Source organism: Astyanax mexicanus, chromosome 23, assembly GCF_023375975.1.
Source record: "Astyanax mexicanus isolate ESR-SI-001 chromosome 23, AstMex3_surface, whole genome shotgun sequence".
NCBI classification, from domain to species: Eukaryota; Metazoa; Chordata; class Actinopteri; order Characiformes; family Acestrorhamphidae; genus Astyanax; species Astyanax mexicanus.
Genome location: NC_064430.1, coordinates 9,149,337 through 9,293,515, shown reverse-complemented (window position 1 = coordinate 9,293,515; position 144,179 = coordinate 9,149,337). Strand labels below are relative to the sequence as shown.

The 144,179-nt window shown below is 37.3% G+C and overlaps 4 protein-coding genes and 1 long non-coding RNA gene across 7 annotated transcripts; 1 reads left to right on the top strand and 4 right to left on the bottom strand.

Moving 5' to 3' along the window:
- Positions 1-25,557: 25,557 nt before the first annotated feature.
- On the bottom strand, positions 25,558-34,159 carry LOC125787210 (uncharacterized). The gene is made up of 2 exons (XR_007429134.1): positions 33,771-34,159; positions 25,558-27,042 (listed from the first exon to the last, which is right to left on the bottom strand). It is a non-coding gene; the product is annotated as an uncharacterized LOC125787210 (long non-coding RNA).
- Positions 26,024-77,270, top strand: slc12a4 (solute carrier family 12 member 4). Of its 2 annotated transcripts, none has more exons than XM_049471093.1 (24): positions 26,024-26,358; positions 50,048-50,139; positions 51,697-51,828; positions 52,564-52,710; positions 53,664-53,718; positions 54,353-54,483; positions 56,115-56,356; positions 58,812-59,026; positions 60,616-60,780; positions 61,522-61,620; positions 62,421-62,478; positions 62,629-62,803; positions 64,015-64,133; positions 65,299-65,397; positions 66,477-66,596; positions 66,684-66,788; positions 67,909-68,077; positions 69,778-69,973; positions 70,415-70,584; positions 70,714-70,845; positions 71,366-71,473; positions 72,145-72,332; positions 73,898-74,031; positions 74,678-77,270. In XM_049471093.1, the coding sequence occupies exons 1-24, from the start codon at positions 26,220-26,222 to the stop codon at positions 74,767-74,769; spliced, it is 3,282 nt and encodes a 1,093-aa protein (XP_049327050.1). In that variant the 5' UTR covers positions 26,024-26,219; the 3' UTR covers positions 74,770-77,270. The 2 variants fall into 2 exon arrangements, with proteins under 2 accessions (XP_049327050.1, XP_049327051.1); XM_049471094.1 differs by lacking the exon at positions 26,024-26,358 and adding an exon at positions 43,856-43,979.
- A 162-nt stretch (positions 77,271-77,432) lies between these two features.
- On the bottom strand, positions 77,433-95,349 carry dpep2 (dipeptidase 2). The gene is made up of 12 exons (XM_049471097.1): positions 95,271-95,349; positions 93,726-93,837; positions 91,297-91,466; positions 88,657-88,783; positions 87,134-87,263; positions 85,257-85,398; positions 84,917-84,986; positions 83,742-83,918; positions 82,250-82,334; positions 82,084-82,159; positions 81,788-81,923; positions 77,433-80,923 (listed from the first exon to the last, which is right to left on the bottom strand). The coding sequence occupies exons 3-12, from the start codon at positions 91,443-91,445 to the stop codon at positions 80,723-80,725; spliced, it is 1,293 nt and encodes a 430-aa protein (XP_049327054.1). The 5' UTR covers positions 91,446-91,466; positions 93,726-93,837; positions 95,271-95,349; the 3' UTR covers positions 77,433-80,722.
- A 655-nt stretch (positions 95,350-96,004) lies between these two features.
- Positions 96,005-104,289, bottom strand: LOC125787207 (uncharacterized). Of its 2 annotated transcripts, XM_049471095.1 has the most exons (10): positions 103,990-104,289; positions 102,769-102,842; positions 101,184-101,588; positions 100,256-100,467; positions 99,967-100,120; positions 98,429-98,706; positions 98,168-98,258; positions 96,368-96,485; positions 96,198-96,259; positions 96,005-96,095 (listed from the first exon to the last, which is right to left on the bottom strand). In XM_049471095.1, exons 1-10 carry the CDS (start codon positions 104,046-104,048, stop codon positions 96,037-96,039), a joined length of 1,512 nt encoding a protein of 503 aa, XP_049327052.1. In that variant the 5' UTR covers positions 104,049-104,289; the 3' UTR covers positions 96,005-96,036. The 2 variants fall into 2 exon arrangements, with proteins under 2 accessions (XP_049327052.1, XP_049327053.1); XM_049471096.1 differs by lacking the exons at positions 96,005-96,095; positions 96,198-96,259 and having other exon boundaries at positions 96,390-97,091; positions 103,990-104,288.
- A 5,776-nt stretch (positions 104,290-110,065) lies between these two features.
- tppp3 (tubulin polymerization-promoting protein family member 3) lies at positions 110,066-128,790 on the bottom strand. Its single transcript, XM_049471353.1, has 4 exons — positions 128,624-128,790; positions 117,655-117,852; positions 117,394-117,547; positions 110,066-112,393 (listed from the first exon to the last, which is right to left on the bottom strand). The coding sequence occupies exons 2-4, from the start codon at positions 117,840-117,842 to the stop codon at positions 112,202-112,204; spliced, it is 534 nt and encodes a 177-aa protein (XP_049327310.1). The 5' UTR covers positions 117,843-117,852; positions 128,624-128,790; the 3' UTR covers positions 110,066-112,201.
- Positions 128,791-144,179: the final 15,389 nt, after the last annotated feature.

Below are 144,179 nucleotides of genomic sequence, written 5' to 3'. Positions count from 1 at the left end.
CCTGTGTTTTCATCTGCGTGTTAATCTGAGGTCACGAGATGTTTAAAGTACACGTTGACACGGACCAAACCCTCTGGATTTCCTTTATTTGAATAAATGATGAGCAAAGGGCACTTACCATCTTAATGATGTTTATCTCACCATGCTTCAGACAAAGACGCTCGGACCCCACAGGCCACACTTTCTCTGTTTTTGCCCTTTAAATTACGAACGTGAACGTTGCACTCAGAGACCTTCATACAGCTAAAGAAAATACAAGGCTTGTGTTTAAAATAGGTGTATCCCAAATACACTGAAGTTATGCAGCTCTTTCACTATCAACTTCAAAGAAACTGCACAACAACAATGACCTTGGAAGTCATCAATCTACAGTCCAAACTTTCGAATAAATATTTTTGTGTTCAAAGTTTTATTTATCGCTGCTGGCATATCACAGTTTAAACATCCATTGTTTCAGGTTTTCTATTGTTTAAAACATTTCAAAGTGCCAAGTGCTTTAAAAAAATAAATAAATGAAAAGAAATCATTTGATTCATTGGACTAAAGGAAATGATTCAAAAAGACTTGGATTAAGAATGTTTGTTTTTCTAGACTTTATTTTTAATGTTGCAATGTTTAGAAAACTAGTCAGTGTGAAAGCCAGTCTTCAAGCATTTATAATATATATATATATACATTTCAAATAAAAATATTGTCATTTAGAGCATTTATTTGCAGAAACTGAGGAATGTCTGAAATAACAAAAAATGCAGAGCTTTCAGACCTCAAATAATGCAAAGTAAATAAGTTTATATTCATAAAGTTTTAAGAGTTTGGTGGAATAACCCTGGTTTTTAATCACAGTTCTCATGCATCTTGGCATGTTCTCCTCCACCAGTCTTACACACTGCTTTTGGATAATTTCATGCCTTTACTCCTAGTGCAAAAATTCAAGCAGTTCAGTTTAGTTTGATGGCTTGTGATCATCCATCTTCCTCTTGAATATATTCCAGAGGTTTTCAATTTGATAAAATCAAAGAAACTCATCATTTTTAAGTGATCTCTTAGTTTTTCCAAAGTTGTATGTGTGTTATTATGTGTTATTACCAGATTTATATCAATGTTTAAGTGGAAAGGAACTTATTTTTTAATGGTCTACTACTTCTCCTAATCCCTGTCCTGAAATCTGCTCTAATATGACCAGATATATGTAGGGTCTCAAATGCATCAGATTTATTACTAACAATATTTTAGAACTTATCCTGTTCTCTCAGACCAATTTCTTAAAAAAGGGCCTAATTACTAAATCATAAAATTGGGGGAAATCCATACATATATACAGTCCATTTTTCCAGCTCCACTGAGCAAAATACAGCACACTGTGGATCAGACACAGCAGTGCTGCTGGAGTTTTTAAACATCTCAGTTTCACAGCTGCACTGAGAAAAGTGCATCAATCAGAAATACCAAGCCAACAGCGTTCTGTGGGCAGCATCATATGGGCATCTTCCTGTGAGAGTCCTATAATCAAACTAAGATGTTTGTGTAATTAATGTGTAATTAAAGGAAAATACTCAAATTTACATGACAGAGAGTGAGATAAAGAGCTCTGACAGAGCGTGGTATGTTATCAGACGTCCTGATCAGACTGCGTTTCATTACATAACCCCGATAAGGCCGATGTGGCGATGGCAGCAGTGAGGATATTTCCCACGTGTAAAAAAAGCCCATCCACATCCGTGACAACACTGTCAACATAAAAGGGAAACAAACAGAGGCATGCTGGGAGCTGGACATCCAGCCTGGTGCTGAAGGACTCGCAGATAACATCTCAGCGGCCAGAGGCCTACAGAGAAAACACAACGTGAGACACACAAACACACACAAACAGAGGTGGAAGAGAGGCTCTAAATAAAGAATAAAAATTAAAAATACCAGAATAGATGAGGAGATTACTGTGAAAGGGAGAATGAAGGAAGACTGAGACTAATTTTATTTTTGGTTTATTTTAATACTTATATTGTTTTCTTGAGTGTTTTAGTTACTTACTTATTTACTATTTAGATTTTAAATGTTTTACTATTGCTGTCAGGATTAATGCACACAAAGAGCTTGGAAACATTAAAGTTGGAAAAACAGTTGGAAAATAAAAACCCGAAAACAGGAGGGAAAACAAAAATCCCAAAATAGGTGGAAAATAAAAACCAGAAAACAGGTGGGAAAACAAAAATCCGAAAATAGGTGGAAAACCAAAAACCAGAAAACGGGTGGGAATACAAAAACCCGAAAACGGGTGGGAAACAAAAACCCGAAAAAAGGTGTAAAACAAAAACCCGAAAACAGGTGGGAAAACAAATACCCGAAAATGGTAGGAGACCCGAGAAAGGCTGCAAAAGAAACCTTGCAGAGCGCAAGAACAGTTGGGGACCTGAGAAGAAGCGCAGAATTGTGCCGAGCTCAAGAACGGGTGGAGAATATGAAGCAGATAAAAACTCAACAGGCACCCCTCAACACAGGTGGAAAACCAAAAAACGGAAAAACAAAAACCGGAAAACGGTTGGAAAACAAAAAACCTGAAAAGGGGCGCAAAAGAAATTGCGCAGAGCGTGAGAACGGGTGGAGAACCGAAAGGAAGGCGGAGCGAACTTGCACCAAGCTTCAGAGATCCAGCGCCGAGTGGCTGGATGGCGTTGCTTAAAAGGTGTTGATAACAGGTGTTGGTAATTAGCCAAATGAACCCTCAGGGCTGGCCTGGTGCGCCCTCCGATGCCCCGGAGGATGCCTCGGCTGGGCACCCGCCCTTACAAAAAGAGAACTTTGCATTGATGTGATTTTTTTGGAAATTTACCAGGTAATTAAACATATTTCACAAAGGGCTATCTGTGATAAGAGATGAAAAGCTACAATTAAACAAACATTTGTATATAAATAGGTGTAAGAGTAAGATTAATGTTTGGCTTTTTATTTTAACATTTAAAAATGTAAAAAAAAAAACAGTGTTAAGAAGCAAAAAAATCATAATTAATTAATTTATTAATTTTTAGATCAACAGCTCTATTGTTTGGTACTGTACAAGATAGAGAGAGTGTGTGTGTGTGTGTGTTTGTGTGTGTGTGTGCGTGTGTGTTCTTTTCTCAGGCCTACAGCTTTATCTCCGTTTAATCACGTTTGCCTGGTTCCTCTCTCGTCTCCGTGCTGCTGCTGCAGCAGAAGAAAAGGAAATGCAGCTGATTTTACTCCGTCCATCTGTATCCGGTCACCTCCAGGCCTGAGCTGATCTCTTCTCATTACCTTCACCATTTCGTTCCCTTTACTCTCCTCATCCCTTTATCACTGTCCATCTCCAGCTATCTTTCAACTGAAGGACTGAAAGCTCTGCTGTAAATATTCCAGACATACTGTACCATACTGTTTCCAGAGGTTGCAACTTTCCTATGTCACATGTTGCAGTGGTCCTGAAACCAGACCTCATTATCTCTTGCATGGCCCATGTAGCTAATAATATACACACACAACCAATTAAGCATTTGTGTGGTTCTTTGATGTGACCTGATTATACAGAGAACAGTTGGTTTAACGAAAGAAATTTAACATTAACCTCTACATTTCTGCTTATCTGCACTGTGGTACTTAATTTTATAAAACACTGACCCTTTGGCCTCATATGGAGACACTACCAGTAACACTTAGTGGTCATGTGACGACATTACACAACAAGATGGCGGGAATCCCAGTCGACAGTTTCTACAGCCAGACCAGACAGAAACATGGGACAGGTTAAAATAAAAAAAAAATACTAAACTAAACTTTTTTACATTTTGCATTAATAGAAAGCTACAAAAAGAAAAAAAAATCCACGGTCCCAGTATGACCCCTTATCTCCCCTACAGTCAGTTCATATTCATAAAGTTTTAAGAGTTCAGAAATCAATATTTGGTGGAATAACCCTGGTTTTTAATCACAGTTTTCATGCATCTTGGCATCATGTTCTCCTCCACCAGTCTTACACACTGCTTTTTTTAGATAAATGTATGCCCCTCCTGCTGCAAAAATTCAAGCAGTTCAGTTTGGTTTGATGGCTTGTGATCATCCATCTTCCTCTTGATTGTATTCCAGAGGTTTTCAATTTGGTAAAATCAAAGAAACTCATAATTTTTAAGTGTCTCATTTTTTTCCAGAGCCCTTATAAAAGGAGATTTTTTTCTTGTTCCCTTTTCATATTTTTGCATTGATGTGATTTTTTTTATTTAACAGATAATTAAACATATTTCACAAAGGGCAATATGTGGTAAGAGATGAAAAGCTATAATTAAAGTTTATATATATAGTATATGAAATATATCATATCTAATCTACAGTATATGAAATATATCATATCTAATCTACAAGCTTGTAACAGTTTAAACTGTCTCCAGTATCCAGTATGACAGTTTGCCAATGAAACTCACACATTCTGTACAACAAAGTGTTTAAATGTTTTAAGTCAGACTACAAAACGCTGTTCAGAAAATAGGTAAGCGTTCGCCCACAGCGCAGAACATCAATGCCCATCTGCGCTGCCTACTCAGGCACACCCGCTCTGAAGTTTCACCTTAGCTGTGCTGATCAATCCAGAAAAAGATGCTTACCCAGGTACAAACTTGCTCAGGAACACCACTGAGCCTGGGGCCGGACGAGTGAACACGTGCACTTTTACATTTTCCCACTATAAGTGCATTTTTTATGGTGAAGTCAGAAAACGTTACAAACGAACAGTACAAAAGATGTGAATATAAAAAACAGCTTTCTTTTAATTGCAAACAGTATGAACCAAATAAATCTCATATTTTGTCTTAATAAATGTCTGTTATTGTTTTGTCAAATACATTTTTGTAAAATAAATTTCATGTTTTGCCTTCTTTACTTAATTTTGTTTATTCTTTTAATCTTTAATGCAGAACAGTGCATTACAATCTTAGGGTGTTAGTGTGAAAACAGTAATCACATCCGTATAGAGATCTGCGAGAGGATGTGGTCTCTGTCCACTGCCTAACAAGCTCTAGAGTGATTCAAACCCCTGCTATCACTGCTGGAGCAGCATTAGCATTAGCCGCTAACTGTGCTAAGCCCTAGCTGTTCCACCATTCAGAGGAGAGTATATTGGACTGTAGCTTGTGCATTTACTGTGTTAAAACATGAGACAAACCTCTAGCTGAAATCGCTGGATTATTGAAAGACTCAGGGTTCATCCGTGTAGCACTGTCAGGAGACATTCGCTAGCGCTAACCGAGCAGTTACTTGCTCTAGCAGTTAGCCCCTAATGCTAATGCTGCTGCACCCAGCCTTAGTGGAAATCTGGAAATCTAAGCTTACTGGAAATAAACAGAAGTGCTTTACTCACTCAAATAGATGGTTTTCAGGAGGGAAAACTGTGTAGATTAACATCCAGTGTTCGACTTTAAGAATTACGATTTTTTTAAGAATTACAGTTTTGTTTACTAAGTTTAGCTTTTCTTAACTTAGTTTCCCCCCTACCATCATCACCCAAGCACCTAAGCAGTAAGATCTGCTGAATTGAAAGAAAACATGTCGACACCCCTGTTCCTTACTAGTGTCACATAATGCTCCTTATAATCCGATGCGCCTTATGTATAAAAATTTGACCAGAAAATAAATGTTTAATGATAGTGTGCCTTATGATCTGGTGCACTTTATAGTGCGAAACATATGGTACTTTAATATTTGTATTATATTGTGTTATATTTGTTTGCTCTGTCAAATTTAGTATACACTAAATCTATAGATCTTTAGTGGAAGTTTCTATTGAACATTAATGGAAGACCTTTTGGATGAATAGGCTTGAATGTTATGGGTTTAAAATGCACACAGAGCTGCCCAATAAAACTACTCAGTAAAACCACGTACCACCCTGTTTCGAGGACTACAGTATTTCTCCATAACATTAAACCTCTTATCGTTACTGATTTATGTCATGTAGTGAAACATCTGCACTCAGAAGAGGTAAAACAGTAGAATGAAACTTTAGAGCTTGTAAAACACTCTCTAAATCACAGCACTCCAGCCTCCAGGTGCTCCGGTGCCTCTTTGGTCTCCCTGAAAGCCCACAACAGCCTAAGGAGTCTAGTCTGTGGGCAGAAGACTATGTGTGCATCAGTCTGAGAACAGCCAGGCACCAGAGTTTTAAAATATTGAGCCATAGCTGCTGACAGGTTCTGAGAAGCGATATTATTTTAAAGTGATACCTGTCCAAAAGGGAGTTTGGAATATATATATATATATATATATATATATATATATATATATATATATATATACAGTACCAGGCAAAGTTTGGACACACCACATTTTTTTCCTACTTTGTAAATGAATACTGAAGTCATCCAGACTATGAAGGAACAGATAAAGAATCATGTATTAATTTGGTTTCATGAGAGGCTGGACCAGTATTAGCATTATTAGCAAAGCTAGCTCTTTTGCTGTTTAGAGGTGAGTATATTGGACTGTAGCCTACGTGTTTACCATGTGAAAACAAGGTAGATTTGAAAAAGCACACATATCTATATAATAAAAATATTAAAACACTGTATTTCTTGCACTATAAGGTGAACCAGATTATAAGGTGCACTATTAAACAAACTATTAAACTTTTATCTTGGGTGCTGTGAACTTGCAGTTTCTAAGGCTAGTAACTCCTTTCCTGGAGAAGTCCTGATGAGTGCCAGTTTCATCATTCTAAAGTTTCTGATAGTCTTTGCCACTGTAGTTGATGATAATTTCGAACTTTACTTTTTCTCCGGATTGAGTGACCTCAAATAGAGCTATTCCCTGTATACCAGTAACTCTACGTCTTCACAATTTTACAAATGATGTTTTTAAAAACATTAAGAGGCAAAAAAAAAAAATCATTACAATAACAATAATGTAATAACATAAATAAAATGTGAAAGTAAATATAGCCACAACATATATAATAATATAATATATTTTTTATGTTATTTATGTGATAACATGCCAAGAACATACCAAGATACAGGAAAACTGTAAAAAAAAACAGCGTTATTGCACCATATATTGATTTCTGAACTCTTAAAACTTGACTATGAATATGAACTTGTTTCCTTTGCATTATTTGAAGTCTGAAGGCTCTGCATCCTTTTTGGTTTTTTTTTCAGCCATTTCTCATTTTCTGCAGATAAATGCTCTGAATGACAATATTTCTATATGGAATTTGGGAGAAATTGTCTGTGGTTTATAGAATAAAACAATACTGTTCATTTTACTCAAACATAAACCTACAAATAGCAAAATCAGAGAAACTGATTCAGAAACTGAAGTGGTCTCTTAATTTTTTTGCAGAGCTGTATATAGTTATGATAAATTGTCTGTGATTCGATATGGCACACCCCTGTTATGTATTACTAAGTGTTCTAGTTTTAGAGTGATGGTTTTCTTGTACTTCTAATGTACTGTATAATGTGTCTGCCTCTTTGATCTGTGTGTAAATCTCTAAGAACACTGGGTCAGGGGTCAACAGTTACGGGTCATTGTGTTTAAGGACAACAGCCCTTGATGTTGTGCTGCACAGACACACTGTCTTTGAGCCACTATTATTCATAACAAACCAAAACTCATTGCCTCGTTTGACTTGAAAAACTGTGTACTTTACTTTCTACTCTACATTATTTTGTGAATTGCATCAAAAACTGACTTTAGATTAATTTTCAACAACAACTTACATTACTATTAATACTATTTGTGCTCAGTGGTTGATTTATTGTGACTTAAATTTAATATGGCGGTGCTCAGAGATTTATCTACGCTATGGGATGTAAACAGCAGCTTTTAATAAACTTCTTGTGCAGTTTTAAAGTTCGAAATGCATCGTTTTAAATGTCAGGGCTCTCCAGATTCCAGCAAGCAGGTGTGGAGCTACTTTGAGCCTGGATAACAATGGAAAAGGCGATTTATCTACAGGGGCAAAATATGCCCCATTTTACTCATTTTAAAACCTGTTTGGGCAAAGTGCACAAAATATTGTATCTCAGAAAGCTGTGAGAGCGCGGAGGAGGGCTTTTTACAACAAAAGGTAAATGCTTTTTATCATGTTTTAATTATACACCCAAAGTCCATTTCACACCAAAGTTCTCCTTTAAAGTAGTCAACTTAAGGAGTACTCCGGTGTAAAATTTACTTTTGTTGTAGTAAAACATGATAAACAGTACTTACCTTTGATGAATTGCACACCTCCATTCTCCCACAGCATTCAGAGATCCAGAAATTTTAAGAGTTTGTCCGAACACCCTTCAGACTGGGTGACATGGGGCATAATTTGCCCCGATAAATCGCTTTTTACACTGTTATCCAGCTCAAAGTAGCTCCACACTTCATTGGTAGAATCCAGAGAGCCCAGACATTTAAAACGAGGCATTAATAACTTAAAAATTCCACAAGAAGCTTATTAAAAACGACTGTTTACATGCTATAACGGTAGCTTAAGCTCCGTGCTCCACCATATTTGTACTGATAATGTCATAGACATGTCAAAGAGGTTTTTAATAAGGTTCTTATGCACTTTTTAAAGTTATTAATGCCTCGTTTTAAATGTCAGAGCTCTCCAGATTCTAGCAAGGAGTTGTGGAGCTACTTTGAGCCTCAATAACGGTGGAAAAAAAAAACGTTTTTTTGGGGCAAATTATGCCCCGTGTCAACCAGTCTGAAGGGTGTTTGGACAAACTGTTAAAATGTCTGGATCTTTGAACGCTGTGGGAGAACAGAGGTGTGCTATTCATCAAAAGTAAGTACTTTTTATCATGTTTTACTAGACCAAAAGTCCATTTTACACCAGAGTTCTCCTTTAAAAAGAACATTTATATCACCCATTTCTTGTTTTTGAAAGAAACAAAACATACTCAGGGGGTTCTTTAAGGCTCAGGAGCCTGAAGCAACTTCTTACATGGTTTATAAGAACCTGCCCTCCACTGGCCTCGCAATAATGCAAGCGTTTAAACAGAGTGCAGTGTGTTATGACCCAGTCTAGGGTCAGACTACAACAGACAATGAGATTGGGATCTTCTGAGACCTTCTGCTAGGCCAAACTCCAGACTAAATAAAGCAGTATGGATTTACTGTTAAGATCCATACTCATTTCGTGTTGCGGTCAGTTAGGGTCAGAAGACCGCGGACAGAAAACGAGAGTGGGCTCTCTCCCCAGACCCTCTGCTACGCCAAACAGCAGACTGTATGAACTAGTATGGATTTGCAGTTCATCAGTAGAGGGAATATGGCTTCAGGGTGAGCATATGCTAAAAAAACAGCTAGAGAAATCACTATTACAAGATTTAAAATAGAAAATAAACACTTGTATAGTCAACACCAACTCAAATACCTTTCACGTCGTCCCCAGTAATGAGATCCAAATGCTGCTGAACCTTCAATATATTGTGAAGTGATTCCCTTATTATGTTGTTATTCCGATCGCATGAACAGGCTTAATGAGCAAGATCTAATAATCCATTAAAAAGCCGTTTTTGGCTAACCCTCCAATAGAATTACATGGTTCCATGGGCTTCTTCACAATATTGGCTATTTTAATCTGCTTGGGTTTATTCAATATCTATGTTTAGAAGTGTTTAGAAACACACCAGCATAGTACACTACCTGTAGCAAGACAGTTAGTAGTTACTTGTAGCTAGTTTAATATATATATATATATATATATATATATATATATATATATATATATATATATATATATATATATATATATATACATAAATACAGGGGTTGGACAATGAAACCGAAACACCTGTCATTTTAATGTGGGAGGTTTCATGTCTAAATTGGAGCAGCCTGCTGGCCAATCTTCATTAATTGCACATTGCACCAGTAAGAGCAGAGTGTGAAGGTTCAATTAGCAGGGTAAGAGCACAAAATATTGCAATGCACACAACATTATGTGTGACATACCAGAGTTCAAAGGAGGACAAATTGTTGATGCACGTCTTGCTGGCGCATCTGTGACCAAGACAGCAAGTCTTTGTGATGCATCAAGAGCCACAGTATCCAGGGTAATGTCAGCATACCACCAAGAAGGATGAACCACATCCAACAGGATTAACTGTGGATGCTGTAAGAGGAAGCTGTCTGAAAGGGATGTTCGGGTCAATTATTTTCTGTTAGACTTTAAACTTTGCATCAGTTTCCCTGTTTACACCTGGTCACTTCATGTGAATAGTACCTGGATTTAATCCTGAAAAGATTTGAGCCACATGCATTTACACTTGTTGGTCAAATGCGATTCCAGTTAGTAAGACTAAAATTAGATACAGAAATCAGATTTGGGTGTCCAGACTGAGACGCATATTTACAAATCTGATTTTACTTTACTTTCAAATGTGGGTTGGCTCTTTAAAACAAGATCTATGTGATTTTGGCTGTTTAGACTATCAAAAATCAATCTGAATACATTCTAGATATGCCACCAATCAGTTTTGGGTTGGCAGTCTGACTACAGCCTTTGTTGTTGAATGTGTTTTGGAGAGGCTGTGTCTAGTCACCTATAGGTCAGCCGTAAACTGTGCAAAAGTGCTTGGTTAAGGGTGTACCAGTGTGTCTTTGCTATTGTAACAGCGGGTGAAGTATGCATTGCACAGGTCAAAACACACAAAAGGCATGTACTAACTCTCTTAATTAATTATGGGTGTGTTTTAGGCATAACTTGAAATAAACCCATCAGCATGTTACTTGCCATTCCCTTGCCATAAGAGCTATGTGCGCTCTGACTTTGGTGGATTGGTATTTTAACAGTGCAAGGCTTCTGCGCTTCTCAGAGGACATCTGACTTTTGACATTTGTCTAGGATGTAATCAGTCAGTGGTGCGCCTGTGGTGCTTGTAGACAAGATAACAATACGCGAGACATTTAACTGAACACACCACACTTCCAGACCTCCACACTTATCAGTGTAGATATATAAAAGCACCATTGCTAATTAAATAGCACAGATACAATGTGTAAAAATAGCCTGTTTGTAGGGTGTAAGGTAGCAATGAGCATCACAATGCACAACGAGTATCGGGATTATATATAAACACCAAACAACAAATTCCACATTTGATCACCATGTGTAAATGCCTTTTGGGGAAAATCTTTCAGAATACAATCCAGACTTGGCCTCATCGTTGTAAAATCCTAATACTCAGATAGGGACTACCAGTATGTGAAGTATCAGATCACAGAGGAAATCTTCATTCTAACAGTGGTGGTGAGTGTGAAAGAGTGTGAAAGGCCAACACACGTATAAAGGTCATTTATAGAGTGCATATCATTCTATGAACTTCAAATTCAATTTCATGCAACATCTTTTATAATGCAATATATGCACAGCCTTGTAGTTCAGAGGATCTGGTGACATTCATGGGGAAAATGTCAAAACTGCAGAAAGTATCTGTTCTGAATATTTTGTGCTCATCCCATTCCATTGCTCATCTTATATCTGCAATTTCTCTTTTTTTAAATTCCAGTCACAGAGATATCCAGCTTACACCAAAAATGACTAATATGGGCATCATGGAAACTAATGTAATACATTTATTTACTAGCACATTCATTCTGCACCTCATAGTCGAAAGTGTAAACAGAGTAAATGTAACAGATTCTATTTATTTTAAACTTAACCCTAAATTTAAACCCAACCCTAAAGTCACTCAACCATACAATCAGCTGAGTGTGAGCAGTGTTTCTTAAGCACTTACACTGACATGCCAAAAGTCATGGGACAGGAATTGGTAGGATTATCTAAGGCTGGATAACGGTGGAAAAAAAATTAAAATAAGTATAAGTAAAATATTTAAAAAAGACATGCTGACATCTAATCTCGTCCAAACAAGACGCGTCTGTACAAATCTGATTTTACTCCATTTCCAAATGTGGTTTGAATCTAAAATAAATAAAAATAAATGAATGTGATTTTTGGCTGTTTAGACTATCAAAACTCAAACCATACCAGGAATTGGTATAGTGTATTAGGCAAGTAGTATTGCCACATACCGTGGAAGCTTAGGAATGCTGTACTGATCTCCATTATATATACACACATACATATATATACATATACATATATATATACATATACATATATATACATATGTATATATATATACACATATACTATATACATACATATACAAATATACATACATATATACATATACATATATATATACACATATACTATATACATACATACATACATATATATATATATATATATATATATATATATATATATACACATATACATACATATATACACATATACACTGCTCAAAAAATAAAGGGAACACTCAAACAACACAATATAACTCCAAGTAAATCAAACTTCTGTGAAATTAAACTGTCCACTTAGGAAGCAACACTGATTGACAATCAATTTCACCTGCTGTTGTGCAAATGGAATAGACAACAGGTGGAAATTATTGCCAATTAGCAAGACACACTCAATAAAGGAGTGGTTCTGCAGGTGGGGACCACAGACCACTTCTCAGAACCTATGCTGTCTGGCTGATGTTTTGGTCAGTTTTGAATGTTGGTGGTGCTTTCACACTCGTGGTAGCATGAGACGGACTCTACAACCCACACAAGTGGCTCAGGTAGTGCAGCTCATCCAGGATGGCACATCAATGCGAGCTGTGGCAAGAAGGTTTGCTGTGTCTGTCAGCGTAGTGTCCAGAGGCTGGAGGCGCTACCAGGAGACAGGCCAGTACACCAGGAGACGTGGAGGAGGCCGTAGGAGGGCAACAACCCAGCAGCAGGACCGCTACCTCCGCCTTTGTGCAAGAAGGAACAGGAGGAGCACTGCCAGAGCACTGCAAAATGACCTCCAGCAGGCCACAAATGTGTACGGAGCCCGGGAGGGGCCGTGGATAAAAAAAACAATTAAATCGAGTGAACGATGTAGCAGTTCGTGCTCACGTTTTCTTTAATTCGAGTGAACGATTTGCAATTCGTGCTCACGATTTCTTTAATTGGTGCTCACGATTTCTGTAATTCGTGCGCACGATTTCTGTAATTCGAGTGAACGATTTCTGTAATTCCTGCTCACGTTTTTATGCAATAAGACAATAAGCTGGGAGGGAAAGGAGCATTTTCTCTCTTGATCTGTTACAGGGGTGCAGTGATGATAATCAGTTATCTACCTTTATAACCTGCTGATATTAATGCACTAGTGTTACAGTTAGATGTACAGTACAGTGAGCAGATTTTGCCTGGTGGTGGAATCTCTACAGCGCGTGGGGGAGAGCCGTCCGCGGCACGGGTTCCCTGGCCGCGAGCGCAGGTCTTCACGGAGCTTATTTACCAACAATATAGACAAATATAGTCAATTCCAGTCATGATTAAAGGAAACAAACATTACTAATGCAGGATAACTGTGTGTTATTAAAACCAGATCAAAACAAAGTTATAATGCAATGTGGAACTGTTTATAATTTCTTATTTTCAACAATAGTATAACGTAAAGAAGTATAATTATATAAATATACAGCTATAAGACTTAGGTCCAAATGTACACTGTAAAAGTTAATAAAGATAATACAAAATTAATGCAAGGTGTGACAGTTGTCTATGAATGGCTCATATAAGAGCTGCTTTAAATATGTAACACTATATAAAATCAAAATAGCTGGTCTAAAATACTATTAATACAATGTATTAAGATATTTAGTAAATAGGCATTTCATATAATAATTTGGATCAATTTGATAATTTATTCCAATATGTTTCCTAAAATAATTAAGTTTCTATATCTGATGAAATGTCCTGAATATCTGCTTATTCTCAAATCACAGTGTCCTGCCCAGAAACATGCCACAAGCTTCAAATAAAAAAAATATAATAATTATAAACTTCTTAAATGTATATTTTCTGAATTATGTGTTTATTTATTATACAAATTATTAAAATATAGATTAAATCTATCATAAAAGTAATAATGATGTAACCAGATTTAAGAAGGTGTGCATTTCCTTGGAGGCTGGCTGAATGTTATTTAGAAATTAATAAACACATTTGCACATTGCATTATAACTTTGTTTTGATCTGGTTTTAATAACACACAGTTGTCCTGCATCAGTAAAATGTTTGTTTCCTTTATTCATGACTGGAATTGACTGTATTTGTCTACATTGTTGGTAAATAAGCTCCGTGAAGACCTGCGCGCGCGGCAGGTGTCTGGCGGCGGGGGAACTGATGCCGCGGACGGCTCTCCCCCACGCGCTGTAGAGATTCCACCACCAGGCAAAATCTGCTCACTGTACTGTACATCTAACTGTAACACTAGTGCATTAATAACAGCAGGTTATAAAGGTAGATAACTGATTATCATTACTGCACCCCTGTAACAGATCAAGAGAGAAAATGCTCCTTTCCCTCCGAGCTTCTTGTCTTATTGCGCATAAAAACGTGAGCACGAATTACAGAAATCGTTCACTCGAATTACAGAAATCGTGCGCACGAATTACAGAAATCGTGAGCACGAATTAAAGAAATCGTGAGCACGAATTGCAAATCGTTCACTCGAATTAAAGAAAACGTGAGCACGAACTGCTACATCGTTCACTCGATTTTATTATTTTTTTTATCCACGGCCCCTCCCAGGCTCCGTAAATGTGCATGTGTCTGTACAAACGGTTAGAAACTGACTCCATGAGGATGGTATGAGGGCCCGACGTCCACAGATGAGGGTTGTGCTCACAGCCCAACACCGTGCAGGACGCTTGGCATTTGCCAGAGAACACCAGGATTGGCAAATTCGCCACTTGTTTTAAGGACATTACATTAAAGTTGGATCAGCCTGTAGTGTGTTTTTTTCACTTTAATTTTGTGTGTGGCTCCAAATCCAGGCCTCCATTGGTTAATAAATTTGATTTCCATTGATGATTTTTGTGTGATTTTGTTGTCAGCACATTCAACTTTGTACAGAACAAAGTATTCAATGAGAATATTTCATTCATTCAGATCTAGGATGTGTTATTTGAGTGTTCCCTTTATTTTTCTGAGCAGTGTATATATATATATATATATATATATATATATATATTAAATAATAATAAGCATGGAAAAACAGTAAGCACATCCCATCTGCATGACATTTGTAAAAGTAAAAATGTAAATAATGAATTAAATTACAAAAAAAATTATAAGGCACAATCTTGTTTGGTGTATGTTAAATTTAAGGAGTTAGCAGATCAGGTCTTGTTTCTAGAAAAATAATAAATGAATCCCAAATGTTATGAAAAATAGGACTTTTTTGTTTAATCATATACATAAGTCTTTCAATCGCTAAGCAGGAAGAAAGTTGTTTAATCCACATGTTCAGAGAGGGACAAATTTTGACACTTTTCCAGTGTCTGGCAATAAGACGTTTCGCATGTAATAAGAAGCAGAGGTTAAGCAGATTCCTCTCATGTGTTCTAAGGGCCAATGTTTGAAACACTTCATAATTAATTTGAAATACTGCTTTATGTTTGTTTTATATGAAGGCATTTGCCTTTGGGGTTTGTTTAAAGACATTTGTGCTTGTATTATTTTAGCATGGCCAATGGCACCAGGGCATTTTCTATTTGTTTATGTGTTAAATCAGTATATTGAGGCTCTTTAATTTACTACCTGCAATCCAGTAATACTGTAAATGCAGAAACATGAACAGATACTGCCACCTTGTGGTGCTTGAAGTAGATGCAATTTGATAGATACATCCAGGAGAGGGATTTTGTGCAAAAAAACTGCAATAACATGCTTACTATAGCCCATAGACCCATTTAACTGTCTAAAAAGAGCTATATGTCCCCCTTTAACAGGGATTCTTATTTTTGCTAGCTATTTCTAGTCTAATTCTGTGTTTCTTTGGCTAAATATCTGCTTGTAGTAGCTCCTATATCAGCACTACAATTACCCAGGAGTGTGGTTATATGTGGTTTTGCAGGAAAGGTAGCAGAAGCACAGACACCATTACTTATTATTAGTTTACCCAATACTACTATATTCAATTTCAAATAAAACATTGTACACTCTAAAAAACAGAGGTATGATATGAGTACTTTTTTGTACTCAAAGGTACAATATTGGTCTTTACAGGGTCAGATTTGTTCCCTTTGAAGTACAAAGTCATTTCTAACAGCAATAAGTACAAATTTGTACCATTTAACCAGACAAAGGGTACATTCTGTATTATGCATCACTGCACTAATAAACAATATATATTTTAATTGCACATTTTTCATTTGAAAGCCAGACAATTTCGGATCATCAAGTTTGACACAAATTCAGCAGATGATAATGTTTATAATCTTTATAATCTTTACTGGCACTAAAATATGGGTACAAAAAAGGACTTTCACTGAAAGGTACTTTATTGTACCTCAATATAAGGTACAGCCCCAGCGACAAGCTTTATACCCTTTTAGGTACAAATCTGTACTTACTTTTCTTAGTGTGTAGGGATGGCTGCTTTTAGGATATAGGTGTCAGCTAGGCCTCTTTTACTCCCATGTTCAATTCTGTATGTAATATGACATCATTAACCAAGAATCAACCACTGAGAGGCTGCTCTCCTCTACCCGGATAGAATAATCACCTTTATTTCATAGTCTTGACCTATTGTTGACCTGTTTTTCTAGCTTTTGGCCCTCTTTTTTAGGAAACTAAACACTGCTAGACTAAGGGAGCCACCGTTTTGAAATGAATAAATAAATACAGTGCACTCTCCACTTCCTCAGAGAAACATTGACCTCACATGTTCCTCCCTGTACTTCCTGGAAAACACAGTCCATGCTCCCTCACTTTCTCTCTCTGCCCTTTTCCTAACTCACTTAACTAAAGTAGCTTTCTTTGGGTTTCACTCAAACAGAACAAAATGAAGAGAGTTGCAGAGTTGATTCATTTGAATCATAGTTTCAATACACTGCTTTGAAGTCTGTATAAAAATGGGAAAAGAAGCCATGTGACTTCAAAAACAGGTTTTGTTACATGAGACAGATTATATTGTAGATATGTTTTGCACATTTTAGTACACAACTAAGTGCAAGCAGCTGATTTGAGATCAGAATGTTCTATCCCAAAATTGGAAAACTAAAGAGATACAAACAAAGCCTTGTTTAAAAAAAAAAAAAAAAAAAACCTGGTTCTGCTGTTTGGGATCATTTTGAACTTTTGCCATCAAACCTGCAGGAACAAAAATCTAATTAGGATAAATACAACACTTAATGTTTGAATATTGTCTATGAATATTGACATAACTATGTTGTTTTTTAACTATATGTATCTATAAATTCTAAAATTAGGACATCATACTCATCTTTGTTGGTTGGTTGGTTTGTTTGTTTTTTTGTTCTATGTTTTGATTTAGTCAAAAAGAACTATGGTGTTTGTTTGGAGGGACTTTTATTGCTAGATTTCACTCCAAAATGGCAGGAGGTGACACCACAACACCTCCTGTTTGGTGCTATTTAAGGCTGTGCAAAGGCTTTGGTTAGGATTTGTTTGAGTGCTGGTTGAGCTTGAGGTAAAGTTACTTTGTGCTTTTATTTTTCTTTTTTTTTCCCCTGTTCAGTGGCTTACAAATAGTAAATATTACTGATTGAGTGATTCAGATTTTTTTTTTGTATTTATTGTAGTGATTGGCAGATGAAGCCTCATTGGGTCAAACTGGCAAGCGTCTTAAGACATACAAAGCCATGTGAATCTTAGTTTTTTGTGGAGACGACGAGGACGACAACAAGCATTTGTAAAATTGCTAGACCTCAGAAAAAGACCTGAGTCATTTTAAACTTGAAGAAAAAGGGGTAAAAAAAATTTGATTGCCCACCAGACATCACTGTGGTGGATAATTTAAACATTCTACAAGATCAAATAGTTACTCAAATTAATTGGTTTATTTGACTAAATATTCCATAAGCCCCACTTTCACCATCACTATTAAAACCTGTAGGAAAAGAAAAAGAACAGAAGGGATCATAATTAATGTTTGAATATTTGATTTTGTTATTGGCTAATACTTTGTTCACAGATGCTTAAACAATCTACATCTTACCTAATAAATCTAAGAACAAAGAAAACCATACTTATCTTTGGTTGTTTGTTGTGGTTGATGCCATCCATGTCTTCACTGAGTCAAAAAGAACTAGTGTGTTTGGAGGGACTTTTATTGACAGGTTATAATATAAAAATGTATATGAAATAAAACAAATATGAAATAAAAGCAAAATAAAAACAATCAGCACTTTCACTGGCTGAGCAGAAATATTATTCTCAGTGCACAACAACACTGCACCACCTATCTTTGACTTACTGCAACTGCAGTGTACAGATTTATAGACTTTTATCAGAGCTTGTACTCAATTGTACATATCATTTTTAAATAATTCATTAGATTTATGATAACCAATCACAATCAATGCCTTAAATTTTCATGATTGCTTATTTTTTTTTGTTTACTCAGCCACTTGACTGAAGTAGCTACTAGAAATGGATTATTTCCCCCAAACAGAACAAAATGAAACAATCAGCCAATAGCTCAATATTGAAATTAGGGTGTTTTGGGTTGGTGAAGGAGAGAAATAAATCAGTCATTATAAATATATTTAATTCCTAGATGAGTAAATATAGATTAATTTGTGTTAAATAATCAGTTCGACCCAAAATAACCAACCAATCATCATATATAAGTTTAATTTGATGATCATGTAAATTTTCTCCTTACTGTGAAACTTTACCACTGTTCCACATTTTTGCCATTTGTGGATAATGGCTTATTGTGGTTCGGTGGAGAAGCAGAACTTTAGAAATGGCTTTATAACCTTTTCCAGACTAGCAGCTGTTACTTTCTTTTTCATTTGTTTTTGAATTTCTTTGTGTGTATATATATATATATATATATATATATATATATATATATATATATATTGTCCTTAAAATGTCTTAAATTAAAATCTTGATAATCAAGCATTTGCATTGTCTTACATTTACTGTAAATTTGCTGTAGGTATTTTTACATGGTGCATTTAATGCCAATGGGAAAGCACATACTAACATTAGTGGCGGGTTACTGGAGAGAGAACTAAGATTAGCATACAGCTAGCTAAAATTACCAGCAAGCTAGCTAACAGTTACAGGGAGAGCACTAAGGTTACCTGAGTTAACATAAGCGGCAAGCTAGCTAACACTAACATTAGCAGAGAGTTGGCTACATTACCAAGGAGAAAACTAGGGTTAGTGGAGAGCTAGCTAACATGCATAATAACATTTTCTGCATCACAATAGAGCAAAATTGTAAAAACTGATAACAAATGGAAAACTTAAAGTTTTAAATTTCAGCCTTTTAATTATATTTATTGAGGTCTTAGAGTTCTTAAAAAGCATTAAGTTTGACTTTTAAAATGGAGTAAGAACCCTGATTCCATAATTAAATTCAGGTGTGATAAAACCACAGATATGTTTTAACTGGGGTGAAAACACTTTTTCTTCACACAGGGCCATGTAGCTTTAAACTTTTTTGTTCTCTTAATAAAAACCTTCATTATAAAACTGTATTTTGTGTTACTTGTGTTGTCTTTGACTAATGTTTACATGTATTCGATATAAAACATTTAAGAGTGTCAAACATGCAAAAAATAAGAAATCATAAACGGGAAAACACCACTTTTTTACACCACTTTAAGTGTAAAAACCTGTTTAAAACAGTTAAAAAGTAAAACAGAAATTAAACTAGGGTGATTCTGTCGAGGAACTGGAAAGAACTGGGCCTCTCCAGCTGATTCAGAGTCTATATGAAGTCTATAATTACTGTAAGGCCTCCTATTTTAGAACACCACCACCAGTGCACAAGTCATTTTTACCACTTAAATTATGTTCTGCTCTTTAAACTGGACTTTATGCTGAAGGCTGCATGCAGACAGACTATAAGATACAGTTTAGGATTTGGATGATTGAATCCTTGTCGTCAATTATACTTAATAATAGCATTGTTCACTTAGTCTCACCTATAAATTGTATGTGTTGTTGCTGCAAAGCTAAAGTAGTAAAGTAGTGGCCAGGAGTTACTTGTGTCTTAAGCAGTTCTTATTACATTAAGCCCTTTTCTGTCTGGTCTCTCATGATGGCTAGACGGCCACTCTCTAATAAGCACTGGGTTTGTTGTGTATGTGGAGCGACTGAGTGGATTATGAGCAACGTCTGAAAGCAATACCATCATGGCAATTACATCGCAGGCAACAAGCAATATGTGTGCATGCACTGCACGTACGCAGTGTCGCACTGTTCACACCTGTTATAGATAGGGATGGGTTGGTTACTTTGAGTCGAATTGATTATTTAAAACTAATTAATCTATGTTTACTTATCTAGAAAATAAATATAGTTATAATTACTGTTTTCTTGTTCCTTTTCATGGGTCTCGGAAGGGTTGTTTTGGTCCACGGCAAAAAAGACCACTGAAGTCGTGTGTCAGTCTGTAGTCCTTGTATGGCTTCCATTTCTAAGCGTTTTTTTCCCTATGAGGAAAACGGGCTTTTCAAAAACTGGCCTCTATCACATTCTGTGGTAAATAAATACATTTTATTCTGTGTACATTTACCTCCTTAGCATCACTGGATCACTGAGAGAAATGCTAACTTTAAGCTAATGCTACAGCGCAGCTGCAGAGAGATCGGCAGGGGACTCTTTTTGGCGTAACACCAGCGAATTCCGGCCGCAAGTTTTACAGCATATTACACACAGCTGATCCAACATGTTTAGATGTTTGGTGTTTCTGGCTCGTTGTTTTAGTACATTAAGTCACATTAATATTTGTCCTTATAATAGGTTTCATAGGAAAAAAACACATTAAGCATTTACAGTAAAGCTCCACTAGGTAGGATTGAGATTTTGTGCTCATGGGCTCCCCCTACAGTTGTAGAGTGTAATAAATGTTTCAGGCGGATTCGTTTCTCTTTCTGGTTTCTGTCTTTCACAGACATATTCGGCCTCTTTCCAGCTTCTGCCAGAGTGTCTATATATTAGTTTGTAAAGAATGAACCAGTAGTCCTTGTAGAACTGTTAGAACTAAAGGTTGGAAAGCAGGTCGCAGTTCTCGCGAGCGTTGGTCGCGACCGCCACGGAAAACTTACAGAGTCTGGTTTGAGCTCAGAGGAGCTCCGGTACAGACACAAGAGCACCGCTATTCCTCCTATTACATCTCAATGCAGGGCTGCAGTGAGTTTCAAGCTGTAATTTTACTTCTTTAAAAAGATAAAAAAAATCAAGGAAATCCTACCTAGTGCTGCTTTAAGTGTTTTAGACTGTGTGGTTCTTGAGTTAGTTAGTTAGCTCTGTGGTTCTGAAGTAACTCTGTCCTGGTAGTTTCCTGCTGTATCACTCAGCTCGCCTCAGAGAGGGCAGATAGTTAGTTGATTAGTTAGTTGTTAGTTGATTATTTGGGTCAGCTGTGCTGTAATTAATATAAACTAAGGACCATAATTAAATACTAAACCTGCGGTGAAGCACTGCTCATGAACTGAGAGCCACTTTCTCTCATTATCTGCATTTAAAGCTCTAAACTGCTCAACATCACCAGAATGAAAGTGTTTCCTCTTTGAATACTTTAATGATCCTCTGTGAAGAAGAAGAAGAAGAAGAAGAATCCAAAACGTGATGTAGCCGGAGTTCACTGGTGTAGAGCAGAATCAGGTCCTCTGCCATTCCTTGCAGCTGTGCTGTGACGTCAGTTAGCTTAAATCTAGCATTTTTTAATTACTACCCTTAAATGATCTCGAAATTCAGAGGATCCAGTGATGTTTAGGAGGTAAGTGTACACAGAATAAAACCTACAGGGTTCTGAACATATTTATTTACCACAGACTACAAAATGACGGCATGACTTCAGTGGTCTATTGCAATTGCTGATTTTACACCCAACCTATTACTTTAGAGCCCCTGAAATGAGGAGGTTTTGTAGGAAAATGGATTTAATTCCTTAATTCTAAATAATATCGTATTGTAAGATGTCCTGTAATTCCCTCACAAAACTCCTGAGACTCACAAAACTCCTGAAACAGATTGGGTCCTCTCTGTGCAGCTGGTCTTAATGTTATTACAGCAGCCGCATGTGGTGCCAAAGGCAGGACGTGTATGACGCTGTAATTCCAAGCATGCCTTGGGGCTAAATTGCAGTGCTAAAGCTACCCACTTTTTAAGTTCCCACCCTTTATCATTCGCTAAGACATCTATTTAATGAGATGCATAAACTGAACAATACTCTTACTTTGCTTTGAGAGAATACAAAGTAATTTATCTTTTCTGTTTGTATGTATAGCTTTTCTATCATGCTCAATGTAGTCATGCAATTACTGAGCTTCTGCTTCTGTGGATTTACTGTAAACTATTAACTTGTTGGAGTAGCTCCTTGTTTGTCTTCTCTTGGCTTTATGCCAGGATTGTCATAAGGGAAAAGGGGAAAGGGCTGAAGGCTTCTGAGCAGGGGGGTTGTATTATTGATTGACTGATCTGCATATTGTGATTCTTTTGTCTGTGAACCAAAGTACATGGATATAGAATCTACGCCTATAGCACAGTTGAACCTGTGAGGGCGCTGCATAGGTAGAAATCCCCACAATGAAAGTGTTTTTTAAAGGTAAGGAAATGTTTATAAAAAAAAATAAGGAGGACTGGTATGTTTTATTACTTCAAAAGAACACATTTCAGCTATTAATGGAAAAAAATATGGGTTAGGTTTTAGTGGCTCTATAAAGACTGGGATCTGCCTTTTGGCTAGAATTGCCATGCTAAAGATAGGGTAGCAATGTGGGACAAGGCCTATAGCTGGCATGCTAACATTGTGTTAGCGCCGTTCACGCAGTTCTCCAGTCTGCATTTAGTTGTATGCTCTGAATGGAGCTCCATTACTTCTGGAAGTATTTGGGCCCAATCCGTTATCATCGATTGCTCCTATCTCTTAGCTCATCCCCTTTGTTTTGCACTTTCACAACTTGGGGTAGGGTGCCCAGATTCTTGTTGGAATGGAGTGGTAGGGTGAAGTGTTAAACCCACAAATGTGGCATTGTCATTGTTATACATTTGATAATCAATCATTGCATTTTATTAGTTTCAATGTATTATGGTCATTTTATCTTCATAACAAGGATGAAAAAAAAAATCACTAGTATCTAACTATATGTCTTGTTCCACCTTAAATGGCACAGCAGTAATGAGCTCCACTATGATCTGAGGATCCTGGATCTTTAAATCCCCGATCTTGCTGCTTTCCGTCAGCAGCCAGAGTCTGAGAGAGAGTACAAATGGTCATGATCTCTCCTGGTATCTGGTATCCATTTTTCATGGAGATAATGCAAGCTGTGTGTGCACAAATAAACTAATTCACTAACTAAATGGGATGTCCGAATACCGTTTAACACGCAGTGTCCCAAAAAAATAAATATTTTCTTTTCTAAGAAATGAGGATTTTTTTTTTTATCTTACTAAACAGTGTTAAAGCATCTTGTTTATTGTGGAGGAGGACACAAAGTTAAATGACAGGGGTGTGTAAATAGCACTGATGGCTGCTATTTGCAAAACAGCATCCAAAATGACCGCATATTCCAAAAAAGGAAAAGCTGCCTCAAGAAAGAAAACACTTGCTGGACTCAGATGAGTGGGCACTCGAAAAGGAGAGTAGCTAAAAAATATGATTACTGCTGTGGGCAGAGAATTAGCTGCACAAATTACCAACCAGCACAAAATTGTAAATTAACTCTAAAGAGAAAACTTTATCTAGCATCTTATTCCTGCTACATCCACTCAAAAGACTTGACCTTAGGCTGTGCAGTATCATATAATACACCATATATCCTGACACTGTAATATTATGATTTAAAATTAATACAGTATGACTATTATAAGCTTTAGGGCAGGGGTGTCCAAACTACGGCCCGCGGGCCATTTGCGGCCCTTTTCCTTTTTTGGAGCGGCCCGCGAGGTATTTTAGAAATAGAATGAAAGTTGGCCCGCTGTTAGGCAGGTTTTTATAATGTGAGATTCAAAGTTTGAACGCTAGATGTCAGAAACGGGTCAAAGAGTCTAAAAGCGGAGAGAGTGCGCATTTCTAGCGCAGAAAAACGGGCCAAAGAGTCTAAAAGCGGAGAGAGTGCACATTTCTAGCGCAGAAAAACGGGGTAAAAGAATCTAAAAGCGGAGAGGGTGCGCATTTCTAGCACAGAAAAATGGGCCAAAGAGTCTAAAAGTTGCCGTAATTAAAGTGTTTAATATTAAGAGACATCATGTAATTAAACATCAATTTGAAAAATATTAGTTTACACAACACTGTCAAAGATAAAGATAGTAAGTCAAGTAAAATGGTGTGTAAATGAAATAATCAGGAAAAATTTATTATTTCATTATTTCATTATTTGTTTTATTACAGAGTCTGTGGCCCGTGACTTCAAATATATTTCTCCTTCTGGCCCCCAACAAAAAAAGTTTGGACACCCCTGCTTTAGGGGTATATATATTTGTGTAATTGTTAATGTTTGCAGTGTATATGCATGTATATGACCAAACCACCCACCCCTATTACACACAGACTCATGCCAAAAGTCAGGGGACAGCAGTATGTAAATTTATCATGAAGTGTTAACACAGTGAAGGGTTTGATAACAGAAACAACCCACTCATGTGTATAAAGAGAATACGTCATAGAAGGCATAACCACCCACACCTGAAAGTGTCAAAATATTCACATCCATTGCTGTATAGGTAGAAGTATTGACACTAAGGTTTAAAATATTTCTCTAGAAATGCTTTTTACGCTTTTTTAAGTAAAAGTTTAAAAGTACTGGTTTCAAAACTACCAATAATAAACCAATAGGGTTTCGGAATGGTATATGTTTATACTTCTCATCCAAACACCATCAGAGTTACCTCTATCTGCGTGGAGAGATTTATCTGGATAGGGGGTTTTATTGAACGATGAACGAGAAGCTGGAATGAAAACTAGCTAAAATTAAATAGGAGTAACGAGGCTATTTTTAAAATGTAAGAAGTAGAAAGTTCCAATAATTGTGTGAAAATGTAAGGTGTAGAAGTAAAAAGTTATCTAAAAACTGATTGCTCCATTAACGAATAGATAACCAGAATTTAGATATAGTCTTAAAAATCTAAAATAAAAGTCCCACTCCTTCTGCAAAGGTCCCCTAGAATGGAAAAAAAATTGACAACTAGGGGCTTTGAGTGGTCCAGCATCCTAAGACACTGCCACTATGATTCAAGGGTTGCTGTAGTAGTTCCAACAATAGTTGTAGGCCTTATGTAGGAGGGCTTTAGCCCTAGTTATGCTGTTTCGGTAGTAAAAAGTATTTCTGTAACTGTAAATGACCCACCCATGATTACAACATGCTGATTAGTGGCCATTCCACTGATGTTGCTTTCTTTTTAAAGGAGTAGTCCAGCAAAAAGAAAGAAAAAAGAAGACAAATACGTTTTTTCAACCATATTTAGTATTAATGTGCTTTAAAAGTAGCCCTTTAATAGAGCTACAGGTAACTTGTTTAAAAAAAAACAGAGACTATTCCATAAAAGTCTTTACCTTCTAATTACAGCAGTTCTACTAGTAGTTGGCTATGAGTAATTTGCTCTTCTTACTTCCTTTCTCTCTTTACTCAACTTTCCTGGAAAGAAGACTCTAGGAATCAGTCATTGGATGGCGTAGGCAATCAGAGGTCAGTTCTTCTTTTGAACAGCAGCATCTGTGAGGGGTGTCAGGCCGGCCTGCCCCTGTTTTTTGTTGTTTTTTTTGTTGTCTGGGTGTGAATCATGTATTTCAGGCCCTGAAATGAGGGGGAAGTGAGGCTGGGCTGTAAAGAATCGGGCGAAGAGTGCGTCAGTGTCTGCTCTACTCTATTCACTGCTGCTACTGCAGCCGAGGGCAAAGGGGGGCAGGGCCAGGGGGGCTGGACTAGGGGGCTGAGCAAGGGGAGATCTAGAGGGAAAGAGAGGGAGAGAGGGAGGGGAGTATGGTAATGTGGCAGTACTGGGAGGAAGTGAGCGAAGAGCAGAGGAATGCGCTTGGAAGTAGTGGAGTTTAGCTCAGAGAGTCCTCAGCCCAGTTTGTCTGTCTGTTGATCTATTTGTTTATCTATCTATCTGTCTCTCTGTCTATCCAGGAAGAAGAGAGAGAAAACAAGAAAGAGAGAGATAAACGCTAGACGACTGGGAACATGCCTCATTTCACTGTGGTTCCAGTAGAGGACAAATCCCAGTCTAACTATGACAGCCTGGAAGGAATTAACTGGGTGGATTACAGAGACACGGGGCAAGAAGGATACCCTGGACATGGAGACACAGTCAGCTCGGATGGTAAGTTCCATCAAGTACTGATGAAGAACATCATCTACATAGATTTTTACTTGACAAAAAGTACTTAAAAGTATCCAAGACGTTAAAGTACATAGAAACGTCAAACCATAAGCTTTGAATCCACATGGACCGTCCTCCTGCCGTGGGAGTTAGGGTTACATTGCTTTTCCCCACTGACATCTCACTTTTCCCAACTCTTCCGGGATTTACTTTTTTTTAAATTACGAACAATTCTGAGTTCTAATTTCAGCGAGAAAAAAAAAGAAAAGAAAAAGGCAGGATATGGGAGAAACCACAGCAGCAGGCGTTATATTTTTGTGTCAGAGTGGAGTGGGCTGCCATGCCCAACATGACTGTGTGTGGTGACAAAAGGGAAAACAATTGGAGCAGGAGGGGAAGAAGTGGTGGAAAGGTGGGGGTGGCTGGGAGAGGGGGGGGGGGTGGTGCAGTGCAATAATAAGACAGGCCTCAAAGTGTTCCCACACAAAAGATGGAACTCCTTTTTCCCCCACGGTTTCTTTCTCTCCCGGGCTTGTCGTTCTCCTCTGACAACAACAGCTGTGTGGGCCTGTCTCACACCCATCACCCGTCTCTTCATCACTTTTTCCGCACTCGTTCCCTCTCTCCCGCTCTGTCGTCTGTCTCTGTGCCACACTGTACAGTAGGCTGAGAAGGAAACATCTGCTGAGAAAGAAAGAAAGAAAGAAATACACTTTACTATTAGAATTACACATGTAACCACTGAAAATAGATGTTTATACAGCTTATATAGGTATATGTTTGAGTAAAATGAACATGTTGTTTTATTCTATAAACTACAGACAACATTTCTTTCAAATTCCAAATAAGAATATTGTCATTTAGAGCATTTATTTGCAGAAAATGAGAAATGGCTGAAACAAAACAAAACAAAAAAGATTCAGAGCTTTCAGACCTCAAACAATGAAAGAAAACAAGTTAATATTCATTTAATTTTTAAGAGTTCAAAAATCAATATTTGGTGGAATAACCCTGTTTTTTTAATCACAGTTTTCATGCATCTTGGCATCATGTTCTCCTCCACCAGTCTTACACACTGCTTTTGGATAGCTTTACACTCCTGGTGCAAAAATTCAAGCAGTTCAGTTTGGTTTGATGGCTTGTGATCATTCATCTTCCTCTTGATTATATTCCAGAGGTTTTCAATTTGGTAAAATCAAATAACTAAAATTATCATTTTTAAGTGGCCTCTTATTTTTTTCCCAGAGCTGTATATGGAAGAGTGTTCTATAGAGGAGGAATGATACATCATAGCCCAATACACCATGATAAAAAAAAATACAAAACAAAAGAACCAACACTAGTAAGAACACACACATTATAGTGCATCTAAAAAATGAGAATACAGTTGAAAAGTTGATTTATTTCAGTAATTTAGTTCAAAATGTGAAATGCATATATTATATAGATGTGTTACACACAGAGTGAACTATTTTATGTGTTTTTTTTTCTTTTATTGTTGATGATTTTGGCTTACAGCCAATAAAAACCTAAAAAAAAAATCAGTGTCTCAGAAAATTAGAATATTATATAAGACCAATTGGTACTTTCGGCAGTGTGCCTAAAAGTCCTGCTGGAAAATGAAATCTGAATGGTTACACTGACAGTCAAGTAGATATATTTGTTTAAAATGGTCAATTTAATGGCAAATGGCAAAAGTTTGGGAACCCCTGCTTTAGAAGGGGAAATCATTTTGCAGGCACTTCATAATTTTATTATTATTCTTTATATATATATATATATATATTTTTTTTTTTGCATTTATCATTACAAATTCAGACATTATTGTAAGATGATGAGTCACATAAACTTTAGCCACTGCAGAGAATTACTGTAAAGTTGCACAATTCCCTTTAGAAACATTGTCATAATAATTTATGGGTTAATAATAAGTTATGGGTTTACTCAGTTTAAACAGATCTAGACAGAGTTTGATTTGTTCTCCTAGTTGAGGATAATTAGAGACTTTATTTGGGTGAATATGTGGATGTGCTGGTTGATGCAGTGGGCTGGAGTAGTTGGAAGTGATGCGTGGTTTGGATGGGTGGGCACTGTAATGAACACAGTGCTAACTTTGTTCCAGTGTGAGTTGAGGGCTGTGTATAGGCCAGACCAGCACACACTGCACACTCTGTGTATGATCATCAGAACTGCAGTGGAACAGCTAGAGACTGAGCTGATGAACACTCCACACTCACACCTACAGTCGTTCTGCTATAGTAGAGGATGCTTGAGTGTGTGTGTGTGTGTGTGTGTGTGTGTGTGTGTGTGTACATACATTTTCAGGACCTTTTCTGTTTATGTTAGGAGAAAAAGAAAAAAAACAGAATATTTTTGCCAAAATTTTCTTTGTTCAAAACTTTCAATTCGGACTATTAATATTAACAGAATATTGAATATAGATAAATATAGAATTTTGCATATATACAAAGGCAAATTTAATGCAATAACACAGTTCAAATGATGCTTAACAACAATCTTTCCTGAACTTTAATGATTAAATTTATTACCTATAATCTATATCAAGCTGAAGAAGCAGGGGTTTATCTATAGTTTATAATATGTTTGAGTTAAATGAACCTTGTTTTATTCTATAAACTGCTGACCACGTTTCTTCTAAATTCCAAATGAATATTTTGTCATTTAGAGCATTTATTAGCAGAAAACGAGAATTGGTCAATATAACAAAAAAAAAGGTGGTGTGCTTTCAGATCTCACATAATGCAAAGAAAACACGTTTACATGTTAATTTATACACAAAAATACTAATGCTGTAGGAGTTTAGAAATCAGTATTTGATGGAATATGTATCTTAGCATGTTCTCCCTCACAAGTCTTACACACTGCTTTTGGGTGGCTTATAGGGTTCAGCCTGGCTCTTCTTTGCTTCTCATTGATGAAGGACTTTTTTCTAGTTTTACATGACTTAAGCATCTAGGAGCCTGTTTTTTACTGTTCTTTCTGTGATCTTCACCCCAGCTGCCATTTGCCTTTCTTTTTGTAGGTCATTTGATATCATCTTGTGGTTTCTGACCTCAATAGGATGATGTATGGTCAAAAGCCCTCAAACAAAACTGAACTGCTTGTATTTTTGAAATTTTTACAGTAACGATATTTATAATTCTACCAAATATTGTTCGTAAAACTAAGGTGAAAATTCCATACATGTTCAATATCTGTTGGAACTGATGTGAATAAAGAACACAGCTCTCAACCAAATCCTTGACACAAAATCAGAGGAACAGGGGCTCAGCTTGAGCCTCTTTGGATTATAAAATCCAAACCTGGTCTGAGCATCACGGCCTGCTGCCTGCATACCACACAGCCAGCATCAGCCAAGGAAAGATAAACACATACCAGGAAAGAAAGAGGGATGACAAGACAGAGAGGCCTGTGTGAGTGCAGGCATGTGTGTTAAACAGCTGATTTAGCAGTTAAACAAATGGGAAGGAAAGCGAGGCAGCTTCTTCCAGCTCTGTTACAAATCGTAGGCTGAAGAAAGCAGAAAGCACAGAAACAGTTATCATTTAGGCCTGAGTTGTTTGTATGTTTAGATACATGATGGCAGACACGTTAAACATGACATTAAAATCAACATCAACATGTTAATAATATAGAATTAAAGGGGATGTTTACGTTTCGGGAAGAGTAAAGACTTTTATTTTGGAAATGTGACTCATGAATGCCACCCATATAGGAGTTCTCTGGATGGGCTTTCTCAGTTTCCCAAGGTCTCAATTCCTTTTCATTCCAAAGAATCAGATGAAGTATGTTAATCATTCATTTGAACTGAAATTATATGAATTACCAATTCCATTCATGCTCCACCCATTCAAGTAATTCATATATCCATTTCATTCATTTCAGGTCATTTATGCTCCACCAATTTGAGTTAAACGTATTTTAGTTAGTGATGTCATCTATGCTCCATCCATCCAAATAGTTGGTCCACCCACCTGACTTGAAGGAAAATAGGATTTACTAATGTCATTCCTGATCCACCCATTAAAGCAGTTGAAATAAAATCTTTTTAGTTAATATTTTGAATATACTTTATATTTATAAATTAAAAGTATGAGTTTGTGATGTAATTCATGCTCCATCCATTCAAATATTAGCTTTACCCATGTGAGTTAAAATTATAAGTTCCATCAAATCCATTGATTTAAGTTATTATTATATGATTTATTCATGTCATTCATGCTCCACCCACTCAAGTATAAATGTAGCTCCACCCCTGTGAGTTAAAATTTTGACTTTGATTCATGCTCCATCGATTTCAGGTAATATTTTATGATTTAGTAATGCCATTCATGCTCCAGTGATTTCAATCATGCTCCATTCATTAAAATATTAGCTCCACCCGTGTGAGGTAAAATTATGACTTAGTGATGTCATGCATGCTCCATCCATTCAAATATTTGCTCCACCCATGTGAATTAAAATGATAAAGTAGTGATGCCGATTTGGCTTCATTGATTCAAATATTAGCTCCACCCATTTGAGTTCAAATTATTTTAGTAAGTGATGTCATTTATGCTCCATCCAATCCAATATTTGCTCCACCCACTTAATTTGAAGGTAATGAGAGTTACTACTGTCATTCCTAATCCACGCATTCAAGCAATTATTTTACCCGTTTGAGTTGAAATCATATTATTTTTATTTAATATATTTTAAGTTAGTGGTGTCATTTATGCTCCATCTATTTGAGTTAATATTATATGATTTATTGATGTCATTCATGCTACATCCATTCAATTATTTGCTTCACCCACTTGATTTGAAGGTAAATGAGATTTACTAATGTCATTCCTGATCCAACTATTCAAGCAATTACCTTACCCTTTTGAGTTAAAATCTAATTATTTTTTTTATTCATGCTTCACCAATGTGAGTTAAAATTAGGAGTAAGTGATGTCATTCTTGCTTTGTCCATTCACTTGAGCATAAGATGCTCCACATATGAGCTGCTTACGCATCCCTTTCAGCTTAATAAAGCTCAGAGTCGTCTCTCAAATTTATATTTATATTTATACGTTTATTCATGTATCAATGTGCTGCATGTGAGGCGATTTAGGGACAGATTTGTTCACATTTACATTTGTGAATGTGAACCATCAAGATAGCCTAATCTGATCTGACCCCAAACTTTTAAGAGATTTCAACAATTTTGCTTGTAATGTTAATGTAGCGTTGGATTCAGTGGAAGCAGTCCTTCAGAACAGAAAAACAAGCCTCAGCTATATTAGGCAGAGTGGGAACTGCCTGGTAGTCCAAAAAAAGCAGTGAGTGACGACATTTTCCTGAAAGAAGAGCATTATGAAGTTCTACTGAAAGATCTGCTGAAGCAGCCTCTCTCAGTGACTGAGAAGCTCACTGCAAATGACTTCTAGTTCACTATACAATCTGCCTGACTTCAGTTTAGAATTAGAACTGGGCCAGTGAGTTGGTTTAAAAGGTCATCTTAACCCCTAAAGGATTTACTGATAAATATGATGCATATGCTGATGCTAATGTACAAATCTACTGTATCTCATACTCAAATAATAAAAAAAACAATAATCATAAAAATAATAATAATTGAAGCAAACAAAACAATTTGTAAACCACAATAGAAAAATGGGAAAGGGAAAGAGAAAAATGGAGAAATAGCTAAGGAAGATATATACATATATATTTTTTCTTGTTTGATGTTATGTGGTAATAGATAGAGAGAGAAGAGAGAAAAGAGATAGTAAAGGTAGGTAATATTTGCAAAATATTGACACGTTTATCCTGATCTGGAATTGTGTGCTTGTGTACAGCTTTAGGATACGTGCAATAGAATTCATGCAATAAGCATCCAAACAAAGATAAAGTGACCAAAACTCTTCCAAAGGAATGCATTCAAATTTGTCTGCAAACTTCTCAACAGGTCACATTTTCTAGCTACAGATCCTTTTTGGCACAATCATATAACCGTATATTTTGCACTGTAAGGTGCACCTAAATCCTTAAATTTTTCCAAAAATCGCCAGTGTGGCTTACGATCCGGTGCACCTTATGTATGAGTTTTACCAGTCAGGTTGTAAGAAGCAGTAAAACCACTCCGCTGAAATGCAGTTTTATACAGGAGTTTTAGTTTTAAACATAAGCCGCTAACCCCACTAACCGCTAGCTCTTTTGCCATTCAGAGACAAGTATTATCGGCCTGTAGCCTGCTGCTAACCCCGGCTAGCACTGCTGGAGCAGCGTTAGCATTAGCTTTTTTTTTGCCACCCAGCGGCAAGACCTGGTGAATTTGAAGGAAAACATGGCAACACCCCTGTTCCTTACTAGTGTCTCATAACGCACCTTATAATCCGGTGCTCCTTATGTAAAAAAATAATACATAATCCAGAAAATGGACATTTATTGATAGTGCTTCGTACAAGAAAATTTGGCATTTTGAAAGCAATTCTCTTTGCCTGCCTGAAAGGGTTAAATGTCCGCTTTCTCCAGCAGGTATTCAACCATGCACTCAACATGCCCCTCTAACACACTCATGCACACACATACACACACATGGAGCACATCACTAAAGCCCTTGTTAGTACTTCAAAGCCAGTACACAAGGTTCCTTCACAGCAGGTTAACATTCTGCAGGGTTCAACTGTACGTTCCTATTACTGTCTTAATAACGCTTAATAACTGCTGTGAAACATGTTTGCCACCATTTATTTGTTGTCAGTAAGTTGATTTTAATTAGACTTCATTAAAGGCACAGAGCAGATTAGACAAAGTTGCAAAAAATGAATTGCATTATCTAAATTGGACATGTAAGCCAATCACTGTTGGTGTTGATTTATAATAATAATAATAATAATAATAATAATAATAATAATTAATTATTTGTTTTCATCCATCCTGTCATTTTTCTTGATTTTATTTTGTGACTATACAGTTGTCAGAGCTTTTACTGGTAGGTGTTCCATGTATGATTGTGCAAAAAATAAATAAATAAATAAATAAATAAAAACTTTGATCTGATAATAAATGTCAAATCAGCAGATAACAATTTGATTCAGTTATGGCAAATATATTAATAAATCATGCAAAATTACTTAAAACAGTTTATTATAGACAACACAGTTAGTTTGTTAATTATGTGTCTAATATAAGTCAAATAGCCATATTAGTCCTTGTTTAGTGCAACAAGAGCATATAATAAAATATAAGCAATTCTCAACTGAACAATTCAGAACAAAGAAGAGATACACCTCACTGCAGCTCCCAGTTTGACAATTACTGCTTTAAATGATTGTTAAATAGTATAAGTGTAGTAGGACCTGTTCTATAAATGCATATCTAATGAAAGCATTGCAAACATCAGCTGTTAAAAAAACACTCACCTGTTTGGACAGTTTACCTGTGGAACAGCTGACCGCAGTCATGGTCACAGATGTGTCACAGTCATTTACAGAGCAGAGCCTTTGTGCTGGTTAGTTTAGTGGCTACAGTGGTCAGACAGGGATATAAGCAGCTGGATTGGCCAGGTGTGCACAGCATTCTACTCAACACAGGTTAATGTCTTCTGTTTAGCTTAGCAAGTGCTTACATTACAATTCTTCATATCACCACAGCTTAGACACATACACACACACACATATACATACACACACACACACAGGAAGCCAACATTACGTCAAACTATCCAGCATACCACAAAACAGGCCTCTTTCCGCACAAATCGCAGTGGCTAATCGGCTAAGCAGCATGACTTCCACCTTAATGAAATCTTTAAACGTCCATTAAATGAGAACTCTGGCCTATAGGATTTCAAACCTAAGCTCTTTAATAAGGTGGTAAAATGTTTTCTGCACCTAATCGGCTTTAGTGTTCTCTAACGGGCGCTAACGCACAAAAGGATTTTTAGCCCCCTGGGTTTAAGAGAATTAAGGTAATAATGATAGCTATCCACGAGAACACACAAACACAGACATCTTAATACATACATGCCAATATTATTAATAATAATTAAACACACACAAAAGGAATTATCGGCTTAAACTGATCCCGTAGTTTTAGCTTTAGCTTTGGTGTAAAAAAAAAAAAAACTTAACTAAAAATAGCCTAAAAACAGTGTTTTCTCTGTTCTATATCACATGCTGGATCATAGCTATTCATGTTTCATTCAGAAGACCTAAAGACCAGATTTCCTACTGCAACTGCCCTATATCTACACTTAACCGCTGCTTCCTTTGAAGATCGTGTGAACAGATGTGCAAATACAGATGTCTAAAGAGGACAGCGTCAGCAGCTGGACACCAAATGTGTGCTGAATAAAAGTTCCTAAATAGTTCCAGGCTGTGAAATCCCATGCAACCTTTTTGAAACAGTTAAAAGATAATAATCCGTCACCTCACTTAGCCACTTAAAGCTCCACTAGGTAGGATTGAGATTTTGTGCTCGTGGGCTCCCCCTACAGTTGTAGAGTGTAATAAATGTTTCAGGTGGATTAGTTTCTCTTTCTCGTTTCTCTCTTTCACAGACATATTCAGTCTCTTTCCAGCTTCTGCCATAGTGTCTGTATGTTAGTTTGTAAAGAATGAACCAGTAGTCCTTGTAGAACTATTAGAACTAAAGGTCGGAAAGCAGGTCGCAGTTCTCGCGAGCGTTGGTCGCGGCCGCCTCGGAAAACTTAGAGTCTGGTTTGAGCTCAGAGGAGCTGTAATTTTTATCTCTTTAATAAGATCAAAAAGTCCCTATCCGGGTGGAATTTTTATGTTCTTTCCATGTCCATGTGGGCTTCTCCCGGTAGAGAGATGGCTGTGAAGGATTTTGTAGAGTGTCATTTTAATTTATTTATTCATTAGTTATTTTATATATAGTATCAAACTGGTCCGCATTGAAACAATTTGTATGGTGATATGTAGAATCATTCCACAAAAGGATTCTTTTAAAGGAGAACTCCGGTGTAAAATTGACTGTGGGTGTAGTAAAACATGATGAAGAGTACTCACCTTTGTTGAATAGCCCACCTCTGCTCTCCTACAGCTTTCCAAGATCCAGTAATTTTGTGCTTTTCACAGCGGGTGCTTCAGGGAATCCACACTTCATTGGTAGAATCCGGAGAGCTCTGTAACTTAAAATAAGGCATTATTAACTTTAAAAGTGCACGAGAAGCTTATTAAAAAACACTGTTTACAACTCGTAGCATAACCTAATCTCTGGGCGCCACCATCACTTTAATGAGCTTCTTGTGCACTTTTAAAGTTAGCCAAATTATTTTTTATTAGCTTAGATGGTTGTTAAATGACAGCTTACCAGTTTGCCAAATTAATAATCAGTTCTTGTGACATAATCATTGAAGAAATGATTGAAGGACACTGCAAGTGACCCTTTTTTTAACTTAAATTTTATGTTATTATTGTCAGATGGAAATTGTCAGGCCCAACATTTAACCCTGTTACATGAATAAATAATGTATGAATATGATAGTAAACAAATGTTTGGGGGACAAATATAATATGTAATATGCTGAATACCATGTGGTGCAGATGGTTGCTAAGCGACAGCTCACCTGCTCACCGGTTTTGGTTGCTCAGACTCAAAGACAGGGTGGAGTTTTAATAGTTTTGTGATTGGTCAGAGTTCTGCTTAGGTCAACATGAGACATTTTTAGACCCACACATTGTACTGTACATCCAGAGGAGAGTGATAGTGGTGAAATACAGCAAATATTTAATAGACATATTTCTAAAAAATACTTTGTGCATTTACACGAGGCACCGGAGGAACCAAATTAAACATATTAGGAACAAATATTTAAGAATTTCCCAAGAGAAGATTTTTTTCAGAAGATGTTTTCATATCCTTATGAACTCTGAAGTGTTCTTGGAAGGTCTTTCTAGGATTGTGGGAACCCTGGAAGTCACCACTTAAAGAGAAAATTACATGTTTGCAAGAACAAAGGCCTAAATGTATGTTCAAAGCCTTGACTGTCGAGACGAGCCATATTATGTACAGTATATTATATATTGTATGCTAACTGTACTAGAAAGACGTGCTCTTTAAAACCAGATTAAAATGATACTGTCTAAGCTGGTGATTAACTGTTTTAGCTTTAGCTATACATTTAATGCTTCATATTTAATGGTAATGATAAAAATGAAATTAAATACCCAAACAACATTATTTCAGCATAAAATCATATTTGAATGTGTTTTTAATTAATAATTACGTAAACACAATCTCATAATGTTTATTTCCAGTGAGTCCCTGGAAGTTAGGGACCTAATTCATTCAATACGCAGACCCACGCTAATGCTAAAGCTAAAGCTAGCTGAGAGCAGCAGGCCTGCTTTGTGCTGTGTCAGTCTCTGATCTGAAAAGCTGTACGGAATGTTTGACACAGCGCTGTTAATGTGTTCGGACTTGTCAACACAGTTTGCTCCTTTCTCTCCTGCAGCCGCACAGTCGGTGATTCTGTGAGTGTGTGTGTCTTATAAAACTCTCAGACTTTAATCTTTATAATGAGACTTCCAGTATAAGCTCCCACCCAGAGTCCCTATTAAAAGTTTTCTCTGCAGGCAGGACCAGACAGGCACTTTTAAAAAATATTTATTCAGTCATTCAGAGAGTTAAACTGCTTCTCAGGTGAAGCTAAGCCTGGAGAAAAGATGTGTAATTTCATGGTTTAGGAATAACTTGTGGTGATAAGGCTGTTTACAGAGGTGGAAAGTAATTATTTACATTTACTCAAGTTACTGTAATTGAGTAGATTTTATGAGTAATTTGTCATTTTTTAAGTATTTTTAAAAATAGGTAATTTTACTCTTACTCAAGTACATTTTAATACAAGTAATTTACTTTGCTACATTGGAAAACTCCCCGTTACTGAGTAAAAAAAAATATATTATGTGGAATAATAGTTAATTAAAAACAATTAAATTTATGATTTGTTTTTACTTTTTTACATCAAATAATTAAAAGTAACTATGTAACTCAAAGTACATTTTAAATTGAGTACTTTTTACTTTTACTCGAGTTGATTTTTAAATGGGTACTTTTACTTTTACTTGAGTAGAATTTTAGCAAAGTAAAGGTACATTCACTTAATTACAATTTTTCAGTATTTTTCCACCTCTGGCTGTTTATAACCTTAATAGTACTATTTCAGATGATGTCCAGCTGCAGCCAGATGAAGCAGTGTAGGTGAAGCAATAAAACTTTTGGAACTAGCATCAGTTTGCAGCAAAGCCATTAAAAAAAAAATTACTGAACCCTTTCTATCCACATTTACTGTTCTGGGCTGGGTTGCACCAATTGTGCAGAAAGTAAATTCTTACGTTTGTGTTTAAATTCCCTTCTAGTCAATTAAATTTAAAATCTTTTAATTACTGTATTTTTGCACTATAAGGCTTATATAGGATTATAAGGTTCACTATCAATAAACATCTATTTTCTGGTATATTTTCATACATAAGGTTTATAAGGCGCATTATGTGACACTAGTAAGGAACAGGGTGTGGCCATGTTTTTCCTCTAATTCAGCAGGTTAGCTAAGTTAAATATTGCTAACCGGGTTTAGCAGCAGGCTACAACTTAAATGTTATGTTATTATTGAAATATGTAAATGGTCAGGCTCAACATTTGACCCTGTTGAATGAATAAATATGTATGAATATGATAGTAAACCAATGTTTGGGGGACAAATATAGTTTTGTAATATGCTAAATACCATGTTTAAATTACTGTATTTTTAGCACTATAAGGCGCAGCAGATTATAAGGTTCACTATCAATAAACATCTATTTTCTGGTATATTTTCATACATAAGGCACACCAGATTATGAGGTGCATTATGCATTATAATAGTAAGGAACAGTGGTGTGGTCATGTTTTCCCTCTAATTCAGCAGGTCAGCTAAGTTAAATAATGCTAACCGTGTTTAGCAGCAGGCTACAGGCCGATAATACTCGCCTCTGGATACTGAAAAAGCTAGCGCTTAGCGTCGTTAGTGGCTAATGCTAATACGGTCTGAGCATTGACAGGCTAACCCCCCACTCTTTTAACCTCTGCAGCAATGCTGGCAGCACTTATACTCTCTTTTCAAAAAGCAACCTATGGATATTGAAACTTTGGGCACAATTTGTCAATTTTTACTTAGGGGGTTAATGGCTTTGTGTTGAGTTATTTTGAGGGTACAGCAAATTGTATAACAGTAAAAACTGTTATACAATCTGAATGCTGACTACTGTATATTATATCAAAGTGTCATATCTTCAGTGTTGTTCCATGAAAGAAATACATTGAAATATTAACAGAAATTTAAGGGTGAGATACTGTACATACTAGTTTTTATGTGGTGCAACCCATATTGATCTAATAACTAAATTATTACGTATTTAGCTAAATAATTAGGACAAGTATTGGACTAATTTGTTATTTCTTCCCTATAAACATATAGATTATCCAACTTCTGGTGGAGTAACTGTCTTTATTTTCTTACAAAGAGTTTCTACTTGATTTTGTAGCATTAATGTGAGGATTTGATGGCATTCAGCAGCAAGAATGATAGTAATTTTGTATTCCTAGCAACAGGCAATTGAGGGACCCAATTACTGGGAGCCAGTTTGGCTTTCCAAGCAGGTCTTATTGTTAAAGCCCACATTGTTTTTAACCAGGATCTTGTTTTTGACCAAGTCTCCCTGAAGCTGCGGGAGTCTCCTGCATTTCGGTAGTGGCTCCCTGATACCTGCGAGTCACATATAATCTCCCGGAATTCAGAACGAGCGCCCCAAACGCGCACACAGGCCACAGACTTTTATTCTCTAATCGCGTGTGGGAAGGAGAGAGAGAAAACAGAGAGGGTTCTGATTGGCCTGTTCTCTGCAAAGAGTCTGTGAGACAGCCAATCAGTTTTTAGTGTGGGCGGGCAGTGTTTTTCCCCCCTCCCGGACGGGATTTGTTCAGCGAGTGAGAGAAAGCAGATCATGGCGGAGGCAATATTAATAATTATTGTAATATGATATGAAATGTTTTTGATGTTGTGCAATTTTTTGTGATATTGTAACTGTCATTTTTGGTCAAATAAAGGCTTTTTTCCAAAAAACAAAAAAAAGGAAAGCAGAGGCAGGGCCTTCCAAAAAGAAAAAAAAGAAAACTCATTTCACCTCTGAATACTTTCAATTTAATAATAAAAAAAAAAAGTAAAACCTCCTTGAAATCAACTTTTGCAACTTGGGATGCCTATATCATACCTGTCAAGTCTCCCGTTTTGGCCGGGAAACTACCGTATTTTACTCCTCTTTCCCGCCGTCCTCCCGTATTAGTATTTTCCCGTAAATTTCCCGTATTATACTAAATAAAAAAATATATAGGCCACAGGCGACAATGCACTGACCGTTGTGTGTCTCTTAACCAATCGTGGTGCCGGTTCAAGGAGAATGTCCCGCCTTTCAGGAGAAACAGCCAATCAGCTTGCTGGTTTTGCGGAGCGCAGTTTAGTGTGCGGGAAGCCCCGCCCCTCCCCTCGCTGTGAGTTCAGGCAGCTAGTCGGAGCAGCTGTCGTTAAAACTAATCTGGATATACGGAGATTTTTCTAAAAGAAAGGTAATTAACCATGTAAACTGTGATGAGATTGTTTCTGATAGCTGGTTAAAAAGACGCTTCTCTGAATCAAAACATAAATTAAACCCACTGTGTGTTTAATAAAATACAGCTTGTGACTCAGTTAGCTTAACTTTAGAATTAGCTAACTAGATAGATATTCAGGGTTTGAGAAAAATCTACATACATATAATGCCCTGCCCTGATGTGCCTGATCAGCCAATAACTATAATTTCCAAACTCTATTTGTTCAGGGCTAGTTTTAGGGTTTGTTAGAATTTGTTTAAATCTCAAGTATTGTGGTGTAATGTATTATTTAGAAGGGGTAGAAGAGATGGTTGAGCTGGAGAGAGAGAAAATGTGGAGAGGGCTGAAATTAACTGAACTGATCAGGAGTGGACTGAACAATAGAAAGAAGTATTAATGAAAGATTATTAATTGTGTAGGCCCCTTAGGACTATTATTTACTTATGGAATATATCTGATCCATGTCCTTTTTGTAAATTTGTGCACCCTTCAATTTCAATTTTAAATCTATTAAATAAAAAAATATATATATATATATAATATATATATATATATATATATATATATATATATATATATATATATATATATATATATATATATATATATTTTTTTTTTTTTTTTTTTTTTTTCCCCTCGTTTGGGCTGTTGGGGCGGCGGAAAAAATCCCTTATTTTTAAGTCCAAAACTTGACAGGTATGGCCTATATGGGGCCAATGAGTAACTCCTCCTAATCCCATCATTGATTCAAATGGGGCACAACATGGACAACAGGAAAATGATTTTCAGTTGGGCACCCAATACCCAAAATAGGCCCAAATTTATGTCAAATAATCTATCATACCACCAAAACAGACCTCTTTCCTCACAAATCTTAGCAGGTAATCGGCTAAGCAGCATGACTTCCAACCTAATTAAATCCTTAAATGCCTATTAATGAGAACTCTGGCTTTGAATAAGATGGAACAGAAATTGCACCTACCATATGGTATTAACTCACAATAGATCATGCAAAATCCACATGCACTTTCCAAAACCTAGTCTTAAAATCTTTATGAATCTGGTACTTGTAACTACACGCATGCGCACTACCAACATCAAGCTCATGTGTTCAACTATTCTACCACGCTGCTTGACACTAGAGGGCAGCATCATCACACTGAACCACACTCCCGTTTCCTCTCTTTCCCTCTGAGGCCTCAACTCCCCTCATTAGAACAAAATAAGAAAAAAAATAAAAGCTTGTTTCTCACTCTCTATGTCTAATTTTGTATCATTAACAACCTAATGGCTAATGTCTAGCCACACTTTCCATTTCCTATCTCTCTAAGTGCGTCTGCATTATATGATAAAACAAGGCTGCAAGGCTGTTAATGGATTTGGGCTGTTCTCTGGTAGAAGAACATGCCTTTATATGCTGATCTTAAAACTTCTTCCAAGAAATCCATTAAAAACTCAGAAAGAGAGAGAGGGAGAAAGAAAGGGCAGTTTCCACACACTAGCTATAAAAGGCAAGCAAAGCTGTATCTGAGGGTGTAACTGAGGTGGACAGTAGAGGTGGGCGATACCGGGAATTTTGGTATCGATCCGATACCAAGTAAACGCAGGGCCAGTATTGCCGATATCGATACTGATACCGATACTTTTTAATATTTAAGCTTTATAGATCCAAATGATCCAAAAACCTAGGATATAATTTCACCAAACATTGTAAGTGATAACAAAATACTTTAGTATCACAATCAACATTTTTTGTTTAGAAACAATGGAACAGTACAAAACAAAGTTTAAAAATAAAAAATATATATATAAAAAATTAAATAAAAATTCTCCCCTCACTAGACATCTTTTCTAGTTCTTTGTTTCTTTGTTTCTTTTTTTTAATAGAATTGTCATTTGGAAAAACAATAAAAAATAAGGAATTGTCTTCCTTTCAGTGCAATTCAAATGCAAGTTTTTCTTAAATAAACAGAGTGTAAAAAAATAGGGTCCCAGAGATTACAGGAGTAGAGATTCAAGAGAAGGAGAGAGAGAATCAATAAATATTCAAATATTCTGATCTTATTTCACAAACTGAAACTGGGGAAACCTAAATACATGTTTTGTTTATAATTAAGCTTTAAGGGCGGCACGGTGGCTTAGTAGGTAGAACGTTTGCCCTCACAGACCTAAAGACCAAGGAGTTTGGTGTAACCAAAAGAGGTGTTCTTAGTTTGGATCTAATGATCTACGGTCTGGTTTGTCTGCAGCATGAAAGCCCTTTTTTAAAGATGGTTCAGGCTTTCAGACCAATTACATGAAGTGACCGCGGGGTGAACTTGAATCGGTACACGTTTCACTCATGCCGCCATACTGCTAGAGGGCGCTGTGGAGCGTCGTGCAGAACAGCACAGTTTTGATCCAGAAAAATAAAACAGTACCTACAGCCCTTTTAAATATATTAAAACTGTAGCTTGAAGGATCATTTAAATGTACTTGTTAACTTAAGAAAAAAGGGAATTGTAGCTGATTTAAATATTGTAATGCCTATAATGGCTTCATAAATAACATTTAGTAAATTGATATTAAACTTGTATCTATTGTGCAAAAGAGCTTTTGAGAAATATCTCTGTGAATACTTAAACATTGAGTATTTTAGGGATGTTTTTTAGTATTTATGGAAATATTTATTAAAATATTCAATTTGTAAAAAGAGCCGTGTTAAATTTGTTAGTGTATCTATTTTAAAGGTCTATGGTTTACATTGTTTAGCTATTTTTCTGATAATAAAGTCTGATTTCTTCATATATTGTTTGATTGTGTGGGACAAAGTAAACCCAATACTAATCAAAGCCTTCATTTAAAGCCTTAGTGTTTGATATTATATGTACTCCTAACAGTACAACTCACAAACCTATATTAAAGCCCAGTCATGCAAAAACCACTACTAAAAAAAAAAACATTTTTGGCCATACCGCCCAGCACTACATGAAGTTGAGTCAGACTTTCAGCAAACCAGAGCTGCTCATTACGTTATGAAGGTGCACAATAAGGTCATTTACGGGTACAGAAATGCAATTTTATTTAGTATTCTGTTTGTAGTTTTTTTTTTTTTTTTTTGAAGGTTTTGTAGATAACAGTTAAAGATTTTGTAGATAAAAGTACAGTGAAAAACACAGTGTTTTACTATCCCTTTGAAATCCCACCCCCACACATCCCACCCCACCCACGGTTGACTGTTCACATCAAATTCACATCAGACCCACACTGCCTGTCTGCTGTTGCTTTCTGGTGCGCATTTGGGGGGTTAATTGGCCATAAGGGTGGTGAGTTTTGAGTGGTTGTAAAATATTTTAAAGCACACAGTAAAAAAAGGTTAAAAACATTTCGGCTAGATTAATAAACTTTGATTCAGACATGAGTAGGCAGAATTTCCCATGTTTGAGACAGAGGGACAGTGATTATCTATAGCATACTACTACATGTAGCTCACAAGTCCATTTTCACACTCGAGTGTGATGGGAACTGGAGCGTGTTTGTGATGCATCATTACTGATTTGTGCCCTAAGGGGATGTAGGAGTGTGTGAACAACTTTTTTTATGGTGGTAAATTTTTTAACTCGTTGTAGTTGTGTGATGTACTACCATAATATATGTGTGTGTGTGTTATAGATCCTCTGATGGGGTCCTGTCTATGTTGTAGCTGGCTATGTGTGTCACTGTTGTCCGAGTAGCATAGTATTAGGCCTTGTGTATGTGTGTGTGTCAGCCTTTACAGAACAGCACAGTGCAGTATTAGGCCCCCTCTGTCTGTGTGTGTGTGTGTGTGTGTGTGTGTGTGTGTGTGTGTGTGTGTGTGTCCAAGTCCCAGTGGCCTGGATAGAGGTCGATTATGCCCAGAACTCATAACGTCGCTCACACTCCATCACTCAGAGCCATGCTGACCCACAGCAATGCTAACGCTAACTCTAATGCTAACGGCACACCAACCCAAGACAGCGGTGAGTGATATTCAGCCTTCAAAATGAAAAAAATGTAAAATGAAAAAGAGACATATATGTCTATAGGGATGTAGGATAACATAAATATCTGATTAGTTTCCATGCATTTTATTGTATGGTCTACATACTTGGCAGGGGTCAGGTCAGATGGTACAGTTTGTTAGTAGAGTCAAACCAGGCATTTTAGAGGTCAATACTAGCTTTTTAAATGTGTAAATAATAGTTTTGAGGATTCAGTGATGGGTATCGGTATATAACAGGAAGTTTTTGGGAGAGATTTTGATATGTGGAGTTGATTTGGTTGACTTCTTTTTAAGACCAGACTCTACTGATAGCTGGTTTTAGATGGTCTAAGCCAGTGGTTAGTGGTCAAGGTGGTTGAAAAGCTGCTTATCCAGACATAAACATAGTCTGTGCGGGTAAACTAGCTGGTTAACTAACTTTTGAGCAATATAGTGTATGCTGCATTTGGTTTTGGTCATTGGGTTTTTGAGCATGCTGAGCATGGTCTTGCTGGTTATTGGTCATTAAGTCAACCAAGTACTGTACAATAAAACAAACAAAAAAATAATAATTCAGATTTAAAACTCATAAAACTATTTTTAATCTAAGACAAACTGATCATATAACGATATAACGTTTTAAACATGAGCACGAAGAACGTCTGACTGATACGTCTGGTTACATAAAGATCAGTTAGGACAAGTTCTCTATGTTTATTCTGATTGCTAATCAAATATCAGTACCTTGTGTACATCATTTTATCATTAGCATAATCACAGCAAAATGACTTTCTTTAAAATTGCAAACGTTATAAGAACATTTCATAACATTTTTTTTGTAAAGGTTTCAGGAAGGTTAGTCTGTAAAATTACAGAAACAATGTTTTAGGAACATTTAGACAATATGTGACACATAATACTGGTTTGCATTCACAATGTTATTAGAATGTTTCTTACACAACATCAATCTCAGATAGAGAAATACTAAAATTTTGAAAAAAACAAAAATTATGTTACTTTAAAAAAAAAAAAAAGTAACATTTCTAACCTAAACTAAAACTAAAAGTGATGAGCAGCAATGTTACCAGAACGTTTAAAAAAAAAAAAAAATTAAACACAAACGTTCTTGTAAGACTTGAGGGATTGAACATTCTAAGAAAGTTAACTGTAACTTTCAGCCAATGTTTTACTAAACAAAACCTGATAGCTGGGTTTACACAACGATTCAGAATCTTGCGACAATCCACCATGTAACACATTGAGAAACATATTGAGAAACATATTGAATGAAGTCAGCCTTCAAAATGAATACAGTGCAAATATAGCACTTTTATTTACTACCCTAAGCTACCAATGACCCTACAAAACACCTGTAGCTCTGAGCTTTTGATGAAAGATCACGAGCATAATGCTAAAATAGTGGTAAATCTGAGGAAAAACGTTAGTTAAATCGTTGTCGAGTCTGTTGGGCTTAAAACAGGTTAAAACGTGTATGGTTAGAACAAAGCTTCTGAAAACTATTTCAAAACAATGTTTAAGGAAATAGGCAACATGATTGTAACTATTTCGTCTTCCTGTGTTCCTATCACCATCACTGTGGTATTCTTGAGTATTTCGTATGATCAGATAGTGGTAAAAGTTTCTCCAACATTATTTACTCAGAAACTACTATAAACTAATATGTATGGTTTTAGATACTTCGATTTTTTATTGATTTATTATTTAAGATATACTCTCAGAAGCTGATATTTTTTAAAAATTATACCATTATAGTAGTGAAGGGGTTCTTGAACTAGGGTGTTTTTTAGTAAATGGGGTAAATCTTGTTGGCCATTCAGGGAACAAAGAACTGCCATGTCTGTTAAATTGTCTCTTGTCTGCTGTATTGTATTGTATTTATTGTACTGTTCTATAGTTCTATGTACTTTATGTTGTCTATTGTATTGTTGTTTCATGTTGCACCATAGTTCTGGAGAAATGCAATTTTCTTACACTGTGTCAGACCCATTGCAATAGAACAGGCAAAGCAAGCAATTGCAATTGTATTGAATGCAACGACAAACTGTGGAGGAGGTCGTTTGAATTGTGATGGTTAATGCAGAGAAATACAACAAAACTGTTATAAGAATCCAAATCAAGTGGGCCCCTTCCACTAGTTACTGACAGAATATAGAATATAACCAGACTGGAACATGTTCAGCAGTATCCGTGCACACCAGCTCTTCACTGTCTTTAACACTTGAACCATAGACTGAACATATATAGCTGGACAGAGCATCGTCTCTCAAAAGTGAAGCCACCACAGGTCGGGCGCCCCCTGCTGTTCGGTTTCAGAAAGCTGTGTAACCCCACCCATCCCCATAGGTTTCAATGGCAAAAAAGACAACTTTCAATCACGTTTTTTTCTAATATACTGTAATTCTATCTCCATTATTTAAATGCAACAGCTAGTGTAACCTATGCTTATATTGTCGAATTTTTATATCCCCACATAATTCTTTTTTTTTTTAAACATTATTCAGCTCTATTCAAAAAGGTGTGGTTATTGTAAAAGGGCTGGGTTACACCTAGCCGGGGTGGGACCAATGACTGTATGGGTGGGACCATAGACTGTGTATAGCTCTGTGGAGGCAGCCCTCAGGGGCGGGGTTATTTATATAAGTAGGCTGTCTCTCCACAGTCTTTCTCCCTCCTATGGTCTGTACTGCGCAGACTCGAAGTAGGTTTCAGGATCGCCAATATGGCGGAAGATTTTGCCTTCATTTTTATTAAACAAATGGGAACGACGACACAGCGTCCATCTTTTTTACAGTCTACAGTATACAACTGTATAAACATTTAAAGGAGAAATCTGGTGTAAAATGGACTTGGGCTGTAATAAAACATGATAACGGGCACAATTTTTTTAAAAAAGCCCTCCAATAGACCTCCATTTACCCCCAGCATTCTCCCAGAAATACATTGCTTTTAGCCGACACTCCCAACAGGCTTACAATGCTAGTGATAGGGGCATAAAATTACCTATGCAAAGAAATCACTATTTTTACACCATTAACAATCTTAAAGTAGCTCCACACTTCATTGGTAGAATTCTGAGAGCCCTGACATTTAACGAGCCACTGAGAACTAGGGATGTCCCGATCCAGCTTTTTGAACTTCCGATCCGATACCGATATTTATTTGCACTTCCGATCCGATACCGATATCGGCAGAAATGCCATCAGTAAACCAATGCTTAAAAAGCAATAAGTGCAAATAATATTGTAAATTGTATTAAAATAGCAAAACACACAACCTGAGTAGAAAATATGATTGGGAGATTATTTTTTTACAAAGACGAGCATTTCAATATGCTCAGGTGTCAGCCAACTCCTGTGTTAGTAATGTAACTATAATATAATAAATATTTTGTATAAGCCATCAAAGCTAAATTATCAAACTAAGCTACGTTTCACACAGTTTTACCTTTTAGTTGCATAAATAAGAAACATAACATGTTTCATAAACTTCTTCTTTTGCAAATAATTGTGAAATTTACCCATACCCACTAGTTGAGATGAGATACTACAATAAGCATAATGACACTAAAAACACAACAAGCAAAAATATTAATGTTAAGAGAGAGAAAACTTTATTAAATTCAAAGAGAAAAACTCTTCATAAAGGGAGCTAACGCTGCCTCCAGCCGGTCTGACCGGAGTTCATCTTTCCCGGCCTACGTTCATCCCTGCGGACAAAATAATGTGAATTAGTAACAGAGCTAGGAGCGCATAATTCCACTATTTACACATTAAATCACCCAGTTACACTGTAATCCACAGTAACTCAGTCTAACAGTTAAACTATTTACACATTAAATCACTTAGTTATACGTAACACTGGAAAACAACTTAAAACAGTCTAAACTATAATAGTCTGATAAACACACGCAGTGGTGAGTGGAAATACAGGAGAATTTTTTAGAGAAACTCCAGGCTCCGTCCACCATGTATTTAAATCTGAGAGCTGGAATGCTGAGCTGGTGAAATTCACCGGACCGGATTTTACTCTCACTGGCGAAAACACAGCAAAACTGGAATGGATTATCTAAATGGGTGCGCTGGAAAACCCGGATCGAGCTTTCAAAAAAAAACTGGATCGGGAGTCTGGATCGGCATTTTCTTGTGCCTGCCGATCCGATACGCATTTTTTGCAAATATCTGCGTTCTCAGTAGGCTTGTCCCGATCCGATATTTGGATCGGATCGGGACAAGCCTACTGAGAACTTTAAAACATGCGTAGATAGTTTATTAAAAAAGGACTGTTTATACACACAGTACCTTCAGGTAGTTCTCCAGGCCATGCCACTGTCCTTAAAAAAATGAGGATTTAATGAAATTAATGCAATGGGCATGGATTTATTGATGGATTACAAGATATGAGACAAAAACAGAGGAGCTAAATAACACTTTGCTTTTATTTATAAATTCCAGCACTCAACATTTCCAGTACTGCTTTCCACATAATCACGGTTTACATGAGAAAACATTGCTAGTAAAGCTAATACCGCCCTTGTTGTTTTTCTGGACATTCAGCTGCTCATTAGGATTGGTCATGTCTCCACTGACGTCGGCCTGCCGTGAAAAGATCTCCACATAATCCACGTAAACAACTTTATATTATTGTTTGCTGTCTGCAAGTACATGAGACATATTTTTCTAAACATGATTAAGACAGTGTGACCCAATAAATCCACATCTAACTGAACGCATACTGCTAAACCCACAGCGGATCATGATTCAGTAATTAGTATGTAAGTAAAGTAAGGCATTTGGAAAAGGAGTTATAGCTTGTGGGAGTGTGTTAAAAGGAAAACAGAGCTGAGTGAGGTTGGAAATTGCTTAATTGCAATGGTTTTATTGTGCAAGATATATTTTTTTGTGATGGGCAGTGCTGCACCACGGACTGCCAGCAGGGGGCTGTTAGACGTAGGGGAAGAAGTGGTAGAGATGAATCTCAAAACTCCAACTCCCAGAATTCCCACCTGTACCTTATAAACCAGTAAAACCTATATAAACCTCAGTAAAACCAGACTTCTCTGTCGCACCTTTGTAGAGGGGTGACTAAGCGGTAACAGAAGGTATAAAAAAGAAAAGGAGCTCAAAAGAAGAAAATGAGCTCAAAAGAAAGCAAAAAAAGCAAAAAGATCTCAACAGAAAGCAAAAAAGAGAGAACTGAGCTGTGCTCAGTCTGTTTTGAGTTTGCTTGTATTTTAGTTTGGTTTATTTGAAGCTGAATTCCTTTTTTTTTTTTTTTGCATGACTTTTGTGGCATTTCCTTTGTTCTATTTCCCACCTTTTTTCCAATCCTTTTCTAAGTTTTTTCCCCCCACCCATTCTCCCCTCTCCTTGGTGGAGAACCAGTTGTATAAGCACATTTCTTACTATGTCATTATTTCCAAATTATTAATAGAACTGACTTATACATAATATAAATATAGCTATATAAAGAAATTATCTAATAAAATAATATATACACATACATATATTCATTATATTCTTTATATACATCTTCCTATCTGATCTGAGCTTGGATCTAACACCTACCCCAACTACCCCAACATTTAATTCTGGAGGAAGAATTAGGTTATAACTGGATGGACTATCTTTGAGAGAAAGTACACTTCATGGTATACACTTCTAAATCCTCTTACATGTAGTCTAGATATCTAATATTTCTAATAATTTATTAAAGTGTTATTACAAGGATTAACAGCTTATTTCAAACTTTCTTGCACTGTTTTAAGTGATTTAATCTACTAAAAGTGTCTCATTGTATTGGCCGATAATTTTGCTTAATTCAGGAAACAACTGGCCAAATAGTAAACATACTGTATCTGCCTAAGCAATCAGTAAAGAAATCTCTGCTATTTTAACTAGATTGAACAGGATTTAACTTGACTTTTTTGCAGTTTAGTCTGATGATAATACACCTAGAAGGAAGTAGATTTTGGCAGTGGTTTATATTGGAGCTATTAATGATTAACTTAATTTGTACTCTAAATTTCTACTCTCTTTTATCCAACAGGTCATGGCAATCATAAAGAAGACAGTCCTTTCCTCAATACAGACTCATCAAGGAGGACTGACTATTATGACAAGAACTTGGCCTTGTTTGAGGTAAATACTTTTTTTGTTTGTTTTTTATTTCATTTTATTTCTAATTTTTCCCATTTTCTCCCCAATTTACATGGCCAATTTCCCAACCCACTCATTAGGACTCCCCCTATCACTAGTAATGCCCCAACACACCAGCAGGGTGAAGACTAGCACATGCTTCCTCCGATGCATTGCCGAGCAGCATCACAGCACGCTTGGAGGAAAGCTCGGCGGCTCGGTTCTGATACATCAGCTCACAGACGCCCTGTGCTGCAGACATCACCCTAGGAGTGAGGTGTGGGGAGAGAGCGCCATCTACCCACCTATAGGGAGCGGGGCCAATTTTGCTCCCTCTGAGTGCCTGCTCACAGTGGCAGCGCTTTAGACCGCTGGACCACTTGGCGCCATAAATACTTTTTTCGTATCTTAGTCCATTTCAAAATTTAGCATCTGCAAGTTGATTCTCTCTGTATAACTTCCTTTTTTTAGCCTTCTCTCATTCACTCCACACACTACATCATCCACCTTAAATAAAACACCACACACTTTAAGGCCTTGTAGTATTTTCTTACAAACTGTTACATTACGAGAAAAGATTGGAATTTCTCGCATACTAGGTACAAATAAACATGGCAGATGCAACCAGGGCTTTCTGCTCAGAAAAGGCCAAGAACAAAAAAAGGGATTTGGATAAAACCATGGCTGAACAGAGGAAATCAACAGGGCTTATGGCTATAGTATGTACTGCAATGAGATCCTTACATTATGGTGTCATATGACCCATTAGTGTTCAGAGTTATCACTCTCTAACTCTCTCATAGCGGTCAGTCGAAGTTCAACATGGCACCTCATGGCAAAAAACTCTCTGGTTGCTCTATTGTTTTTTTTTCAGTTTGAAGACATATAGATATACGTAGCTTTATTTACATTTTTTACATTTACAGCATTTAGTTGACGCTCTTATCCAGAGCAACTTATAACAAGGATATTTCAGTTCCATTATTATAGTGGTGGGCCAATGTAGTGTTAGGAGTCTTGCCCAAGGACTCTTATTTCTGTAACACAGCATAGTCACAACATACATATTTACATATGTTGTATATATTTACTTTTTCTTTTTGAAAAAATACCCGTTTCAAATCCATCTATATGAGGTCGTACACATTTAACAGGTTTCGTATTTATGATTCATGTTTATTGGCTCTGGCTGCTGTAGAAGAAGATTGAAGGACTAAAGATTAGATTATAGACTCCACCCATTACAGGATCATCTAGTAGGACCATTGTTTACAATCACCCTAAATAAGGACTCTTTTTATGATTTTCTGGAACCTTTAAAGAGCACATGAGCCTCAAAACCAGAGGAGTTATCCTGTAGTGTGGGCCAGTCTCAAGTGATGTGAGTACACTGCTTAATTTAAGAACATTCAGAGCATCAGCTTGGCACGATTTCTGTTTTCTCAGTTTAGTTTGTTTAGTTTGAATTGTTCTGAAGTACTTTTACTCTGAAGTATCTTTCCCTTTCACCTCTCACCATTGTGCTACAAATAATTCCTTTTTTGGGGGTTTTATTTGCAGGAGGAGTTGGACATTAGGCCAAAGGTGTCCTCCTTTCTCAGCCGCTTGGTCAACTACACAAATATTACTCAGGGGGCAAAGGAGCACGAGGAGGCGGAAAGTGCTGACGCCTCCAAGAGGAAAATTCCTAAGGTTAAAAAGATACACACATACACACACTACAACACACTAGTATAAGACTGTCACAATTAATATGTTATCAAAATATAACATATCAGACATTTTGGTGGATCTCAGTATTGCCAATGATGTTTGCTAATTCTTTTTTTAAGAATGATGTAACTGGATTATTATGCTGTTATTTAATCAACATATTAATGTAAGAATGCTGTTTTCTGTCTGTAATGCACAGAGAAGAAGACTTTAATATTCTACTTTAAAATCTACATAGCAAATAAATCCAGTTAACTAAAATATTCAGTTTTTATTTACATTGCATCGGAAGCCTATATGTAATATTTTATATTTCATATTGACCTTTTATTTCAGAAACTATCCCTGATAAGTAAAAAACATGAATAAAAAGTGTTGTAAATCACATTAAATTAGTAAAAAAATTAGCTCTTACATCCTTCAATGGCACTAGTACTACTGTTTTTCCATTGCAGTGGGCGGGACCAAGTTACTGTTTCATTGGTTTATAAACTTGTTCACTGGCTGGTTCATAGTGTATTCTGCAGGACAACAGCTCTCAAATAGTTGTATGTGCTACAAAACATTTAAAAATAAAGAAAATACATGATGTTCATTCTAATGGATGCAGGGTCTGAAAGAGATAATTGTTCCAGTTATAGAATATACGTTCAGAACACTTTGTCACTTGTCCAATATAAACTTTCTCTCCCTTTTTTATGTCCTGTTGCGCAGTCTCCGAACATGGGAACGCTGATGGGAGTTTACCTGCCGTGTCTGCAGAACATATTTGGGGTTATTCTTTTCTTGCGTCTCACCTGGATCGTAGGCACAGCTGGAGTTGTGCAGTCGTTCCTCATAGTCCTGATGTGCTGCTCCTGTGTGAGTTAAGTTGTGAGATTATGCGATATTATAATTATTATTAACACATATAACAGCTTATTTGCCGCTTTCAAGCCTATGTTACACTATGGTGGATTGTTTTATTAAAAACCCTGCTGAAAAGATGGCCTGGCAATGGCCACACTGGTTGGCAACTGTCATCATGAATAACAGCCTACCAGACCCAACATATATTTACTTTACATTAACTGATAAAAAAATCAATAATTGCCTGTTTTTTTTTTTTACTTTAAGTCAAAAACTGAAACAATATTGATCTCCAATGTGAAAATTGATTTATTTGTACACATCATTTTTACGTTGATGTAACATTAATTCAACATTATGTTTTTTTATTTTACTTTCATTAAATGTATCCAGATATTTGTTTGTATTTTATTCTTGTAGACCGTACTGTGTTATTGCAGTGTAAAAAGGGATATTTTTTTTAAATAATAATAATAATAATAATAATAATAATAATAGTTAATATAAATATTAATTGAGGGGATCTCATATCTTTCACCTAAAATCATTTTATGAATGTAGAAGAGCCCCTACTATCCAAAACCTTTCAATTAACATTGATTCAACGTCAGAATTTTAAAACTAACCTATGAATATTAGCAGATGATAAATAAAGCTTGTCTAACTGTTATTTTTCTATCATAAACATTAACAGATGTAATGCAATAATAATGCAAAATGTTTATTAATGGTTCTTTGCTATCAGGGTAGAGGCCAAGATGTCATATTGCATACAGTATTCCAGTGAACTTCATACATCCCAGTGTATACCTGTATACATAAACATCTATATAGTTTTAATTATTTATTTATAGTTTCCATCAAGTATCATTAATATTATACTGTTTTTGAATTCAAATGCCTATATAACTTTGCCTATATAACTTTGACATTTCTAACAATGACTTTTTAATATTGTTTTACAGACGATGCTCACAGCGATATCGATGAGTGCTATTGCTACCAATGGCGTTGTTCCAGGTAATTACTTGAGTGCCGTCCTACATCTGAGCTTAACAGCTTTATTTCCCACAGGCTGATTTCCCTAAGCTCACAGTGATTCACTGCAAGTGCGGACATGAGAGGTTATGTTATCTGTGCTGCTGGTGGGGCAAGCTGGAACTAATATTATAATAGTTTTTTTTCTTTTGTTTTTTTCTCTTCACTGTGTGCTCAGTTCAAAATGTGAAACTCATATATCATATAGATGTATAACACACATAGAGTGATCTATTTTAAGAGATTATTTCTTTTATTATTGACGATTATGGCTTACAGCAATGCAAAACCAGAAGTCAGTGTCTTAAAAAAAAATAGAATATTATATAAGACCAATTGGTACTTTTGACAATGTGGGCAGTGTGCCAAGTCCTGCTGGAAAATGAAATCAGCATCTCCATAAAAGTTGTCAGTAGCAGAGGGAAGCATGAAGTGCTGTAAGATTTTGTGGAAAAACAAAACTGCACTGACTTTAGACTTGATAATAAAACACAGTGGATCAACACCAGCAGATGACATGTCTCTTTAAACTTGTTGCTAATATACATATGTAAATAAAATGATGATGATAATAATATGTGTCTGTATGTGTGTGTGTGTTTTTTTTTTTTTCCAGCTGGGGGAGCGTATTTTATGATATCTCGCTCTCTGGGGCCTGAGTTTGGAGGAGCCGTTGGGCTTTGTTTCTACTTGGGCACAACCTTTGCTGCTGCCATGTATATCTTGGGTGCCATAGAAATATTTTTGGTAAGTCAAGCTTTCCTTACAGATAAAGGATACAGCTCTATAAAACATAACTAGCTTTAAAGCACAGCATTTCTAATTAATACTATTAAATACCTTTTTATTAGCTTTAATGCTAGCTAACCTAACCTAGGTTACATGCTCTAATAAACTGAAGTTAGAAAGTGTATCAAGGCCCTCAAAGATTTGAAGTCCAGAGTTCAAAGTGAGATTTTGTTGGGAAGGGCAGGGGTGGAGTTGGTGAGGGGTGTCAGTGCACAGGGGAGTGGAGGCGGGGTTATGGCTGGGGTTGTGTGTTGTAGATGTAAGAGGCTGTGTAAACAGACACACACAGCAGTCTACTACTATGTATGTAAAGTTAGCTACAGAAATGAGCAAGGACTCAAGATTAAACTGGCTAGACAAGCTCACAGACTCTGGTCAAACTGACAGTTAACAGTATTAGCTTGAGACAATATTCCCCAGTATCATCTCTCATTATTTTATGATGCAAGTGCTAATTTTGATCAGGAAATATAAAAATCAAATGATGAGATGACCTACTGTACTATAGATGACTCGCTGAATATGGAGCTCCCACGTCAAGGCTGCATCATCTTCTTTAGAAAGTCATTGGCAGGACCATGCAAATTTTACCTGGATAAAACAATTCTGTTTTTTTGATTGGCTAGTTTATTGACTGGTGTGTGACAAGATTCTTTAGAACTCTGTGGGGGAAAATGCTTGATGCCGGCAGCTACTCTTCATCCACAGTTAAATAGAGATGCATATTAGGAGCGCCGAGTGGTCCAGCGTTCCAGAGCGCTGCCACTATGAGCGGGAGGTTGCCGGCGCTCAGAGGGAGCAAAATTGGCCCTGCTCTCTGCGAGTGGGTAGATGGCGCTCTCTCCCCACATCACTCTTAGGGTGATGTCCACAGCACAGGGCGTCTGTGAGCTGATGTATCGGAAACGAGCCGCTGCGCTTTCCTCCGAGCCCGCTGTGATGCTGCTCGGTAATGCTGCATCAGCAGCAGCTCGAAAAGAAAAGAAGATTTGACTTCACACGTATCGGAGGAAGCATGTGTTAGTCTTCACCCTCCTGGTGTGGTGGGGAATTACTAGTGATGCCTAATAAGTGGGTTGGGTAATTGGGGGAGAAAATGGGAAAAATTGAAATAAAATAATAAAAAAATAGAGATGCACCTTGGTGGGCGTTGTTCTAGTAATTTTTGTGCATAAAAGATACACGGTGTGGTGTGTGAGTCTCACTTCACGCCCAATGATTTTTTGTCAGTTGGTGTATTTTTATCTCTACTGTATTGAAGAATGCATTGAATTGTGGCCTGTGTTTGTGTGTGGCGCTAGCATTAGCTTGTGGATAGACTTAAAAAATATTTCTCATTTCTAATTCGATTTGCATGAAACTGTAGCCTGTGTGTAAGTGTGGGGCTAGCATTAGCTTGAGGAAAGAGTTTTTAAATATTTCTGATTTCTAATTTCTAGAGGCACTAATAAACTACAGATAGCAAAGTAAGAATATAAGCAGACAAGCCGGACAATTCCCCTTTTATAAACTTCAATATATTATCTGTAAAATTCAATTGTTTTTTCATTTGTTTATGTTCTGTATTCATCAACAATTCTCTTCCCCAGAAATACCTGGTGCCTCAGGCGGCCATATTCCATGCCACAGATATCCACGCAGGAAGCAGTGCCATGCTGAACAACATGAGAGTCTATGGCACCATCTGCCTGAGCCTCATGGCGGTGGTGGTGTTTGTTGGGGTGAAATATGTGAACAAGTTTGCCTCCCTCTTCCTCGCCTGTGTCATCATCTCCATTGTTTCCATTTACGCTGGGGCGGTCAAGTCCGTCTTCCACCCTCCGGATTTCCCGTAAGTACACTGCTAAGCACACGGAGCACCCAAACAAGATACAAATTCAAGCTGGCATATTTATAGCTTCCTTCATAGCAAACTGTCACAAACACAATGAAGAGCTGCATGATTTTGTACATGAATTTAACTGTATGTGCACAAGAGCAATATGGATGCCTTCATGCAATCATGCCTCCTTTTATTGCACTTGTTTTGGTGTTGCATCTGAATTTCTGAGAAACCAACACATGGTACACATGTAAGAACTTCAGTGACTAAGACAGCATGAGAAAAAACAACCACATTTCTTCTCAGGATGTATTTCAGTAAGATAACACTCTACCGCCAAACCTCAGCATCGTAGTTGCTAGTTTTTGTGGTTTTGCTGTATAAAGCAGAACTAAAAGTCTAATTGCTGGCAAATGTATGTTTGGCTCTCATAAAACCCCTCCAGGATATATCCCCCAGTCTTTCAGATACACACCAAAGAGGTGCAGATGGATACGCGAACAATGGTGAACTATGGTGAACAATGGTCCTCGCTTTGCAGCTGTGTGCGCATACAAATAGCCTGTATACACTGCTCAAAATAAAGAGAGAGCTCTAGGCTATTTTTTTTTCCCAGTTTCTCCCCAATTTACACAGCCAATTACCCAACCCACTCATTAGGACTCCCCCTATCATTAGTGATGCCCCAACACACCAGGAGGGTGAAGACTAACACATGCTTCCTCCCATACATGTGAAGCCAGCCACCACTTCTTTTCGAGCTTTGCCGAGCAGCCAGCGCGCTTGGAGGAAAGCGCAGCGGCTCGGTTCCGATACATCAGCTCACAGACGCCCTGTGCTGCGGACATCACCCTAGGAGTGATGTGAGGAGAAAGCGCCATCTACCCGCCCAGAGGGAGCAGGGCCAATTTTGCTCCCTCTGAGCGCCGGCAGCTTGATGGTAAAGCTGCATGAGCGGGGGTTCGAACCTGCGACCTCCCGCTCATAGTGGCAGCGCTTTAGACCATTGGACCACTCGGCGCCCCAACACGATGTCAGTTGAAGGAGAAAACTTTCACCCCCCAGCATTCTGTAATACAGAGCTTTTAATACCGATGCTCCCAACAGTTTTAATAATGCTAGTAATATGGTTATATTATATAATATGGTTATATAGTGTCCCATGCAAAGAAATCACTCTTTTGTTTTGATTGTTTTTTGCTCTGCCCCCCACAGTTTTCTATGGAGAGTGGCAGCCGCGTCGCACAAAGTACTCTGGGAGTGGTAGTGGCCCAAATAAGGCAAAGCAAGTGGCAAGAAGCTCAGATATTTTCAACTTTAAGCAAATGAGAAGCGAGTTTCGCTAGGCGGTAGCCAATCAGCTCCACACGGACAGGGCTTCCTCACCACACAAGCCACAGGCTGAACTACAGTGTGTGAAAACGAGGAGAAGCTGATTACAGCTATTTCAGTTTTTACTGTGCTCTACCACACCTCTCTGTTTTATTACAGAGGTGGATGACCAGCTGGTCCTGAGCTGCATTTTTTTTTAGCAGCATTCACCAGGCAAGAAAATTAGATCATTACACTTGCTAAGCTGCCAGCACGCTTGGAGGAAAGCGCAGCGGCTCGGTTCCGATACATCAGCTCACAGATGCCCTGTGCTGTGGACATCACCCTAGGAGTGATGTGAGGAGAGAGCGCCATCTACCCACCCGGAGGGAGCAGGGCCAATTTTGCTTCCGCTGAGCGCCGGAAGCTTGATGGCAAAGCTGCATGAGCGGGTGTTCGAACCTGCGACCTCATAGTGGCAGCGCTTTAGACCACTGGACCTCTACAACACCTCTCTGTTTTATTACAGAGGTGGATGACCAGCTGGTCCTAAGCTGGATTTTTTTAGCAGGGTTCACCGGGCAATAAAAAAAATAACAGCATCTCATTTGAACACAGCAAGGTGTTGTTGCCATGTGGGTCAGCCAGACATGACACTTCCTGTATCAGTTTTCTCCAGTTTTTTTTAAGTATTGTGAAGGTGTAGGAAACAGTACATGTTGTTCTTTGGCTTCATCTGTAATTTCTATAAATAAAAAAAAAGACTTCTATGTTTAATAGTTACAGAGTTCTCTGTTTTTCTGTGTCTTTTTCTAGTTATTATGACGAAAGTGTGAATGTGCTGTGTGTGAGTGTGTAAATGCTGCAGTAGAGAGTGCAGTGGTAGTATATATTGCAGCACTAAACATGTGGTTATACAAAACCAGTAGTTTCAATGTGAGTAACACAGAAGAGGACTTGCATTGAACTGAACACACCTGTGGGTGAGAAAACATTCTCGATTAACCAGAAAACGTAAAGTTAGCTCAAAGTATACTGACTTTCCAATTAGAATTTATTTAAGTTTTCTGAGTGCAAGTTTGTATCTAAAACCCTGATGTTATCTCTCTGAATGTTGTTCCATTAATTCTTTCATTATTTGTGCCTTTTGCAGAATCTGCATGCTGGGGAACAGAACATTGGCTCGAGATCTTTTTGATGTGTGTGGAAAAACAGAAATCAGAGGAAATGAGACAGTCCCCAGTAAGCTGTGGAAGAACTTCTGCACTTCAGAGAATGCCAGCAGTGCTCACTGTGACGAGTACTTTGCCCAGAACAACATAACCGAGATCCAAGGCATTCCTGGAATGGCCAGTGGAATTATCAGAGGTATAGAAGTGAAAACACTGTTGTCAGATGATTGTGGACATCTGTCCAAGCCAATATAAAATATATAAATATAAAATATTTCGCTGTTCAGAGGTGAATATTATCGTACTGTAGTCTGCGTGTTTACTGTGTTAAAACAAGCTACGTGGGATGAACCGCTAGCTAATATCACCCTGGCTTACCGGATTAATTATGGTTCCTCTGTGTAGCGCTGTCGGATGGCATTATCCGCTAACCGCAGCTAGCGCCAGCGGTTAGTGGCTAATGCTAATGCTGCTGCACCCAGCCTTAGAGGACATCTGGAAATCTAAGATTACTGTAAATAAACAGAAACACTTTACTCACCCAAATAAACAGTTTTTTTTGGAGAGAATTAATATCCAGCACTTGTTTGACTTTTTTTTTTGTAAGAATTACAGTTTGGCTACACCCCAGTTCTTTACCAGTGTTGTATAATACATTTTATAATCTGGTGCACTTTATGTATAGAAATAGACCAGAAAATAGACGTTCATTGAAAGTGTACCTTAAAATCCAGTGCGCCTTATAGTGTACAAAATACAGTAATAAATGTGACATAAACACCAAGGTATTAAAAAAAAAAAACCCTCTCCATTCTGCATTCGACTAGTAAAGAACAGCATCTTTACTACACTGCAAAAATCTAAATCTTAGCCAGGGAAATTATCTAATTCCAAGCAATATAAATATAAAATGACTTTGCTTAATTTAGGAATAATTCATCTTATTCAGTCAAAGTTTGCTTTACACTGCAAAAAAACTAAATCTTAGGAAGTAAAAGTTTTACATTTCAAGGCAATAAATCTTATTTTTTTTGTCTTACTAAGCACTGTATAAGTGTAACATTATTTTGCTTATTTTAGGAATAATGATCTTAATCAGACTCACTTAGAATTTTCACCTTATTTTAAGTAGTTTAAGTCTAAGCAGTCAAGTTATTCTGTTTCTTGTGTCCAAATGTAAGAAAAAAAAACAGTGATATTTGCTGGATTTAGGTGTTACTTCATTCATTTTGACACTTTGCGATTAGCTGACCCCATTGGCAGTTTTTTTTTTGCTTGACATAAGCATAAACATCTCAATTTACATAAATGTTGTCTAGTTTTTGCCAATGGATTTTTTGCAGTGAACCTTGTTTAAAGAAATTTGAACTCAAAATGAGCACCTGTCAAGCTCTTCTGATACGTGTGCCCCAATTTTAGCCAATAAACCAGTGATTTCTGATTTATTCAAGTCTTACTTTACTAATTTTAAGACTTTGTGATTGCTTATTTTAGGAATTCGTACTAAGAAACATGTGCTTACTTCATTGTTAGATGTATTTGGCTATAATAAGCATATACATCTCAATTTACATATATTTTGTCTATTTTTGCCAGTGTATTTATTGTTTAGTGTATTTACAGTATATTTTTATGTATTTATTAACTGTTATTTTTGGATAGGATGCTATTCGCGTTTATAGAACTGTCAGTGCTTTATATTCATACTAATGGAAATAAATCTAATTCTGTTCATTTAGAAATTCATTTTGATGCTGTTTTATACCGAGTGTGTATCTGTTTTAGAGAACATGTGGGGTGATTACATGGAGAAAGGGCAGATTCTGGAGAAACCCAGTCTGCCCTCTGTAGATGTCCACGGCTCTATGGAGTCGTTTGGTTTTTACGTGTCTGCAGACATCGCCACCTCCTTCACCCTCCTCGTCGGAATCTTCTTTCCATCAGCAACAGGTACAAACAGCCACCAGTGCATGCTTTACTTAACAGCAGAGATAAACAAAACCGGTTCTTACATAGATGTTGTAATCCTGATCAGATTTCTGATGAACCTCTGACCTCTAACTTTAAAACTAGATATAGTAGTGCAGCTCAAAAAAATTAGAATATCATTAAAACGTTACTTAATTTTAGTAATTCAGCTCAGAATGTGAAAGTTATATATTATATAGATGTATAACATACAGAGTGATCTATTTCAAATGTTTATTTATTTTATTGTTATATGATTATGGCTTACAACTAATGAAAACCCAATATTATATAAGACCAACTGGTTCTTTTGCCAGTGTAGGTAGTGTGCCAAATCCTGCTGGAAAATGAAATCTGCATCTCCATAAAAGTTGTCAGCAGCCGGAAGCATGAAGTGCTGTAAGATTTTCTGAGAAAACACTGCACTGACTTTGGGTTTGATATACCTCTGCTGACAACTTTTATGGAGATGCGGATTTCATTTACCAGCAGGACTTGGCACACTGCCAAAAGTACACTGATTTTGGGGGTTTCCTTGGCTGTAAGCCATAATAATCGACAATAAAGGAGACAAACGCTTAAAATAAATCATTTTGTGTGTAATACATCTATGTAATATATGAGTTTCACATTTTTAACTGAACTACTGAAATAAAGTAACTTTTCAATGATTTTTTCAGATGCACTAGTATATCTATACCTTTCTTTTTTTTTGTTTTTTAGGCATTATGGCTGGATCCAATAGATCAGGAGATCTGAGAGATGCTCAGAAGTCCATTCCTGTTGGGACAATACTGGCCATTACAACCACCTCCCTTGTCTGTATCCTTTACCCTAAGCAGATTGATAGTGGTTTACTAAGAAATGCGTCTTGCACTAAATCGTGGCTCAATTACTAAATTATTCTATTTTATAGTGACATGTATCAAATATTAAAAATCATGCACAATTGAATCGAATTACCCTGAGTTATTACTGACTCCAGATACAGTCAAACAGACTCGTTAAAACCCAAAAACCGAAGATAATAAAAATTTGTTTATCCTGCTTTTGATGGAGTAACTATATCTATTGTCCAGGGAAGGCTTTGTCCTAGATTTTGGAGCAATGTGGTGATGATTTGATTGCATTCAATGACAATGGCATTAGTCAAATCAAATCAAATCAAATCAAATTAATTTGATTAGTGAGGTCAGGATGTTGGATGATCAAGACTTTTGCTAACGCCTTGTCATAAGCACATTGGCCAGTATTTAGCCTCACTCATAAGATAACACCTCACCATTTATGCAGATGTGGGCTTTCCCAAAACGTAAATTGAAGAATTTATGTTCAATTTACATACCAATGATGAAGAGTTGATATTTCGGTTCCTGTTTACACCTGGTCACTTCATGTGAATTTGATCTGGATTGTATCTGGATTTAGATTTATTTACCTTATTCAGGTATATTTACTGGATTCTGATTAATTACCTCATCTGGGGCCCGTGATCAATTGAGCTATTTTTTTTACTGACCAATTTTATTCTAAACTGAAACTGTTCACACATTTGAGTCTACATCAGTCTGAAATATGTTATTAAAACTGTAATAATTTATTCCTGAATTATAATTGAACAGATTTCAGCTCTGTGGTCATTTTTGGGGCCTGCATTGAAGGTGTGGTTCTCAGAGACAAGTAAGTGCTCAGATTAAGATCTCCAAATTTTAGCCTGTTTTTTTTTTTAATCTAATATGTCAAAAAGAAACTCAAATAGAGAGTCTAGTCTACATATTTTTCGGATGCTTCCATGACTGTAACCTTTCTCAAATATATATCTTTCTGTAGGTTTGGAGATGCTGTCAGCAAAAACCTGGTTGTTGGCACTCTCTCCTGGCCATCTCCTTGGGTCATCGTGATTGGCTCCTTCTTTTCCACAGTGGGGGCAGGACTACAGTCTTTGACTGGAGCTCCACGCCTCCTGCAAGCCATTGCTAAAGACAACATTATTCCTTTCCTCCGGGTAAGACCCAAGTATCATAGGCAATACCTTTTACTGCATAATCCAAATAAATGACATATTATAGGATTTTTTTCACTCTAATGAAGGTTCATGAGGTCCAATCTCTGTTGTGAACAGAACCAAGTCATTTGAGTTTGGCTACAACTCTACGGGCTATACAAATGAATTATAACAATTTATTTTTAAGTTGCTACACTCATTAACTAGCTGTCTCTTATCACATACACTACCAGATTTATTCCTAAACAGTGTGGGTGCAAGGCGTGAAAATGGACTGTTGACGGGGTGTAAGATAGCAAAGAGCCTTGCAAAGTGCCTTGCGCAGGGTGAACAGTAGAGCCCTTTGTCTGTAGTAAACAGCAGTAATACATAGAAAAAGACACAGAAACACAGAGAAATCTGTAACTATTAAAAGTAGAAGTCTTTTCTTTAGAGAAATTACAGTTACAACCAGAGAGTGGTGAGTACTGTTTCCTACACGTCTCTGGGAAACTGGAGAAAACTGGTACAAGAAAAGGTTTGGCTGATCTACATGGCAATAGCTTTAGCCTTTAGCTCTATATTCATAAAGTTTTAAGAGTTTAGAAGATCAATATTTGGTGGAATAACCCTGGTTTTTAATCACAATTTTCATGCATCCTGGCATGTTCTCCTGCACCAGTCTTACACACTGCTTTTGCACAACTTTACGCCACTACTGGTGCAAAAAAAAAAAAAAAATCAAGCAGTTCAGTTTGGTTTGATGGCTTGTGATCATCCATCTTCCTCTTGATTATATTCAAGAGATTTTCAATTTGGTAAAATCAAAGAAACTCGTCATTTTTAAATGGTCTTTTTTTTTTTGGAGCTGTACATATTTTGTATTAATTTCCCATCTGTTGTTGTCTATATCTGCCTTTTTCTGTCCATAGCTGTAACTCATTAAAAAATTAGTAGTATCTTCCAGTAATCTTCCAGGAATTTACATCCTGCCCATATCCTGGAAATCCTTATGTAATCCTTATATATCCTGTAAATAATTTGAATATGGATGAGGAGTATCTGTTGTTTATAACAGGAAAACGCTTGCCTTATCTGAATTTCGAAGAACCAATGAGCTAAGATAGATCTTTTTGCATGCTGACATGCAAATCATTGTTTCCTTGACATGCTGTAGATAAAGTATGTGTTTATCCGGGTTTGCATATGTGTGTGTGTTTTTAATCCTCCAGGTATTCGGACACGGTAAAGCCAACGGGGAGCCGACGTGGGCCCTGCTGCTGACCGGACTCATAGCAGAGCTGGGCATTCTGATCGCCTCGCTGGATATGGTGGCTCCTATTCTCTCTATGTAAGATAATAACCAAGCACTTGCACGCAAAGCTACACACAGATATTTTAAATACACACCTACCCCAGTTTGTGCACACATAGAGGATCCTGTTCTTTTGGCTGCTGTCCTGTCTTTACCTAGCGTGCACTATTGAAGTGGTTGTAAAATCAATATACACATTCAGATGATGTGCACAGAAGCACTGTCACGTTTATGAATGGCATAACTATATAGACTAACGTGTCTATATTTTAATACAGCTGCGTAAAAAAAAACTTCAGTTTAAAATGTGACTTTTACATTTTAATATATAAATGTATTAAACACAGAGTGATCTATTGTAAGCATTTTTATTTTTATTTATTTTATTGTTGATGATTATGGCTTACAGACAATGAAAACTCAAAAATCAATGCCTGAAAAAAATTTAATATTATATTATATAAGACTAAATTGACACTTTTGGCAGTGAGCCAAGTCTTGCTGGAAAAAGAAATCCGCACTTGCATGAAAGTTTGCTTTAAAAGTACCCAATTCTTTGTCACTATCAGGCAAGGACCTTGTATTTCCAAAAAAAAAAAAAAAACAAGACAAAACACTCAATTTAAGGAATTGTTACAAAATTTATTTTCCATTTTTAAGCCATTAAACTTAAAATTATTTTTTTTTTGGAAAAAAAATCCAGGTTCTAACAGCTGAAATTAAAAAGAGCGAATTAAGTTTTATATTAATTTGTCCCAATTTTCATGCAAACACATCTTAGAATGTGCAGAATTGGGTTGTTGCATTTTTCTTTTTAAAAATTATCCACATATCTTCTATGAGGAGTGGGATAATATACCAATATAATGATCTATAGCGATATATTGCATCTAACGTATCATACTGTATCAATATGTGGCATCAAATATGAATATATTTTTTTAAACATAAGCTCTCTAAGACTCACCTCCGATCTGAGGCTGTGTGTCCATCTGTTCTCCTTAAAGACTCCTTAGATTCTTTTTCGTAGTGGGTATTGGTTTTGTACCAAATTCTGATTACAACCACATTTTATTTTGACCTCATGTGACTAAGTGTATTGGAAGTCCTGAAAAGCAGTATTTGATGCAATACACTGGTATCTCAGGAAATTTTATTGTATTATTGTACACTATTGCCATGTTTTTTCCTCTTCCTCCAGGTTCTTCTTGATGTGTTACCTGTTTGTAAACTTGGCGTGTGCTGTACAAACTCTCCTACGAACCCCAAACTGGAGGCCGAGGTTTAAATACTATCACTGGTGAGTGTGGGTGGAAGTGGTAGTGTGTGCAGCATAGTGTGTGTGTGGATGGGTGGATGTATCTATGACCTGTACTAGTGCATCTTTAAAAAATTGCATATCTTTGAAAAGGTACTTTATTTCAGTAATTCATTTCAAAATGTGAAAATCTATTTTTTTTAATATTATTATATAGATGTATTACAAACAGAGAGTGATCTATATTAAGTTTTTATTTATTGTATTGTAGATTATTATGGCTTACAGCCAATGAAAACCCAAAAATCAGTATATCAGAAAATTAGAATATTATATAAGACCAATTGGTACTTTTACTTACAGTGTAGGCAATGTGCCAATTCCAGCTGGAAAATGAAATCCGCATCTACATAAAAGTTGTCAGTAGCAGAGGGAAGCATGAAGTGCTGTAAGATTTTTTGGGAAAACAAAACTGCACTGACTTTAGACTTGATAATAAAACACAGTGGATCAACACCAGCAGATGACAGACATGTCTCTCCAAGCCATCACTGATTGGTGGAAACTTCACACTAGACCTCAAGCAGCTTGGACTGTGTGTCTCTCCACTCTTCCTCCAGACTCTGCTCCCTTGATTTTTTTTTAAATAAAATGTAAAATGTATTGATGATCAGGGATGCTTTGGAGAGACATGTCATCTGCTGGTCTTGATCCATTGTGTTATATATCAAGTCCAAAGTCAGTTCAGTGTTTTTGTGGATTTCATTTTCCAGCAGGACTTGGCACACTGCCCACACTGCCAAAAGTATCAGTTGGTCCTATATAACATTAAAGTTCTAACACTCTAACACTGATTTTTGGGTTTTCATTGGCTGTAAGTCATGATAATCAACAATAAAAAAATAAAGTTTTTAACTGAATTTAACTGAATTACTGAAACTTTTCAATGATATTCTAATTTTTTGAGATGGACTAGTATGTGAATTAAGGCTATTTTCCTAATTTCTATTCATGGTGGTATGAAAGTACAAGGTTTATTCTAACACCACATCCCTCTTCCAGGGATATTAGCTCAGTAGTTAGTATTACACCCTGTATATCTCAATCTGTCTGTCTCTTAGGGCTCTGTCTTTCCTGGGAATGAGTATGTGTCTGGCCCTCATGTTCATCTCTTCCTGGTATTATGCCATTGTAGCGATGGGCATTGCTGGCATGATCTACAAGTACATTGAGTACCAGGGGTGAGTCATGTTTCACATTAACTGTTTCCCAAAAGTGGTTGCTGAGGTTACTGGAATAGCACTGAGAAAAATGCTCTGGATCCTCAGGGCAGAGAAGGAGTGGGGTGATGGGATACGTGGTCTTTCTCTGAGTGCTGCCAGATATGCTCTTCTTCGTTTGGAAGCTGGACCACCACACACTAAAAACTGGAGGTTGGTTGCTTCAATCCCCCCCAAAATCTGCTTTTTATTTTTGCTTCTTTTTTTAAATTTATTTGAGTTTCTTCTGCACATATCACATATCACTGTTATGGTGTTGGTTCAGTTGGAAACCCCTACACATGAACACATGAACAAGAGCTAACAGGTTGTCTGATAAATACATACAGGGATTAAGTCTAGTCCTAGTCCTAGACTCAATTGTCCTTTCAATGGAAACTCTACATTCAAAACAATGTGAAGTCCAAGACTACATTTAATCCCTGCATACAGTCATATAAATAAGTTTGGGCACCCCTATTAATCTGGGCACTTTGCACAAGGAGAAGCTGTATGGGAGAGTGATGCGAAAGAAGCCATTTCTGCAAGCACGCCACAAACAGAGTCGCCTGAGGTGTGCTTTTACATATCTCAGGCGACTCTGTTTGTGACGTGCTTGCAGAAATGGCTTCTTTCGCATCACTCTCCCATACAGCTTCTCCTTGTGCAAAGTGCGCTGTATTGTTGACCGATGCACAGTGACACCACCTGCAGCAAGATGATGCTGCAGCTCTTTGGAGGTGGTCTGTGGATTGTCCTTGACTGTTTTCACCATTCTTCTTCTCTGCCTTTCTGATATTTTTCTTGGCCTGCCACTTCTGGGCTTAACAAGAACTGTCCCTGTGGTCTTCCATTTCCTTACTATGTTCCTCACAGTGGAAACTGACAGGTTAAATCTCTGAGAAAACTTTTTGTATTCTTCCCCTGAACTACTATGTTGAACAATCTTTGTTTTTAGATCATTTGAGAGTTGTTTTGATGAGCCCATGATGCCACTCTTCAGAGGAGATTCAAATAGGAAAACAACTTGCAATTGGCCACTTTAAATACCTTTTCTCATGATTGGATACACCTGGCTATGAGGTTCAAAGCTCAATGAGGTTACCAACCCAATTTTGTGCTTCAGTAAGTCAGTAAAAATTACTGTGTCCATCAGTTATTAAATATATCAAACTGAAATGGCTGTTGCAAACACCCAGATATTTAGAACTAAAAATGATTAAGATTAATAAGGTTGCCCAAATATTTTCATATGATTGTATATTGACAGGATTTCTGTAACTTCTGTTTTTAGACCCCAGTTGCTGGTGCTGCTGAAGCTGGATGAAGATCTGCACGTGAAGTATCCCAGGATGCTAACCTTTGCCTCACAGCTGAAGGCAGGAAAGGGTCTCACAATCGTGGGATCAGTAATCCAGGGCAACTTTCTAGATAGCTATGGAGAAACACAGGCCTCAGAACAGGTAAAACTTTAATAATTGTGCAAATTTCTTCCTAAAGGTCAGTTTTACAGGGTTCCTTATAAATAATAAGTAATTAAGTTCTTAAATTGTCTTAAATTTACTGTAAATTTGCTGTAGGTATTACATTTTCAGACTGTGCGTTTAATGCCAGTGGGAAAGCACATGCTTACTTTAGCCGTGAGTTAGCTAACGTTACCAGAAAGAGAACTAAAGTTAGCGGAGAGCTAGCTAGCTAACGTTAGCGGAGAGCTAGCTAACATACTAACATTAGCAGCGAGTTATCTAGCTACATTACTGGGGAGAGAACTAAGGTTAGTGGCAAGCAAGCTAACATTAGCAGCGAGTTAGAAAACATACTAACATTAGCAGCGAGTTATCTAACTACATTACTGAGGAGAGAACTAAAGTTAGCGGAGAGCTAGCTAGCTAACATTAGTGGTAAGCTAGCTAACATATGAACATTAGCAGCAAGTTATTTAGCTACATTACTAGGGAGAGAACTAAGGTTAGAGGAGAGCTAGCTAACATTAGCAGCGAGTTATCTAGCTACATTACTGGGGAGAGAACTAAGGTTAGTGGCAAGCAAGCTAACATTAGCAGAGAGTTAGAAAACATACTAACATTAGCAGCGAGTTATCTAACTACTTTTTTGGGGAAAGAACTAAGTTTAGGGGCAAGCAAGCTAACGTTAGCGGTGAGCTAGCTAACATACTAACATTAGCAGACAGTTATCTAGCTACATTACTGGGGAGAGAACTAAGGTTAGCAGAGAGCTAGCTAACGTTAGCGGTGAGCTAGCTAACATACTAACATTAGCAGCGAGTTATCTAGCTACATTACTGGGGAGAGAACTAAGTTTAGCGGAGAGCTAGCTAACGTTAGCGGTGAGCTAGCTAACATACTAACATTAGCAGGAAGTTATCTAGCTACATTACTGGGGAGAGAACTACGTTTAGTGGAAAGCTAGCTTACATTAATGGCGAGCTAGATGACATAGTAATTTTAGCGTTGAGTTAGCTACGTTAAGTTTTGAATTCCAATACAACAAATAAAAAAAAAAATTAAATATGACTACATTTTTTGTTTGTCTTTTAAAATGGTGCAAGAACCCTGTTTTATTTCAATTAAAGCATCAAAAGTGAAGGCTGAATGTAAAGTTAATTTAAGAAAATGAAAGAAAATTTAACTTTGAACTTAATCTTTTTGGTATTATATAAAGAATACAAGATCATCTAAAAAAAAAAAAAAAAAAAAAGTAGGTAAAAAGTTACTTTATTTAAGTAAATAAGTTTAAAATGTGAAACTCATATATTATATAGATGTATTAAACACAGAGTGATCTATTTTAAGCTTTTAATTCTTTTATTGTTGATTATGGCTTGCAGCCAATGAAAACGCAGAAATAGTATCTGCGAAAATTGGTACTTTTGGCAGTCTGGGCAGTGTGCCAAATCCTTCTAGAAAATGAAATCTGCATCTTCATAAAGTTGTCAGCAGAGGGAAGTATGAACTGCTGTAAGATTTTCTGGGAAAACACTGCACTGACTTTGGACTTGATATAACACAGTGGATTCAGATTTCATTTTCCAGCAGGACTAAGGGCGCTGCCCATACTGCCAAAAGTACCAATTTGTCTTTTAGTAGCTAATCAGAGGCTCCATGTATTAAATGCTTGCACTGTTGTCTCTCTTTTATTGTAGGCAATTAAGAACATGATGGAGATAGAGAGAGTAAAAGGCTTTTGCCAGGTGGTGGTGGCTTCCAAGGTTAGGGAAGGAATTTCCCACCTGATCCAATCCTGTGGACTGGGTGGGATGAAACACAACACAGTGGTTATGGGATGGCCATATGGCTGGAGGCAGAGCGAGGATCCTCGAGCATGGAAAACCTTCATAAGTAAGTGCCCTTGTGTTAGTATACTTTCCTTTGTTTGATTTCTACACCAGTCAGCCATGTTTCCAAAACACCAACTTCAAGAACTGACTGTCCATTTAAATTCTACCTGATTGTCTCCCTGATTTGGAAGGTTAATTTCCCAATTCCCATTTATTTGAACTCCCCATCACCCCAAGTAATGCCCCAAGACTAGGAGGGTAAAGACTAGCACATGCACAAGAGGTGATGGGGGGAAAAAAGCACCATTTATCCACCAAGAGAGAACAAGGCCAACTGTACTCTCTCAGACTCCGGCTGCTGATGCCAAGCAGCACGGTTCAGGATTCAAATGATCCAGTGACAGTGCCTTAGTTTGCTGGACCATTTGGAGCCCACATCAGCATGAAAATGTTCAGACCTTTCAATGTTAATCACAATACCATCTCACTTTCCTTTTTGTAGATACTGTCCGCTGCACAACAGCTGCCCATCTGGCTCTGATGGTGCCGAAGAACGTGTCGTTTTACCCCAGCAACCATGAACGCTTTACCGATGGGCACATTGACGTGTGGTGGATAGTCCATGATGGAGGAATGCTCATGCTGCTGCCCTTCCTCCTCAAACAGCACAAGGTGCACATTCATAATGTCATGTTTATCGCCATATAATTTTTAGTTTTAGTAATGTTTTAATACTCTTCAAGTGCTCTTTAGATAGCTGACACCACCTCTGACTCAAGATGTCCTTCTTATCCCATCCAGGTTTGGCGAAAGTGTAAGATGCGTATTTTTACGGTGGCCCAGATGGATGACAACAGTATACAGATGAAGAAGGACTTGGCCACTTTCCTGTACCAGCTCAGGCTAGAGGCCGAAGTGGAGGTGGTGGAAATGGTAATTAACCAAACCTATTCAAGTCTTATTATTTAAAAGAGTCAGTACAGTATATTATTATGAGGACAAAAGTATTGGAACACTGGCATGGTGCCTATCTGTACATGTAATAATGCAGTGCAGTGTGTTTTTTTTTTTTTGTACTTTTTTGTGTTTTTTTTTTATGGAGATGCGGATTTCATTTTCCAGCAGGACTTGGCACACTGCCCAACCTAGCAAAAGTACCAATTGTTCTTATATAATATTATATTCTATATTTTCTGAGATACTGATTTTTGTTTTTTCATTAGCTGTAAGCCACAATCACCTAAAAATTATGGGTTTCTTTGATTTGGAATATAATCAAGAGGAAGATGGATAACCACAAGCCATTAAACCAAGCTGAAATGCTTGAATTTCTGCACCAGGAGTAAAGGCATAAAGTTATCCAAAAGCAGTGTGTAAGACTGGTGGAGGAGAGCTGATTTTATATATCCCACTTGAATCACAAATGATTCTGTTATTTTACTGTTGTTTGTAGCATGATAGTGACATCTCTGCGTACACCTACGAGAGGACACTAATGATGGAGCAGAGGTCACAGATGCTGAGGCAGATGAGACTGTCCACTGCCGAGAGGAACAGAGAGGTAGGTTCAGTATATCTGCACTATTCAGTAATCATTCTGCTTACTTCATACACCACACCAAAGTATCTTCAGTCTACAGAAACCAGTTTTAATACCCTAAGTCAACTTTTATATAATTAAATCATTTTCTGAGATACTAATTTTTAGGTTTTCATTAACTGTAAGCCACAATCACTTGAAAATGATGAGTTTCTTTGATTTTACCAAATTGAAAATCTTTGGAATGTAATCAAGAGGAAGATGGATGTTCAAAAGCCATCAAATCAAACTGAACTGCTTAAATGTTTGCACCAGGAGTAAAGGCATAAAGTTATCCAAAAGCAGTGTGTAAGACTGGTGGAGGAGAACATGCCAAGATGCATGAAAACTGTGATTAAAACCCAGAGTTATTCCACCAAATATTGATTTCTGAACTCTTAAAACTTTATGAATATGAACTTGTTTTCTTTGCATTATTTGAGGTCTAAAAGCTCTGCATCTTTTTTTTTTGTTATTTCACCTATTTCTCATTTTCTGCAAATAAATGCTCTAAATGACAATACTTTTCTATTTGTAATTTGGGAGAAATGTTGTCCGTAGTTTATAGAATAAAACAACAGTTTTAATACCCCAAGTCAACTCTTGGCCTACAGTATGTGATTTGTTATTGATGGCTTGCTTGTTCCTGGCAGGCCCAGCTGGTGAAGGACAGGCACTCGTTGGTGCGGATGGGCAGTCTGTACTCAGACGAAGAAGAGGAATCTATAGATGTGGTGCCTGAGAAGAACCAGATGACGTGGACCAAGGACAAGCTGGACGCAGAAAGACGCAACCGAAACAATGCTCCAGAAAACTTCAGAGAGCTTATTAGTATTAGACCGTGAGTACAAAGCATAAACGATAATTTAGATTAATTACTAAGAACAGCTAAGGCATTTTTTGAGATGAAGCTGAAGATCTTCAGGTTCAGTATCTCTTCTAAAGCAGTTAATCTCTTTCTTCCTCCTTTATCTCTTCCTGTCAAATAAGATTCAATCGAATCAGTCTCCAAGTCACAGATGATTTTGATCACTTCTACTTGGAATAAAACCCCTACTTTTAACATTGACCTCTATTCAAAATCAAGGTTTATCATATACAGCTCTGGGAAAAAAAAAGAGACCACTAAAAAAACCTCTAAGTTTCTTTGATTTTACCAAATTTAAAAGATGGATAATCACAAGCCATCAAACCAAGCTGAACTGCTTGATTTTTTGCACCAGGAGTAAAGGCATTAACTTATCCAAAAGCAGTGTGTAAGACTGGTGGAGGAGAACATGATGCCAAGATACATAAAACACTGTGATAAACCAGGGTTATCCCACCAAATATTGATTAAACTTAAAACTTTATGAATATGAAATTGTTTTCTTTGCATTATGTTGAGATCTGAAAGCTCTGCATGTTTTTTGTTATTTAAGCATTTCTCATTTTTTCCTAAATGCTCTGAATTTGGGAGACATGTTGTCTGTAGTTTATACAATAAAACAGCTATGTTCATTTTATTCAAACATCTATCTATAAATAGCAAAATCAGAGAAACTGATTCAGAAACTGAAGTGGTCTTTTCCTTTTTCCAGAGCTGTAGATCTTTTTTTTATACTTCTTTTAATGCTTATTTACACCAAGTACACATTTTTTAGATTAAAATTCTGATGCATTTTTGCCTTCAATGCTTTGTAAACCTGCTATTAATGTCCACCCTTTCTTTTTCTCTGCTTCCTGTCCATGTTTAAGGAAAGCTGTAGTTTGCTGTAGAAAGCTTTGTGGTTATGAACAGACTCAGATGCACCAAGACCAACTAAAACACAGCTACATAATGTCTCTGTAAAGAACTTACCATTATTCTCTACCATTAGTCTTTCACCTATATCTTTAACCAAATACTTATATTATTTTTAGTTTAGTTTCTTAGTCCACTTGAATTTCAACACATCCATACACTGCAGAAAAAAATAGTAATGATCAATTAGATTAAATTAGTTTCAGACGTTGTGTGAAAGATATGCATTGGGCACGTCCAGGTAGCTGCACTGTTAAATTAGCAATCCACCTCAGTCAGACCACACCTGGCCCTTGAAGAATATTTGAAATGGCAAATACTTTTCCTGTCGTTACGATAGCAAAGACACACTGACACACCCTAAATAAAGCTGCACAGTGTGCGGTTGACGGCTCGCCTATTGATCGCTAAATTAGGATCCATTGTTAGATATATTATCTGTTCATTTTCAAAACTTAACATCCAGCATAATGTAAATATTCATGTACTTTCGTTCTTCTTTTAATCTTTAGAAGGTTTTTTTTTATTTTAACAAGCTTCAACCACTGAGCAAGTGTGTCTTTTTTAGCTTGAAATTAATTTATTTTTTTTATTGTGTGTGTTTATTTGTGTGTGTAAAATAGAGATCAGTCCAATGTGCGACGGATGCACACAGCAGTGAAGCTCAATGAGGTTATTGTAAACAGATCCCATGATGCCAGACTGGTGCTGCTCAACATGCCGGGGCCTCCACGCAACGCTGAAGGTGATGAGAACTGTATCCTCTGCAAAACAAGCTGATATACCAACTTATATAGGATTTGAAGGACTAGATCTAGATACAGGGTTCATCCACGTTTTAACCAATACATTTCCATGAATTTCCTATGCCTTCAGGACTTTTCCATGCCTTCATAGCAAATTTTCATGATCATATGATTTTTTAAAACATCAGTGCAGACATGGACAATAAAACCAAAAATCAACTAAAGTTATACTTAAAATTGAATATTCTAGGTCTAAAATTAATCTGATAAAAATGTTGACACACAGTCTTTAATAATAAAATGTGTGTCAGATCCTGAGAGCTTCATTGTGTAGGGCTAAATTTCTTAATTAACTCTAAACTTTTTTATTTTTTTTTAGCTCAAAATAGATTTTCTTCATTAATAAACTGAAACACAAAGATTTGTAGAGCAAATTTCCATGACTTTTCCTGAACTTTCTGGGTATTTTTATTTTTCAAAACTTATCCAGGCATGGGAATTGCTACTTTTTAAATTCCATGACTTTTTTGGGTTTTTCATGACCGTACGAACCCTGCAGATATAACTATATAGAGCACTATATAGACCAGGATTCACCTTGATCTACCCTTTTTTTCTGCCTGAAATCCATATATTTCCTTAACTCAAGACTTTCAGACATGGAATTCCTGGAGGTGCTGACGGAGGGGCTGGAGAGAGTGCTGCTGGTGAGGGGTGGAGGGCGTGAGGTCATCACCATCTACTCCTAAACTAGTCACCGCCTGGAACTCTACAGGAACTCTAGAGGACTCGCCCCTGAATATTAGAGAACGACGCTGTGCAATGCAGATCATACAGATATTACCTGAACGGGAATCTAGATATCATATATCTATAGTTTCTAAGATTTCTACACTGAACTGTATCATGAGATACATTTATTGTGCTTTATATATAATAATAATAATAATAATAATAATAATAATAATAATAATAATAATAATAATAATAATAGTAATATAATTTGGGATTCATTATCAACAGCTACACAATCTACAAAATGATCAAGCATAACATTAAGTCCACCTTTTTGTTTTTTACACCTATTATCCATTTTTTTCAGCTCCACTGAGCAAATAGGACACTTTATTATCCTTCTTTCACTCTGGGTGCGGTGACACAGCAGTGCTGCTGGAGTTTTTAAACACCTCAATGTCACTGCTGGACTCAGAATAGTCCTTCAATAGCATCCTGTCAGCAGTGTCCTGTAAGCATTCTCCTAATATTGTCCTGTGACCACTGATAAAGCTTTAAAAAATGGATAATTGTCGTAAAACTAGGAGGTGGTCATAATGTTTTGCTTGATCAGTGTATGTATGCCAATGGGACACATTACATGGTCAAGCAGAAAGTAGATTGCATCAGAATTTAATTAAAGTAAAGAGAAACTGAACGGTTTGGTGTGGTGGTCCGGAAGTGAGAGATGTTCAGATGAATTTCTGGCGTATTGCTATCTTGGCAGTGGAAAACACAGGTGCTCCACTTACTGATTAAAACCCTGAGTCCATTCCTATAGGTGCATTATGCGTGCTGCAGAAAGCAAACCCGACTTTTAGCTCAACAACAAACAGAATAAATAATAAATAAAAAATAAAAACACATTACTGTTCCTTTTAATAAGTTGCTGGCTAATCTTCACTGCGTGAATGCCCAGGTCAGTATCCTCTGCTGAGACTCATGAAAGTGCTGCACTGTTAAGATACGAACGCGCCAAAGTCAGAGCTCACCTGGCTCTTAAAGGGAATAACAACTGGCACACTGATTGGTTTATTTCACAAACCCATGATTAATTAAGAGAATTAGTACATGCCTTTTAAAATCAAAAAGGTGCATCAATGGGCTACACCTTTACCTTTAGGTTCTTCACACTTTTTTCACACGTTTTTTTGTATTACAGATATGATTCTTTTCGAACCAAGAGTTTTATGGGATTACTCAACAGAACACTGACATGCCTCAAGAGTAGCTTATCTGTTCACATGGACAATTCTAGCCACTGTGGATCGAGGAATAGTAGACACATCCATCTGGGCCGACTTTTAACTCTACAATAAACAGAATACAGAATAAAATAACATTGCTGTTCCCTTAAATTAGCTGCTGGTGCACCGTCACATGCAGGTCATTATCCTCTGCTGAGAAGCACAAAAGCGCTGCACTGTTAAGATAGTCACCCACTATTAGCACTTTTCCACCGTTCTTGTTCACGAATCTAATTTTGAACTGGTTCGCCGCCTTTGCACCAACAAAAGTAGGTTTCGGAACCAGAAACGTTCGTTTGCAGCGAAGAATACTAGTAATGAAAAGTACTATGATTCTTATAAACACGAACGAAACTATTTCAAGAACCAGAATTCTGTTGGTGGAAAAGCTTATACACTGAATTTTTGCTCCAGTAAGGGAAAAAAGACCAACCAAAAGCATTGTGCAAGACTGGTGGAGGAGAACATGATGCCAAGACGTATGAAAACTGGTGTATATGACATACTGCTATCCCACGCCTTTTAGCATGTCAGTATTTGAACTGGCTACACCTACAGTTTACTTTATTTGTACTCTATGAGCTTTAGGGAGCTTTAGTTAAGAATTAGCTTTTATTCCCCCCTCAGACTGACTGTTCAAACACCAGTGCCAAACTCAGATTTTACTCGAAACTGTTTTAAAATGTTACGCTATTTATTTTCTTATTTATTTTATACTTTTACTCCCCATTATTCTGAGAGCTTTAGGTTGTAGGTGCTGATCTGAGGAGGGGCTGAGGGATTTTATTGGGATTTTGTTCTGATGTAGTGATTTTATAAATTATGACTTTTTGTTTTTTGTACTGGATTTTTTGAAAGAGAGAAAATTTGATATGTAATTTTTGTAAATGAAATATGTAATATGCATAAACACACACACAGCTCACAGTGACAGATGTGACAGTGCTTTTGGAAGCAGAAGGTATTGCTATGTATATGATTTTTATTTTTGTCTGTGTTGTAGAATGCAGTATCTGTACAGGTGGGTAGTTATGTTTGTTTTATTTGTTAAACATGGAAAAATTAAAAATGTAAATCATTTAAAAACAAGGAAAAGGACAAGGTTCCAGCCCTGGCTGCCTTGATGACTGTCACCATGAAATGAAACTTTATTTGCCTCTGTTGATGCAAACCAGCCTGAAGGTCACATGCAAATTCAGAAATAAAAGTGTAACACTATTTAAACTTCATAGACTCCTGATACAGTATATGACCAACATCCTGCTGTATTAGCTCATTTTACTATGAATATATTTACAGTATTCATTTTATTTCATTTTATTCATTAAAGCCTCAGGGCAGACATTACCACACATTATCATCACACTACTTTACATAAATGCATACCTTCATTTGTTTGTGTCAGTTCAGTCAATTTTATTTCACATTTTTTGGCCTACTTTAATTACAGAAGGAATTATTTTTTAAACACCACAGAAATGTTGTACATAAATAAAGTATATAAAAGTATATTATTATATATAACAATAAAATTTAACAAAAAAAAATCTCTACAAGACAAATGTACAGTATTACAGTAAAGCTGAAAATATTACAGTAATATACAGTAACATATGAAGATTGATGCAAAATGATGATATGAAATTATAAACCAAGATAACAGACCAGTTTTCTGGCGAGGCAGCATAAGTTATGAAGTTATAAATGCATGGGGATCATATATTCTTAAAATCATATATTGTTACATATGTCTTAAGTGAAAATAATTTTAAACAAATTCAATTTAACAGAAGCAATCTTAAATAACAAAAATCTAATTCTGTTTATTTGCCACACTTTGCCACATCTTTGGTTCATTTTTTGCAATATTTTAAATGAAGCATATACTGTGAGAAAGAGTGGTTGTGCACTAGTATATAATAGTATTTACATTTTTATGTCTGAGAAAAAATAGGAGGGCTGTAAATTGGTTTGTAAAACAACATAGCCAACATAAAACATCTAGTATTTGCTATTAGCAAAGACATTAACATTAAAGGCATTGTTTGGCACCTTCAAAATGTAAAAAAGTGTGCTTTTTGTAAAGAATATACACACACTTACACTTATAAAATTAAAAATAAACTTAGACAATATACTTCACTTAGATAATCAAGAATAAAATAAATATAAATAGATATACGAGTCGATTTGATTCATGGAAAGCACTGTAACAGTTCTGCATCTGTCCTGTACTGAGGATTTACATGTGATTTGTTTGCATTTCCTGAAAACCCATCATAGCTCCTAAATATTATTACATAAATAACATGCCTGCTTCCCTTAAAGGAGAAATCCGGTGTGAAATAGACTTGTGGTTTAGTGAATCATGATAACAGGACAAACTTCTGTCAAATAACCCACCTCCGTTCACCACCATCATTCCCTCAGCAATACAGCTGTTTTAGCCAATGCTCCCAACAGGCTTACAGTGCTAGTGTGTTAGCGCGGCTAACGTTACTTATCCAAGTCACTATGCGTTACTTTTTAGTCATTTTACTTAGTAAAAAGAAATATTAGCATCCCACAAGTTGAAAGGATGGACGAGAACGAAGTTTACAATCGTAGCTTTATTGCTGGAACTTACAATGGTTGCTGTCGGCCGCAACCACACCAAAATAACAACAGGCTAGCGAGCTAACAAGCTAACAGGCTAAAACTCTCCACCTCACTTATACACACACACACACACACACACACACACACACTGGAGGAAGGAGAGAGATGCGCGTTTTCTAGCAGGAAATACAGTCACTATTCTGAGCACTTAGAGAACAAGTCTAAAAGGTGGAGTGAAGCTTACAATTCCCCTATCTCTAGCTAGTATCTCTAGCCAGTTGGGAGCATCGGCTAAAAGCACTGTATTTATGGGGTGAATGGATGTGTGCTACTAGACAAAATTCACACTGAATATCATGTTTCCCTACAACCCAAGTTCATTTCACACTGAAGTCATATATATATATATATATATATATATATATATATATATTCAAAACTAACTTTTAAAAAGTTTTAGAAAGCACAAAAGGTTCACATTCATGAAAGCATATCAATACTGTATGTGCAAATAGTTATAAATATAGTTACAGTATAAAATACACATCACCTCTCATTGCTAAAGACTAAGACAGCACTTCCTGCAGTCGCAGCACCTCTGATAGCACTAGCTGCTTGTGTTTTATGAATGTAAATAGTTACATACATAAACACAGTCATATCAGAATATTATGACTACCTCCTTATTTCTCCATGCACTGTCCATTTTATCAGCAGATGAAGAACCATGATTGGCAGAAGTAATACAGTCTGTATTTATAAAACTTTATAATAATGCTTCTGTTTGCTACCACTACTGAATCAAGTAGGTGGTCAAAATGTTATTCCTGATTGGTGTATATGCAGCTCTGAAAAAAAAATAAGAGACCCCTTAAAAATGAGGAGTTTCTTTGATTTTACTAAATTAAAAACATCTGGAAAATAATCAAGAGGAAGTTGGATGATCACAAGCCATCAAACCAAACTGAACTGCTTGATTTTTTGCACCAGGAAAGGCATAAAGGTATACAAAAGCAGTGTGTAAGACTGGTAGAGGAGAACATACCAATATGCATGAAAACTGTGATTTAAAAAACAGAGTTATTCCACCAAATATTGATTTCTGAACTCTTTATGACTATAATTTGAGATCTTTAGCAGATAATTAGCTCTGCATCTTTTTGTTATTTTAGCCATTTCTCATTTTTTGCAAATAAATGCTCTAAATGACAATATTTGAATATTTGAGAAATATTGTCCGTAGTTTTTAGAATTAAACAACGTTTATTTTACTCAAACATGTACCTATAAATAGCAAAATCAAAGAAACTGTTTCAGAAACTAAAGTGGCCTCTTAATTTTTTCCAGAACTGTATATAAAGTACCAGTCACAAGTTTGGACACACCTTAAATTCATTGTTTTTTCATTATTAAAATGTTCTGCATTAAAAAATTAATACTAAAGCCATCCAAACTATGAAGAAACACATATGGAATTATTTAATATACAAAAAACACCTCTTGTTTGCACATCCTGGCATTTTCTCAGTCAGCTTTATGAGGTAGAGTCACCTGTAATTCAGGCTTTCAGTTAACAGCTGTGCTGAACTTGTCAAGAGTTAACTACTTTCTTTTAACTAATTTCTTGTCTGCTAATGTGTTTAAGAGCATCAGTTGTAAAGTTGTGAAGAGGTAGAGTTGGTAAGCAGTGAACAGCTCTATTTGAGTAATATTCTAATCCAGATTATGACAAGAACTACTAAAAAAGAACTAAGTAAAGAACTTTTAAGAAAATATCCAGTAGTGCAGTCTCTTATCAGGGCTGCCCCAGGAAAGGAAGTGCAAGAGTTTCCTCTGTTGCACAGGATAAGTTCATCAGAGTTACCAGCCTCAGAAACAGCAAGTTAACAGCTCCCATATAAGAGAATTTGGTTTGTTTCACTCTTTTAAGTTCATAGTCTGGACCACTTTAATATTAATTTACAATGTAGGAAAAAAACATTGAATAAAAAGGTGTGTCCAAAATTTTGGCTGTACTTTATATACATGTATATTTACATATATATTTTTCTATTGTACATGAAATGAAATGAAATGTGCTGCTTTAAGAGAGCAGCAGGTAACAGTACAGTGGGAGAAGAGTCCAAAACAGAACACTCACTGACGCTAAAGGAGAACCTGAGCGTACGTTATGCATCTCTCCAGGGATGACCGGGGCCTTTAGCTCCAAACGGCATGAGTTATTAGCCTCTGCAAAGGCAATCTGCACCTCACTGGGATGAGTGTTGCTCAGATCATCACGTATCTGTCATAAAACCACAAGACAGAAAAAATGATAGAGACAGAGAAGTATTTCAACAAATGCAAATGTTCTCAAATCAAATTAATCGAGGATCTTGTCCCACTCTTCCCAGTCCCTCTCTATAATCTAACATCATCTGAGTACAAATGCAAACAAATTCTCACTAATACACTGATATCCAAAAATAGATTGTGTGGGCGTTTGTTTATTGGTAATTCACAACAAAAAGGAGCTGTTGAAATTAATGAATCTATATATGTAAGAATTCATTAATGATATATTTAAGTCGTTACAAGCAAAATGATTACACCGTTTGGAAGCTTATAGTCCAGGGGTCGGAAATAGGAGGCATGAAACATCTGGCTCATGAGGTTGTTTGAACTATAATAAACGATAATGAAAAAATAAATGAATAAATAAAATGCTTCTCTGGTGAGCTTTTGTTTACATTCCTCCCCTGTCTCTCTCTCTGTCGCGCTCGGCGTTCTTGGGCTCCTTATCTCCATATAAGGGCATGTTTTCCTGGCCATGTTCCAATTCACCAGCCGGGGCAGCGATAGTGTATTGGACCATGACCCTGGCGACACAGGTTCGATCTTGCGTGAGGAGCGCTGTGTTTATTTATTTTCTTTTTCCTTTTTTCTTGGGTTTACCTGCTTTGAGATCAACTGTTCTGCAATTGGGTTCAACATCCCTCTGGGCTGAAAAGAGAGCTACTAGTCTATAGCACTCCATCCCATTACACTAGATTTTTTTTTTTTGTGACCCACCATGTAATGGCTTGGAAAATATATGGCACCCGGCCAAACTTAATTGCAGACCCCTGTTATAGATGCTTTTGGGGGTTGGGAGAACACTGCTGCTCACCTTCTCTACTTTCTCAAACACTCTCAGGAAGTTGAGTCTCAGCACGTCTGCCAACTTCTCCTTGCTCCACCCTCTCTCCAGCAGTTCACCTATCAGAGCAGGGTATTTGGACACATCCTCCAGACCCTGAGGAAATCTAAACGCTCACACAAACCCAGAAAAAAACAACAACAGAGGGTATTTAACTCAGTCTTGCATGACTGGGGGCAGATGTTCTCCATTTATAACCAACAGAATGAGAAAGAGTCAGAGCTTTGGAATGCCAGCCCTGCTTCGCTCCACAGGGAATCACTTACCCAATAGCACCATCATAGTCGCCTCCGATGCCAATGTGTTCTGCTCCTACCACACGCTTTAGATGGTCAAAATGGTCTGTAAGTGTTGAAGGAAGATCATTGGCATCTGTTTATTATATAACAATGTCCAGATAAAAAAATGTGTGGCATCAAGTGTTGTGCTTACCAGCTACAATGGAGATATTTGCTTTTCCTTGACAGGCTATGAAACTGTTGTGGAAGTTCACCATGATGAGCCCTCCATTCTTTTTCTGATGGACGAAAGAAAAGGCAGAACAACATGAGGTATGGTAGTTTTGACTGTGACTTGGCATCAGTCATGCAGAACAAGATCAAATATACAGGGGTTTGACAATGAAACTGAAACACCTGGTTTTAGACCACAATAATTTATTGTCCCGATGGACAGTTCTGGTGGAAGCAGGAGAGTTGAGGTGCACGTTGAATTCTGCTGTGATTTGAGCAGCCATGGTTTTATGTTTTTTGGATACAATCCGGGTTAGCACACGAACCTCCCTTTCAGTCAGCTTCCTCTTACAGCATCCACAGTTAATCCTGTTGGATGTGGTTGGTCCTTGGTGGTTTGCTGACATTACCCTGGATACCGTGGCTATTGATACATCACAAAGACTTGCTGTCTTGGTCACAGATGCGCCAGCAAGACGTGCACCAACAATTTGTCCTCTTTTGAACTCTGGTATGCCACCCATAATGTTGTGTGCATTGCAATATTTTGTGCAAAACTGTGCTCTTACCCTGCTAATTGAACCTTCACACTCTGCTCTTACTGGTGCAATGCGCAATTAATGAAGATTGGCCACCAGGCTGCTCCAACTTAGCCATGAAACCTCCCACACTAAAATGACAGGTGTTTCAGTTTCATTTTCCAACCCCTGTAGTTTATAGTTCATATTCAGTACCTGGCAAATTCTCAAAAGTGGCACAGGCCAATTCCCATATTATACTCAGCAACCGGGGTGTTGGTACATGCAGCACTTGGTCAGGAGGTGAACCAAGCATTTAAGTCAGAATTGGGCCTCGAATCAAACCAGAGCCAAGCCTATGCATTTTAGTTGCCAGCAGAGGGAAGCATGAAGTGCTGTAAGATTTTACAGGAAAACACTGCACTGACTTTATACTTAATACAGTAGAACACAGTGGATCAACCCCAGCAGATCACATGTCTCTCCAAACCATCACTGATTGTAGAAACTTCACACTAGACCTCAAGCAGTTTGGACTGTGTGTCTCTCCACTCTTCCTCTAGACTCTGCTCCACTGATTTCTAAATTAAATGTTAAATTTAATGATGATCAGTGATGGTTTGGAGAGGCAAGTCAACTGCTGGTGTTGATCCACTTTTGTTTTCCTGGAAAATCTTACAGCACTTCAAGCTTCCCTCTGCTGACAGCTTTTATGAAGATGCAGATTTCATTTTCTAGCACACTGCCCACACTGTCAAATGTACCAATTATATCTTATATAATATTCTAGTTTTCTGTGACACTGATTTTTGGGTTTTCACTGGCTGTAAGCCATAATAATCATCAACAATAAAGTAAATGAACGCTTAAAATAGATCACTCTGTGTGTAATACATCTATATAATACATGAGTTTGATATGCACTAGTCATAGCAGGAGACAGTGGTGTATTACCAGATCGTGAAGCAGGTGATCCGGGACGTTGCGGCTGTGGTTGCAGATGCTGTAAGCGGAGGAGTGGCTGAAGATGACGGGAGCCTTGGAATGCTTTAGCACTTCAGACGCTGTGCCCAAAGAGGTATGGGACAAATCAATCAGCATTCCCAGCCTGTTCATCTCATCCACTACTGCCTGGGGTCAAACACACACATGTGAGTCATGTTTCCTAACAACAACAACAGCATCTAACCATTCATCAAAGCCCCTCCAAATAAACAGTGTGGCAATACATACACATACCCATTCTGTTTTCTGTATAAAGAATCTGTCTGAACAAGTCTGAATTTGCAAACTCATCAAATTAAAGCCAAAGCTAAATATCCTGCAGCAGGATATTTAAACCTCAGTCAAAACTTTCTAAATAAGTCAATCTGGCTTTTCAGGGTCCCCAATGTGAATGTATAATATATCATGAATATCTTCCTAAAGGCTAAGATAATTGTTTTAATTGGGTCGTTTTTTTTTTTTTTTTTGTATATGTATATATACATATATACATATATATGTATATATACATCAGTATACCCCTGGAATACCCTGGCTCCCCCCTCTCTTCGAGTCTGAGCAACCTGATGTGTTATGGTTAGAGATAAAGCTTAACCTGGAGAGCTAAATATAAAGCTAAACATGAAAATCTACAGCTAAATCTGGAGAGCTCAGCGTAAGGTAAGCGTTAAAGGTTAAACTGTTAGAGCTAAAGCTAACCTGGAAAGCTGAGCTGCTCTTTATGCACCTCTTTCCATTCTTATCTGCATCTACAACCTTCTTTTTCAGGACCTCAGAGAAGCTAAAAGGATTAAATAAAAATATGGAGTTTCCTATTTTTTTCTGTTTCTCACAAGATTGTATTCATATTAGTTATATCTTATGATTTATATTTAGGATTTTTTTTTTTCAGTTTTATTTATTTATTTATTTATTTTTGTGCATTGTTTCCATCTCTCAAATAAGGTTTTCAAAGGTTAGTCCACTGTTAGCCTTAATTCATTTATATGACTTTCTATACAGATTGTATACAGATGCTGTGTGCAGGAATGTGTTGACCCAAAGGTTATGTAAGACGAAAAACAAGCATCTACTTCTACTGCTTCAGTTTATCTTCAGGCATAGAGAAAGAGAAAGTTCTTTACCTTACCAAACTCCGTCAGGTTTCTCTTCTCATTCTTATAATAGGAGTAATACGCAGACGAGGTCTTTGCCCTAAAGAAAGAAATGTGTTGTGTGGGAAATGGAGGGAGTTGGGAAATGAGAAATCTGCTGAGTACTTACTAATAACTTTGAAGACACATGATCTAGATATGCATGCTCTTAAATAAGCATTGGGACTGACATCTGATTGAACCCCAGCAAACCATTGTGCCTATTGGATGGATGTAAGGATGGATGGATGGATAGACAGATCTGCCCCTCAGCACTGGGGTTTTAGGTTCAAGTTTGTGTGTGTTTGTGTGTGTGTCTGTGTTTATTTACCAAGGTGTGTTGCAGTTGTGTGTGAGGGTCATTGATCGCACTCCGAGTTGGTAGAACATGCGCAGTGCTGGCAGACTGCTGTCTATGGAATGACCTCCTTCTACACTGATCAGACAGGCTATCTTCGTCGTGTTCCTCAGTTCTACACACACACACACACACACACACACACACACACACACACAAACTTTAATTATGACACACACAAAATGAGTAAGCCTATTGTGACTGGCCCCTGGGGTTAGGGGCGTGGCCACTGTGGCCTGGTAGTAGGAAGTACAGAGATACACAAACACAGGGAGTAAATGAACTCAAATCATACCTTTATTTGGCTCAGAAAATGCCCTCCACCACACCCAAAACAACTTAAAGAAACATAAATCGGCCCAATGGGGCTCTAGAGTCTGTAAAGGTAACTTATATATTAAGTATTTCAAAGGTTCTTGCGGCCTCAGCTCCCCAGTAAAGTCCTCCCCACTGTGGGCTGAGGCAGAGGTTTTTATACCTGTCCCAGCTGGCTGCTTATTCAGTCCTGATACGGACCAGACCCACGGCTCCCCCGCCTCCTCACGCCACACTATTCATACAGTGTTTTAAAAAATGTGTTCTATATGTTTCATGTGGATCTGTTTTGTTTTTCTGTTGAACTGTTCCGGAAACTGCTTTTCCCTGTAATTTACAATAATTAGCGGACAATTAGGGATAAGATTTCCGTTGGGAAAAAACAGTAAAAGCTCAGGGAATACAGAAGTGAATGAAAATGGAGCATGTTTATCTCCTTTAGTTTCTGCCAGAAGTCATGGGACATCAGTAACTGTAACATGTAACTGTTCAAGAAGTGTTACCTCAAAAGATGGCCTGAGAATGGCCACAGCTGTATAAGTTACGAGGTGTTATCCCGGCAAGAAGGGGTGTGCAATATCCATATCGTATCATACACAGTAAAGTCGCAAAAATATTTGACACAATAAAAAAAAACCTCAATATCGTGATAATATTGATACTCTTGTCTTAATTTTGTCTATTTTGTATGTATTTTTGTTTGTTACTTTTCTTTATTAGCTTTTAATTGTGTGTTTTTTTTTGTTTATATGCATCCATTAAATATACTACACTTCAGTTTTGTGGTTCATTTTTTTTTTTGTTAACATTACTTCACTGTTGTTACTTTTTTTATTTTGTTACACTATTATTATTTTATACAAAATCAGTTACTGTTAATAAAAAAACAAACATTTCTAGATGTTTTCATTTTAACTAAGTGTATAAAACTGTTATATGTATATTAAATATAATTACAATTAAAAAGAAAAAGACATTTTGTTGTTGTTCTGTCTAAAACCTAAAGCTAAACCTGGAGAGCTAAAGCACCAAGCTAAACCAGTTGGGCTAATGCATGTATAAAACTGTAATATGTATGCTTAATAAACCTATAATATTTATTTTGTTTTGTTGTTTTGTCATATCTCTAAGAATTTTGTGAATATCACAAAATGTGATATTTTAGAGCTGTACAAGAAACTTCATATGAATTAGAAATGGAGATGGATAGCTCCACTAACAGAAGTTGTTTGGGTATAATTATTTATTAAAAAATAAGTATTACAAATAATCTATTAAAAGTTTTATGATTGTTTTTAAATAGTGAAAGAAGGAGGGACTATTTAAAAAAATGGTTGTAATTCCTAACATAATATTAGCTGAAAGTCTATACTTTACTCAATCTTGGTGCTTCCATTTAAATCCTTGGTGTGTCATGTACAATCACAAAACTGCAGCAGCTGTGTCACTGTGTGTAAATAACTAAGGACCTGACCTAATATCTCTAATTTAATTTAAGGTTTATTTAATGTATTTTATTAAAATTGAGATGTTACCCTCTGCTGTGGTAGCGAGCTCCAGCTCTGAGTATTCAGTACAGATACGCCGTATCAAATCGATCTGTTCCAGGGTCAGCCTCACTGCGTCCTTCTCCTGAGCTGTACACAACACATACGCTGCAAAGAGCTGAAACAGGAAAAGTGTTACGCAATGCAATGAGATACTTCCTTACTACTAGATAGATAGATAGATAGATAGATAGATAGATAGATAGATAGATAGATAGATAGATAGATAGATAGATAGATAGATAGATAGATAGATAGAAAAAAAGGTTCTTCTACACCAAACCCATTAATCCACATTTTTTGGACCTTGTTTGTTAGAACTATTCTGCAATATGTTTTGCTGCATTATATTATTTCATGCTATATTATTTATTTTGCCACATTATGATTATACTGTTATACTTTTAATGATGTTATTTAATAACAAAAGAAGGACCACGCCCGAACTGTACGTTCTAACTCCACCCCGTATCAATCAACCGCCCTATAAATATAAAAAGTTTGCAACCCACCTCCTCCCCAACAGCTCCCTTTTTGTACTCTTTCACTTCTTATAAAATAAAAAGGAGTGGATATAACTGCACGCTTCTTTAAGCATGCAGTTCAGAACTCCAGCCCAATTTCCCTGAGTTCCCTCCCCTTTTTCCCTCTTCTTTCTCTATTTTTTTAGGCGTGGTCCGCACTTAGCAAATACTATATTCCTGAAATTAATAAATAATTGATCAGTTTTCCTCTATCGCCAAGTATATCGTTATCGCAAAAATATCCTGAAATATTGTGATTTTGTTTTAGAGCCATATCGCCCACCCCTAGTGAGTAGTGAAACTTCACAACTGGACTTGTTGCTCAGGTGCTGCATCCTATCACGAAACCATGCTAGAATTTACTGAGCTCCTGAGAGCATTGACCCATTCTTTCAATTTAGCATTTCTATGGAAAGTCATCTTGCATGCTAAGCTAGTTGCTAGCATGACTAAGCTGCTCAACCAGCATGACTAGCATTGTGGTGTCCTGGGGCAGTGGTGGCTCAGCTGTAAGAGTTCTGAGTTACTGATGACAGAGTCGTGGGTTTGATACTCGGGCTTTCCAAGCTGCCAGAGTTGCGCCCTTGAGCAAAACAGTGCAGCAATGGCTGCCCAAACCTTGCTGTGTTTACTGTACACCAGTGTATGTACTGTACATGTGTGTGTGTTCACTGCACACATGGGTTAATGGTGAAGGCCACATTTCATCTGTCTGCACCACAAGTATGGTGAATACGCTGCCTTGTTTTTGCCTGGAGTTTGTCAAACACAGCATTGAATCATTTGTTCGACAACATCATTTGCACTGGGTGTGTTTTGATAAGAGAGATACTGTACATTAGTGAAACCAGATGTTGCTGCACAGCATTATAGAGTCGAAGAACAGCACACGACTTTGAAAACAGCACACAGCCGCCCAGCAGGAAACAGTGAATTCTTACACTTTTACCGCCTTAAAATCGATAAATATATCAAATAAAAACTCACCTGTCCTCCAACATGAGCAGCTTTGAGTCGGTTTATATCTGTGGCTGTTTTGTTGTAGTTGTGTAAATCAATTTCGCTGAGCTTGTTGTTTTTAAAAATCCTGAGACGCAGAGCAAGATCGTTGTGTCTGTGGAAAAAGACACAAAAAAACAGAAAACAGGGTTTAATGCTATGTAGCCCATGCTAACACTGTACTGTACCTACAAAAGTATGTGGACAGCTTGTGCTCATCCTACATTTCTTTCGAAATCAAGGCTTTTAAACAAGAGTTTGATCACATTTTTGTAAAGAGCAGTTCTTTATTTTCTTCTGGGAAGCTTGTGCTCTAGATGTGAAAATATTAAACACTGTGAGGATCTGATAGCAGTCAGGCACAAGAGTCTCAGGGTGTTTTCACACCAGCACGTTTTGCTTCGGTTAAAACAGACTCTGGTTCGTTTGTACCATTTATTGGGTCCCAGGTAAAAAAAAAAATACTTAATTGTACTTAAAAAATAGAGAAAAATGTCTAACAGATTTATGTACTTACTTAAAATATATTAAAAGTGCATTAATATTATGGTTTCATCAAATTTTTGAAAGTTAACTTTGATCATACTTTTTAAAAAGTACAATAAAGTGTATTTAAAAAAAACTACAATGAAGTACACTTTTAGTTCAATGTAATTCAATATACTTCTAAAATACTTATTTCCGAATATATTTTTGTACATTTTTGTACAATCAAGTGTGTTAAAAACACCTGTTACAGTAGTTCACTTAAAGTGCAATGTATCATGTAACATTTTAGAAAGTAAATTAAATGAATACTCCTAATTTTAAACATTTAAAGTGAATTTGTAACTCGCTAAAAATTGCAGTACAGTATATTAAAATATATTTTTATACCCAACAAATTATACTAGAAGTGTTCTTCTTACAAAAGACAGGAACAAGAAGCATATTTGTACTCTAATGTAAATAAATCACATATATTTATCATCAATTCTTAGTACATTCCTAATATACCTGGTGTATAGTAGTGATATTACAGTTGTATTATAATTTTAGTGTAAGCATATTTAAAATATGGGGTTATATGCATGAAGTAGTATGTTTAGATGTTATGTTTCCATTTCAGCACAGTTAAGTACACTTAGCACACTTTAAGTAAGACTTTTGTACTATTGTTTATACAATTAAAGTATAATAAGTACAGAAAAAGTTGTTCCATTTTAGCACTCTTTAAATATACTGATTAATAATGTGGCTACATGTTCACTTTTAGTGAACTACAGTATAATAATCTTAGTATACTTAAATCTACTTTTTTATTAGGGGTTCGATTGAGCAGGTGTAAAAACCCTAACCCTAAGTAATCGCACTCAGGTGTGGATCAAATGAACCGGGTCGAGACCCGCTAGAGGAGGTGGTCTCGATCCTGTCCCAAACAAACTCTGGGGTGGTTTTCTTGTGGTGAGAATGTGATCCGGTCTCATTCCAGCCCAGATATCTAATATATTCCTTTCATTTAAGCTACACTGCTTATTAAGTACAGTTTAATCTGATATATTATCCAGATAACGATCATTATTACTTATTACAGCTATGAACAAATGCTGTCTCTGCTCCACGCTGTTTACATGCACGGCCTGTGCTACGTTCACTGTTATGTGTACATCTGTACTGTACCGAAATTAACACTATAACCCACCTCCTGACTCAAAAAACAGCATTCACACTTGAATTTTATCGCTATCGTTGTACCAGAACCCAGCCTGCGGACTCTGGGCGATCGAGCTTTCTCCTCTGCTGCCCCACGATTTTGGAATCAGCTCCCCAGTAATATTTGTGCTGCAGACAGCCTAAACTCTTTTAAATCTTTACTCAAAACTCATCTTTTTAGGGAAGCTTACTGCTGTTAATATATCTTTACTTGTATACTTTATTTTATTTTTTATTTTATTTTATTATCTTTTTTTTTTTAAATACTTGCACTGTTACGTGTAAGTGCTTGTATGCACACTTGTCTTTATGCACTATACCTTTTGTCTATCGCTGTGTTGTTAAGCACTTTGAGTTTTCAGGAAAGGGGCTATATAAATAAAATATTAGTATTATATTATTATTGTATTTATTTTCTTGCTCCTGCGTCAGACAGCTCTGACCAATCAGAGAAGACAGTGTGATCAGTGTGAAACCAAACAAAACAGAGGGAGAAACTGTCCAATCATACGAACTCATCAACTCCATAGATTCAGACCATAGACAGGTGTGAAAACGCCCTTAGCTTCAGTACCTCGTTCTACCAATGAAGTGTGGAGCTACTAGTTTGTTAATGGTGTAAAAATAAAGATTTATTTAAAAGAGTAATGATATGCCCCTATTATTAGCATTGTAAGCCTGCTTGGAGCATAGAGTAAGAGTGCTGAATTTTTTGGGATTCTGGAGGAGAACAGAGATACACTATTCAACAAAGGGTTGTACTCGTTATCCAGTTTCACTACACCCCATGTCCATGTCACACCAGAGTTCTCCCTTAAACTAGCTGAATTAGCTATCTTATTAGTACACATGTTGATGGACTTTTGGACTGTGCATGAAAATCCTCTTAAAATGCTTTTTGGTTACGTCTTAGACAGAAAGAAAATATGTTATTACCCGTCAATCAGTGGATATTTTGACATCAGTTCAATTGCATCTCTGGAAAAGCTTGGAGAAGACTGAACTCCATGGAGGAGGAGAAGAAGAAGGAAAGCAGATCCAAGGCACAGCTGGAATATATCCAATCGCTTTATGGAGAACATCATCTTCTGCTGATCATCACAGTGCTAAAGAGCAAAAACATACAAAAGTGCAACAGTTAATTCAGCTGGAATTAATAGGAAAAAATCATATTGGGGAAAATTGACATTGCGATATTTTGTTCTTCTATGATATTAAAAATGTCATGATGGGTGGTCCAGCGGTCTAAAGCACTGCCACTATGGTCAGGAGATAGCTGGTTCGAATCCCGGTCATGCAGCTTGCCATCAGCTGCCAGAGCCCTGAGAGAGCACAATTGGTCTTGCTCTCTCTGGGTGGGCAGATAGCGCTCTTTCCTCTCATCACTCCTAGGGTGATGTAAGATCAGCACGAGGCATCTGTGAGCTGATGTATTAGAACCGAGTCGCTGCGCTTTCCTCCGAGTGCGCTGTGATGCTACTCGGCAATGCTACATCAGCAGCAGTTCGAAAAGAGGCGGAGGCTGACTTCACATGTATCGGAGGAGCCATGTGCTAGTCTTCACCCTCCTGGTGTCGGGGCATCACTAGTGATAAGGAGATAGAGGGTATACAGCTGAGTAGATGGGCTAATTGGCATAGCTAAATTGTAAATTATAGGCTAAATAATAATGCAATCTGTGCATCAATGATTGGAAAAATAAAAATGAAATTGGGTAGATGCTATCTACAAATTATAGTCAAAAATACTAATTAAGACAAAACTGAAGGTATTGAGAGCCACAAACCAATAACAACTAAATGCAGCTGCAGTAAAGGTCTAAAAGGTCTGAAGTAGGGGTGTGCCATTCCGTATCGTACGTGATAATATCGCCAAAAATATAAATATCGTGAGCGATATTATACCCTGAAATATCATGCCCACCCCTAATTATTATACCAGGGTTTTTTGCCGTTTTTAGCAAAATAAAAATTCACACAGTTCTCATTTCCCATTATATATCTACTAGAGACTTTAATTTAATCCTGCATATATAGACATATTTGGAGTGCATTACTAGTATCATGACATTCTGGATCATTGACATCTTTTTTAAATATCTCAGTTAGCCATATCATATTGCATGCAATAATAAAATTCTGAATATTGTTTCTAATTCAGTATTTTGTCATATCGCCAAAAGTATCGTTATTGTGAAAATGCCATGAAATATTGTGATATTATTTTAGAGCCATATCGCCCACCCCTAGTCTGAAGTTCATTTGTTCCATTACTTTTGAGCCCCTAAAATAAGGAGGTTTTGTAGAAAAGTGGATGTAGTTCCTAAACGCCTCACAGGATATTTTTGTTCAAGCCCTTGAATTAAACCTGAAAGTCTACACTTGAATTTATTTATTTATTTTATTATTATTATTTGTTTTCATTTCAAATCCATTGTGGTGGCATGCAGACCCCAAATCATTAAGATTGTGTCACTGTCCAAATATGTTTGGGTATAACTGTACAATCATGCAATGGTAGACATTGTTTTGTAAAACATAGACTTTTTTTTCTATCAAGCAGCCAAAAAAAATTCTTCTCACTGCACAAAACATTGCATGTCCTGCAGCATGACAATTGCACATGTGCACATTGCAATACCAAAGCTGAAGCAATATACTGTGCATCCCTATTGTGTAGTACTGTAACTGTAACAACAATATAATAAGAATATTTAGATTATGACATGTTTAACCCACATTCACACTCCCGTAGGGGTGGGCAATATGACTGTAAAATAATATCACGATATTTCAGGGTATTTTTGCGATAACGATATACTTGGCGATATAGGAAACCAGTAAAATAATTCATTCATTTCAGGAATATAGTATCTATATTATAAATCTATATTTATTTTTCATGACTTATTGATAACGTATCACAATAGAAAGTAACACAATGTATCGCAATATTGATGTTTTGTCCCTCCCCTAACCAGCATCACTAAGCTGATTGACCAGGATAGAATGAGCAGCTTTTTAACAACCTTTAGCATCAAACACCACCTTACACCATCTGTAACCAACTACCAGAAACTAAATGGTCTTGAACTGGATTCTCCAGCAGGATAAACTCTAATTAAAGTCTTTAAAGGCTTTAAGTCTGATGAAAACTAGGATTCACCCTTAAAACATGTGATCTAAACAAATTAACAGTACAGTGCAGTACAGTATTACTGGATTCAGTTATATGTTTTTGTCTGTGTGAGGAACTAAACACATACTATAATATACAAACAGACTGCTGCCCAAAGCACAGTGAAAGCAGAAGAGAAAGAACAGAAGGAAGAAAAGTAAGAGAAGGAAGGTCTGTTCTTTACTCACCGTGTTAAAGAGAGAGAGGTGTATCACTCACAGAGGAAGAGACTCAGCTGTAGTTTGTGTTTGGAGTTGTTGAGTTATGCAGTTCTCTTCAGAAGTTTCTCATATATCCGCCCTATATATACAGAATCCCTCAGTTCTCACACTGAACACATTCAGCAGACACGAGTCTCCCTCTGCTGTTCTACATCACTAATACAACTTCTGTTCTTTTGGTAAGTTTAAACACATACATTTAAAAACAGAAAACTAGGTACAAACTTCATTATTTTATTTAAATTTGAAATGATAATGTTTCTTTTTTTATTATTTAAAAAGTGTAGAAAAAATATTTTTATGTCTATTTTTACATTTCTACCCCTCATAGTTAGATTTGTAAGAAAAAATCAAGATGCAACAATTGGAAAAAAATTGCATAAAGTTTCACAAAAAATTATCTTATGTTCTTCTCACGTTCTTTTTTCCCATTTGTTATAGTAAAGAATAGAATTATTTTTGTATGCCAATGTAACTTTTAGCAAAATGTCTGACTATTTCTTAAACTACATTTAAACATGTTGATTGTGAAAAAATAGCATTTGATCTTTTTTTAATGTCTAGTTTTTTTTATTTCTGCCCCTGATGCTATAATTCAAACTTGTTAAAAGAAATATATTTGTTAAAAGAGGCATAAAAAGTAAAGATTTTTTTTCTTGATGAAATTCTGATTGTGAGGGACAGAAATGATAAAAGTAGAAAAAAACGTTTAAAGTGTTGAAAAGTTCCCTGAATATTTATTATTATTTTTATTTATATTTTTTACTTTTTAATTTCTTCCCATAACAAACTGAATTTCACAAAATATCTTCCCTGAAATTCCGATTGTCAGAGGCAGATATTAAAAAAATATTGAAAAAAATAAATTGTACACATTATTTTCTTTTTTCGAATTTATTCTCAAATATTACACTGATGTTTTTTGATAATTTACCTTCAAAGAACAAAAACACAACAACTTAAGAACAGAGGACCTACTACGGAGGATCTAATATTCTGTATAGTTTATTTATATTAATAAAACACATTACTGGTTTACATGTTACTGCTGGATTAGTCTACCATAACAACACATTAGTTACTTTATGAGTGATATCACTAAACAACAGTAGATGGAGCTAGAGCACAAAAAACTATGTTTTTGTAAATGATACAAAATGTTGATTGTTTTGTTAATAGAAATTAATATTGCTCATTTCTATTTAATAAATTGTACATTTTAAATGACATGTTCTGAGAATTGCATACTAAACTAAAATTTTATATGACAAGCATATTAGTCCATATATTGCCAATGCAGAAAGAATTTGAATGGTATTATGTAAAATATTCAGTAATATAATACAACCTTTCCTTTACTCCATTTTTCTCTTTATTCTTCTATATTTCACACTTGATATATTAATGTGAATGTATCTGTGACAAGTATCATCTAACTACAGATCATCCAGCTCATCATTTATCTGCTTTGCAATATATTTATACAACCCACAGAGGGTGCAGTTTACTCACATTTTAGGCTGAACAGTCATATCACATATCATCCCACAATCCGCTTTTGGCCAGTGTCTCTGTTCACGTCATGTATTTTCTTGGGGAAAACATAAAGAAACTGTGATTTAACGTTTATTTTTTTAATTGGCTACAATAGTTTTTAAATTAGGACAAATTACAATCAGGCACGACGTTCAGGGAAAATAATTATCTGGTCTGATGACAAATAGGTAAATGTTTGAGTAAAATTAACATTGTTGTTTTATTCTATAAACTACAGACAAAAATTTTCCCATATTCCAAATAAAAATATTGTCATTTAGAGCATTCATTTGCAGAGAAATGGCTGAAATACCAAAAAAGATGCAGAGCTATCAGACCTCAAATAATGCAAAGAAAAAAGGTTCATATTCATAAAGTTTTAAGAGTTAATAGCTCAATATTTGGTGGAATAACTCTGGTTTTTAATCACAGTTTTCATGCATCTTGGCATGTTCTCCTCCACCAGTCTTACACACTGCTTCTGGATAACTTTATGTCTTTACTCCTGGTGCAAAAAATACAAGCAGTTCAGCTTGATCTATTTTAAGCATTTTTTATTGTTGGTGATTATGGCTTACAGCCAATGAAAACCCAAATATCAGTGTTTCATAAAATGTGAATATTGCTATTTTTGGCAGTTTGTGGGTGTTTGTAGTCCTGCTGGAAAATGAATTCAACATCGCCATAAAAGTTGTCAGCAGAGGGAAGCACTGAACTGACTTTGGATTGTAGAAACTTCACACTAGACCTCCAGCAGTTTGGACTGTGTGTCTCTCCACTCTTCCTCCAGACTCTGCTCCCCTGATTTACAAATGAAATGTAAAATTTACTGATGATCAGTGATGGTAACTGGAAGCGAGCTAATGAGTCCATGGGTTATTTCTCAGAATTATAGTGTCTCACTAAGCTTGCTGGGTTTTGTCTTGATCATGTTCAGGAGGAGGTTATTATTGGACATCAATGACCTGAGGAAGACAAAGCAGAAGCGTGACTTACTGAGGCCTTCTTAGATTATTTCAGCCAATTAGGAATAAAGAAGGAGGTACTAGTAGAGAAATGTACTGTAAGTGTACCTTTGGTTGCTCTGTAGAAGAATCACTGTTTGTTCCAGTTGCTTTAGGAGTTTCTCTTGTTCTTGAAGGACTTTAGTTTCTCTCTGTAGATTCTCATCCAGCACCAGTGGCATGACCTCTTCATACACAAATTAAAGAGAGAGTATGGGTAAAAGACTAAGGGTGCTTTCGTACCTGAAAGTCCGGACCGTGGTCTGAACCAAGTTTCATGTGTTGCTACATTGTTCAGGGAGCGCACCAAAGACCTTTGTGTGATACTCCTACCCTTTAATCATCGCTTACGTATCAATGCGTTTTCCTTAACTTGGCGCTGATTGGTTTTAGAAGGACATGCGTCTGACGTTGGCGTGTTGATAGTTCAGCGGAAGGTTCATTCGGTGGAAAGCCTTTCCAGGATCAGGATAAAATTCATAAACAGATTCATTTAGTCTCCATAGTAGAGCTGCTGCTATTGTGTTTTTTATACCAGCAGCAGCAGCAACTTCAGGCACAGTACTCTGTTAGTTCAAATTCAAATTCAAATTCACCAAACAAACATGCTTGTCCTGAAGCAACTGTATTCACGGCTCATTTTTCCTGCTTTTCCGGTTATTTTGAGACGGTACTGACTGCAGCCTGCAGGAAGGCGGAGTTGGACGTCCAGTGCGTCCAGCTCCGCCCACTTTGTTAGCGTCATGCTGTCCAGTCCCGCTCACTTTGTCAGCATCATGGCTTAGCTCCGCCTCTGAACAGAAGTAAACAATGTACAGGGCAGTTAGCGGACTTTCAAAATAATGCACCGCGTTGTCCGGCTTAAATACTGTGTATAGACCGTTTCAATGAGGAGAACAATAACAAAGCTACTGCGCATGTCTGTTCCTTCCACGCTTCCAGTGGCGCTATTTTCAAGTATACAGCTGTCAAAATGAGAGCCTATAATTTGCAAGTCTCCCGAAAACAGAGCAAACATTTGGTCAGAATTTAGTAAAAAGCGATCAAACCTCTTCTCCTGATCCTTTTGATAAGGATTTAAGAGAGAAGATTTTTCTTCTGATTTAAAACGCTTGCCAGAGGTGAACTACCCAGATGTGATCAGTATCTTGTTGAAACAGAGGCAGTGAAAGCGTACCGCAGTTTGGACGCATATAATTACTTTCTCAGTGGAAAAGTTGGAAATATTTGTTCCTATAGTAGAGAAGGCATCACTATAGTGTATTGTGTGGTTGGAGCAAGTCAAATGCTATACAAAAAAACTAATATATATATTTTTTATATTGGATATTTGAAATTAATTGGAATGTTCCCACAAGTCGGATTTTTTACTTTAGTTCTGCTTTTTTTTGTGGAGCAACACATTGCCTCACCAATCCAGTTCCAGTTCAGTCCTAAAGGCAGGTCTATCTTAGCAATGCAACCATGCAGTAATTTCAGTCATGCAAGACCAGCCTTCTATCTTCTATCTAAGATCAGATTATTATTGATAAAATCTTATAAAAAACGGAATTATTTATAGTTTTTGTTATAATAATTCCCAGAAACGGATTGACATGGTATTTGAAAGAGCAAATTGCATTGTTCCCAACTGAAGTTGCCAAATAATAACCTGATACATAGTTTGGTTAAATTTGCTTAGCTAACGTTTTTTTTTTTTGGATATGATTTTAAATAGTCAACAATTATCTGAATGTTTTAACAGGAACTTGGGTGTTCATTTCCAGCTCTGACATGATTCCAACATGCGAGAATATAAAAATGATAACACAGCATAATATTCACTGTAATTCATTATGGTCTCACATTAACTTTAGTTTAAATGCTCACCAGTTTTGAGACCTGCAGTTAACTTCTTTTTGTCTGATCTCAAAATGAAATTCTCCTTTAAAGAGGAGATCAGTCTTTTCTTCAGTGATTCCTGCAACACAAATCAAATTTCAACTGGATAAATCAAGTTTAAAATAAGTTTTTGAAAAATCTAGCGATATTTTAGTGCATTTTCGCATTGCACCCACAGATATCCTACAGTTTGATAATAAGTAATTAGTTTGTAAGCTTTTGGAGCGTTTTCTGAAGCAGTGCCCTTACCAGTTCATTTTGAGTTTTGGTGAGTTGTTTCTTGAGATAGTCGGCTTCAGTGACCTCATAGTCGGAGCTAAACTGCTCCCAACTTCTCCTCTTCTCCACTCCAGTCTGCTCATCAAGTGATTTTGTCTTTTCTTGTTTTGTATTCCACAAATTCCAGCATTTTCGCTTTTCCTCTGTCCCAAGCTGTTCATCATTTAACTTTTTCTCATTTCCTATATTCCCAGTCTGGAATGGTGGAACAGGGCTTGTCAGAGGCATCAGGAGTCGGATGGCTTGTGCTGTAAGATAAGTAGCAAAAGCAAACAGTTTATCATTTTTTTCTATTGTTATCATAGTGATCTGAGTCATTAGCAATGCCAGTGAAAATTTCCCTCAGCCTAAAAAAGTGTTCTGTGTGAAAAGTGTGAATTACTGTTTGAGGTTTGTGCTATAAAGTTTAATATTGGCACTGCTGTGCTGCGCCCGTAGAGTAGCACAGCAGTGCCAATATTACACGTTATAGCACAAACCTTGAGTGTATTATTGCGATTATACCACAGTTCCATTATTGATGTTTATTGAAAATTTATTTTGAGTTAAAGACGACAAGAAAATGTAATCTGTTTATCTGCTTATAAACACCCCGCAAGTTAAAATAGTTCCATTGCTGCTCTGCGAGTAGCTGCGCTGTTTGGTTTGTAGGCGCTGCATCGTTGCTGGGTTATCTGTATGTGGCGGAGTAATACATGGAGAGCTTCATTTGATATTACCGGCAGATAATGACACTCATAAAACGCCTCTCAGCCAATCACATTGCAAGATCGGAACTAACTGTGGTATAATACACTATATTGCCAATTATTCATAAGTATTCACTTGTCTTGTCTTGCCTTGTGTGACGATACAGCACATAAAAAAAATCTATTGAAGTGAAAGTATTAAACTCGTCAAAAATAAGTAGTGAAGTGGAGAAAAGTAGAGAAAATAATACAGAAACAGTACAGATACAGTATTTTAGTACCTAAGTACAGTAGTGAAGTAAAAATAATACTCCAGTAGATACAGATACAGTGTGTTAGTACCTAAGTACAGTAGTGAAGTAAAAATAATACTCCAGTAGATACAGATACAGTATGTTAGTACCTAAGTACAGTAGTGAAGTAGTTCTACTTCATTACTATACATCTCTCCAGACAAGTACCATTATTCTGGCAACCACCAAACCCAGATTAATTTATCGTATTGCCAGATAGAGAAGCATAACATGTTTCCACTGAACTAGAGTCAATTGGTGGCATGTTTCACACCACACCATTTGATTACTTGATTTGCGCTTGGTGATGTGAGGCTTGGATGGATCTGCCCAGCCATGAAACCCATTCCATGAAGTTCTCTACACTCCACTGTTCTTGAACTAATCTGAAGCTACATGTTTGGGCATCTGTAGTGACAGACTGTCTGTAGTATTGTGTGATAATGCATAATACTTACATAGTAACTGTGCAAAAATTACAATCTTCATTTTTTTTTGTATTACTTACAGACTTATAGGGACGTACCCATGAAGCTTGGATTGAGGTGAAGAGAGAAGGGTCCACTCCAGTGTTGATCCACCAAGTCCAGCAGAGCCCTCAGCACCATGCAGAGATCGGGGCCATCAGGCTGCAAGGCTGGAATTGGACAGGTGCCTCTCTTGTCTTTTGACAGGATGGTCTGGAAACACATGAAACAGCACTTGGCTCCTGTATTCTATACTGACTGGAAAAAGGTCAGTGATATCAATCCCATTGCAGACTAAAATATGATGAGCTATGTTCATTCTAGACTGTTTCACATAAAAACTCTAACCTGCTTTCTCGTTTCCAGGCCTTTACCAGCTCCATCATTCTGCCTGAAGGGGGCGTGTTGAGTGAGTAGTGTTTGTTGTGGCTTGTGTTTGCTGGGCTGTAGTAAGGACTCCATGGAGAGAGTGCAATAAGAAGACCTTTTCTCTGGACCACCATCAGAAAAGCTCCGCACAGGTATGGGAATGTCTGGCAGGTGAGTAACTGCATACAAGTCTAGAACAAGAGGACAGTTCATATGCACAACTGTTTTGCACATGGTTCAAAATAGATAAATAAAAAAAACTCAGCATGCAGTTACACTAGCTGGGATGCTGGGACGGGATCTACAGGCCCAGCTGCAGTGTATGTACCTAATCTACCTGCATGCCAAACAGTCACCCACATGCACTCTAATATTGAGAGGCTCTGTGTGGTCCAACGGTCTAAAGCGCTGCAACTCTGATCAGAGTTCACTGGTTTGAATCCAGGTTTTGCAGCTTGCCATCGGCTGCCGGAGCCCCGAGAGAGCACAATTGGCTTTGCTTTGCTCTCTCTGAGTGGGTAGATGGTGCTCTTTCCCCACATCATATCTAGGGTGATGTTGATCAGTACAAGACGTCTGTGAGCTGATGTATCGAAACCGAGTCGCTGCGCTTTCCTCCGAGCGCACTGTGATGGTACTCGGCAATGTTTCGGTTTCAAAAGAGGCGGTGGCTGACTTTGCATGTATCGGAGGAGGCATGTGCTAGTCTTTACCCTCCTTGTGTTGTGGCATTTTTCGTGATAGCAGCTGAATGGGTGGAACAGTTAGCCTAGCTATAATTGGGTGAAAATAAAACTAAAAAGAAGATTCCTGCCACTACCTCTGGTGCATTATTTCATAATAACAAGGAAAAGTCCTTACTATAAATAATTTTAATTTAATCTTAAAATAAATACTTGACTAGTACCTGAGGAAAGTTGGAGCAGTCTGTTAGTATGCGATTCCAACTCTGAGGATTTCTGAGGGATGGACCGAGGTACTGAGGTCGGTCCAGGTTCAGGTGTAGGCCAGTAGGCATCTGTAAAGTCCATGGAGTCCAAGGCTCGATCTGAACCATATGTTCTGGTGTCTGAGGCCAAATATGAAGCTTCTCCCTCAGGTTTATGCTGTGTTGGTCTGAACAGTGGCTGCTGGGAAGTTTTCCATAGTGCAGAAGGGGTTGTGTTCTCTGAAGCCCTGTTGAAGGTCCTGCTCTTCGTGTAGCTGGTTGAACTGTCCTGCTGGAAGGTTACTCTGAGTTCTTTTGAACGTGGAGGAGAGCAGGAGGAGCGCAGGACGGAGCAGGAAGCAGGAGAAGGTAGAGGTCTATAGTCTGAAACATCACATGGTGCAACCTTTACATATTTTACAACTGGTGAGCTGTATCAGTAACAGCAGAGGTGGAAAGTAATTAATTACATTTACTCAAGTTACTGTCATTAAGTAGATTTTATGAGTAATTTGTAATTTTTAAAGAAGTTTTTAAAATAGGTAATTTTACTTTTACTCAACTACATTTTGACACAAGTAATTTACTTTGCTACATTGGAAAACTCCCAATTACTGAGTAAAAAAAATGCTGGGGGAAAAAAAACAATTGTCTGAATAAAAAAAAAAAATAGCACGGATGCTCGCGCGTGGAATAACGAGGCAATAATGTCCTCATGCAATACAAAATGTGCCCTGTCAGACAGAGCTTTTATGGGCTGGTCTGAACAAATAATGCCGGAAAGGTCCAAATTATTATGTGGAATAATATTTTATTAAAAACAATTTAATTTATGATTTTTTTTAACTTGTTTACTTATCAAATAATTAAAACTAATTATGTAACTTTTACTCAAAGTACATTTTAAATTGAGTACTTTTTACTTTTACTTGAGTAGATTGTTAAATGGGTACTTTTACTTTTACTTAAGTAGAATTTTAGCAAAGTAAAGGTACTTATTTTTCTGTACTTTTTCCACCTCTGAGTAACAGTGATGGGCACATGACTCTTGAGTTACAGTAGAGATACTCAAGGTAACTCTTTAATGAAGTTATTTAGTGTCACTTTTGATTCACCAACCTTATAATAGAATATAATTTTAGTTTTTTTTTTAACCAAAACTAAACAAAAATCAAAGGCTAGGCTGAAGGCAAATTAACAAATTCCAAACCTTTTTTGTTCAGGTTTTCCTTATTTTGACACTTTTTTCATAGTTTAACAAAAAAAAAAAATAGCCGGAATTCCAGTAGTACACCAACAATGCATAATATTATTTTTTATATAAATTATAGTCTTTTCACTTATTTTTCAGTGAATCCCTATTTATTACTCTGACACTAATGTCTATTAAAACTATAATAAATCCAAAACATTGAAGGCAAACAATTTCTAGACAAGTGATACAGCTATATAAAAAAATAACATAAAAAGTAAGATATAAAGATATGAATATACAAAGTAATAAAGAATAACTTTATTACTGTGCACACCTTATTAGGTATTTGATGTTTCCAGGGTCTCTTACCTTCGTCAGAGTGAGATCTGTGGGTTGTATTGGTATCATTAAGGTATCTGTCTTCAGCTGCAGATATCTGAGTGCTGTCAGTGATCAATAGTGTGAATGATTATACAGTATAATACAGCACTGACAAAATATCCCATAATCCAACTAAAACACTGAATACTTAGGGACTGGTAGGAACAGTAGGATCGGTCACAGAATAAAAAAAATATATATATATATATTACCATTTTGCCATTTAAATACCAGTTAGGAAATTAATGTGCATTATTTCATTACCCGCATAACTAACAACTGTATTACTACATGTTATATTACTATATCTTAAACCTTAAGCCATGTCATGTCATATTTGAGCCAAATTTGAGTTTTCAAGACAACATTAATGTGATAGTTAAACAATTAATTTAATAATTACGTTTATGGGGATAAAAAATGTAGAGCACAAAAATATAATGGGATTTTATGAAACACATGCAAAAACGTTTTGTATGTTGTAGTTTGCTTAGGCCAAAAGCTAAATAACAAATTCCAAACAAGTTTTTTTTTTTTTGCCTTAATTTGTTTTTTCATTATTATTATTAAAAAAAAAAACAAAACAAAACAAAAAAATATATATATATATATATATATAATAAAAACTGTTTTTTTTTTTAAATATTCATTGGACATTCCAGTTCAAAGAAACACCAACAATGCATAAGATTTTTTGGGTAAAAAAAAAAGTCTTTTCACTTATTTAGCCATTTTTGGCTTAACATAATTTTAATAAATCAACATGTGATAAATTGTACAATTAAAATAATAGAGAAAATACATATTTTATTTTTAAGTTTAAGTAAAAAGCTAATAGGAGCAATGCGTTATGGTTGTTTCATTATAATTATATGCAAAGTGTTCATTTATTTTATTGTAATAAAACATGTTTTTTTAAGAAATAATCACAAATATAAAAAAATGAACCTTAACATTTTTTTTTTATAATCTGAAAATTCAGCAAACTTTTTTTTATGGTTCGGGCTTTACACACGGGTAATTACAACTGATTTTACTGTACATATAGATTACAATAAATAACTACATACAATTATTGTTGTAATTAAATTACTGTACAAATCAGTCATTTGGTCAAATTGGAGAGAGAGTATTTAATATAAATATCTAGAATATGTTAATGTATATACTTTAATGTATACTGTACGGCGTCTCATGTACAGCGCTCACCTGTTGGGACGGATATAAAGTTCTGCTTTCTTCTCCTCTATCTTTATCCCAGAATTCATCCCTCACTCATGCAGGCACCATCCTTTCCATAGCTTCTCACTTTTCAGTTCCTGACAGGTTCCTCTTGTCTGCTTTTAGCACCTCGAGAGGCAGTGGGATACGCTTCATGTATTGTTATGTCTACTAAAAGCAGTGGAGATGGAAATGGTTTTGTTTCCCATTCTTGGTTGCCATAGAGACTCATTCACTTGGTCAAACAAGATCACAGGTAGGTAGACTTCAGTAGCTGTATATGTTTACACAGGCAGAATATTACAACCATGGATCCTGTTTTAGTGATCTATAGTGCACCGGTCAAATGTGCATCATGCAGCTGGGTTTGGGGCGTGTTGTGCAGCTTGAAATGTGCTTATTCTCTTAATTAATTCTGTGTGTGTTTTGGGTGTAATATCAAATACACCAATCAGTGCGTCACTTGTCATTCCCTGTAAGAGCCAGGAGCACTTTTTTCCATTTTCTCCCCAATTTACACAGCCAATTACCCAACCCACTCATTAGAACGCACTAGTAATGCCCCAACACCAGGAGGGTGACTCCTCCGATACATGTGAAGTCGGCCACCACCTCTTTTTAAACTGCTGCTGATGCAGCATTACTGAGTAGCATCACAGTGCACTTGGAGGAAAGCGCAGCAACACGGTTCTGATACATCAGCTCACAGACGCCTTGTGCTGATCGACATCACCCTCTGCAGTGATTTGGGGAGAGAGTGCCATCTATCCATCCAGAGAGAACAAGGCCAATTGTGCTCTCTCAGGGCTCCGGTAACCGATAGCAAGCTGCATGAGCAGGATTCAAACTGGTGATCTCCTGATCATATTGGCAACGCTTATCCCACTCGACCACTCCGAGCCACAGTTACACTGACCCAGCTATCACTTTTTTTAAGATTAGTAAACGTTTTAGAACATTTAAACGTTTTAGAACATTCAGTCAGTCATGTTTTTTTTTATTTAACATTTTGACACGTTCTTGTAACGTTGCTGCAACATCCCTTGTGTCAATGCTTTCATTTTTAATTTTGGGAATGTTACTTCTAAGGTTTCCATTATGTGAAAAAGTATGTGTCTAGCTGGGAAGGGATGGTCAAACAAAGGGATGGTCAGAGCAAGGTCAATACTGGTTAAACAGCAGCAATGTAGAGATAACATACCAGAATACCAGGGTTGATTAACAGTCCAGAGGTCAAACACGGAAAGGCAATTCCAGAGGGCAGGCACAAATCAAGGTTGGTAATACAAAGCCAGCTCAAAAACGGGAAATTAAAAACACAGTCATTAGGAAAACAAGCTGTATGAGGATAAACTGTCAGTACAATTAGAACTGAGACCCTTAAAAAGGCCTAGCACAGCTTATTGGTATTCAGGTGATTTGCTTCCTGGAGGTGTCCTGTGCCGTGTCATGTGATCAGGGTTGAGTGTGATGTCCTGGGCAATGTAGTCCAAAGACTGGAGATCATTGAAGAACAGGGTAAAATGAGGATAATAATAAAAAGGACGCAGAATCTGTCATTTATAGAAGTACAATTTTTTCCTATATGGTCAGTGGAGCTGAAAAAAAATGGCAATGCCTGTAGAAACATGGAGGTGCAGTAGCACCTGCAGAAGCAGCAGGTAGCATACAGCCTCTTAAACTTGCTGTACTAGCTGCTATTATACACCCATGACTTGTGCTCAATTAGCTGCAAACGTGATGCTGGTATGATGATAAATGATACCACCAGCTCAGTTCACGTGTGACAGTGTGAACAGATCATTTGTCTTATAATAATAAAGAGTGTTTTTCATTCATTTCCATACAATTTCATTCCCAATGAACAAAACTACCAGGCAACCCAAAATACAGTTTTTATCCGTTATAGAATCCAACACTGGCATACAAAAACCTCTCAGATTTACAAGAGCGTTCCAGCGACACTCCATAAACCACAGCCACACAGGCCTGATGCATTACGTACATCAGCGGCATGTTAAAAACTTTACGGGCATCATATCAACACATAAAAATCTCCATCTTTTCCCTCAAGATCCCACAAAACTGTTATATCAGCATGGCTGCACAATGGCAGATTCGTGGGAATTCAGACTGCCAGCTTGAATGAAAAGTTATGAGCTGTTAAGTTTTGGTCTGGGCTGGGTTTTTGCACCAGTCATAGCATTTTTATTTTACACAAAATCCAACAAAATCACTCTGACTTATTGTGAATCTTCTAAAAGGATGGTTATAGTTGCTGTCCAATGAAACAAAAGTATGAGAATACTTGTATGAGAATAAATCGTCAATACTCAGCAAAGGACAGGTAGAACTGAGCCACTTAATGAGGGTCTAACACAGCTGATTAGTATTCAGGTGATTTGCTTTCTGGAGGGGTCATGTGATCAGGGTTGGGTGTGATGTTGGGTGTGATCGTTGCTGTCAAATGAAACACAAGTATCTCAATTTTTGTCGATTTAAACTGTCAAAATTTCTTGATAAAGAGACCAATAGAAATTCTCTAAAATGACCTGAAATTTCACATGACCTCTTTTTACATAGATGTCCATTAAAAGTTAAGATGGTTATACCCTGGTTATCTATCCTGTAAAGTTTCTGTTTCGGAGATACATGTTTTTCATTGGACAGTGACGTTATGTACAGTGGCATATGAAGGTTTGGGTATTCCTGTAAATAGTTAATTAAATATCGCTGGAATAGTTACTGTAACTAGAAGATGAACTTATTTCAGCTCTCTCTTTTGCCCTGCCTCTAAACCCATACATCACCCAGTACCCCTCCAAAACTACCCCTACCATTTATTAGCCTTTTTTCAAATTTGAGCTGTGAATGGAGTCAGCAAATATCAGGGGGTTCAGTGCCCCTTTAAATACAGGAAGCCACAGGTAACCTCAGGTAAGTTATAATGTCCTAATTACATCCATTCAAATATTAACATTTCCATAATTGTGCACACATTTTCATTGTGCCTTTTACTTACTTTTGCCTCTAAAGTGTTCAAGTGTCTCATCAACAGCTCTGTTGATGAGGGACACATCTTACCTCTTACTAATGAAGAAAAACAAGCCTTTCCACTGATGCTTATGTAACTCCAGTCCATACGTTTAGAAAAATTTGATTTGGGTAAACTTTCTTTAGAGAAATAAAAAAATACAAATAAAATTGTAACATTATCAAACAAAATTCAGTTCAGGGAGCTAACACAGGTAGTGACTGATACACACATTGGCAACTGTATTGTAATGTACAGATACTGCTGCAAATTATATACACACAGCACAGGATATACTAAAAAGGATAAAAGGATATACTAAAAAGCGTAGACTGATTATATGGGGAGCATCATCGGATTAGCCGATAAGTGTCTCTATAAACATGCTTTGTTTACGTGGCAAACATTGAAAAGGATGATGGACACTTGAGCCAGAGTCAACCGGGGCCCAGGACGGCTCCCTCTAATGATGCCAGCTCTCGGACTCTGGCTGCTGATGCCGATCCAAAGTGACACAATTGTCAATACCCTGATTATGATCAATCCTCTGGCCGTAGTGTTCGCATCTTGAGCCAACTGCATGAAATTGCTGTATTTTTCTCCACATCTCAATTGTACTAGGCCTTGAGGCCTTGACAATGTGATTTAATGCACTATAACTGCATTAATTTACCACTGTCATGCCTGTCCTTTGTGAAGAGCATTAGCTAATCCTTGTTTCTTGCCTGTAACCCGGCCTGCAGGAGCGACTCTGGCGGCTAATGGAGCGAAGGGAGCCGTTCCACTGATGCTAATGTAACTCCAGTCCACATGTGTGGCAAGAAATGTCAGCAGCCTAGACATGGAGGAGCGCAGAGTGAGTTAACAGGCAATTAATCAAGCGGTTCATCGTAACCAGGAACAGGCACAGAGCTGGCCCGAGGAGAACTCCGCGAGAACCCCGTCCCCCGGGTCTCCATTCATCAAACCGCCGAGCAACAAAGGCTGGGTTAGAACGGATGGCTTAGTCCGGGCGAGATATGGTTTTGATTAGAGGCTTCCAAGGAGATGTCCCAAACAAACGTTGCCATGAACTGGTGTGTTTGGTTACAAACACAGAGAGGCAGGCGAGAAGTGCCGGAGCCAGGTGCCGCGCTGTTATTTTGTGTACGCTCCTGCTGCCATGGCTACAGAGGGACCCGCATCGGCATCCTGTTCCTCTCGTGAGGGTTTGGGAGGGTTTTTGGGGGGGGTTGAGGGCAGAGCGGACACACACAGCGCTCCAGTGTCCACTGTACAGACAGACTGAGTGGACAGGCTGGACGGACGCTGGCTCTGTTTCTGGGTCTGTTTAAAATAAATGAGGGTGAGGGCGAGATGAGGTAAGGAAAAGGGAGGTGGAAATAAAATCCAGGGACAAATCTAAGGACAATTTCACTGATTCTCTTTTGCTTGTTCAGGAATGACATGGGTCATTTTCAAAACACTGTGCCTTTCAGCCCTCAAAATGTTTAGTAAAATTAACTATCAAATTTATAAGACTTTAGATTATAAAGAAATCTTTTTTTTTTTCATTATACAAGTTAGAATAGGTCTATGGGCTATACAAGCCCTTTTAACAAAATTACTCTCATATAAAAACATCTCACCAGCTCTATTTATGCCCATTTCACTCCCTTTCAGATTAAGCCATTTAAGAGCTCTGACACTTTCATTCAAATAAGCTGTTGATGGCCATGCCCCATGTATACACATTTACCACCACACATTATTACCACACAGTTTCCCCTTGAGAATCTATCTATCTATCTATCTATCTATCTATCTATCTATCTATCTATCTATCTATCTATCTATCTATCTATCTATCTTACCGTCTGTCTGTCTATCTGTCTGTCTGTCGATCATTAGTGGCAAAACACGAACAAGCCTGTTTATGCTTAACTGCAACAGTAACACATTAAAATCTCATTATTTGAAAGTACTTATATCTCCATCATCTGCTGACTTGCCAGTCAGACTGTAGGTACAGATCCCTCCCTCAGACAAAACCTTCTGGCAAATCCTGCTGTGTACTGTGTCAAGGAGTTAAGGAGGCTGTAAAGTTGACATTTGAGAGGGTGACATTATTATTTCTACTTTACAAATATATATATATTTTTTTTCAAATTACAGCAACTGACACAAATAGAAAGCGACGGACTCTGCAGAAAGTTGGTTTCTCTGTGTACTATGCTCTTTTTTTATCTGTATAGACTCCACAGACTAATTTCACAGTTTGGTAAATGCCAAAGCTCAAATGCCAAAAAATGTGTTTTCATATATAATAATATAATACTGAGATTATGGTTTAACTTGCTGCATCTTTGATAAAATATTTAATCTGTGCTTCTTATTGTTTTCCTTGTTTTACTTTTGGCTTTTTACCTTTTTATTTAATTTATTTTATCCTTTTATTTCTTTTTTATTTGAGATATTTTATTATTAAAATGATGTATCTCTTTATTTTATTGCTTTACATTTTAGCCTCTCCACTTATCCTTTTATTCTGAATTTATTTTTAATTTCTTCTTAATGAATCTCATATTGTTTGCTTGTTTTCCTAAAGCTTATGAAATGCTTATGAAGTTTCTTATTTTAGCTCACCTGATTAAATACTTGATTTTATTTTAAATTTAAATGTATTTTTTTGTCGTAAATGCTCAGCTACATTGAAAATGAGGGTAACCCTCAATATATTACCAACTAATTGATTGATTGATTGATTGATTGATTGATTGATGTGTTCCTGTATAGCTTTAATGTCGAAAACACATTAAATGAGAAGAAAAGGTGTGTCCAAACTTTTGACTGCTACTGTACTTCTAAAAAAAAACTTACTTAAATATACATTTTATATAAAAGTATAAAAACATCATATTTTGGTATTAATTCGTAACAGAACATCAGGGCAATACATTTTTACACTATTCATCTTCTTGAAGAGGCATTAAAACATATGGAAATTAATATCCCATAATAAAATCACCCGAAATAAAACACCCACACACATCATTTTACAAACTTTATACAACTTCATGTACTGTAAATGCACTCATATTCCAGTTCTGGCAACGCACAGACATTACACATGAGAAAAAAGAGAAAAGACACTCAACAGAAAATCGCAATCCAAAAAAAAATCTGTGTATGAATATTCTGAACTCAGTAAAAAGTAAAGATGACAGACATTTAAACAACAAATGAGAAAAAAACAAAAACAAAAAAAAACATGAAACATATATTTTTTGCATAGTAATGGAAGTATTGCAGTTAGGAGATAAAGAAAAAGAGTGAAGAAGAGCTGTTTCTTTGTATCTCCTTGTGTCTCTTTTTTTTGTATTTTTGGTTTTTCAGTATTTACAGTACATTTAAAGTTCAGATATGCACTTACTGGAGCTCAGCTTAAGCACTCTGTACACAACATTAGGATCAAGCTTTATGGTTTAAAGGTTCCACTGGCAGATTGTATTTTTTTTAATGAACACATTAAAGCATTGCTCTGTAAACAGGTAGTATTCAGACGTTTGGCTGGTAGCTGGTTAAATGAAGTCCGTTCTCTCTAGTGCTTTTTTTGTTCTGACTTCACAAGTCTTGGAAATAAATTTTTATTATTATTATTATTATTATTATTCTGTTTTTGGCACATTTCTGCAAACTAAGCCCATGTGTTCAAATGCATCAATGTAAACATAATTTATATGTTTACAGGATATTTAAATAGGAATATAGGATATTTAAAATTAAATCTTTTTTTAATCTTTAAATCCAAATTTAAATATTAACTTAATTTTAACAATTGGCCCATTTTTCTTTTAAGGTTCACTCAATATAAAAGATATATATATATATATATATATATATATATATATATATATATATATATATATATATATATATATATATATATACAGTACAGGCCAAAAGTTTGGACACACCTTCTCTTTTTCAATGTGTTTTCTTTATTTTCATGACTATTTACATTGTAGATTCTCACTGAAGGCATCAAAACTATGAATGAACACATGTGGAGTTTTATGTACTTAACAAAAAAAGGTGAAATAACTAAAAAACATATATATATATATATATATATATATATATATATATATATATATATTCTAGTTTCTTCAAAATAGCCACCCTTTGCTCTGATTACTGCTTTGCACACTCTTGGCATCATTCTCTCAATGAGCTTCAAGAGGTGGCCACCTGAAATGGTTTTCCAACAGTCTTGAAGGAAGGAGTTCCCAGAGGTGTTTAGCAGCACTTGTTGCTCCTTTGCCTTCTTCACTCTGTGCTCCAGCTCACCCTAAACCATCTGGATTGGGTTCAGGTCCGGTGACTGTAGAGGACAGCTCATTTTTTGTTAAGTACATAAAACTCCACATGTGTTCATTCATAGTTTTGATGCCTTCAGTGAGAATCTACAATGTAAATAATCATGAAAATAAAGAAAACGCATTGAATAAGAAGGTGTGTCCAGACTTTTTGCCTGTACTGTATATCTTACTAACTTAAATCTTGTAAAAAATAAAAAATAAGGAATGACATAATCCATCAATTTTATGAAACCTGCTAATTTGATAATTTCTTTCAGTCTCAGTTTGATCTGTTATAGTAACCTAACATTTATTGACCATATAAGGCTATAAAAGAATAAACAAATGCACATGAACTCATGCTCCAGTTTAGGCCTCAGCTCTGGCAGCGATGGACAGTGTTATAATTAGTGCATGACCAATTTAGCAGACAGCTCTTTGTGTCCTGCCCACTTTGCTGACCTCAACACGATGGAAACTGAAGGTGTGGCACTGTAATCTAGGAAACACTGAATTAGATCTGACCTGAAATTAGTTTTGGATGGTGTTTAAAACTGTCATCGGTCGCTGAGTGATGGTTTTATCCTCGATGACCTGGACTTAGTCTGCAGAAACATCTTATTTACACTAATAATAAAAGCACTCGAACATCAGCGCGTCTGTATGACGGCATCCTGTGTCCGCAGAGACAACCCTTACATAACTTCCCGTCATTCACAGGCTTCCACCGAGCTTCAGGGGACAGAGCAGAGCTTGGGCTTTGGTCCAGATCTAAGTGCTGATGGGAAGGGAGCCCTGCGTTCCTCTCACGCTCCGCTGGACGCTTTTACTTGGCCTTGGACTTCTCGTCGTAAGTCCCCGCGTGCTTGTAGGCAGCTACGTAGCCCGTGTTCTCCACGATCTCCTCCCGTCCACTCTTCCCTTTACCCTTCCCGCTCTCGTCGAAGCGCTCCTTGTGGGAGCCCGTGTATTTGGAAGTGTCTGTTAGTCTGTCCATCGCTGCAGTCTTCGCCACTTTCTAGAAAACAAGTAATGGAAATTGAGGTTTGGTCAGATATGTATTAGTGGTGATTAAATATTTTTATCAGATTAATCAACATCAATATTCTGTGATAATCACACTTGTTCTTCTTAAGATGCAATTTTTGTTTTTAGTGGATATTCAATGTCAATTAAAAAAATAATGGAAGAAATGTTAAAGGCAATAATTATATTTATATTAATGGTGTCAATTAAAATACTAGTATATACTTGTATGTTTATATGTATAAAATAAAGCTCTGGACGTGGGGCGCTGGAATAAAGAACGCAAGATAAATTAGATAAAGGAAAACTTTTTTTACTTTATTGTAAACATCTCAGCTTGGTTGTGAATTAGGATTTCTGAATTAGAACTTAATTGGCTGAGTAAAAAAATACCTTTTTTTCACACCTGTAGTTGGTTTCTATGGTCCAGATCAATTGATAAGTTTGTTTCACACTTCACACCGGCATAAACCTAAATGCACCAATAAACCTCGCGAGCACATCGTCTCCTCTGATTGGACAGAGCTGTCTGGGGCGGGAGTAAGAAAGTAAATATAGGTAGACGATTCTGTGCAATGTGAAGCTGCTTTAACACAGAACGCTAAAAAATTGCCGCTGCGCCTTTAAACATGTGCAGTACAGATGTAAGCAGTGAACGCTGCACATATTGTGCTCTTAGTATGTAAACAGTATGGAGCAGCAGAGACAGCATTTGCTCATAGCAGTATATTTTCTGACTAATATATCAGATTAAACTTGCTTTTTTTCGGCAGTTTAGCTTAATTAAAAAGGGGTATATTTAATAGATGGGTCGGATTGAGACTGGATCATGTTCTCACCACAAGTGAACTAATCCAGAGTTCATTTGGGACCAAATCAGGATCAAAATCTGTGTATTAGACAGGGGCAGGTCAAATTTGGTGGCATAATTATATAATATAATTTAATATATTTAATATGGTTGCTATACAGCCAACTGTTATATATCCAGATAACATGTCCATGTGGAGCCTGTATGGGTAGTTCAACTAAGACCCAGAAAGTTTTGTTAAAGAGTTCTAGAATGAGATCTAGAATGGAACTACGTGTCATTAAGGTAGGCTGTAAGGATTGGGATTATGTTGTAAACATAGCCTATGCATTTTAACATATATTAAGCTATGGCAGTTCAGGGGAACTGTGGAAGTCAAGATGAGATCTGGAAGTCCAAGATTTGGTAAATCAAACAGGCAAATCAAAATCCTTCATATTCCTGCCAAGTTATGGTAGCCATGTTAGCCACTCACGTTAGCTACTTTAGCCTAGCTCCAGTGCAAAACCAAACATGCCAACCTGAGGCACCAAACATGTCTTGGCTGACTCACTACATTCGGGGTTAGAGCAACATTGTGTAACCTTGATTAATGACAAAGCCACGACAAAGCCAAGTATAACAGGCTAAATGATTGGCAGCTTCAGAGGCATTTTTTCCTCTGGACTAACAGAGTGTGTTTTATGGCGCGGCCTGCCCGAGCAATACCAGGTGTGTGAAATAAGTAAATGCCAAATGTGGGCCAAGAAGGCATACCACAGATAAAAGAACTATTCTTGAACTCTTACTGTTTAAACTACAGGACAATACAGGTGACAGTTCACTCGCTCATCACTTTGTACACACAGCTGGGGGAATTATGTCATCCTCTGGTGTTGATGAATAGTATGCAAATTCTGCCTTTTTTCAGCTTTAATGTGCATATAGGAACACTTCGTAGTTCTATAATAAATCCAGACTGTAGTCCTGTAACATGTTTCTCTGCATACTTTATTATTATCCTCCCTCACTCTGTTATCTTCAATGGTCAGGATCACCACAGGAGCACCAAAGAGTATTGCAGTGACACTGGATGGCATAATGGTGGTTATGTGTTAGTAGTGTGTGTTGTGCTGGGACATGTAGTGGATCAGACACAGCAGTGCTGCTGGAGTTCTTAAACCACTGAAAAGAGTGAGCAGCATCCTATGACCACTGAGAAAGGACTAGACAAGATCTAGAAAAAATATGAGCTTCTATCTCTGACTTTGCATCTACAAGGCGGAGCAGCTCTAGGTAGAAGTGGACACAGTGTTTAAAAACTCCAGCAGCACTGCTGCACCATGAATTGGCTATTTGTTTGCATGGAGGCTTACTGGTAGCATGTTCGCCTTTAGGCATTAGGGTTTTTGGTTCAAGTCTTTATTGGTGTGGAAAGGACTAGACCAATGACCAACGAACTAGGACTAGACCAATGACAAAAAAAGATGAGCTTCTCTAGGTAGGAGTGGACAAACAGTGGACTCAGTGTTTAAAAACTCCAGCAGCACTGCTACACCATGGATTGGCTATTTGGGTGGCATGGTGGCTTATTGGTAACACATTTGCCTCCCAGCACTGGGGTCTTTGGTTCAAGTCCCTATCTGTGTGGAAAGGACTAGACCAATGACCCATGAAAAAAAGATGAGCTTTTATCTCTGGCTTTACATCTACAAGGTGGAGCAGCTCTAGGTAGAAGTGAACAGTGTTTAAAAACACCAGCAGCACTACTGCACCATGGATTGGCTATTTGGGCGGCATGGAGGCTTGTTGGTAGCACGTTCACCTCCAAGCGCTGGGGTCTTTGGTTCAAGTCCCTATCTGTGTGGTTTCTTCCGACAGTCTAAAAACATGGAGAGCAGGTAAATTGTACATAATACTCTAACCATGAGGAATTGGATACTCTAAATTGTCATGGTAGGTATGTGTGTGTGTAAAAGTGTGTATAACTTCTCCAATCAGATGCCATTCAAGGGCATGGCACCTTTCAAACTGCCACCAATGTTTTTGGAGGAAAGCGCAAGATTCCCAGCTCTGATACATCAACCAGCAGCCCAACCAGAGTAAAAAAGGGCAATTGTGCTCTCTCGGGCTCCAGCTGCTGATGGCAAAGCAGCATTACTCTAAAAAAAGCGTTACTCCAATCTTTCAAGGGGTCTTTTTGGTCTGCTGAGCCACCCAGAGCCCCCAGAACATCTTATTTCTAACTCAATTTAGAAGGGTTCTCTTTCATGGCCACTTCTCAATAGGATTATCTCATTCGGCTGCCCTGGACCACTTCCAGTACAGATTTCTGTAACAACAATAGTTAGCCACTAGTCGAGACACAGCTGTAATAATATGGATGATGTCATGTGAGGTTCCTGTGGCTCAAGCGGTAAGTAGCTGTTGTGAAGAAAGGGAGCAGAGTACAGAACAATAATAATCCCCCTGATCCTCTGTGGAGAGGGGAGGTCTGGCCTCAGTCATTTCAGTAAATCCTTTTCTAAACCATCTTTTTCTCAGACCTGTTTATTATAGACCATCGTTTACATGGTTTATGCTCATGGTTTTGGCACACTTATGTTCAAATGGTCTGAAACCCATGACAAGAAGCTAGTATGAGGCCTGCAGAGGAAGACAAAAGCTTGCAGAGCTGGTCCTAGAGTAGCATTACTCAGCTTGAGTTGTCATTGGTGCTTTCCTTGCTCCAATATACAGAATGATTCTTAGACAAAAAAGTGTGTTGATTAGTTACTTTTGATGTAGGAGTGTTGGAAGTATATTTAGGAAAAAACACTAACCCTGTGTTCACACAAGTCATTCACAACACCCCAAATTTGTCCCTTGTGGGTGTGGCTGGTTAGCTTCTACCTAATTTAGCAAGCTACTTCCTTACACACTTAATTTTACTCTAAATGGAAATAGGCACAAGTGCTGAAGGGAAGCAAACATTCTAAGAACCTTTGCAATTGGTCCAAAGAATTTGGACACAAATCTGAGAAAATCTCAGCAGAATAAACACAATAAGGCTATGTCCAGATGCCAGCCCAATTTTTTTATTTATTTATACATTTTATTTCTAATTTTTCCCATTTTCACCAATTTTGCCAACTGTCCCACCCATATAGCTGCTACTCAGCTGTATATCCCCGTCACAGGTGCCACAACACAAAGAGGGTGAAGACTAGCACACGCCTCCTCCGACACAAGTAAAGTCAGACAATTGGACTCCTTTCTGAACTCCTCGGAGGAAAGCGTAGTGACTTGGTTCTGATACATCAGCTCACAGACGCCTTGTGCTGATCTACATCACCCTAGGAGTGATGAGTGGAAAGAGAGAGCAAGGCCAACTGTGCACTCTCAGGGCTCTGGCAGCTGATGGCAAGCTGCATGACCGGGATTCAAACCAGCGATCTTCTGATCAGCGCTTTAGACCACTGGACTGCTCAATGCCCCCCAAATTTTGTATCAAGATTGATTTTTGATTGTCTGGACAGACAGAAATAACATAAAATCCACTTTTGAAGGTAGTTTGAGACGTGATTGCAACCAGATTTGTCTCAGTCTGGACATTCTAGACACTTCAATTGGATTTCAACATCTCCGTTGCATTTCTAATAATGCCACAAGCAGTGACCACATCAAATCCAGAAGGACAGGGGTTCGGGGGTCCAAGTAGAGCGCCAGAGGTTAGTTACTCACATTGACCTTGATACCACATCAACTTTACATCAGATGTTGGCAGATACATTATCTGATCACTTGAAACACATCCAAAGATGAAAGAATCACTTTAATTGGCTGAAGGCCATTTTACAGTATGTCACAAAAGCGAGATTATATGTTTTTTATGGGACAACCATGAAGATACGAAACTTAGATAGACCTAAGCCCTATTGAGCATCTATGGGGCATCCTCAAACAGAAAGTGGATAAGTGCAATGTCTCTAACATCCACCAGCTTTGTGATGTAATCATGGACGAGTGGTAGAGGATTCTATTGGCAACCTGTGAAGCTCCAGTGAACTCCATGCCCAAAAGAGTTAAGAAGATGCTGTAAAATAATGGTGGCCACAAAATATATTGACACTTTGGGCACAATTGGGCCACAATTTAGCAATTAAGCTGTTTATACATTAATGGCTTTGTGTATGCATTTGAAGAAACCTTCTGATTCTTACCGTTACACCAACGTTGGTGGGCTCTTTGCCCTCAATCAGCTTGTGGATGGACTGCAACGCCTCGTCTTTGCTTTGACCTTTAAACCTCTTTGGAGCCAGATCCTCTAGTGCCTTCTGGAACTCTTCATAAGTGATGACCCGAGATGACTTTCCTCTAAATAAATGTAAAAGAGATTATTTATTATTATTATGAATCAATTATTAATCAAAGTTAATTTATTAACATAGGAAACACAAATAGCTTATACAACATTAACTCACTTGACTTTAGTGAAGACGATATCCACGTCGGTGCCTGTGATGTTTTTGCCATCGATGACTTTGCAGTCTTTACAGAGCTTCGCCCAGTTTTTCCCGTTCATCTCCTTCCCTGTGGCTTTGGTGTCGCCATGGATAGCAAACTTCTTGAAGGTGCTGAGCAGCTCGTCCATGTCAGTGCTCTCCGCCATCTTTGTTACGCTGCACAGAAATAAGAATAGTAGTAGTCAGTAGAGTCAGGTCTCCAGCAGTTAGTACCCTAAGAAAAGGTGGCACAATGTACAAAAAAAAATACCATGATGATTCATGTCAAGACTGTGGAACATGTGGAAGCAGCACCTGTGCAGCAACAAGTTCAGTCGTGAAATTTCACTACTCACTACTAAACATTCCACAGCCAACTGTCAGTGATAATATAACACAGTGGAAGCAACTGAGAACTAAAGCAACTCACTCTGTCAGTCCATCCCTACAGACCTCCAAACTTTAGATAGCTTTAGATTAGATCAAGAACAGTAGAGCTTAGATGTTTAGAGCTTCATGGAATGGTTTTCTATGGAAGATCAGCTCCATCCAAGCCTCACATCACCAAAAGCAATGCAGGCAAGCTGGTACTTTCAGCAATACATAGTGTAACTTGCCAATTTTAGAATGCACCAGATAATTTTTTTACGGACTCTGTGGCTGTCTTGGAGCAGGGTTTTCTGGTCCATTGCATTGCATTTGAAACAAAAGACTAATTTAAATCTGATTTGATCTGCCAGATCATCCAGACTCAGACGCATCAGAATGTAATTGCATTTCAAACCATCTACAAATGTGGATTTAGTGTGGTTTCTGGCTGTCCAGACGGTACAAAAAAAAATTACACCACAACACTACAAGATGGCAAGAATCCCAGACAAATGTTTCTATAGCCAGTAGATGTTTTGATCCCAAATGGCAAGGATAGTTAAATGTTGAAACAAACTACTGTCCCCATATGAGTATATATATATATATATATATATATATATATATATATATATATATATATATATATATATATATATATATTAAACACCTTTCTGTACAAAGACAAGTTTTTTTGTTTTTACTTAGGTCCTACTCATCCCAAATAGCTAGAAGAAATAAAAAATACAAGGACCAAGCAATGCTGGCCTAGCTACTGCCATTGGCTAATACAGGATATGCTACTTTAAAATCAATTGATTAAGGCAATTTTTTCTTTATTTTTATTAGTTAGATAGATAGAGTTTTATTTAACCTGTTATTTATGACAGTCTATGTAAGGACCAGTTAGCTACAGTTGTGGTCAAAAGTTTACATACACTTGTAAAAAAACATAATGTTATGGCTGTCTTGAGTTTTCAATAAGTTCTACAACTCTTATTTTTCTGTGATAGAGTGATCGGAACACATACATGTTTGTCACAAAAAACAGTCATAAAATTTGGTTCTTTCATAAATTTATTATGGGTCTGCTGAAAATGTCACCAAATCTGCTGGGTCAAAAATATACATACAGCAACATTAGTATTTGGTTACATGTCCCTTGGCCATTTTCACGGCAACTAGGCGCTTTTGGTAGCCATCCACAAGCTCCTGGCAAGCTTCAGGTCGAATGTTTGACCACTCTTCTTGACAGAATTGGTGCAGTTCAGCTAAATGTGATGGTTTTCTTGCATGAACCCGTTTCTTTAGCACTGTCCACATGTTCTCAATTGGGTTTAAGTCAGGACTTTGGGTAGGCCATTCTAAAACCTTAATTCTAGCCCGGTTTAGCCATTCCTTTACCACTTTTGATGTGTGTTTTGGGTCATTGTCTTGTTGGAACACCCAACTGCGCCCAAGACCCAACCTTCGGGCTGATGGTTTTAGGTTTTCCTGCAGAATTTGGAGGTAATCCTCCTTCTTCATTATCCCATTTACTTTCTGCAAAGAACCAGTTCCACTGGCAGCAAAACATCCCCAGAGCATAATACTACCACCACCATGCTTGACAGTAGGCATGGTGTTCCTGGGATTAAAGGCCTCACCTTTTCTCCTCCAAACATATTGCTGGGTGTTGTGGCCAAACAGCTCAATTTTTGTTTCGTCTGACCAGAGAACTTTCCTCCAGAAGGTTTTATCTTTGTCCATGTGATCAGCAGCAAACTTCAGCCGAGTCTTAAGGTGCCTTTTCTGGAGCAAGGGCTTCTTTCTTGCACGGCAGCCTCTCAGTCCATGGCGATGTAAAACACGCTTGACTGTGGAGACTGACACCTGTGTTCCATCAGCTTCCAAATCCTTGCAGACCTGCTTCTTGGTGATTCTTGGTTGACTCTTGACCATCCTGACCAATCTCCTCTCGGCAGCATGTGATAGCTTGCTTTTTCTTCCTGATCGTGGCAGTGACACAACTGTTCCATGCACTTTATACTTGCGTATAATTGTCTGCACAGTTGCTCTTGGGACCTGTAGCTGCTTTGAAATGGCTCCAAGTGACTTCCCTGACTTGTTCAAGTCAATAATTCGCTTTTTCAGATCCACACTGAGTTCCTTTGACTTTCCCATTGTAGCTTTTGTAGCTGAGTCTAATCACTGGGTCAAATGAGCCCTATTTAAATGGGCTCATGAGAAGTCAACAGCTGTAGTCAATCAGAATCACTTACAAGAAGTGAAGAGGCCATGACATGAAGCTAATTTGATTGACACAACTCGCTACATCACCAAAATTGACAAATTTTGTTGCTGTATGTATATTTTTGACCCAGCAGATTTGGTGACATTTTCAGCAGACCCATAATAAATTTATGAAAGAACCAAATTTTATGACTGTTTTTTGTGACAAACATGTATGTGTTCCGATCACTCTATCACAGAAAAATAAGAGTTGTAGAACTTATTGAAAACTCAAGACAGCCATAACATTATGTTTTTTTACAAGTGTATGCAAACTTTTGACCACAACTGTATATGCATTTTGTGGCTGTCCAATGAAAAACCAAAAAAGCAACTTTACAGAAAAAAACAAACAAACTTCTAAACTTTCAATGGAAGTCAATGTAAAAAGAGTTTATTTCAGGTCATTTTGAAGTATTTCTATTGGTCCGTTCATCAAGAAATTTTGGCAAAGTGTAAGGGGCAGTTTGAATGTTCAAATTATGTAGTAACCTAAAAATTGACAAAAATTGAAATACTTGTTTTTCATTATGCATATGTATATGTGTGTTTAATAGCAGATATTGGCATCAGCCCAGAATTTCAACATCGGTGCGTCCCTATAAAAGAGCAGTGAAATCTGGGCCAAAAGTAACACATAAGTGGAGTGTGGAGTGGCAGGAGCGAACACAGAGATTAAACTGAAATACTGTTTATACACTGCTGACAGGAGAGACACTCTAATGAAGGGTTTCAGCTGATAAAGAGCTTCTTGGATGTGTCTTGGATTGTCTCCATCTCTCTCTCTCTCTCTCTCTTCTTTTCCCTTTTCTTTTCTCTCTTTTTCATGCATATACAGGGTCCTTAAAAAATCTGAAAATGTCTTAAATTAAAATCTGGGTCTTAAATTTACTTAAATATTCATATTGTGCGTTTAATTCCGGTGGGAAAGCACATGCTCACTTTAGCAGTGAGTTAGCTTACGTTACCAGCGAGCTAACTAACATACTAACATTAGCAGCGAGTTATCTTGCTACATTACTGGGGAGAGAACTAAGGTTAGCAGAGAGCTAGCTAACATAGTAATGTTAGCGGCGAGTTAGATACATTACCGGGGGAAGAGCACTAAGGTTAGCGGAGAGCTAGCTAACATAGTAACGTTAGCGGCGAGTTAGCTATGCTAAGTTTTGATTTCCAAAACAACAAATTATTTTACTACCAAAGAAAATATGACTACATGTTTGGGACTTAAATTATATTTATTGCGGTCTAAAAAAGGCATAAAATTTGACTTTTAAAATAGTGCAAGAACCCTGATATACACACTTTATTTTACTATACACTATATATAAATATATCTGAAGTTGTTTTAAAGAGCCTATTTTGTCTAGACTGGAGCAGATCATGATGCACCTGTTAGTCTTATGTCCAATGCCAGAACTGAATGTGTTCTCTGGAATTATGGTGCTCCATCCAGGTAGTTTTGGTTAGTTTGGGGATGAGGTAAATCCAGAATCCTGAACTGAATAATGCTTATACCACTAAATGCTATCAAAACTCCAGGAAAAGGCCATTCCTGGACAGCAGAGTAGTAAACTCCTTTTCAATACCCTTAACTTCAAAGGATATAGTAGTGAGCATATATATATATATATATATATATATATATATATATATATATAAATAAGGAACATTGCCTCATTTAGGTAGGTACCCCTATATACATGCCGCCAACTAGCTGTCAGCACGGCTGCGACAGTGGAGTTAGTGGAATGATATCAACAGTAGAGTAGTGCTCATATCTATTTTAGCTTCAGCTCTATTCCTGACATCAACATTAGAAACATTAGAAGTCATTTGTCTTAATCAGTATTGATGAAACATACACTCAAAGTGCAGTGTCTACGATTACAAACACTTTAGACAATTCATCTCCACCCATGAGCCACCTTCCATCCACAACTACCATGTAGAACAGAATATGCAGAATATGATGGAAAATACAGGAGCTCCACTGACTGATTAAAACCCTGACAACACTCAACAGTCAGCTGGCAAGTCCTACCTCATTACACACATATAGACACAGATCCAGCTTTTTCATTAAGAATAAACAGAATAAAGAATAAAATAACATTGCTGTTTTCTTAAATGAGCTGCTTGCTGAATACACAATTTCCCTTTTTGTGTTGAGACGCACAACAGTACCGCACTGTTAAGATATGAATACGCCAAAGTCAGAGCTCACCTGGCTCTTAAAGGAAATGACAACTGGAACAATTATTGGTTTAATTCACGTTACGCCCAGAACACACCCATGATTAATTAAGAGAATTAGTTCATGCCTTTTTCGAATTTTAAGCCTTATTTTTAAGCCTTCAAGATACCAAAGATGCACACCCTTTAATCCATCTGCGTGGTGCGCAATTGTCTGGTGCACTATAGATCACTAAAATAGGGCTCTAAATGTGTCTTAGATCACCTACTAAAGTGGTTTAAGTCATTGGATTTCTATCTGTATTAAATGTTGAATGCACATTGCTATTTAATTTGGTTTCTAATTCCAATATTCTAGTTTCTAATTTTCTACTACATTTCTAGAATTCTACAATATTCCAATAAAAATCCATAAAAAATAGCGGTTATTATGCATTATGAATTGTCATCATAATGCATCATGGGCTGTGTTTTTAATATGCTATACGTCTGGGTTAAAATCTCATATAACTATTATTAAGAGTCTATTCCCATGATGAAAGTCTGTCACTTGGAACATAACAACATAATTAATGATGATAAGCTTTTAAAATAATAAAGATAAACATAGTTTATATAATTTACAGAGCTGTAGAAGAAAGATGAGTGTGATGATCCTGCTGGAGGAGTGTGTTATTGTGGAATCTTTCAGATAGATGTCAGAGGTTTGGCAGGGGAGGGCTCTGAACGGAGCTGATGAGAGGACAATGACGGTGGGTGGGCTTGGCTCAACTTCAGCTCGCAGCTTCTGAAAGCATCTGTAGTTTGTTTTTAGCACTAGCGACACACACACACACTTACACACACGCGCTTATTACAGCATTACACCTATTATTAGACGCCTATTAATGCTAGACCTTGCTATACTTTACATATAGCCCATTTAACATGTTGGCTTTACATGGTTGTGTAATTGACCACTGCCATATGTGTGTGTGTGTGTGTTCAAAACACGTGTGTATGTGTGTGTGTGTGTGTTCAAGAAGACATGAGCCAGGCAGTGGAATAAAGACATCATTGTGTGTTGAACCTCACCCCGAACCTCACACATTTACACACACACACACACACTTTCACACACCGTCCACTTCCCTCAAGAGATTCCCTCACTCTAACTCTAACACTGCTTGTCCAGCTTCAGGAAGTGGCCATGGAAACCGTTACATAAACCTGGGAAACACACCCCTATCTACACAAACACACTTACACACACACACACACACAAACCACACACACACACACAAACCACACACACACATCTTTACATAAGCAAAGCATAGCATAGTGTAGCATTGCTACTGTGGCTGCTATAAGCAGAGTAGAGTACAGTATAAGTAAAATGCTTGGAGACGCCTTAAATTCAGTGTATTCAATTTTTTTTTATTATTTTTATATTAAACATAATTTAAACTAGCATTTATTGCTTATATTAGACAGCTTTGCACATATTGGCTGGATTTTCTCAGTCAGCTGTATGAGATAGAGTCACCCGGAATTCAGGCTTTAAGTTAACAGCTGTGCTGAACTCATCAAGAGTTAATTGAATTGAACTTGATTTTTTTTGCCTCTTAATGTGTTTGAGAGCATCAGTTGTAAAATTGTGAAGAGGTAGAGTTATAGTATTATATTTGAGTAATGTTCTAATCCAGATTATTGCAAGAACTACTCAACTAAAATAAGTAAAGAAAAAAAATACTTTAAGAAATGAAGGTCAGTCAGTCTGAAAAATGTATAGAATTTAAAGAAAGTATTCTCAAGTGCAGTCACCGCAAAGACCGTCAAAAATGTTATGATGAAACTGGCACTCATCAGGACTGTTCCAGGAAAGTTCTCTCTGTTGCACAGGATTAGCCTCAGAAACTCTTTAAGTTACTACATGATTCTGTATGTGTTCCTTCATAGTCTGGATGACTTCAGTGATCATTTACATGTACAATGTAGGAAGTTGCACTTAAAAGGAAGTGTTAGATTGCAATTATACTCAAAAGGTAGACAACGTAACATTTCTAGAACAATACATTAAAAATATATATCAGTGTTCTCAAGTCTCACGCTTTGAGTGTGTGACACACGCTCCTCAGCGAGTTCACACGCTCACACGCCACATATGGTATATCTCACGCTTACCAATCCATCGGCTGTATATTATAATGTACTCTCATTGAGCCAATCAGAATATAGATCGCTCTGTTGTTAGACCTAGTCAAAGAGGGTGGACTTTTTATTAGACTGATATGGGCAATAAATTTTAAGCTGCACATACAGGCGTAGTATGTAATACACGTATAATGAAATATGCTAGTCTCTGTCTCTGTATGAAGTTGTAGCGGTTCCTAATGGTGTCCTGTAATAATCCAACCCATGTAGCTCACATATATTTACATAAAACACTTTTATTGTGGTAATTTCCACCTCTGCAGCGCCCTCACAGGTTCAACTGTGCTATAGGCGTGGATGATGTGTTCGTGTACTTTGGTGCACAGGCACATTATGTTACAATATGTAGATCAGTCAATCAATAATACTGGCCCCCTGCTGACAACGTCCAACTATCTGCGTTTCATCGCTTAAGCTCAGCCAATCAGCTCTCTCTTCCTTCTGCCCTACCTCTAAACCCATACATCACCCAGTGCTTCTCCCAAACTCCCCCTCACATTTTTTAGCCTTTTCCAAATATAAGCTGAGTATGAAGTCAGCAAAAATCAGGGGGTTTAGTGCCCCTTTAAGAAACTTCAAGCTGCAAGGCCTGGATTATCACCGGACACCATTAGGAACCTCTCTATGCCTTAGACCTTTACACAAATCAGTCTAAATCTTGTTCCTTGTATGTTCTTCACAAATAGCATTGCAATCTGACACTTCCTTCTGGGTACATTCATGGTTTTGATTCATTTAACTCTTTTTTTTTGTTATTGTTTGACTAATTTTCCTGCAATTTGAGAACCTTCTGGGACGCGACTTGACCGATCTGAACTCTCTGATAACGATCCCCCACTCCCTATCATTTCACTGCATGAGCTCACTGAGCTGGGCACCGTGCCAGCCTATTGCGGGCGATATAATTACACTTAATTACGAGCTCATCTACTTCAGCGCTCCACGTTTGTCATTCCCTATTACAGTCATGACATCACTGCTGGCATTCGGCGGCTCCTGGGAAACATCACCTTGTATTTATAAGACAGCCTCGGGTTTGTTGATATTGATAGCAGGTTATAGTATTGAAGTGTTTGGCCAAACAGAGGCCTCTCTCAATCAGTAGACAGTGATTTAAATTTAAAGAACTGCAATTTTAGTATGAGATCTGTAATGCATGCAATGCTTTAATAGGTCTAAATGTGCTTTTACTTAAATCTGCATGCATAAAGAGTCTGCATGCATGAAGTTTGCTGAAAGCACTGAATAGGGAACAGTTTCGTAATTTACATATTACAGTTTAGTACTAGGCATAAAGTGCTGAATACTAAAATTGTTCCTTAATTTATTTTACAATGTAATAGACTACATCAAAGTTTCTGCATGCACAAAGTTTGCAGAAAGTGCTGAATATGGAAATGCTTCCGTAATTTATGTTACAGTGTAAAAGGCTACATCAAAAAGTTTGCATGCATAAAGTGCTAAATACAGAAATGGTTCCTTGATTTATATTACAGTGTAATAAGCTACATCAAAAAGTTATTAATACGAAAATGGTTCCGTAATTTCTATTACTGTGTAATAGGCTACACTGAAGAGTCTGAATGCATAAAGTGCTAAATACGGAAATTATTCCATAATTTCTATTACAGTGTAATAGGCTACATCAAAAAGTTTGCACGCATAAAGTGCTAAATACGAAAATACGTCAAAGAGTCTGCATGCATAAAGTTTGCATAAAGTGCTGAATACGGAAATGGTTCCATAATTTCTATTACAGTGTAATAAGCTACATCAAAAAGTTTGCATGCATAAAGTGCTGAATACGAAAATGGTTCCGTAATTTCTATTACAGTGTAATGGGCTACGTCAAAGAGTCTGCATGCATAAAGTTTGCAGAAAGTGCTGAATATGGAAATGCTTCCGTAATTTATATTAATGGTTCTGTAATTTATGTTACAGTGTAAAAGGCTACATCAAAATGTCTGCATGCATAAAGTGCTAAATACAGAAATGGTTCCGTTATTTATATTACAGTCTAATAGGTTACATCAAAAAGTCTGCATGCATAAAGTGCTAAATACGAAAATACGTCAAAGAGTCTGCATGCATAAAGTTTGCATAAAGTGCTGAATACGGAAATGGTTCCATAATTTCTATTACAGTGTAATAAGCTACATCAAAAAGTTTGCATGCATAAAGTTTGCATAAAGTGCTGAATACGAAAATGGTTCCGTAATTTCTATTACAGTGTAATAGTCTACATCAAAAAGTTTGCATGCATAAAGTTTGCATAAAGTGCTGAATACGGAAATGGTTCCGTAATTTCTATTACAGTGTAATAGGCTACGTCAAAGAGTCTGCATGCATAAAGTTACTATAAAGTGCTGAATATGGAAACGGTTCCGTAATTTGTATTACAGCGTAATAGGCTACCTGAAATCATCTGTATGGTTAAATTTGTGTAGAGCCGAATATGGAAATTGTTTTCCGTAGTCAATATTCCAGTATAATAGTCTACATTAAAGAGTGTGCATGCATGAAGTTTGTATAAAACAAAAAATAAGGAACTGATTTTGTAATTTATATTACAGTGTAATATGATATAAGTTTGCATAAAGGAAATGGTTCTGTAATTTATTTTACAGTGTAATAAATCTTTATCATTATTCTGTCTAGACATGATGCCTGTTTAAGAGTGTAATATCAGAGAAGGAACACCCATGATATCCACACTATCAGCCACGAGTACGGAGGCAGGCAGTGATTTTTATTTTTTCCAGAACAAATATATAATTTTGAAAAATGTTTATTTAGCATAGTATTATTATGGAATGTTACATTGTATCATTTCCCATGTGAAATCTACTGGTTTGCACAGTGTTTTACATTCAAAATATAGCATTTAGCATGGAATTAATATGGAATATTATATTTGTATAATTTTGCATCTTGAATTTACTGATTTGCACAGTGTTTTACATTCAGAAACAGAATTTTACATGGAATTAATGTGAAATATTACATTTCTATAATTACATTTCTATAAAAAATTCTATAATTTTGCATGTGAAATATACTGATTTGCACAGTGTTTTACAGTGTTTTACTCTATTGCACACTGTGTAATAGAGGTAATTACTACCTCACTGGTCTTTTTTGCACACTTTTTGCACACTGCATAATTTGCACACTGTCTTGTTATTTATTATTCTTTGTCTGTATTGTGTTGTATTGTCTGTCTGCACTTTTGTACTGTTGCACTATTGTTCTGTCTACACTGTGTTTATGTGCACCATGGTCCCTGGAGGAACGTTGTTTCGTTTCACTGTGTACTCTGTATATAGCTGAAATGACAATAAAAACCACTTTGACTTTGACAAACAGCATTTTGCATAGTATTAATATGATATATTTTATTTGTATCATTTTGCATGTTGAATTTATTGATTTGACCAATGTTTTACAGTCAAAAACAGCATTAAGGCTGAATTAATATGGAATATTATATTTATATCATTTTGCATGTTAAATGTACTGATTTGAACAGTGTTTTACATTCAAAAACAGCATTTTGCAAGATATTCATATGGACTATTATCACTGTATAATTTTGTGTGTGACATATATTGATTTGTACAGTGTTTTAGAGTCAAAAACAGCATTTTGCATGGTATTAATATGAAATATTACCGTTGTAACATTTCACATGTAAGAATTACTAGTTTTCACAGTGTTTTACAGTCAAAAACAGCATTTATCAAGCTAGCAATTCCTGGATTTGCTAAAATACTAAAACAAAATTTCAAAAGAGTGAGCCATGCAGAACTAAGAAGAGTGGAGTGTGTGAAGGTATGCTGCAGCACTGTGTGTGTGTGTACAGGTGTTTGTGCAGGTGTGTATGTGCATGTGTGTGTTATAATTAGTTTGTTCTTACCTGTGCCACCCTGCTCCTTACTGCACGGCTACTCCGCACACACACACACACACACACACTTACACACTCATACACACATGCACCCACCAACCACCCTCACACTCGCAAAAAAAGCCCTATATATACAGTGCTCCGGCCTCATGCACCACCTGCTGCTCTCTCTCTCTCTCTCTCTCTCTCTCTCGCTCTGTCCTGTTACTCTCTTCTCAATTGAGCTTTAAAGGGCTGAGGGCTTGTTATCATATGTTTATGCCTGTATCCATAGAGACATCCTGTTTAACATCAAGGGAGGGCGATAAAAAGAGAGAGAGAAAGAGAGAGAGAGAGAGAGACTTCTTGAGCTAGAGTGACCAGGGTCATTTATCAGTTGGGTTGAAATAGATTCTTAAGCATGACTAGAGACGGTGGTCGAACGGGGTACAGTAGTTTACACACTGTGTTTAAGTGTGTGTGTGTGTGTGTGTGTGTGTGTGTCTATAGGCATGTATGTGACTAAGGTATGAGGTATGTACTCCAATATGCGTGTGCATACAGTGAATATACATATATTTTTTGCATCAGGAGTGGCATAAAGTTATCCAAAAGCAGTGTGTAAGACTGGTGGAGGAGAACATGATGCCAAGATGCATGAAAACTGTGATTAAAAACCAGGATTATTCCACCAAATATTGAACTCCTGAAACTTTATGAATATGAACTTGTTTTCTTTGCATTATTTGAGGTCTGAAAGCTCTGCATCTTTTTTTGTTATTTCAGCCATTTATATTTTCTGCAAATAAATGCTTTAAATTACATTTTTTGGGGGGAATTTGGGAGAAATGTTGTCCGTGGTTTATAGAATAAAACAACAATTTTCATTTTACTTAAACAAAAATAGCAAAACATAGAAACGGATTCAGAAACTGTAGGTATGTATGTGCTAAGACAAGCTGCCTTTTTATTTTCTCTTTATCTTAGCAATAACTTTATTACTGTAGTTCTCCAGCTGTCAGACTCTAACTCTAAGTCTAAGTCTTCTCTTCACTGCTCAAACTGAGACTTAGTTCAATCAGGTTAAACTGAGCTAAAAGCTAAAGGCTAAAACTGTTGCCATGTGGGTCAGCCAGATGTCTTCCTGTAGCAGTTTTCTCCAGTTTCCAAGAGTCTTTTGAAGATTTAGGAAACAGTATTCATCGTTTTCTGGCTTCATTCTGTTTATTGTTAATGTAAAAGCTTGATTTTTGCTCTGCAGTGCATTTTTTTATGCAACGAGCTCAGCGTTTGTGCATGGCTAAAAATAGGATTTTCGACTGACTGTTGACTGTTGTCAGGGTTTTAATCAGTCAGTGGTGCACCTGTATTTCCCACCACCAAGATAGAAACACAGCAGAAATTTACCTGAACACAACTCACTTTCAGACCACCACGCCCATCAGTACAGATTTATTTATAAACTCTGCTTGTGGTGAGTACGTGATCTGGTCTCTATCCGACCCAGCTCTCAAATGTACTTCTTTTTAATTGAGCTAAGATGCTGATAAGGTGCAGTTTAATCTGATATATTATGCTGTTTACACACTAAGAGCACGGTTTGTGCAGCGTTTATCTGCACTGCACGTCCCACTGAAAACACTGTGTTTAAAAGTGCAGTGGCTAATTTTCAGCTTCACACTTCACAGATATATATATATACATGCTGGAACACAGAATCTCGCTATAATTACTTCCTTGATCCTGCATCAGACAGCTCTGACCAATCAGAGAAGAGAATGTGCTGGTGGTGCTTGGTTATTGGTGCACATTTCGGTGCGTATAGGTTTATGCCTGTGTAAAACCAAATCAAACAGAGGGAGAAACACTCCAAATAAACAAATTCATTAACTGATCCGGATTATAGAAACCAAATATAGGTGTGAAAACAGCCTTTTATACTCAGCAAATTAGGTGCTAATTCAGAAATCCTTACAACCAAGCTGGGAATTTTATAACATAGTAAAAAAACAAAATCTTTATCAAATTTGTCATGCATTCTTTATTCAAGCACCTCAAACATACAAGTTTATATTAGTGTTTTAATTAACACCACTAATATAAATATAATTGCATTTTACATTTCTTACATTCATTCTTTTATTTACATTTAAATATCCACTATATAAACACTTATAATATATATTTTATGTGGGTCAGCCAGACGTCTTCCTGTAGCAGTTTTCTCCAGTTTCCAAGAGTGTTTTGAAGATTTAGGAAACAGTATTCATCGCTCTCTGGCTTTAATCTGTTTATTGTTGATGTAAAAGCTTGATTTTTGCAATGCAGCACATTTATTTATGTGTGTTACAAGCACAGCATTCATGTATGGCTAAAAATAGGATTTGCGACTGTTGACTGCTGTCAGGGTTTTAATCAGTCAGTGGCGCACCTGTATTTCCTACGGCCAAGATAGAAACATCAATTTTTTCATGCATTCTTTATTCAAGCGCCCTATGTATCTCCCCTCAAACATACAAGTTTATATTAGTGTTTTAATTAACACCACTAAAATATATATATAATTGCATTTTTACAAAAAAATTACATTCATTATTTGATTTACATTTAAATATCCACTATATAAGCACTTATATATATATATATATATATATATATATATATATATATTTTATTGGATAGGGAAACCAAGTGTTTGGACTATATTTTGAGCATACTAACTCTGACTCTGGACTCAGTGGACACTGTCTGCAGCAGTGGCATTACATTTTCCAGAGTTGCCCCCTCTCCCCAGATCCGTTCTGTCCGTACAGGATGAATAAACAGACGAGTCACGAGACTTCAGTCCAGCCCGGAGCCAAATATGATCTAGCGCTGCGTGATGTCATCCAGAAATATATTTTTAATTATCTCTGCTTCGAAGCTGGAGCCGTTCCCACCAGTTAATGGCCCTCGATACTTTAAACAAATCCTGGATTTCACGCAGCTTCACTGATTTCCTCTCCTGCCCTCTGCCTCTCGCCTTCCCCTCCTCTCATAATGTTTCTCTTTCGCCTTCTTCCCCCCATCCTTCTTCCTGCCCTGAACAGATCTGTTCAGCCTTCCTCACTGCCCTTCATTCATTAGAGTAAAAGTAAGTTATACTAGTTATACTTTTAACAGAAACCAGAAAAAAAAACAATACTGACTAGGAGTGGGACAATACATTGATATATTGATATAATTTTGTATCGGTAGTACTTTATCATATTGATATACACCAGACTGTAAAAAGCTGTGTCGCCGTTCCCATTCATTTAATGAAAATGAAGCCAAAATCTTTCGCCATGTTGGCGATCCTGAAACCCGAGTCTGCGCAGTAGAGACCAGAGGAGGGAGAAAGACTGTGGAGAGCAGCCTACTCATTTGAATAACCCCGCCCCTGAGGGCTGCCTCGAGGTCACAGGCTGCAGAGCAGAGCGGAGCGGAGCTGGCGGTCTGTTATTGGTCCCGCCCATAACCAGCCCTTTTACAATAACCACACCTTTTTTGAATAGAGCTGAATAAACGTTTTAAAAACATTTAAAAACATTGGCACTCCTTACTCCCTAAGACTCGTTCCTCAATTTGACTCATTCATTACTCCACATAGTGACACTAATCAAGTGAATAGGGTTAATAAACCTGTGGTGAAGAATATTGGTTGTTAAATAAATTCTGTAAAACTCTGACACCAATAAATTAATAATTACTGGTATTTACTTAAATAGGAAAATTGTCTTTTTATTATAGATTATCGCAGAATCACAGTATTGTGATAATAATATCATATCATGAAATGCCTTTGATTCCCACCCCTAAAACTAATTGGTTGCAAAATAGATATCCCAATATTGCCTGACTCCAGGTTAGTTAAATTAATAAAAAAAAATATATATTTTTTTATTTTTGCTTCAGTTTATTTTAAATTTGTCCATGGATCTGTATTAGTGATCTGTAGCAGTACAGAAACAGTACAGCCTGTTTTTATTGCAGTGCCACCTGAGGGTATTTGCTAGTTTTTTTTTTTTGTATTTGATACAATCCTCTTAGCTGAAGAATTCAGTTTAGGTTTTTAATAAACAGATGTAACAGCTGGAAAGACATTTGCTGAAGTGTTGCAATTTTTCTCTGGAACAAAAAACTGAGCCAAAAAAACAGCAGGCGAATGTCCTATCTCACAAACAACATACCCCACACCTTATATTAATAAATTATTCAGGACTTTAAACCTTCTTTAGGCCAACTGTAGTTAATACCTTTAATAATGAAAGCTGCCAAACTACCGTATTTTTCGGACTATAAGGCGCACCGTATTATAAGGCGCACGATGAGTGAACGGTCTATTTTTAGTGTTAGTCCATACACAAGGCGCACTGGATTATAAGGCGCACTAAATGAAACTTTATTTATATCAGTAACAATAACTCTGAGCAATAAATCCTTCACAATATCTGTGAAAAATAACAACATCTCTGAGCAATAAATCAACAAGCACAGCAAGTACGTATTACTCCGCGACGCTCCTGACAACGGTAGCCGCAACGCTCCGACAGACCATAATATTATGTTGAAGCACAGCAAGTACGTATTACTCCGCGACGCTCCTGACAACGGTAGCCGCAACGCTCCGACAGACCATAATATTATGTTGAAGCACAGCAAGTACGTATTACTCCGCGACGCTCCTGACAACGGTAGCCGCAACGCTCCGACAGACCATAATATTATGTTGAAGCACAGCAAGTACCGCATTACTCTGCGAGGCTGCTGACTATAATAGCGTGTTGTGCCGAATTCGGTGAATAAAACGGTTTTAAAACAGAGATAAAGATTGGATAAGTTTCATTTCTGGATGAAGTGATTTCCAGCGCTGTTTGGATATAACTGTGGATTACAGGAGACTGGATTGATGGATTCTCTTTAGTCTGGACGCGTTTTGAAGGTAGGACCTGTGGCTGAGCGCGGGTGTGTGTTCGGGGGGTGGCGGCAGTGACCGGAGGTTACCCCAGGACAAAAGGAGAGCCTTTTATTACTGGAAACATGCGCTCTGACGCAGCTCTAATTCATGAAACATACATCCTACAGTAAAAGCACAGTTCTGGAATCCGGAGAGCCAGACGGTTCGAATGGTGTATGACATGACCGCATTCGATGAAATATGGACGAACGATAAACGCAAATATGAGAGTTATGAATTATTAAAATCATAACCAAGGCATATTTCGCCCTAAATGTTTATTTTCTGAAAGGATATTCCGCTAAATAGGCTAAATAGCTCAAAAGCAGAGATTCTAAGCTTTAAAATGGTATATTGGATGTCTATATTGAACCTGTAACTGTTCATAACTATTCAGAAACACAGCCAGTTATGAAATATTAAATATTTCTGGCCCACCGGTGGGCCAGCGCGTGTTAAGAGGTTAACTTTACTTAGAAGTGGGCGCTAAAAAGAAACAGTTTGTGCTATTACCCCAGAACGGGTGGAAAGGAAAGTTTACCGGCACCTTGTTCTGGCCACGGAGCTACAGTGGAAACTAGCTACCCTGAGCCACAGCCGAGAGGCAGTACGGCAGTCAAAGGTAACCGCGTGCTAGCCCAAGAGGGGGATCTTTTTCTGGCGTGGGTGAGGAATTCTGCACAACAGAGCGCCGTGTACCACATAAAAATCGAGGTCAGTAAACACAAGCAAAATCCATACACAAGGCGCACTGCATTATAAGGCACAATGACGATTTTTGGGAAAAAATAAGTATTTTAAGTGCGCCTTATAGCCCGAAAAATACAGTATATATATATATTTGAATATTATTTAAAAGTTACTTTATTTCAGCAATTGATTTATTCTATCATAAGTGTTTATTTATTTTGCTGTTGATGATTATTATACAGACAATTAAATTCCAAAAGTCAGTGTCTCAGAAAATTAGAATATTATATAAGATCAATTGGTACTTTTGGCAGTGTGCTTCCCTCTGCTGACAACTTTTATGGAGATGCGGATTTCATTTTCCAGCAGGACTTGGCACACTGCCTACACTGCCAATTGGTCTTATATAATATCCTAATTTTCTGAGATACTGACTTTTGGATTGTGTGTGTTGGTGTGTAAGTTCACACAGGCTGAATGCACGTACACACAGGCTAACAGATGACTATCCGATGTGTCTCTGTTTGTTTTGTTGCCATTGTACAGAAGTAGCTAATAGCATGATCGTTCTTAATCCACTTCCCAGACCTGCTCGCATTACTGTGGGCCGAGACATCCTGATACGAGACACCAAACCACACACCACTTCAAAAGACTGCAGTGTGTGTGTGTGTCTCTGTGTGTGTGAGTGTTTGGGAGGAAGGTGGAGGGAGTGAGTGAAATTGAGATAGATGGAGAGAGACTGAAAGGACAGAAGCTGAATTCATATCCACATAAATGAGTTTTACATACTGCTTGGAGGTCGGTGTCGTTTATTTCTTAGCTGGGGTTTGGATTGCCTTGCAGCTTGACGAGAGCCATCGCTTTCATTCAGCACAAAAAAAAAAACACATACGATCCATACTTACTGTCCTCCAGTGCTATGAACACGATCACTGACACTAGCACACATGCTGGGATCGTCCTCAGATGATCTAATATCCTGCATTGTTGGTGTGGGATTAGCTGCAGGCGTACGGATGTATGAGGAGATGTCGCTTACAGCTGCGATGTTGTCCTCCTCCTTTAGGAACCAATCACTGTTGGCCTTCTTCTTCTTCTTCTTCTTTTGTTTTTTACAACCAGACAATATAAGTGGATTGAATTGCAGGTAACCTTTGAATTCTAATGAATTCTGCATTCACAATGCATTATAAATGACGTATAATGCATCATATACTACAATTGTGAAGTGTTCTAGCCTTCTCACACTAAATCTGTATCACTCGGCTGACACGTTGCCGAGTAACAGCACACAGGACAGTTTTGAATCATCACCTCCACCAGCAGCAGCAGCAGGAGCATTAGCTTAGCACAGGCTAGCCTCACAGCGCTGGCTCGTCTTTTGTGGAAAAAATTAAAAGAAAATCCATCAGTCACCTCGGCCGCAATCTGACAGCCAGAATGGTAACCAGCCAAGCTAGGCTCAGCTGAGCTAATGCTAAACTAAAGCAAGCTACGCTAACCCAACCACAGTCCAGCCGGCTAACTATCCAACACCACCCAGCAAACAGGCAGAAATGCTCGCAAACACACAGCTTTCACATGAAGACGACTTCATGGAGCAGGAGAGAAGAGTTTCAGCGTTATTTCACGCTCCAAACATTTACCATCTTCGCTTATTCCCAATTTTGATTTTAAGCTAACATTTGTGGTGTTAGTCTGTATGAACAATACACCGATTTGTAGTTACTGTTGTTGTGGAACTACTTTTTGGCTGAAGACAAAGTTCCCCTTTAGTTGTAATAACTTGATGTTTTAATTTATGCTAACTCTAGTTTTCATTACCCATTACTTAAAAAAATATATACAACACACTCCACCCCTCCACATTGTCTGTTTAGTTGAGTGCAGGCTCTGCAGACGCAGTTGCACACAGATGCTGCGATCTTCAGTGACCCCTGGATGACTGACATGTTTAGAGGGTGTGTTTACATCACCATGGTTACACTTTATTTTTGTTATCAAACTCTACCCGGCAAGATGCTTTTGTGAGAAGTGAAAGGAAAGCGTCCTTATTGCCCTTTCGGCTGGCATTTAAAAAATGAGGCCTGTCAAAAACAGCCGCAGCATATTTTGATTAATGGCTGAGGATTGTGTTCCTCCAAATTCAGATTAACTCTGTTGCTGAAACTTTAAAGAGTGTTTCAACCAGATTGTTTTTTAATGTTTTCTTTGGTTTCTTTTTTTTTGTATCTGCTCACCTGCGTTGCTGTGTTTGGTGATGTGAGGCTTTAGATGGAGCTGATTGGCCATGGAAAACCATTTCATGGAGCTCTAAACATCTACTCTCTACCGTTCTTGAGCTAATCTGAAGCTAAATGAAGTTTGGAGGTCTGTAGTGATTGACTCTGTGGAATAAGCTCTATGCTCCTCAGCATCTACTGACTGATGCCTGTTCTGATGCATACAACTTTCACACAATGCTAAAATTAGGCTAGTAAATATTTATCAGCTTGATTTTGCAATACACAGAATGCAGAATGATTTATTTTACGGTGGGTTTGATATGGTTACCAGCTTCATTACCAAAACACATCGCTGTTGCTCATGGTACGAAGGCTTGGTGAAGGCCTAGACCTCCTAAACCCACAAAGCCTCAGTGTGCATCTGTGTTTTTGATGTGGATGTGGTCTTCGTTAGATCATCCGCTATGGGTGTGTGTCTACAAGGATGTGGTTAGCCATGACCGTCATGATGAGCGGCTCTCCTTCTCGGCCTCCTTTAACCAGGCCTTATTCTGCTTTTCTTCCTCATCCCTCCTTCCTCTGCGAATATTAATGGAAGCTCGTTATGAGCTCATTTAGGAGCGTGTGAGGAGATCAGGGCTAACAGCAGCTAACAGGAAACAGATGTGCTCCCCGGCCAAAGGGGAAGAGAACGTCTGGACCTGCATATATGTATGTATGTGTGGGTGTTTGAATTAGATTTTTTACCACTTTATTTTAAGGTTACCAAAAGCCTGAATTAGCTGAGTTTACTTACATTATCTGAGGAAACCAGTTGCAATGTTTACTGACAGCATGAGTTAATTATAATATTCCAGAATTGCAGGTTTGTTTAACTTACATTTTATTTTGTTATTCATTGCTTTACACAATAATCCTACTTTGAAATAAATCTTTCGAAGATTTGTTTAGTTTTACTTTTTATTTCATTTAACTAAAATACTGATTTGAAACCTTCATAGACAATTACATTACATTTTTTGTTTGTTTTAATTTTAGTTCCCAAGTAAACACTATGTTAAGCGAACGATGAATGTTGATGAATGAACCTGTTACATGCAGGCACTTTTCTCTCTCTCTCTCTCTCTCTCTCTCTCTCTCTCTCTCAGGTGTCATGGGAGAGAATTGTGGGTGGAGACTACAAAAGGACCTGAACCAAGATGGCCGACAGAGAGAGAGAGGACCAAGCGGCATGCTTAATGGCCAACATGCTCTTGTAGCCTGTTTTTATTGTATTGTTCTCTGAGGTGGTTAACTTAACCCCTCTTTTGGGGCTAAAAGACAAGCCACTGTCTTGGCTGTACCACCTGGGTATGCAAACAGGTAAGATAGGTGCACCTGTACATTTTTACATCATGTAGGAATTGTTTGTATAGGTCCCTAGGTAAGAGGGCGGGTGCTACCCCTTGTATTTAAGTTATTAGTTAGGGAGTATCTTTTCTTTATATTCTTTTGTACTTAATTTGGCTTTAGGTAGGTTAATATGGTTATGTTTTGTTGTGTTCTTTTCTTTAGCACCGTCCATAGTTTGCATTTCCCAGAGTGGTACTTTCTTTGTTGTTTTATACAGCATATGTAATAATGTAAATACTGCCCTGTGGTTTGAAGCATGTGTTGAGTGGTGTGAAGCTAAAATTAAACCATTTCTTTTGTACTGCTATTTACTGCCTGTTCTCATCTTTCTAAGTCATACTCTGCTGGCTCATTGATTTAGGATAGCCATGTGTTAGGTTCTCCATAGTTTTTGTGGAGAAATGTAACAGAACCATAACTTATAAGTAGGGGTGTAACGGTACAACAAAATGGGTACCACTTTAAAATAAGACTACCTTTATAAAGTGTTTATAAATGGTTTACAATTAGTTTATTAATGGTTACTAATTAGGTTGTAAATGCCTTAAAAATCAGTAATAATCAGTTATAACACATAATTAGAAAGGGCAACAATGACCTGTTGTTTGCCAAATAGTGAACCCACAGCCATCTATATTGTTGTCCTTTCTAATTATGTGTTATAACTGATCATTAATGATTTTTAAGGCATTTACAACCTAATTAGTAACCATTAATAAACTAATTGTAAACCATTTATAAACCCTTTATAAAGGTAGTCTTATTTTAAAGTGGTACCAAAAACTGTAACAGTTTGGTTCACACCTTGGTGTAAACCCCACTGTTCGTTTTTGGTAAGTTTTCGGTACGGTTGGTGGAAAAAATAAAGAGGCTTGGCATTCTGTACAGCCTCACTTTTATTATCTTCATAATAACAATGAATCTTCATTATAACCATGTTTTGTTTTTTGGGATGAATTGTTGTAACGGGGCTCGATCACTTTTATTACATGCTTAAATCCAGGGTTCTCTCCTACTGTCATCTTGAGAGGCTCCATCTTTTAGATCTTGTTGGAACAAACAACCAATGAGCCTGATTGTGGCGCTTTATTAAGAACAAAAACAACAGCATTGCTTTAACTGCTAAAACTACAAATATTTTTTGGGCGTGTGCGTATTCTGTGTATTCTGCATGTGTTTACGCAAAGCGAATCGTGACCCCCGTACCGTGACAGTTCATAAAGAATACATGTACCGTTACACCCCTACTTATAATCCATCTTTTATTATTTAAAGAAACAAAGAAAAAGTCAGCAACTGGGAAGATGTGAAATTAATTAAACAGCCTATATTGTGGAGGCCAGGTAGTTAATCATTGTACATGAACCATCATATTAGAACAAGTTTGGCCAAGGAAGCATAAGGGGAATGACTACACACTGACAGTGAGTGTCTTGAAGACTTAAAGAACCCCCACTATGCAAACAGATGATTCCAGGAGCCAACGGATGGAAAAGCTGCCAAGAGCAGCACTCAAACTCAAATATCATACGTTGACTGACCACAAAAGCACACTGCCTAGCCCTAAAAAACAAAAAGGTCACACACTAATAATATTTGGTTGGACCGCCTTTAGCTGTGATTGTGACACACGTTCACTGTGGCATTGTTTCAATAAGCTTCTGCAATGTCACAAGATTTATTTAAATCCAGTGTTGCTGGGTTAATTTTTCACCAAGATCTTGCAGCAGCATTGATGATGGTAGAGTCTGACCACTGCACAAAGCCTCTCTTCTCCATCCAGCACATCCCAAAAATTCTCAATGAGGTTAAGATCTGGACTCTGTGGTGAACTCTCTCAATCCATGTGTGAAAATGATCTCATGCTCCCTGAACTCTTTCACAATTCCAGCCCCATGAATCCTGACATTGTCATCTTGGAATATGGCCGTGTTCATCAGGGAAGAAAAAAATCCATTGATGGAATAACCTGGTCTATATTCAGTATATTCAGGTAGTCAGCTGACCTCATTCTTTCAGCACATACTGTTGCTGAACCTAAACCTGCAGACCAACTGCAGCATCAACCCCACATCATTTGCTTAGTTAAGTCCAGGTAGTCACTTTTTATTGGCCAGACAGTGTAGTTGAGACATGAATAGGAATATCCAAGTTAAACAGACTGATGACTGTTACCTCCCACCACAGGCAATTCCAAAAAGGGTTAGTTACTTTCTCTAGCCTGCACAAAGACTTTAATCCATGTTACTTAATAAATGTCCAAAACGGATTGTGTAAAAGTCAGTGAGTGAGTGTACGTGTGTGTGTGTGTGTGTGTGTGTGTGTGTGTGTGTTCAGCCACAGTCAGTAGGCCACCGGAGCAGTGGTGGAAGCTGTGGCGGAAGCCGGCCGGTGGAAAAATCACTCCCCGTTCCCTCCTACTGTCGCCCCGGGACAGCCACTCGTGTCCACAACAGCTCTGTGTTTTGGTGAGTGGTGGGAGGCGGTGGGAAGGGGGCGGGGCAGTTGGGTCGCCAGCCATGGGGTCAATAAACGGCATCACAAGATCGCTGTGTGATTTTTTTATTATTTTTTTTGTAATGCGTTTGTTTTTGTAAAGCCTGTCACCATAGGGATGATTACTACTGACCAGGCCCCTTTGAGGGAATGCAGACGGAGGAGAAGGAGGTTGCTATTGGCAACGTGGACGTAAACAGAGCGAGGCATCGATAAGCGTGGAGATCGGGTTTGGACGCATTCCTCCTGAAGCACGGGCTGCATACCGCATGCAAGCGTTCGGGGATTCTTCCATTGTTTTTACAGCTTTAATAATAAAAAAGTCAACCTGTTTAAGGCATGGCCAGAATCCTGTCTGTTCAAACAGTAAAGCATATGGATAAAAGAAGGTTACAGGACCCATGTTGTCATGTTGCTCAGATCTTCTGAGATGATTTAACAGGCACCTCTAGTCCACATAATACTGCGAAACCTATTAAATACTAACATTTACACTGAAAGAGAGAACAGAACTCTCAATAAGGATGAAACTAAACCTTGTAGATCACCAAATCTGTCCTTATCAGCTAAAAAAACATTTTAAGAACATTATTTGGTCGCACAACTTGTGTTCTTTGGGTCATTGTCTTGCTGCATGACCCACGTTCTCTTGAGATTCAGATCATGAACAGAAGTACTGACATTCTCTTTTAGAATTCCTTGATTCTCTAATTCAGAACACATTGCTTAATCAATGAAGGCCAGCTGTCCTGGTCCAGATGCAGCAAACCAGGTGATACTACCCAACCATAATACTACCACCACCATGTTTCACAGATGGGATAAAGCTCTTATGCTGGAACGATTGAGTTTTCCTTTCTTCCACCTTCTCTTGAGATTCAAATCATGAACTGTCCATGAACAAGTCCTCACATTCTTCTTTAGAATTCTCTGATTCTCTAATTCAGAATTCATTGCCTCATCAATGAAGGCCAGCTGTCTTGGCCCAGATGCAGCAAACCAGACTCAAACCATGATACTACCACCACCATGTTTCACAGATGGGATAAAGTTCTTATGCTGGAATGTGAAAGTATTGTCCTTTTTCCAAACATTCTTTAACATTTTTTCAACATTTCAATCAAAAAGATCTTTGGTCATTTATCAAATAACCTTCTGGCATGTTCATATGATTTCTAGCAAACTACAGAAGAGTAGCAATATTCTTTTTGGAGAGCAGTGGCCTTCTCCTTGCAACCTTTACTCCTGACGGTGGACTTATTAACATGAACAGTAACCAACAGTAGCCACAGTGAGAGAGGCCTTCAGTTGCTTAGAAGTTACTCTGTGGTCCTTCGTGACCTTGCCAACTATTACACGTCTTGTTCTTGGAGTGATCTTTGTTCTTTGGTCATCCATTCCTGGGGAGGTTAACAATTTGGGCTGCAAGATATTGAAAACATTTTTACATTGCAAATGTTTTTTTTTTTTTCCAATGATATATATCGGAATATTAAAAATGCGGGGCCCAAAACCTGAGGAAAACAGCAAAACTAAAGTAATTGGCTCTTTAATCAGGCATTTAAATGGCTTTTTAAAAGATAAATTATATTTTATATATATATATATATATATATATATATATATATATATATATATATATATTATATTTTTAAAAGATAAGTTATATCTGCTCCAAACTGTGCTGGACTGAGGTGCACAGCTTTCAACACGTGAAATAAAAGCACGAGCCTAACCATGTGGTAAGCCATGCGGTTACCTCGTATTTACTCCCCCCCCCCCCAGGCAGCAGCAGCCTGTCACTCACACAGACACAGAGACAACGCTGTGTATCCACTTCTTGTGTCAAGAATCAAAACATTGCAAGAAGACTATTGCCAATATATCGTGCAGCCTTAATAACAATCATTTTGAATTTCTTCCATTTGTACACTGTAATATGTCTGATTGTTGATTGATGGAGTCCAAACTCTTTAAAGATAAAATTGTAACCTTTTCCAGGGTGATGACCATCAACAACTCTTCTTAAGATTCTTGGAAATCTCGTTTGTTCACGCTATTATACACTTTCACAAACGTGCTGTAAAGAGCATACTTTGATAGATTCTTGTTCTTTACATAAAATAGGGCGCCTACTCACACTTGATTGATCATCCCACTGACTGAAAACACCTGACTCACCTAATTTCACCTTCAAACCTACTGCTAATCCTAGAGGTTAACATACTTTTGCCACTTACAAGCATAATATATAATGTTGGATCATTTTTCTCAATAAATAAATGACCAAGTATAATATTTTTGTTCTCTTTATCTACTTTTAGGACTTATATCATATCATGTCATATTTCTACAAAAAATATAGAACATTCTCAATGGTTCATCACTGTTTCTGCTGCTGGCAGTAATATGAAGCCCATTCAAACCAGAATGACCTCATAATAATTAAATGCAAAAACTCTAAACTCCCTGGTACTCCATAACTCTGAGCTGTGAGAAGAGTAACGAGGCCCCTGTTAACTCCGGGTTAAACAGCCCTCAACAAAGCCCAGCCAGAGTCACTAAAGTGTGTCGTAAATCAGAGCTAAACGAGCCGCTCACACACACACACACAACCCGCAACAACACAACCCAGGCAGGTGTTCCAGAAGCGTTTCAGAAATGTGCTCCAGCAGACGCCTCGCTTAAACCTACAGCCAAACAGAGGCCGGGCCTAATCCCCGGCTCACGCCTCACACCGCCTGATACACAGCTACCGCACCACACTGCACTACTCCACCAGCCTCACACACCCCAACAGAGAGCACATGATTGACACTGTTATGATGTCGTCGTGTTTTGGTTGCCTTGGCGACATGGTGTGACTGTGCAGATAGGGGCCAACTGAGCTGAGACGGGACAGTGCCAGAGTAAATGATCTGTCCCAACAAAACAATACACCACTATAAACAGCAACCAGAGAGAGAGAGAGAGAGAGAGAGAGAGAGAAAAAAAGACAGAGAGAAACAAACAAGACAGAGAAAGAGACAGACACAGAGAGTGAAAGAGAGAGAGAGAGATAGAGAGAGAATGAGACAGAGACTAGCAGGGAGAAAGAGACAGAGAGAAACACAGACAGAGACAGAGAGAGAGAAAGACAGAGAGAGAAACAAACAAGACAGAGAGAGAGACAGGCAGAGAGAGAGAGAGACAGACACAGAGAGTGAAAAAGAGAGAGAGAGAGAAAGACACAAAGAGGGACACAGACAGAGAGAGAGAGAAAGACAGAGAGAGAGAGAAAGACAGAGAGAGACAGAGAAATACAGAGCAATGAGAGACAGACACATAGAGAGAAAGAGACAGACACAGAGAGAGACAGACAGAGAGAAACAAACGAGAGAGAGAGAGACGGACATAGAGAGAGTGAAAAAGTGAGAGACAGAGACACAGAGAGTGACGAGAGAAAGACAGAGAGAGAAGGAGAGAGACAGAGACAAACACAGAGACAGACACAGAGAGAGAGACAGACAGACAAAGAGAGTAACAGAGAGAGAGAGAGAGAGAGACATACAGACAGAGACAGACAGAGAGACAGACATAGAGAGAAAGACACACAGATAGACAGAGCGACAAAAGAGAGACACAAACAGAGAGAGGGAGAGAGACAGACAGACACAGAGAGACAGACATAGAGACAAAGAGAGAGACAAAGAGGGAAAGATAAAAAAGAGGGTTGGGGAGAGATGAGAGACAGAAAGAGAAGAAAGAAAGAGGAAAAGGGTGAAGAGAGAAAGAAAGGACAGAGAAAAGAGAGAGTGCATAA

Coding starts and splice junctions, on each gene's coding strand:
- slc12a4 (XM_049471093.1), top strand. CDS start 26,220: ATGCCTCATTTCACTGTGGTTCCAGTAGAGGACAAATCCCAGTCTAAC. Junction 53,719..54,352: donor TACCAATGGCGTTGTTCCAG/GTAATTACTTGA, acceptor TTTTTTTTCCAG/CTGGGGGAGCGTATTTTATG. Junction 68,078..69,777: donor AAACACAGGCCTCAGAACAG/GTAAAACTTTAA, acceptor CTTTTATTGTAG/GCAATTAAGAACATGATGGA.
- dpep2 (XM_049471097.1), bottom strand. CDS start 91,445: ATGATGTTCTCCATAAAGCGATTGGATATATTCCAGCTGTGCCTTGGA. Junction 87,264..88,656: donor CTGCTCATGTTGGAGGACAG/GTGAGTTTTTAT, acceptor TTCCTGTTTCAG/CTCTTTGCAGCGTATGTGTT. Junction 81,924..82,083: donor GACTATGATGGTGCTATTGG/GTAAGTGATTCC, acceptor GTGAGCGTTTAG/ATTTCCTCAGGGTCTGGAGG.
- LOC125787207 (XM_049471095.1), bottom strand. CDS start 104,048: ATGAATTCTGGGATAAAGATAGAGGAGAAGAAAGCAGAACTTTATATC. Junction 100,468..101,183: donor ACTGCTCCAACTTTCCTCAG/GTACTAGTCAAG, acceptor CTCTTGTTCTAG/ACTTGTATGCAGTTACTCAC. Junction 96,486..98,167: donor AACTGCAGGTCTCAAAACTG/GTGAGCATTTAA, acceptor TTGTGTATGAAG/AGGTCATGCCACTGGTGCTG.
- tppp3 (XM_049471353.1), bottom strand. CDS start 117,842: ATGGCGGAGAGCACTGACATGGACGAGCTGCTCAGCACCTTCAAGAAG. Junction 117,548..117,654: donor ATCGTCTTCACTAAAGTCAA/GTGAGTTAATGT, acceptor ACATTTATTTAG/AGGAAAGTCATCTCGGGTCA. Junction 112,394..117,393: donor CCACCAACGTTGGTGTAACG/GTAAGAATCAGA, acceptor CTTGTTTTCTAG/AAAGTGGCGAAGACTGCAGC.